This window comes from Cololabis saira, chromosome 5 (genome assembly GCF_033807715.1).
Source record: "Cololabis saira isolate AMF1-May2022 chromosome 5, fColSai1.1, whole genome shotgun sequence".
Lineage (NCBI taxonomy): Eukaryota > Metazoa > Chordata > Actinopteri > Beloniformes > Belonidae > Cololabis > Cololabis saira.
In genome coordinates, this window is record NC_084591.1 from 31061545 (window position 1) to 31173495 (window position 111951).

Below are 111951 nucleotides of genomic sequence, written 5' to 3' on the forward strand. Positions count from 1 at the left end.
CTGGCGCCAGTTTTGAGCGCCGCAGTGTGGATTTGCGGGAAGTTCCACCAAACCCCGTTAAAGAGTTGTACAATTATACGACTTCTTGATCATTATTAGAAGAAATATATTGTTAGGTGATACAGAAGACGATATTTTCCTAGCTTTTGGGCTCTTGGTAAATTCGGCACATATTTCACCCGGAACTTAGTCATTTTAGTTTTTTTTTATGTTATTTATGTTTTAATTGTGTCTTGCCGCTTTTAATGTTGTTGTAAAGCACTTTGAATTACCTTGTGTTGAATTCTGCTCTACAAATAAACTTGCCTTTTGTAAAACCTTAAGGTATATCGAGATCCGTAGTAAATCTTACAAACGTGTATGTTTGTGGGCAGTCAAACCAGCTATTTCTTTTATTTTTTTAATGGATCTACAGAACAATCTGAATAGATACATTGGTTCAAGTTTGTTGCAAAGACCTATTTTTTTCTTATTGATTTATTTATGTCAGGATTTTTATTATGGAGCCACACTGATTAATTTTCAACACATTGTCCTCTTCTGATACTATTTGTTTCTTTCATACATTAATAAAATGATCCATTTGTTAAAGCTGGGAAAAGTAAAACTGATAAACAAAAGTTGAACTTTTAAGTAATGTAATTAAAAGCAAAAAAATTATATTTAGTTTAACTCATTTCAAATTTTAGGTCATTGTCATTTTATTAATGCTATTTATTTGATATCCCTGTTTACATGTTTTACAATTTATCAGACTGTTCTCTTATTTCGCTTCTGCATGTCCCCTTTTCCTCAAAGGTTACTGTAAAGTACCTGCTAAGCTCTGACAGCCTTTGCAGAATCTATTTTTTGTTTTTATCACTCAGTTTTTGTCCTTTTTGTTTTCCAGCGGTGGCAGCATCTGCACCCCGGAAGTCCCTGGGCTCCAGTTCGGCCAACTCCGCCTCCTCCAGCAGCCAGTCCGCCGCTGCTGGTCAGTCCCAGTTTGACGGAACAGATTACTGTACTCGCGCAAGATTTAACCAGTGCTGAAGTTGTGTTTTGTCTTTAGCAGCCAAGGCGAAATACGCTGGGGGTAACCCGGTGTGTGTCCGCCCCACCCCGACGTGGCAGAAGGGTATCGGGGACTTCTTTGGGGGACCCCCTAGGAAGCCGGAGAAGGAGAACCAGAAACCCGCAGAGGTTGAGGATGATGAAGAGGCCGGAGGCAGTGGGACTTCCAAAGCCAGCAGGAAGTAAGTTTGCACCTTAACTCTTATTTTCTCTCTCAGCTTTTATAAACTACAGCTTTCAGGTATTTATTTTTTTACCTTTTAAAACCACATTTATATATTTTAACTGTAACTCCACAGACCTGTGTTTGTTGAGGGAGAGTAAAGCAAACTCAATCAAACTTGAAAAACCACACAGCCTCTGGTTTCTCTTGGGACATTTGATTTCTTCCTGATTTGTTTACAGCTGCAAAACTCAGCAGTTTTTGTCAGTCAATTTAATCATCAGTTCAACTTTTTTTTTATTTTTTTTGGGCTCTAGTGGCCCTTTATTGAAGTCGTAGACAGGAAGCGAGAGAGAATGGGGATGACATGCAGCAAAGGTGCACAGGCCGGGATTGGAACCTGCGACCGCTGCAGGAGGACTGTAGCCTCAGTATATTAGCTGCTTGCTTGCTCCACTGCACCACTGAGCGGCCCATCAGTTAAAATTTCAAATGATCAAATATCCTTAGGCCTTTAAGAAAGGTGACAGGACCTTTTTGAGAAAACGTGAAGGAAAAAAATGTCTTGTTTTGGCTTATTGAACTTAATGGGTCATGTGTCTAGTGTTTGATATTGATTATTCCATTTGCCAGCATTCGATTACCGGTATTTAATGAGATCTCTAGGTTCTGTCACTGAGCTGATATACGAGATTGGGGTAAAAACTTCTTCAGTGTGCATCTGTTTTTGGTTGCCTTTCAGTTTGTGTGGAACAGACTTGAAAATTGTGCCTGAATGCCTCCATTAAATGATTTACCAGGTATAGAAAAGGAACCTAGTTCAGTTGGCCCTTAATCACATTCATCAAAGATCTGCAGATCTTAATTTACTTTTCGTTTTTAATACCTCTAGAACAGTATCTTTTAAGTACTTTCATAAATGCATCTCATGAAGAAGAGGGGCGTGTTTAATCTGTGCGTCAAATACTTTTAAGGCAAATTCGTTTTTTTTTTTAAGTTTCTCTGTGCTGACAAGGGAGTATTTGGGTTTCTGAGGTGACTACGAAATCTGTGGCCAGTGGAGGTCAGCAAGTTATGAAGTTACCTGATGTGTTTGGTTGCTGGAACACCAGGCTGCTGTGTCCTCTATCATCTAAGGCTTTCCTGCGTTTGTGTGGAGATTTGCTAGAAAACGGTCAGAAAAAGCTGAGCTGGACCAGAGCAGTTGCATACTGAGTTGGCACAAAAACCATATTTTTCGGATGTTGAAAGGTGCCAAAAGGCAAGCACACAGATCATTAATGAAATCAAGATTTCTCTGAGATGAAGACTTATTGATTTTTGATGGCTACGCTGTTGAGGTTTAGTTCTCCCCTGCTGCACCCACATTAACATCAAGTTGATGCTGCTTGATGTCACTGCTGCTGTTCTTCTGTTTTTACTGCAGTTGCAGTTGCAGTTCATACTAAATACTGAGGATGGGTTGTTTCTCAAAAATGGCTGCACATTAACTGTTTTTGACCCATTTGTCATCTGCAGATCCAGACCTTTGGTTGAAGAGGATGATGACGAATGAACAATTTTTTCTTTTTTTTTCTGCCTCCTTGAATTTTTCAAATGTACAGCTGTATAGTCTGAATATACTTTGTGTTTTGTTTGTTTTTTTTTCTATTAAAAAAAAGATGCAAATTCTCTTGCATTTCAGTCTTTTGTGACTCAAAAAGTGTGTTGGGTGATTTTCATATGTGAACTGAGTGGCTGATGTCCAGTTCAGAAATCAGTTACTTTGTTGTAAATGTTGGTGAAACGGGTCCACAGACGAGGAAATTGCTCCAATGTTATGGTGCAAACGTAAAATAATGGAAAAAGTAAAAAATATTTAGGACGGTATGCAGGATTAAGATGCAGTAAAACATGCTAGTTATAAAAAATATTTACATGTGCAAAAATGGGGTGGCTGTGCTGCGCGAGTTAATTTAATTTCATGAGTGATTGCAGAGGGGAAGGGAAAAACCAGACTCATGTAGCACAAAAACAGTTGGGAGAGCTCTTCAGCTTCAGTGCAAACATTTTAAACCCTTATGTCCATAACCTCAGGGTTGATTCAGCATTTTCATGCTTGCATGTGAACATTTGTTTTCATATTAGTGAAATATTTGGGATTTAACTGTTGAAATAAAACAGATTAGAATAGGTCAGTTTTAGCTTCTGGAAACTTTCTTGGATGAAACATCAATCCAATCCAATCCACTTTATTTGTATAGCACATTTTAAAAACAACAAGGTTAACAAAGTGCTGCACAATGAGTAAAATAAAACATGATAAAAATAGTAAAAAACTAAAAACAGAGTAAAATAGATAAGAGCACGAAATAAAAACACACCAGACAGACAACAACCAGTGATTTATAAACATAAGACAGGACAGAGACCACACAACTCTCACGCTGGATTAAAAGCCAAGGAATAAAAATAAGTTTTAAGACGAGATTTAAAAATTTCTACTGTGGGGGCCATTTTAATGTGGGGAGGTAGCTCGTTCCAAAGCTTAGGGGCTATAACTGAAAAGGCACGGTCGCCCCTGGTTTTTTGCCTTGTTTTCGGAACAACGAGACGCGACTGAGTAGAAGACCTCAAAGACCTCGAGGGAGTGTACACATGTAGGATCAAAATATTGATGAGATTTTAAAGTATGATGCTAGATGCACTGAATTAAAACTTAAATACAAATCCCTGAACTGCAACCTGCTGGGGTCACGTGACTTCCAGTACTGACCACAACAGGGCATTGTGGTGTGTTTGTGTCCTGTAGGAGTTAAGAGACTGAATATGAACCCTGCAGACATGATGTTCCCACATGCCCCACTAAAGTCTGCCCTTGCTAAGGTTTACCACAAAAAGAAACATTTTTATTTTTTTTTTTTAATTCTAACTCTGCTATTTATGTAATTTCTTTATACTTTTTTTTTTTTATTTGGTTGCAAGTCATTATCAGAAACATCTGGTAAATTGTGGAAGAAATGTCATTATGAAATGTATGCAAGACTCCAAATAAAAAGGTCACACTAAATGTAAATGTACTTAAAACTACAAATATTCTAACTTATAAGTAAAAATACAATTTGAACAAATGTTTTAAAATGGTGTACTTACCCTCATTATCTGATATCACCTGACATTACAGGTTTAAACCGTTTAAACCCATAACCTTCCAGCTGTGAGAGAGGATGCTGACATTTGGACTAAAGTTGCTTCATTTTAATGTTTTCATATGCATCCCCAATTCCAAAATAGTTGTCCATGTAATATACAAATAAAAAGAGCTCTGATTTGCAAAACTTGAATCGAAACCGGAAAGAATATAAGTCGTTGAAAACTGAGGCATTTGGCTGTTTCCTGGAAAACATTAGCTCATTTTAAATTTGTTGGCAGCAAAACGTCAAAAAAGCTGAGACTGGGGAAACAAAAGGCTGAAAAAATAAATGGCACAAAACAAAAACAACTAGAGGAGCATTTGGCAACTTGCTATCAATCGTTTATAGAGGTGCCAACTCATTTTTCCGAGTCAGTTTCATGAGTTTTTTTTTTGTTTTTTTTTTATTCAGTTGAACCACAATTCAGATTTTCATCGGTTTTCAGTAAATAATTAATTTTTACGTTTGCCAGTCAAGTTTAAGTTAAGTTTGCCAGTGACTATTGTGAGGGTTTTCTTCCGACATTTGTAGCTCCTTGTTACACACTAGAGTTAATGTTATTTTGCTTCAGAGTTAAGTTAAGTTAAAGGCAAAGGCTTTTCACACCCGGGTGCAAGTACTGATGCGTAGGCTATTTACACCCTGGTATAAATATCAATGTATGCTATTTGCACCCGTGTATGATTGCTATTTGTACCCTGGGTGCAAATAGTCACTCCGTAAGTTAAATTTGTCATGGAAGGGATTTTACAAAAAAAAAGATACAGAAAAAGCCTAATGACACAAAATAAATAGTACTGAAAGAGTAGATGTTGTGGAACAAATTGTGACAGAAAAGCAGGGTTTGTGGGAATCCACGGGAAAAATGTCTCCATGATGTCAGATACATATACACGTTAAATACGTTGTTATATAATGTTATAGCAGACGTCTCATTGCAATAAGCAAAAGAATGCAAGAGTTCTTAAAAATGCGCTGTTTTATAAACAGTCTCAGTTTCAGAAATGTGTCTTTATTGTTTTCAACAGTTGTGACAGATAAAACGCTACCTGGAATAAAAATAGCTGGATGACATCTTGAAGCTTTTTGTGTGTGTATTGTTCTAAAGTTTCATATATTTTAACAGTCTAAAATCTAAGAATTATACATGTATCTATTACAGTGCACTTCATACATTAATTTAAGGACAGCTGGAATAAAACCAACCACTTCCTATTACAGACAATGATTTTCTAAGCCACATTACATTTGGAAAAAACAATCATATGTGCAGGAAAACTTTAAAGGAGCAAAGTAACATTACACTGAATATTATTTGCTGTTCATTTGTTTGACCTGAGTCTCATTCAACCCCTGGTTTAAAATAATAATTATAAAAAGATATTAAAAATGCATAAGAACTCTTGGAAGATGTTCATTCAGCCTTTTTTTCTTTTTAATATGGCAACCCCTCACCTCCAATTTCACCTTCTTACCAACTCCATCTATTTTAGGATTTTGTTTGTATCCCTCCATGGCATATTTAAACCCCATTTTAATTCTCCTTGAATGAAAGTGGTCCTTTTGTGTCCAATACTTGTTTAAAACACTGTGGGACAAGGTTTTCACAGCGGCATTCATCACCAGACTAAACATCACCGATAAATTAGCAAGCGTTAGCAACAGTAACCAAGGGGGTGGGACTTACCAATAGCTCAACTTTAATGTGTAATACAACATTCAGGCTTTGTAAAACATGCCTGAAAAAAAAAAGTAATTTATTACTTTTTTCAATGGGGGAAAAAGTAATGGAGTCGTGAACACAATTCACAATTATCACTTTGTTGCACCCCTGGTGCAGCTGGTCCCTCTTCAAATCTTGTGGCTCTTTAATGTATGTCTGCTCCCATTTCCTGTCTACTGTCAATAAAAGCGAAAATCTTAAAAGCAAATAAACAGACATGGTATTAACTAAAAGGGGAAATATAACTTCATTATTCAGGTTCAAAGTTTCTCATGAAGCAGTATCGAAATAACTTCACCACTAAACCAACTTTCCATTGATGGAATGAGAAAAGTGTGCAATAGTCCAGTGTGAACCTCTGCATTTACTGTTGAGTTGATGACATCCCCCCATGTCTTTTAACTCCACGCAAACTTTGACTGGGCAAACGTGGTGGGTTTTTTTAGTCTTCGTGTTAAGGTCAACCTCATTCAAACAAATGTTCCAGCATCTTCATCTCATCGTTCATATTAACACTTCACACGGAATATCTCTTTCATCTAGTCCATGACTGCTTCTCTTCCACCCAGCGTTTTCCTTGGTCTATCCATATATTCACCCTTTACAACCTTCCCATTTTATGTACAATTGATCCAATATTTAGGCAGGGCTGATGGTGAACAGCCAACGTATTTGATCAAACTGTGTTAAATTATCTTCTTGAACAACTGTTTAATCTTTCCACTATTTTTAACTGGCAGTTCACCGGCTGGAACCATGTTTCCTGTCTATCAGCCAGATGCAAAGGTCTGCAAACCACTATTTTAAATGCAAAATAATTTGAATATTTAGATTTGTGCAAGTACTTGTTTTAGAAAAGTCAATTACAACGTGGCCATAAAATGTTTTGTCACACAAAGTCAGAAAGTTCAGCTGTTAAATAAAGTAATTAGATGTCATATTTGTAAATGAATGAATTAATGAATGAATGAATAACATAATAAAAGCAAAACAGCCAAACTAAATGAACATCCTCCAGGAGTGGCATCTGTTCTATTAGGGGCTGTTTAGCTCCCAACAGTCAGCAAGTTATATCTGCTCTTCTTGATTCTTTAGTCCGAAATACACAATAAAGCTTCCAACCCACAGTTAGTTGAGCATTTGACTCTTTTTGTCCCCAGAAATATAAGTTAGAGTTAATTGTAGAACATTATTGTAAACAGCATTTTGTCGCAGACTGAACTCTAAAGTGGTGGAAAAACCTTAAAATGTCTTTGTGATGGCAAAGCCGCCAAAAGCTTAAAGGGGAAACAGCAGCTGTTTAACCAAGAAATCACCTTATCTATTTCCTAACAGTAAATGAAAACAAAAACAACAGTGTAAGTTTTTTCCCATCTGTGGAGCCACTTCTGAGGGAACTGCAGACCATTGTTTTAAAGGGTCAATATACCTGCTCTTCCATCATAAAACATTTGCCCCTGAAACTGGTTTCATCCTGAATCCATAACATTGGGACATCACACCATCAATCAGTACACATTTCTAGACTTTAAAAAAAAAATGGAACTATATCTAATTGTAATGAAAGGAAAACTGAACCACTTAGCAGATGTCATAATTTACCTGCAGCATTTGACTTTTCCATCCATCAACTCCTGTCTCATTGAGATATACCAAGGAGTTCTGGACATTTTAGGAGGTACTCCCTCAAAGGGAGTCAAGGCCGTCTGATTGTTTCCTTCTTTTAGATAATACAGATCCACTTATGACTTTGATTCCGCTCATTCGGAGTTCATCTGTTCACTCAAAAATGAACTGTCTGTATCTACATTCATGTTTGGTGTTTTTTATTTTTTTTATGACGGTAAGAAAAAGTCTAAATGAAACAGGATGCTCCTTTAAATACATCCTTTAAATGAGCAGATAAACTAACCAGAAATCATAAACTGCTTTGGAGCAGCCTCTACATAATTTCCTTTACTTGCTATGAGCATTCGTGGGATTATTTTGTCAGACGCGGTCCACAGAGAGCTGCCTGTTAGCTCATGTGCCTCGGACTGCTCACTGGTGAGGTTCTGCTGGCAAAGTAACAGTTTGTTAACAGTTTGTTTGCCAGAAAAATAATGCTGTAACAAAACAATTGCAGATTTTAGACCTTTGCACCAGTCCCACTGGATATTGGATCTTTGCATCAATCCCACTGGCTCCCCTTTTCAACAGGATGGTCACCTGATAATTAATATTTGCTATTCACTATACAACAGATGTATCTTATCACCCCCTCACTGCTTTAGGGACCACATCACAGACAAAAAAAAAACAAAACAAGAACACGTACTATGTGGGTGTGATGTGAAAGCCTCTAGTGAAAAGCTTAGCTGCAGGATCCTGATCAAACATCTTCTCACTCTGGAGGCCTCACCTCCTTGTTCTGTCTTTCACACTTGGATTGTATTTAATGCAGAGCATCTTCGAGTAAACATCCAAAGCTCTTTACACCAGGTGATGGTTTAATGAAGAACCCCTCTACAATCAACCGCGTTTGTCCAGAGCCTGTCAGTCTTAATACCCTGTCTGTACACTAAACCCTGAGTTACTTGGGACATCTCCTGACTCCAGAACTTCATCGTCTGATAAAAAACACGGAGGCCTGTAAAACTGAGCAACCATGTTAAATATCTGCGCAGCGATTTTTACTGTTAGGGGGTCATTGATTGTGTTTGAAACAATAAAAAAAGATTTTCCTGACAGCATCTTCAGCAGCAGAAATTATGGCCTTCTTTCTCTTTGTTACAGACTGTTTTGCTTATGAAAAAGTGCAAAATAAAGCTGAAAACTTGCATATTATCAGAGATCAGATGCAACATCTGACTTAGTGCAGAGTCTGTCTGATGAGATGTCATCACGGTACTGGCAGCGGCACCAGCACATCCACGTAGGTGGCGGGAATCAGCCCAGACCGACTGCCCAGTGAGCCCTCGAACCAGTTAGCATCAACCTGGCCGGTGAGGATGATGATGTCGCCCTCGCTGAAGCTCAGCTCCGTCTCGTGGCCAGAGAGGAAAGAGTATATCGCTCGGCAGCAAGGCTGATTCAGGACCAACTTACTGTCAGCTGGGTGAGAGACACAGAGAGATGGGAATGTTTAGTTGAGGACAGTGTAATCCTGCAGCATCACCTGTATATCTGCGATAAAAAACCCTTGATTCAGCTCCTCACCTGCAGTGTATGTATTTGTTTTCTAGTCTGACTGCTTGCTATTGTTATTGTGGCTCTTAATAAAGTAAGATATGCATTTGCAAGGCGAGACAAGAAAAAAAGACTGTTAAAGTAGACGCAATCAATTGCTGCACCTTCTACATTTCACGCTTTTGAATGTTTAAATCACAATACGAAACTTTGACTAAATCACAAGGCTTTGCTACTTCCAGGAGACCATTCCCTCATCTTCAACTTTGTTTTATTCATGTCCCCAAAGGGACAACTGGTTTCCCAGCAGCAGGGAAAATATGTAAAAACACATAAAACATACAGACACATAGAAAACCTCATAAAACTACCCCTAGTGTATTTAGTCTAAAATCGATAGCTTTGGTCAACCTTCCTTGAGGACACAAATGCCTAAAAGGTCAAAAGCAATAAATAATAGAGGAAAAACAACAGCAAATTTAATTAAATTCAAAAATACTTTATCAATCCCAAAAGACAAATTCCCTGTGAGGGAGGGTAGGGAAATACCGTAGGTAAAACAAAACACTTCAGTACCTGAAATGCAAGCTGGCCACAGTGCAGGTCCACCAGTTGAGGGTTTGTTAACGCCTCTGCTGGTCTGCATTCAAAATTGTATTTGGAGCTATTACTCCTCATCACTGGAGACCTGAACCTTGAGCCAGGAGGCAAGAAGTGGAATTTGTTCAACATGGGGTGTGCAGCATCTGACAGGATGTGACGAGCCTTCCTCCCAGCTCGTATAGAAACAGGTCTGACAGCAGACTCTGCAGACACCCCAGTATTTTCTGCAATTTTCCTAACAGCATTTTTTTAACCTTGATGTTGAGGTTCCCAAACAAGAATTTCAGTGAAAAAGCAGATTCTTGCACAGCATGTCAGTGTTGTTGTTGTTGTTGTGTTGTTTTGCATATATAGCTGACTTTGAAAGGTTTTGCCAAATGATGGGACTAACAATTATTTGCCATATGCAAACAAAACAAAAAAGCATTGTTACTAGAATTCAGCCTTTTTGTCAGTTAGTCTCAAGATACTTGTACTCACCACAAATTCCACCGCGCTTAATGATGGTGGTGATTTAAGTGATATAATTTTATTAGGTTCAAAGAAATTGTCTGTTTTGGTCAAAAGACCACAGCGATAAAGTATAAAAGAAGTCTGTTTAGCCACATCTTTTCAGGTGTGTTTACAGCAGCTGTTTGAAGGAGTTAGCACCTTACCTTGCACATCTGCAAGGTTGCTGTTAGTTTTGCAGCACCCACTTCAGATACAGCAAATGCACCATGATGAGAAGTTGGGTCAGGACAAACACATGGAGGCTGGATACTTTTTTGCTCTGTTCTGGGTCTGTGATGTCACAGTACCTTACATATCTAAACAGTTCTATGAATTATATATTTTCAGATTCAGTCACTCCCATATGCAATGACAGGGTTCTTTGAGTTGGTATTTACTTAGGACAACCGAATCACATCTATAAGCAGAAACCTTTTAAGACCATACACTTAGTGAAAAAGAGGATACCTGTATTTTTTTATATTACTCACTTTCTTTCTTTATTATTATTATTTTTTTTATAGTCTCTATTACAATACGAGTTGTCTCTAGGCGCTTTTATATTTCTTACCGTAACAGGAAATGGGGCTGCCTGGTCTGGACTGCAACACAGTCAGCTGCTCTCCTGCACACACAAGACACTACAAAACTAAAATAATGTTCTTCTCACACAGTCACTGAGAAAAATATTACACTTTTGTAAGAAATTAAAACTAAGACATTGAAAAGGTTTTTATGAAACCTGAAGAGACTGTAGCTGTGACTGGTGGCCGCTGATAAAACCTGTCACCGCTACTGATGTTGCTTCGGATGTTTTTGGACTGGAACCGTCGAGCCGGCTTGTTACTGGCAGCTGTCAGCCTGGTTACAGAAGATTAAACAAGCATTTAGAGGGAAACTAAAGTCTACTAAAACATGTTACGCAGCCTGCCTATGTGAGTTTCTGATGTTAGTCACAAAGAACTGATTTAAAGTTTCAACCTTTCAAAGAGGTGTTGAACCTGAATTCACCTGGCCTGCAGGTTTCCATGGAGACCCAGCAGTACGCGGTGAGCGTTGTGGTGGAAGTCGAGCAGTGTGGTAGTTAGAGCTACCAGACGACTGATCTGATCCACCTGCAGCACAGATTGAGGGGCGATCGTTTCATTTTGTTTCATAAGTAAAAGCTGAAGTAATCTGCAGAGCATCTGGATACAATCCTAAATGAGAGGTTGTCTGGACACAAATATCTGATGATTTAATCTTCATTTGATTTTCGCAGAGTAAAACGCTGCTCATTAACAACTACTGACATGTTTGATTTAAATGTAACTTTTAGCATGAATAAAAACTCACAGGTTATAACCTTACGTACTGAGAAATGCACTGCTGTTGCTTAGTAAGTAAAGTGTAAATTATTCTGCAGGAATGAACATACATTTACTCAAAGCAAACATCTTTGATATTCTTGTCTTATATAAGATGTATAATGTACAGAGAATAGATGATAATACATTTTATTGGATGTATTTTATTCTAAACTGTCTTTTCAAATATTATGCAACCCAAACGGAGAAAAAGCTAAGGTGATGTGAAAAGTACTTGTGAAAAAAGAATTGTAAAAAGATATGTAGTCAATCCATGTTTTTTTCTTTCTGCATCCATGTGGTTTTGCTTAAGGAAAATTTTAGTTTATTTAACATTAAGAAACAAATCAGCTCACTTTTAGTTGCATTTAAATTCCCCTCAAACTTTCCTAACAAAAAAAAAAAGTGCATCAGTGGAAAAAAAATAACAGATTTTAAGCGACATGTACCATTAAAAAATATAATTGACACGAATCATTTGCATTAATGATATTGGCCTTTATCTGTCGGAACCTAAAACTATGTTTGTGAGTTTGAATTGAGACCATCAAGACCAAATGAGATGTAGATGACTGCTGTGGAAAGTGGTCTCAGTTGCTGATAAATGTCAAAAGAAAGCAGGCGTTGGTTTCAAACTCACGTCATTCTGCAGCACAATGAACATGCTCCTCTCTGCCAACTCTTTGGATAAGAAAAACTTGTCCGCTGTCTGCTGCACCTCCTCTGATGGGAATTTCCCTTTTTGTCTTCTCTTGTAGTCAAAATCCAGCCGACGGCTGTTCACCTTCTTAAGTTGGTACTAAGGACACATCCAAACACATGAAAAATTAAACCTGAGTATACCGAATGAACGGAAAGTGTTTTCATGAAGACATATTGCAGCCAAAACAACCAAACCCATACTTTAAATACACTGCAAAAAACGCTCCTCTAGAAAAGAGCACCAATTTAGTCAAAACTGTCTTAACAAAGATATCTTTGCCAGTGGGATAAGAAAATTCTTCTCGACTTAAATTTCTTAAAATAGTCTTCAAATTTTCTTGAAACAGGGTTTATTTTTCTCTCTTAGAAAAGGGTTTTTGTCATGAAGTCAAACAATATGTTTTAGCTTATTCTAAAGCAGATACAAACCAAATCTTCTCACATTCTCACTCAGCAGCTATAATAAGATCCTTGATGATCTGTATTGATCGCCTGAGGAACATGAGCGTCTGCACACACAGTCATGTGAAAAAGAATCTCCTTCAACTTGAAGATTTCTCTACATATGGGAGCATGTATCATTCCCCTCCCCTCCACCAACAAAAGAAATGTTCCTCTTACAACAACAAACAGTGAATACAAATTCAGATGAACAACAGAAGCCACATCACATGGTCAATATCCCTTCACTGACATGCTGACAGTTGGAATTAGGTGTTTCTTTATGGCCAAACATCGCCACTTTGGTCTCGTCTGCCCTAAGGTCATTGACCCAAACTCTTGTGATTTGTTTGGATGCAATTTTGCAAACCTAAGCTGTTGTCCTACGTTCTCTTTGGACAGAAGAGGTTGTCTCTCAGCACCTTGATCTCCCTCAGCTCAGTGTTATGGAGGTCCTGCATGGGATCGATGAAGGTGCGTTTGACCGTGGCATCCAGAACATCCCTGGCCTGGCCGACCTGCCGCAAAGCCCCGCCTACAGCAGCCAACGCCCCACCTGAAAGGAGGAGAAGACAAGATAAAAATACAATCAGATATGTTCTGCTGTCAACACTGTCGTTCAAAGAAAATGCAAAGAATATGTTCAGATTCTTTAAGTCATTAAATCAACAATCAGAAATGAGAAAGGTTGCTGTAGTTCTGATAGTTTCTGATAGTTTTTGTAAAAAACACAGTAAACAGAGTTTTTTCTGCATTTTTCTTGTGTAACAATGAAGAAAAGAAGAGACTCATCCACATTTTCTATAAACTTAATTATATATTTTTTAAATGTTTTAGCAAATGTCCTAGTTCAGGATTTTTGTGATTTTGCTATAAATACTGTACTTGAGGGGATGTAGTCGTAATATACGTATATAAAAAAAAATTTACTGAAGAGAGAGAACAGGAATATACGGAAAGACTTTTCCCAAATCCAAATCACTGATCAACATTCATCATTTAGCCTCATAGTAGATGTCATTTGTTGCTGGATAAAGTGCCGACGATATTTGAAACATTTGCTGTCTTCAACTTGGCAACTTATCTTGTCCTGTCGCACCACAAACTGTCAGGAATAGTTGTAACATGCTGTTGCTCTGGAAGCCTTCAGTTGGGATGTTAGACAGTTTCATGTCGTTTTATTCAGGATGTTCAGGGAAAGTCACAGGAAAAACGAGTTATGACCCAGAGTTCTAACACATTAATTTACACCCACTTGGTTTTAGATCACCTGAATTCAACTGATCTTTAGTTCCCATTTGCTCTCTGAAGACCTACAGAAAGCACATGAACTTTTTCACTACACTGAAAGATCAAGTTATAACTCCTAAAACATGTTTAATGACAGAAAAAACATTACACAAACTCTGCCAAAGCTGCTTGTGTCTCACAATTCTGTTTATGTTTTCCTCTGAATGACAAAATAGAACAGTGATGATGTCCAAATAATGTCATAATCTTACCAAATTCAGAGGCGGCTCCAAGCTCGTGGCTGTGCAGCAGCATGCAGTCCCCCAGCATGCCCTCTGACTGCGGGTACCCCGTCGATCTAGCCTGGCCTCGAATCCTGGACATGGTGGTGAGCATGCTCAGTTTAGCTCTGTAGGCTGAAAACACACAAAGATGTTAAGTTCATGGAAGAATGGGTTATCTATTTATTTATTTATTTTTGCTTCTAAGTGCTGAATTTGTGAACTCGAGGGATGATGGAACATTGTTCCAAAGACAAGCTGAACTTTTAATTAGTGTCAAAATAATAGTAGAGATCTGTCAAACCTCAAATAGAGTGCGTTTTTATGTGAGACTGAGTTGAAATTAAATACTTACCTGCTGTATTCTACTGACCTTATTTTTAACAGCTTGTGCTTTATATGATTTTACTTATTTTCTTATCATTATATTCATAATTCTATTTCATCTTATTTGTTATTTACTGTCTAATTATGTCTTGCCGCTTTTAATGTCAATGTAAAGCACTTTGAATTACCTTGTGTTGAATCGTGCTATATAAATAAACTTGCCTTGCCTCTATTATTGGTACTCAAACCCTGCTCATTTGTGGGTAAATGAAACTGACGAGTGAATGGGGGATTAGTGGGAGCCCCTGGAGGGATTTAACCACATGCAGGGATTTATTTTAACCTTTGCTCTGTGCAGCAGACTGGACACCATCGTTCAGCCAGCTCAGTACCTGGGTTGGGCTGGAGGAACGCTGTGGTTTTGGACGGCAGCTCTGCCAGCAGAGCGTGGATCACTGTGACAGCCTAACACAGAGAAGAAGAAGCCAGCGTTCAGCTCTGATCTCATGAAACCTGAGCTTATGTGTGTCTGTTGTTGGACCATTTACCTTCTCCATCTTCAGAAACTCTTCATCCAGCTTGGTCCCATCAGCTCCCATTAGCCTCTCATTCAGCAGCTGCAGCAGCAGACAAGACAAGTGCTGTTACACCACAAATAATAGAGAAACTCCAGAAAGTCCTAGTGTCCTATTTCAGGATGATCAATGATTACTCCAGGACAGTACACGCAGTGGTGGACAGTAACGGAGTAAATTTACTTGAGTACTGTACTTAAGTACATATCCAGAGGATTTGTACTTTACTTGAGTATTAGATTTCTTTGGTACTTATTACTCTTACTTGAATACATTTCCAAGACAAATATTTTTACTTTTACTCGAGTAAATTTCTAGGAAGGCTGAAAAGTACTCGTTACTTTCAGGTCTGCTCTTTTTTCTTCTTCCCTAAAATCCTATTGGACACAAGCTGTTTTTGTCAAAGGAGGAGACCTATCACAGTGCACGCTCTCAGACAGACATTGGGAGACAGTTTGTTATGCTCTATATTGCTATATTGTACTGGTACATGTCCTTCCTGTAAAGTTAAGTGACTTCAACATTGAGTTATTGAAAGCAGAGATGTAGTTTTTTGTAAAGCAGTGGTCTTTGAGGGGGATCCAGACTTAGTTGGATGGTGCAGGTTCATTTGGTTTCAGTTCATGATTGTTAATAAACTCTGCATCATCTGCTGTCCTCTTATGATCCCATTCATTTGATTTGTTTTTGGTGTTTCTGCAGGTTTTATATAACATTGTGGTTCTAAAAGCAGCACATCAGTGCAGCTGGTTTTAAAGAGTTAATTCTCAGAAACAATAGTTAAAAGATCCTTAAATTAATTTAGAAAAAATATAGTAATTTACTGATGTGGAAAATAAGAAATTTACTCTTACTCTTACTCTTACTCTTACTTAAAGTAAATTTAAAAGCATTTACTTTTGGATACTTAAGTACCTTTAAAAGCAAGTACCGGTACTTTTCTACTCTTACTCGAGTAATATTTTGACTGAGCTACTTTTACTTGTAACGGAGTAAATTTTGACTAGTAGTATTTGTACTCTTACTCTTACTGGGGTCGAGTACTCTGTCCACCTCTGAGTACACGTGACCTTTGTGGGGTAGTACTGTATTTTATTAGGCTGTAGTAGTGATTGTAGCAGCAGGGTATAATTATTTACACGAGAAAAAGTTCCACATTCAAAGACTAAATATGGAAACTCTACATGAAAAGGTGTTGAGATGAAACGGCTGCCGTCAGGGATCAGGACTGTGACGCAGCGGGCCTTGTGTCGCAGTGCAGCCGCTTTGAGCGCTAAGGCTTATTTATGGTCCCGCGTTACACCAACGCAGAGCCTACGGCGTAGAGTACGCGGCGACGCGCACCGTACGGCGTAGGGCTCTGCGTGGATTTAACGCGGAACCATAATTCAGGCTTAATGCAGATGGAGACGCATCCCTGGCAGACTGGCTGCCATAAAACAGGCGCTTTGCCCCGCTTACCTGGCTGGCTTTGTGGAGCTGCTTCTTCATGCCGGACACGGACATCTTCCAGGCGCAGACTGGCGGGGATCAGGGCTGCTGCCGCCGGGAGCAAGGCATGCATCCCGTCTGGGGCGTTGCGCCGCTGCAGCGGAGGAGAGAGCTGCTGCCTGCAGGACCAGACCAGAACCCGGACCAGCTCCAATCATTACTGTCACCACCAATCAAGTCATCATTTGAGATGGTGTTCTCACCTCTAGTGAATGAATGAATGAATGAATGAATGAATGAATTCATTTTTATTTCGAACATGTATATTAAAAAAAAAACAAAAAAAGATTAACAGTAACATCTTCATATTCACATATTTTCGAAAAAGGAGTAGGAAGAAGTATACACTTTTTCCTAGTTCCTACCCTTTTATAACTCTATGAATTTACATTATTGTTATTATTATATCTACACAATATCCGTATAAATATAGTCTATATAAATACTACGTAAACATGCCTGTTACTTACATAATTATCCATATAAGTTTATAGAAAATATAAATATTACATAAATATTATATCAATATATAGAAAATACAAATATTATATAAATCTATATAATTATACACTATATAAACTACATAAATATCCCTATAAATATATATATATATGCTACATACCTAATACACATATAACATATATTACATAATTCTAACTATCCCTCTCAACATATAATATATACTACATAAATATCCACATAAATATCTAAACATGTCTTAAGCAGGTATAATATGCCTTTCCCTATTTTATTTGTTTCTCACACTCCTCGTTAACCTATTTCGTCTCCCATATACCTGTTTATAGATCATTTTTTATCTCTTTTTAAACAGATTTATGTTAGTACTTTGTAGTTTTTTTCTTCTTCATTCATTTATTATATATATTGCGCTTATAGGCAATCTAAAGCATCAATTAGGTTAAATATTTTCATTACATTTCATTGGACTACTTTTATTTATGTTTATTATCACATGGACTGTGTAGTGTTATTGTTTCTTTAGCCAGTGAATAGTTGAGCACTGTCTGATTTATTAATACATTTTGTTAATCTGAAAGTCATGATTTAGAATTAGCTGTATATTTCTGTCAATTTTGGTTTAGTGGTCTAATTCTGAAGATTGATACACTGACAAAAAATACTGTTACAAAATTGTGATGACATTTTTTATTATTAAGACTTTTGTTTTGTTTCTGCACATCCTTCCCCTGCCACCTGCTTCTTCGTGGTTAGCTTTTAAACATGGCTCATACATTATTAAGAAATAAATGTTTGGTTTTATATATAAATGTTGTTGTATTTTTCCTTCATTAGAAGTGGACCAATTCCTTATAAAGAGGAAATCTCCTTTAAACCAGAATTAGTTTTCCGTTTAGTGAAGTTTCTTTCGGTTGTAGTTTGCATACATGTTGGAGCAGAACTTCAAATCCCATCAGGCATAGCGGTATATTTGCGTCACATGACTTGGTTGGGCGTCACATGCCGCCATGGCAGCTGCCCTCTCCAGCGAGGATTTCTCCAATTTACAGCTTCTTCTGAAGGTTTTAAAGAGGATTTTTTAAAACGCGCTTTCTGACTGGGAGTGGATGTGTCGTCTGTTAATTGGCAGCAGATTATTGTTATAACAGCACTAAAATGTAACGATACGTGTTGCTTCGACCTGCTTGGATCCGGATGCTTCTCCTCCACTTCTCATTTAATAGTCGTACCTAAGTTGTATCTTAGTTTTAGATCGTTTTAGATTTATTTGAGAAAAACTGAACAATGTGTGTGTATGCTGTAGATAACATTCAATGATTCTAAAGTGAAAATGTATAAACTGAGAACTGTTTTCTGCCATGAAACACTGTGAGCTAATTCTACCACAGTTTGTAGGTTTTTGTTTTCATTTATTCATTTAAACCCGATTGTCAACGTGAACACACACTGGACTTATTTCTTAAGTTTTAAGTGTATTTCATTCAACTGGAATTCACAAGGCGTTTAGATATCTGAGTTAAGTTTTATGACTGTAGTTTTTTCAGGGTATTAATCCGTTTGTTTTCTAATGGTGTTCACTTTGTTCTGTGTTTCAGGCTCCTTCTAAAGATGCTGTGAGAGATGTTTTTGTTCAGAGTCATCGAGGTCTAAATCGCCGGCTGACTGAAAGCATTGCTGCCACATTCAGCATCCCTGCAGCCCAGGCTGCTCAGGTAACTCACATGTCAGTGCTTACTGTGAGGGCTTACATGAAGTTTTGAGGATTCAAACCATGTGTGCACACATCAGTCCTGAATATTGACGGGGATGCATCAGGAAATGAATATGGGTCAGCAGCACAGAGATGTTGGACCACATAAGCCTTTTTGTTAGTGCCAGAGGGCTGACTGTACAGAAACTTCAAGAATACTAAAATGTATTTAAAATAAATCCAGTCCATCGCTGGACACAGAAGCGATAGATTTTCATATTGGAGCATGTTTGGATTTATTTTCATTTGAATCATAAGTCACTTTAAACATGTATTTATCACAAAAACGTCCTGAATGTGATGATTTTAGACTACAGTTGGAGAATAAACCATCTCAAAACACCAAGGTGTTTATCTGATTAAAAACTTTTTTTTAAATGCCATGAATTGATGAGTGAGGCGTGATCATGTTTCGGGTTTGAAACACAAATGGATTTAGGATTTAAAGTGGTACTCGGAGGTCTCAAACAGCTGTACATTTCAGTGTAAACATGAACTGTGTGTTTGTCCCACAGCTGGTGCAGTCGCTCCACACTCTCTCCCATCACGTGCTCTTCCACAACCTCAGCTCCCCTGAGCAGATCCTCGCCACCTTCCCCGAGTCCTTCCACTCCAGCCTGAAGAACCTGGTCACCAAGATCCTGCTGGAGAACAGGTTCGCTTCAAAAACCATTGAAGAATCCTACTGTTTCAGGTCACAGGTTTATATGTGAAATCAGAACAAATCCCAGGAAAAAAAGAATCTGAAGTAACAGTGGGGAACAATTAGTAACACCAATTAAGCTGGAAGCGGCAACCGTCTTGGATGCCGTTTACCTGAAATCCACCATCAGTATTTGTTGTGTGGTTATGGGGCGTGGGGTCAGCTCAGCTGAAGGGCAGCGTTTCAGGCTTTAGCGGCAAAAGATACTGGACCAGCTGCATCCACTTATGTCCTTATCTGTCTGTCTTTGTGCAGCAGCAGCAGGGACCAGAGGAGGTGCCAGGGTAGCTCCAGTTACTGCTCAGTTCATTTAACTGTTCTCTGAAAAGACTCAAATAAACTAACTAGGCTAGATCTGTTGTGTGCTGCTGGAGATAAAAACCCTGAGTTTTGCTTCATCTGGGTTTCCTACCATCCCTGAACATGAATTCACCTTCTTTTCACATTTCTCACCCTGTTTTTTTTGTCCTAAACTTATATTTTTTTATTTTTTTTTTTAGATATATTTTTATCCCAATAGTTAGTGAGATGTTTTAACAATTAAATGACTGAAAAAAGTGACACTTACCAGTAATGTATTCCCAATATGTTATTAAAACTTAAAGAATGTGTTTCTGATTGAGTCAGCAGGATCAAACCTGACACATTTCACCTCTGCAGGAATCAGTACAGTTGTTTGGGGAAGTTTGATGTAATTACTGACTGTAATAACTTCATGACGTGCCTCCTTTTACTGTTTTTCAGTCCGGTATGGAGGACAGAGGCTCTCAGCCATCAGAGTGAGTACATTTCATGTTCATCTTTACCAGCACAACCCTCATGTTAGGTCAGTTTGGTCAGGTAACCACGGTGCTGGGAGGGGTGGCTCACTCTGGGTCAGAGGTCACATTCGGATAAAGATGGTCATAAACCGTGTGTGCATGTGTGTGTGCAGTCTCCCTCCCTCAACTGAAGGACTTGGACTGGAGAGTCGACTTGGTGACCGGTTCAGACTCCGTCAGTCGTATGTCGGTGCCGACCTGCCTGGTGCAGCTGAAGGTGAGGCCCTGAACCACAGCCTGCTGAGGTCATGTGACCACAGCAGTTCATTCTGCTGCCTTTGTGCTGCGGTTCTGTGGGAGGTACGGTGGTGAATGAAAGCCATTCGTGTTGCTGGGTCAATGACGTGACGCCTATATTTTCTGAAAAACAGATTTTTTTTTTCAATTCAAAAAAGGTTTAAATGGATAAAAAAATACCATATATATGACCTACCTGTCCCACATATGGACTCACTTGAATTTTACAAAAAATACTAGTTATTTGGGATTTTGTTGTTGTTTTAAGCATCAAAATGTCATGTGGTGCGACCGTCCGACCAGGACTCTTGTTTTGAAAACTTTTTTTGAAATCTCTCTAAATGTATTTAAATCAATCTTCTGCCCTATCTGGCATGATTTCTGAAGTGTCTTCTAGTCCTGTATAAGATTGCAACACATTTGTATTTATATTTCCATCATAATATACAAACAAAGTTTGACTGATGATGTCCATTTTATGAAATATCATGTGGCGCGACCATTAAAAAAACAACCATTTTTGTTTAATACTGAAAACTTGTAAAAAAAAAAGATGTCAAGATGTTAAGGTAATTAATTTTAATATGAAACATGGTTGCACCACATGACTTTTTAAGGCTAGTGCCAATTCATCTTGACAAAAAACTCTGAAATCACTTAATTTAAAATTTTTATATGAATTTATGTGTACACAACATTCTTAATGTTTGAACTACTTTTTTTTATTATTTTAAAATTGACCTGTTGAAAATCCTTATTCGTCTGCTGCACAATAATCTTATTCACATGTGTTTTCAGATGGAGGATCCCTGTCCGCCAGCAGGTGTGGAGCCCACTTCCACTGTGACAGTGGAGCTAAGCAGGGAATCTCTGGACACCATACTGGATGGACTGGGACGCATCAGAGACCAGCTGTCTGTGGTAGCTGGGAAATGAGAGAGCGGTCCACAGAGGTGTGCACTTGGACCAAAGACTGATAGCAGACATGTTGCCACATATTCCTCTTTCAGTTTTCATCTTCATGCACTTTTTAGTTTAGACTTAAAAACTAATCTTGATGATATTTTGTGCCATGAAAAATAAATTACCCTCAGTTTTTTCATCAAGGTAACTTCAGGAAACAAATTGCTTTGTTAATAATATGAAAACACTTCTAACACCATTAAACAACTAAAGTAAACATCACCTGCAGCTATTTGTCTTATTTCTTACTGTGCCGCTTTATTTGGCCACAGAATACAAGAATCAGAAACAACTGGTATCTTGTGACAGAAATGTGTCTTTTATTTTGAAATTTTGTTTGTAAGAAGTCCGAGCTTGAATTTCAAAATGAAGGACAATTTCAAAGTAAATGTACTTAAATCTCCTAATATTTGTTTATTTTAATGTCTACTAATGTTTGACAATAAACACTGACCAGTCAGAATGATTAAATGGTACTTTTGCACACATGTCTAAGTATAATCTAGATCTTCCCAAACCAGCAAGTTTAAACCCAGAACCTTCCATCAGTGAGATGACGGTGGTGAAATCTGGAGTGAAGTTTAGTATTTGCATAAGCTTCTGATTTCATGTAACAATAGTGCTATGGATGTGTTTTTCTCAGCAAGCTGCAGGATGAGTTTTGTTTTTGTTGTCTAATCCACTCTTTACATTTTCAAAAAATAGTTACCGGTAAATGAAATAACGATGATGACCAGCGTGAACTACATTTCAACTTTTATTTTACTGCAATAAATAAAAAGGAAAAGAAGAAGGCACATGCTAACATGATGAGAAATCCAATTACCTTTGGAGATATTTATCATAGATATTACATGTTTTGGACACACTTTTTGTTATCTATTGTTGTATAAACTCCATATAAACTGAATAATGGCTATTTTTTCAAAAATTTTGAGTAATTTTATTACATTATTTCTTATTTGTACTTTAAATACCTGAACTGTTATGATATAGGGTGTTTTCTTGTGGGTGGTGGTTTTGCTGTGCTTATTTTCTTTACAAGTTCTGTGTCACCGGTTTGCACTATTGTCTCTTCACCCCTTTTGAGTGCATTAGAAGAAGAAATGAGGAGGAATCATCATGGAAAGAGAAGCCCATTCATGGTCTGTATCATTGACAGACATTGAAAGGTGCTACCAGTGATTATAAAGGCTAGTCTGAAGGACAGCACCTTGGCTTTAATCATCAGCACAACAACAGGGCTTAACCCAAGAGAGATGGAAGCCAAGGTCTACCACATCAGACAAGACCCCATGCAAATTGCAGAATAGTGTACAGGATAAACCATGTAGTCGTGACTATAGGTAGGAAGTCCCAAAGCCAAGGTGGAAGATAACTCAGTGATGAGGGTCCTGTATGACTTCCAAGTCCAGGCCAAAGTGTTTTTGAGATAGATTAAGGACACATTTCTGTAGAAAGAATATGTCACCACGGCAAACCTGCCAATAAAAGGCCGCCCAGCCAAAGTCAGGAGCCCAGCAGGGATGGAGAGCTCCACAACAGAGGTTAGTATGTCCCTGTAGAACCATTACTAGGTGCACACTCCACTGGGCTTCATGGGACGGGGGCCAGTTTGTCAAATGTCATGAGAGGGATTACAGGTTCTAACACAACAACATTGACAAGTCTAATAATGTTTCAAATCACTGTAATAAAACATCTTGGAAATCATGTCTCAACACACTACACATCTTTCAATTATCCTCCCAGGCTGTAGCCATTTAATGCAATTGACAGTATCTTGTTAATTCAGATAAACAGGACTACTTTTTCTTTTTTAATTATGTTTATTCAAGAAAGAAATGTATTTCAGTTTGGAAAAACAACCTTAATTTTTTTCTTAAAAGTGAATGCAGTCTGCCTCTTTGAATCATTTAGAATTGAGTCTAATGTATTTTCACTCGGTTAACCTAAATTCAGACATTTTCATTGTAATTTAGATTTGACAGATTTGAATTTTAACTTGTGTTTCATAAATATGACTCAAATAAAGTTGGTTTAAAAAAATGTGTAAACAACATAACTAAATGTAATATTTCAAAGAAATAAGGAATTTTGACTTGGTAACAATTATTACTTTGGAAAGAAAAGTTGTAGGCCTGATGTCAGAATCAGCAAGACGTAGGGCTTGTTGTGATTAACTTCAGTACTCCGTAGCTTTAGAAGAAGTCGATCTTCAGAGCTCATTGTGCTTTTATTCTAGTTTTTTACTGTAAACTCTTTGAGCGCCCCGCCCACCCCGCCGGAGTTCTGAAGGAGGAAAACAAACGCCACAAATTGCAGCCTACGGAAGCCCGAGCAGCCAAGACGCGAAGACTGAGCAAACAGTCATATTCTGTTTACATTAAATTTCTCCTGAGTCTTTGGCTTTATATAAAGTTCTTGCGAGGTGATTTAGAAGTGAACTGATTTTTTGTGTCGGTTTGTCCGCGTCCTGCTCCGTTGACCCCGGGGCGGTGCTGCTGCTGGTAAATCAGTCTCGACTGTCTCCACGTCATTGACGTTTGACTGTTCCGGGTTAGAAGCTGCAGAGCTCGGCTATGAACTCCGGACGGATTTAGCGCATTTAGTGAGCAGTTTCCTGCAATAAGATGTCGGGCTGCAGCAGCGGGTTCCAGTGGACGGTGGTTGTTCTCACATGCCAACACAAAGACAGCGTCTTCTCATTCCAGAGAGGTGAGTGATCTGGATGCACGATCTCTGAGCCTGCAGTTCCACTAGTCCGCCTGCAGGGGTCGCTGACGCACAGATATGGGAATTAATCCAATCATGAGAATCAGAATCAGGTTTATCAGCCAAGTCAGGTCAAACAAGACAGGGAAGTTGACTGGGTTATTTTCGCTCATTGTACAGCAGTACTCGAGTTGTAAAAAGAAATCAGGGGGGATGGTGGATTTTATCATATGGGGACAGATAATTTGTGCTGATTACAAATAATATAATATATTAGAAATAATAGCAGTGACCAAAACACCTGCAGAAATACTGCAGGAATGACATATCAGCAGTTAAATGCAGCCTTCTGTAAGCTTTAAATATCCACTGGGCTTACATCAAATGCATCAAAACACAAAAATAAAAAACAGTTTTCTGAACTTATCAATATGATTCTGTCCTTCACAGGATAAGTAAAATGGATCACTGCAAAAACTCAAAATCTTAACAAGAATATTTGTCTTATTTCTAGTTAAAATGTCTCATTTTAGTAAAAAAATCTCATTACACTTACAACAAGACTAGTCACTGGAAAAAACAACAATTTTCACCTGTTTCAAGTAGATTTTTACTTGAAATAAGTAGAAAAATCTGCCAGTGGAACAAGATTGTTTTGCTTGTAATAACAAGATAAATTTTGTCCCACTGGCAGATTTTCCTACTTATTTCCAGTGAAAATGTACTTGAAACAGGTGAAAATTGTCAAATAAGTTATTTTTATGGTGTTATTTTTCTTGTGATGACTCTAAATGTTGAAATAGCAGTAAAACCACATTTATTGATGAAATGACATAAGGGATGGAAAGGAGGGATGACAGTTTTACAGGGGGGATGATTTTGACCGTTTTTATTTCAGGGGGGATGCCATCCCCCCTCACCCCCCCTCAACTCCAGTACTGCTGTTCAGTAAATAGATAAATGACAGCTCTTATTAACATATTAAAAAAAAGTGAAAGCAGCAGTATGAGGTAGACATGGTTATTGAAAGGTGCATTGTTACAGCATATGATTGTGGTTATTATTGCTATTATTGCACAGTGGTTGATTACTGAGTGTTGAGAGTTCATCAGAGGGGAGGAGTTCAACCAGACTGTGTCCTGGGTGTGAGGGGTCTGCAGAGATGTTACCTGCCCGTTTCCTGGTCCTGGACAGTTACAGGTCCTGGATAGATGGGAGGTTAGTCCCAGTTATCCTCTCTGCAGACCTAATTGTCCGTTGCAGTCTGTCTCTGTCTAGTTTGGTGGCCAATCTGAACCAGACAGTGATGGAAGTGCAAAGAACAGACTGGATGATGGCAGGGTAGAAGGTGGTCATCAGCTGCTTGGCAGGTTAATATTAATATAATATAATGAGGGTAGTTTAATATTCAGGTTAAAGTTGTAGACAAGTCAATTAAAATGTTTACACCTGAAATACGCAAGTTTAACACCCATGCAAGGAAAAACAATTAAATTAATGATAAAAGACACATTGACCCGGCAATATTCCTTAGTCACTGTTTACTTTTTCATTTTATAAAACATGAATTTACATTTTAGGCTTTTGGTTTTAAAATGTGTAACCAAAGTTAAATTATATACAAGTTGTGATTCCAATTTGTGGTAGAGTAGGACAGAGCAGCAAGTAAACACCTGATCCAGATGTCAGGGAGTTTATAGAGACTAACATGTAAACATTTTAAAGGCACAACTGTAAACTGATGATTTAACAGCTGAGCACTGCCATGATTATGCTAACTTGTGATGTTATGTGTGGCCTGTTTGCTGTGTGGCGATACTTGTACATTTCTCAGGTTGTGTGTGTGTGTGACAGAGTTGGAGTTGCGGCAGCATCGCGGGACTCTCTCTCCAGGGGCGTTGGTTCTGACTGTGCGGGACCGCCAGGAGCCGCTGGGCAGCGGGGGGGCCACGCTGAACGCTCTGCTGGTTGCAGCAGAACACCTGAGCAGCAGGGCCGGACACACTGTGAGCCACACCGACACACACCTGTTACACCAGCTCGCAGGTGTCACGCCTGCCTGAAAAACACAAACCGGTTTTTAACTGTTTGTTTTATTTTAATTCATCAAGTTCATCTATCTTTCAAGAAAAGGCTTCCTCTGACAGTTGTAGAGGAAGTGAAAAATCATCATACCAAACGCAGGAATGATCAGATTATAGATTACATGCAGATTTTTCTGTGAAATGAGTCATTGTTGTATTTATAGTTGAAACTGAACTGGGTTGATGTCAATCTATGTTTCCAGCTTTGGTGCAAATTGGTCCAACTCAATGATGGAAGAATCTTCCAGATCATTTAAGATCAATGCTGATGCTTAAAAATGATGAAAATGTTATTGTAAAACAAGTAAAATAGCAATAAATGTAAGATGTAATAAATATTGTTTACAACATTTTGGACAGTCTGTTGGCAGAAAGTCAAAATAATATTTCTAACTATGTTTTCATCTATTGTCAGTTACATGAGTGTAAAGATAATTGTGTATTACAATGAATGCATGTTCATACACCTCTACACCAGTTTAAGAGTCAAAAGATGACTGGAGTTGGTGTTTTGTTACTGTCACTGAGGTTTGGAGTTTGCTTTGTTACACACATCCTGTCAAACACAGCTCACCTTTAAAACAGCAACTGAAACCTGAGGATCATGTTCTGTAAGAACCGACTCACTGAGCTCCTCCTACAAAATTTGGACTGATCAGTTACAACTTTTTGATTCCCTAAAAGATCTCACCCAAATCATGTTGTCATATAAATGTGTTTTTGTAGAAAACTTTTTCACAATCATTTAAAAAAAAAAAAGCAAATGTGACCAAACAATCAATTAACACTCAATTAAGTCTCTTTCCTGTTTATATTTATTCAGGTGGTGACAGCCGACGTCCTGGATGAAGCTCACATCCTCATCCTCCACACAGTGAGTCCCGGCAGCTCAGTGTGTTCAGATGTTTTTCAGAGTGTTTTCTGGTATTTTTCTGTCAAGCTAAACGGGTTCACCTCCTCCAGGGTCGGGATTTTCCCTGGAGCTCCTGCAGCCGAGCGTTCTGCTGGCTGCCTCACGAGAAGCCCGAGCAGAAAGTCCAGTCTCCGGTCTGCTGTGTGGATCTGCTGCTGGACTGCCTCAGCACTCAGGTCTGCTTTGATGGAGCAAAGTTTCATTTCACCAAAGAAAAAATAAAACCACACACACATAAAGAAGTGAAGACACTGGCTTTTTTTTTAACGTAAACTGAGATGAAGATGTAGAGAATTTGTTGTGCAACTCTAATATTAAATTCCTATACACTTTTCAGATCTGTCCCGGTTCTCCTCCTGGTGTCTGGGTCTGCAGCACCGACATGATCCTCACCGTCCCTCCAGACTTTGGTCAGTGTGCTGCCGCTTATCTCTCTGGACATTGATGCAGTTATGGTACTCCAACAAAATCAGTACACACTGACACAGTTAGATGAGCTTGAACAACTAGAGCCAAAAGAGCCCGTTCACCCCTGGCATGGATGTGCTCCCTCAGTGATCTGATCTAAGTAATTCAATTCATTTACATTTTGTTCAGTTCGCGTTTATTTGTATAGCACCATTTCAAAACAAAAGTAATCTAAAAGCATTTCAATTCATTAAATCCTGTTTGTCCCAATGGAATCCACATTCAAAGTTTGTAAAGGATAGTCTAGCTAATGAACACAACAGATAGCATCAAAACTTGCAATCACCCATACTGAGCAAGCAAAAGGTGACAATTGAGAGGGGATAAAAATGGTTTACAAGGCAAAAAAACCTCCAGCAAAACCAGATTCAGAGAGGGCGGCCATCTGCCTCAACTGGCAGGGTTGAGACAACAGGAAAGAGCAACCAACAAACACAGAGAGATTAGTCCAGGGATCTCCGTATGAGACCCAAAAAAGAACAACGTGAATTGCAATAGTAATGATGTTCAATACAATTCAATTTTATTTATTACAACAGAAGTTGTCTTTAGGCGCCTTTCAGAGATGGAAAAACGCTGTATAATTGGAATCATAACACAAATATTATACTTTGATCAAATAAACTCTATAATGAAGCTCTTCTCTGCGTTATACAGGCATGTTAGGAGATGTGAGCTTACAGACTGTTTCAGAGAAGTGGTGACAATGACGTTGCCACTTAGGCTGATCTGGCATTTTAAAGCCTGGAGTTTATTCATCTGTTTTGGCCTTTTTTTGGAGTTTGAAGTTACAACACTGCTGCTGGACAATGCGATCTGACTGTGCGTGTGTGTGTGTCAGTTTTGTCGTGGGCAGGTTTCTCCGGTGTTCGGGTTTTGGCCTTACCAGGCGACACCTCCTATGCAGCTGATCATGGAGTCTACCTGTCCGACCTACAGGTGTCTTCTTCGTTTAAACTTAATTCATGAATCGTCCCGGTTACCCCCCCCCCCTGCTCTGATGCTGTTTTGTTTGGTGTCGGCAGGGTCGGGTCAGGGACATCCTCTACAGAGGAACCCGAGAGCAGATCCAGCAGGCTGTGATGTCCGATGGGAAAGTGCCACTGGTACTTCCTTCCTCTTCTCCACTCAAATAAAATCAAATACACCTTTTTATGTACAGTAGAATCATTCAGCTAAATAACCGTAGACTGCTGAAAGATGATCTGATTTCTGTGAAAATGAATATTTTTTTAAAATGTAACTTCTTTTAAATTAAGAAACAGTCAAGCTCAACTGCCTATTAATGTTTAATATGTTTTCCCCAGAAAGAAAAGTCTCTAAAGCTTGAAACTTGAGCGTCATGACTTGTGTTTCTTGTGTGCTGATCTGATGTTTGCAGGTCTCAGGTCCAGTCTTCTTCAGTAGGTCTGTATCTGAGAAGCTGCTCCAGACTCACGTCACTCCTCCGCTGGACGGCTGCACCTACCTGGGCCTGGACTCTGGAGCTCCGCCCCTCCAGGTGCCGTCCATTCTCTCTCAAGTTACATGCTTTATGTTCTTCAGTGTAGAATCTGCCAGCCAAAAGGACCCATGATGAGTAAATACCTACTGATGTCAAATGTAGGAACAAAAAAAGGCCGCTGAGGCCGCTTGCTGACGCGTCACTCAAAAGGGGAGAATAAAAGTCAGTTGAATTAGTTCTTAAAGTGATCCAGGTTTATTGTAACAAAAAGATCAAAAGACAGCAATCAATTATTATAATGCAAAAATAAAATAATAAATAATGAATATTTGTGTGGCTGAAACAAAAGCAAAACGGTGACGGTCAACAATAAATATATCAGCCTACTACATGAACACTTTCCTTTTGTCTTCCTCTCGCCACCACACAATCAAACCAACCAACCAACAAATTAAAGCCACACCCATAAGCCCCAACGTGATGACGTAACATAAGTATAATTTCTATAATTAAAACGTATCCATAACTTAAACTTAAAGTACTATTATAATTAAGCAAAGCAAAAATATGTAATTTTGGCTGCTACATCAAGTTTATATGAAGCTGTTCAAATTCATGTTCATGAGGTACAAATACAGTATATGTGAAAAAATCTAAAGTAGTATGGCTCTAAACTCAAAACAGGGAAAATTACATTTAAAAGCCCTCTAAATAGTGATATAAAACACAAGGTGTGACAAAAGGCACCAAATGTTTATTTAAATTGGGAAAATTCTATTCTTTCGTATAAAAGAATACTCATCTAATTTCCCTTCAGAGGTTAATAGTCTTATTGAACGGGTTTGAAAATATGAAATGAAAATGTAACTCTTTTTAAATTATAACAATAGTAGATGAAAACATGACTTACGGCTGTTTGCTCAGGTTTGTGTGACTGACGCACGCATTGAGCTTGGAGAGAGACTGTGTGATGATTCTAGCTGCAGAAAATTACAAAGATGCCCACAAGCAACATATTTGCACAAAGTTCATCAAATCATCAATGGATCAATTCAACAGCGAGTTTCCTGAGCACAGATCCACCAAAACCAAGAATTTAAAAAAAGCATTATGGAAGTGCATGAAGGTTTGTGGGCCAATAAAAGGTCCATGACCAAACCTGCACTGTGCTGGACCTGGAAACAGTAAGCCAAGAAATGTCTTTTTAGGGTATAGAAGCCTCTCAGGACAGTCGAGTAACATTGTCAGTTTTGACTGCTCATGTTTCCACTGTGTTCCACCTGAATATTTAATTTAAAAGCAGCTCCCTGCATTGGCCTGAATGATAGTAAATATGTGTACTTGTGTTTAGAAAAATGAGTGAAACTCCTGTTAAATCTAGCCTGTATGAGGTTTAAGTGAGTACAGGAGAAGAGACCTCTGATGCAGGTTGTGGACACTGCACTTGAGTTTAGGCTGGAGCTGCAGGTTAAACCGCAGGCACAAAAAAACAGTGCAGTCACGTTTAAGTCATCATGGGACTGTCCTGCATCATACAGGAATTTAACATGAGATCACACCCTAAACTACAGCTAAGTTAGTGCAGTTGGCCCATATTACCTGATTTGTATGAGACATGAAAAGCTTTAGGAGGATAAAATAAAATGTTTGACGATTATAAATTATTAATAGCAGATTCCCGAAAGCAGAGGATCATGATAAACTATAAAAGGATAGTTGTGTAAAGTGTTGTTGTGTCACATGTGTGTCTGTTTGCAGATCTCCCTGTTCCTGGACCTGCTCAAGTGTCTTTGCTCAGATCTGACTCAGGATCAGTTTATAAGTGAGGAGAGAGCTGGCTGCAGTTCCCCGGTCGGACCACACGGGGCTGCAGTGAGGAGCGGCAGGATGGAGCTGTGGAGGATCCTGAGAGGAACTCCACTCTCACTAGGTCAGATTCAGTTAGATCAGTTATGTGTTTACAATCACAGATGGGCAGCACAGCAGGTGGTTATCACTGTTGCCTCGCAGTTGTTGGTCTGACCCCCGAGTCTGTGTAGCTCCATAGATCAGACTCGCATCTGGAAAGATGTAGGATGTGAAAACAATCCATATGGCCGACTTATCCAAGGGGCGACACCAACGGTTGCTTTTCAGACTGCCTTTGCATGCAGTTGGTTAATGCTGCGTCCAATCAGAGCCGCGAACAAGGCGATGTATTCAGAGTGACAGAAATTAGTCAAAGGGAGAGGGAGTTGTGTACAAGAGTAAATTAAACTATTACATCTAACTTGCAAAGTAATGATTTGCGTGCTGTCTCTTGATCAATTTTTCTCAGTCTTTAATCAGTCTTTAACTGTAGATGTAACTAATAACTAATCCTCGGCTGCAGCCATCTACACTGTTTACATTCAGATAACATCCTGCTCTGTTGCCATCGTGTTAACCCCGCCCAGGGGCTCTTTTTCTAAGGATAGACTGATTTGATTGGCTCCCCATGACTTTTAGGTATAGGTGATGTGCTTCAACGGATGGTGGCTCGACCTACCTGCAAAGCAAATTTAAGTTTTTCTAGCACTAAGTCTAGATTTCTGGGATCAGGTCTGTGAGGAGTTTGCATGCTGTTGCTGTGCATGCATGGATTTTCTCTGGGTACACCAAAGACATGCATGTTAGGTTGATTGGTGATTCTGCACTGACCCTGGGAGTGAATGTGAACATACTTGGTTGTCTGTTTGTGTGGCCTTGTGATGGACACCTGTCCAGGGAGCCGGGATCAGCACCAGGAGAACTGTGTAACTCTGACTAGGATGAAACAACTACTGTATAGACAAGTGATGGCTTTTAATCACAGATGATCAGCCCCTGAATGAACTTTTATCAGTCTGACAGTGAACTGGAAAGAGAAAAAATAACAATTTTGCAGAGCCACAATAGATCAGTCCATCCAAGTCCGGCCAGTTATCTAATTTCTACACCAGGGGATTAGAGCATATCCCAATTTACCCAGCTGCAATATTATCTGTCTTATTTAGACAGCTGAGATGTTTGCAAATGAAACAAACTGAACTAAATAAATCCAAACATGGAACTCTTGTGTGAAGATTATTTGTGTTGTTTTCTACAGCAGTCATCACTCATCATGACCTGTTGCTTATCATGTTTCAATGTTCTTTTTTTCACGTAGTGTTCATGATGTCTTACTGGATTTGTGTTTTTTCTCTTGTGTATTTGTTTGTTGTTTGTATTTTAGAAGCTTCATTTGAATTTGAATATAATATAGTATTTTAGCTTTTACTAAGGGTTAGTATTTGTGCACTTCTATATGTACAAAGGTCAACATATTTTTTAAAAACCATCTGTTTTCATCCTCACAGTGTATGTCCCTGGCGGTCGCTATGACTACCTTACTCTGTCTGGGAAGGAACATGTTGACCGCCTGACGCGCGGCTGGACCAATACAAACACTCTGTCTCACATACAGGTGAACTTTGTCCTTCCTCGGCCTCGTCTTTTATAAGTCAGTGTTGTCAAACCACAGTTGTGTTCATTTTAAAAGCGTAAACCAAAACATGGAACAGGAATCTGATTTGGTCAAAACTCTAGATTAATGATTATTTGTTGAGAACATCAGAATAGAAAACATAATTTAATCAGTTACAGCTAATAGCATCAATAAAACCTTTAAGATTGCCATGAGTCTGTATAGAATGTAGGAGTGGATATCATTTAAAAATATGCTTGTCATAAGGTTGAATTGACATTAAATGCTGCTTGGCTTCCTGTTTTTCCTCCAGAAAAATGGTGAGCTGAAAGAAGGAAGTTGTGTCATCAACAGCATTCTGGAGGGAGACGTTGGCATGGCAACAGGAGCAGTGGTGCAACACTGCCACCTACAGGTGAGGAACAGTCAGAACCAGTGTTGGGTGGAATTTATTACAGACATACTAGATTTTTGCTGTAAAGCAGTAACATAATTTAACATAACTAACTAATGTAATATAACTATCAAAATGTTGTAATACAGGTACAAGCTATTTTAAGCCAAAATTTACTTTTGATTTTATTTATTTATTTATTTTTTTACATCCAAAACTGCAAGATGTTCCTGCACCATAAAAGATTAATCCTGTGGGTTAATTGGTTATTAACTAGTCGGTTATTTTCTGTTGCTAGAGCTTGCTGTAGTACGAGTGTATGTCAGATAGGAAACTAGATGCATTACCGAGGCAACGTGTCTGGAGGAGACATGATGACGGATAGTTTGTCTCTTCGATGCTCGCTCATGTATTCAGATTCTTCAGTAAAAGTACCAAATATACTCTGTCACATTTCCTGGGTTAGAAATGTTGAATGAAAGCAAATTAAAAGGTTGGCAAGGTTGTTGGTAAAGGTCTATTGAGAAATGTACAAAGCTCTGAGTAATTGCTATGTTTATAGAGGCTGCAGTTGTTAAATGTTTGCTGTTTATACAGAAAGTTAATTGAATTGTCTGATTGTTTCAATTTTTTGTGTTGATGAAGAAAAAAAGAATATTTATTTATATTATGTATTTATATTAGTTGATCCAAAATGTATAGTATTCAGCATCTGAAGTCATCAAAGTCATCAGTCAACAACCAGTGTATGACGTGTGTCTTTAATGCACTTCAAATGTTGATTACTGTTGTTAAATACAGAGTTAACAAAACTGTCCAGTTCTTTTAAAAACTAAAGAACACTGAAGGTACAGTACCTCAAATCTGTGCTAAGGTGCAATTTAAAAACATAAATGTACTTATACACTCCTCTACTGTCCCTCAGGGTCCTCTGAACATCCCAGCGCGTTGTTTGTTGTCAGGTCTGGCAGTCTCAGCGTCTCCGTTCATCAGGCAGCTGACCCTCAGCAGTGACATCATCATCCAGGGACACCGGATTGAACTGGGAGAGTTGAAGCTGAATGTGCACACGGTTACGGGAGCACAAGACGACCTCCAGGTAGAGGACCAAGGACACGTGGGTCCATGATGATGTTTCATCTGTAGTTTTCAGCTCATGATCCTGCTCACATCAGCCAGTTTCTTCAGGAGATCCAACCCTTTTTTTTTCTTCTTTTTTTTAATAGTAATAGTGTCTCATGAATTGATTGACCTCAATCTGAGATGGAAAGTAGCCACCTGGCTCTTATATTTACATGTTGTCCCATTGTCATTTTAAAAATCAAACAATCATTCTTTTTTTTAAATTTTATGTAACAGTTGTTGTTGTTTTTTTTTTTAAATGTCTTGAAGTCAATGTTTTTTAATTTTATTTCTTACCCAAAATACGACAGAGATTCAAACATAAAGAAGAAACTTTTACTATTCCTTTTCAGGTTAATTTGTAGAAATTTGGGGATTTTCATGAAATTATCCAACCAAACAAAAATCCTACACTTAATTTTCTCATTGAACGCATTTAGTGATGAAAAGAGTGACTTTTAAAGTTTAAAGTCTTTTCAAAACACCCAATAGATTTTTTTTTTAAATGATTTCAGTTGTTTTTGTCATTTATCTTTACATTTAAGTTTAATATTCATTTGAATTATCTGTATTCTCAATGTGTATAAGTCTTGTGCATTTATTTCACAGATTTATTTTTTGTGGCACTGGCTTTTATAATGCCTTGTTTTTCAATTGTGATGCACTGCTCGGGGCGGCAGTAGCTCAGGTGGTAGAGCGGGTCGTCCAATGATCGGAAGGTCGGCGGTTCGAATCCCGCTCTGTCCCAGTTTGCTGTCGTAGTGTCCTTGGGCAAGACACCTTACCCACCTTGCCCCGTGTGAATGTGTTTGAATGTGTATGAATGTTGGTGGTGGTCGGAGGGGCCGTTAGGCGCGATATGGCAGCCACGCTTCCGTCAGTCTGCCCCAGGGCAGCTGTGGCTACAATGTAGCTTACCACCACCAGTGAGGATGTGTATGAATGAATAATGATTTCTGTAAAGCGCTCTGGGTGCCTAGAAGGGCGCTATATAAATCCAAGTCATCATCATCATCATCATCATCATCATCACTGCGCCCCTCTCAAGGCAGAAACACTCTGGTAACATGACTCTTGTCTTCTGTCTCTTTTCTCCTCGTCTTCCTCTTCAGGTCTGCTCTGACGACGGCAACACCTCCTTCCTTAACCAGAGCTGGACTGTCTTCTACAAGAGAACAGGAATACAGTAAGATTTACTCGTACACTTCTCCAAAGCTTTTCCTGCCTTCAAGTAGCTGGAAGCACACAGAAACAGTTCAGTGTGAAGCAGAGAGAAAACCTCAGCTTAAATTAAACCAAAATATAATGCACATTATTATTTGTTCTACAATGACAGCAGTAACCTCTTTTTTTGTTCAGATTTTTTTTTTTAATGCCTTCCTTGTTACTGCATTTGTTACTATATTTTTCTGTTTAAAATGTAATGGCATTTCTTCCATTTCTTTTATTTCTATTTCAATAACCTTTCCTCTCTACCTCTCCTTTGGTCCTATCCTCTCTTTACTTTCCTCTGTCCTCAGGCCGGAGGAGTTGTGGGTCAAAGGAGAGCAGCACTCCCTCCTGGAGGCTCGTCTCTTCCCGGTCTTCCACCCCAGAGAAGGTGGTGTGGGTGTGGAAGGAGGAGTCGGCTGGCTGCTGGGGGGTCCTGGCTGTCTGCAGAGGTGGAGAGAGGCGTGGAGACTCTCTCTGAGGGAGGTGCTGTCCCTCACTCACCAGGAGGCTGAGCTCCGGTGGAGGGAGGAGCTGCTGCTGCTGGCTGGCAGGAGAAGGGTGGCCGACGCCCTGCGTAGTTGCACCGACGTCTGCCTGCTGCCTTGTTTCAGAGCCGCGGTGCTGGGAGGACAGCAGGTCCCGCTGCTAGAAACTCTGGACCGCCGTGAGTTTTCACAGTATAAACCACGAGAGCAACAGATGAATGCATTTAAGTGCAGGGGTCGGCAACCCAAAATGCTGAAAGAGCCATATTGGACCAAAAACACAAAAAACAAATATGTCTGGAGCCGCAAAAAATGAAAATTCTTGTCTAAGCCTTAGAATGAAGGCAACACATGCTGCATGTATCTATATTAGCTATAACTGGGGGAAGATTTTTTTTTTTCATTATGCACTTCGACAAAAAAGTCGAAATGTTGAGAAAAAAATAGAAATGTCGAGAAAAAAGTCGAAATGTTGAGAAAAAGTCAAAATTTTGAGAAAAAAGTCGAAATGTCGAGATTAATGTTGAAGTACAATCTCGAGAAAAAAGTCGAAATGTTGAGAAAAAAGTCAGAATTTCAAGAAAAAAGTCGAAATGTTAAGATTAAAAAGAGAGGAAAAAGGAAGAAAAAAGAGGAAAAAAAGAAAAAAAGGGAAAAAAGAAGAAAAAAAGGAAGAAAAATAGAAAAAAGGGAAGAAAAATAGAAGAAAGGGAAGAAAAATAGAAAAAAAAGGAAAAAATAAGAAAAAAAGGTCAAACATTTTTGAAAAAGCTCCAGGGAGCCACTAGGGCGCCGCTAACCGGGTTGCCGACCCCTGATCTAGTGGATAGGACTCAGAGACTTCAAGTGCCAACGATCTGACTTCCGGATTGAGGCTCATGCAGAACTAAGATTCGCTGCAGTTCCTGGACTGACCCGATAGAGGCTGGTTCCAGAGCAAGTCAATATTCATTGACTCCTTTGTTAAAATGTCCAACTTTAGAGCAAAAATAAACATATTTACATCCTGGTTCACAATACCGTTTTGCTCTTAATCTTTTGTTTAAGAGCAAAAGGAGGGTTTATGTAAAGCGTTAAATTAATTCTCTAATATGGTTGACAGTCGGCTCAGCCAATGGCGAGCTGCTATCACTTCCTCATCTGTGATCGTCATACGGCCGCGCTTGGGAAAGCAACCAGCCGTTTGTATTAACCCTGCATCGGCTAAATGAAACAGTCATTTTTGAGTTTGCCATTGAGTCAACATGATATATCCCTCTGTAAATGTCTGACGGCAGCTCTGCAGATATTTCGTTGGGGTTCGACTGAAGGAGCTCAGAGCAAAGCCTACTCTTAATTTGCATACGGTGGCCGTGTTTCCATCAGCTTCTGAATCAACATGGCTGCGCCCCGTATGATTGTTTTATACAGTCTGTGGGTGACATCTGCTGCCACAAACTCCAAGTTATAAACAAATGAGTTTCCCAACATGTAAAATAAAACCATACAAAACAATCAAAACCATGTTTAATCAAAGGAGAGTTTATCCATGTCATATACAGTATTTAACGCCCATCTTCTTTCAGTTGCAGCTGATGCCAGCGAGCAGGAGGCGGAGGCCGGAGCAGAGCTGGGCATGGCCGCTCGCTGTCTCTCCTGCATTGCAGACGTGCTGGTGTGCATGGCAGAGGGACAGGGGGGTCTGAGAAGCGGACCGGCTGCTAATAAGGCCTGGAGATCTGCCTATGCTCTACTAGAGGAAAGTAACCTGAGGGGTGGAGTCCACGCCCTGGCCACGCAGAGACAGCACTGGCTCAGCAGGTGGGCCCTGAAGTTCCCCTTCGTGCTGTCAGGTTTGTGGACGTATCATGAGCTGTGTTGCTGCCCTTAACAGGCCGGACCTGCTTGTGCGGGCTGCACGGCACTACGAGGGCGCTGGGCAGGTGCTGCTGCGCCAGGCTGTGATGTCTTCACAGAGGTTCATCTCTATTGGCCAGGGGGAGGCTCCTCCGCTTGGAGAGTGGCAGGAAGTGGAGTGTCCAGCCAGACTGGACTTGGCAGGTGAGCGAACTGTTTTAATTTTGACATCTGTGGTACATCTGAGTGCAGTTTTACACACTGGAGATGATTCTTGTAAGTCTGTAACAGTTAAGTTCCCTCAAACTCCTAAATATGTATTTCCAGTGAACAGTTTTCCTGTTTCAGGTGGCTGGAGTGATACTCCCCCAATCGCCTTTGAGCATGGCGGCTCTGTGACCAACATCGCAGTGAAGGTCAGCGGGAGGCGTCCCATTGGTGCCAGGGCTCGTCGCATCCTAGAGCCCCGCCTCCTGCTGGTCAGCTACACCGGAGGGCGGGACAGTGGGGTTTCCACGGAGACGGTGTGTGACAGCCTGGACGACCTGAAAGACTATTGTCAGCCTCATGCACCTGGTACAGAATTGGTACAGAAGTTAGACTTAAGCAATGTAATGAGGGTAGTTGTACAAACGGGTGTTTTTGCACATGTGCTGCAGGAGCGCTGCTGAAAGCGGTGTGTGTCTGCAGCGGATTGGTGTCTTTGTCCTCCCATCATCCTCTGGGCCATCAGCTGATGCAAAGATGGGGGGGAGGGGTGGAGCTCCATAGCTGGTCAGAGCTGCCCACCGGATCTGGACTGGGTGAGAAACCGAACAAACATGACTGCCCCCATCAAACAAGTATGGATAACTCCAGAGATCTCCCATAAAGTAATGAAACAAGAAACACCCGCACACTCTGTCTGAAACCCAGAAATAGCATCTAGATCAGTGGTCGGCAACCCAAAATGTTGAAAGAGCCATATTGGACCAAAAACACAAAAAACAAATATGTCTGGAGCCGCAAAAAATGAAAAGTCTTGTATAAGCCTTAGAATAAAGGCAACACATGCTGCATGTTTCTATATTAGTTAGAACTGGGGGGAGATTTTTTTTTCATTATGCACTTCGAGAAAAAGGTCGAAATGTCGAGAAAAAAAGTCAAAATTTCGAGAAAAAAGTTGACATGTCGAGAAAAAAGTTGAAATGGCTAGAAAAAAGTTGAAATGTCGAGATTAATGTTGAAGTACAATCTTGAGAAAAAAGTCGAAATGTTGAGAAATAAGTCGAAATTTCGTGAAAAAGTCGAAATGTTGAGAAAAAAGTCAAAATCTCAAGAAAAAATTTGAAATGTCGAGAAAAAAAGAAGAAAAAGGAAAAAATTGAGAAAAAAGGGAAAAAAATAAGAAAAATAGAGAAAAAAGGAAAAAAAGGAAAAAAAATGGTCAAACATTTTTGAAAAGCTCCAGGATGGCGCTAGGGTGGCGCTAAAGAGCTGCATGCGACTCTGGAGCCGCGGGTTGCCGACCCCTGATCTATGACATCACCATCCACAACATCTACTCTGGCCAACTTTTAAACAAAAGCTACAACAAGTCTATTACAAAGAGCAAAATTGACTTCTACAGCAAATTTGGAAAAACCACATATTGAAATGAGAAATACTCCAACATAGATCACAATACCTGAACAAAGTTTGAGATCAGTTTCAGGAGGAGTTCTTGTCCTGCAGGTACCAGCAGTATCCTGGCTGGGGCGCTATTGGCTGCAGTTTACAAATGCACCGGTCGAACATATGACACGGACTCCCTGATTCACGCCGTCCTCTACCTGGAGCAGATTCTCACCACAGGTCTGTCGTTTCCTCTGCATTGTAAGGTTCTTCTGCTTCTCTACATCATCTTGTCCTCCCCTTCCTCCTCCAGGTGGGGGCTGGCAGGATCAAGTAGGAGGTCTGGTGGGAGGAGTGAAGGTGGGTCGATCCAGATCATCTCTCCCCCTGCAGGTGGAGGTGGAGCGTCTCCGTCCTCCAGAGGAGTTCCTGGTGTCTCTGGAGCAGCACCTCCTGCTGGTTTACACTGGGAAGACCCGACTGGCCCGAAACCTGCTACAGGTGGGTGCCATTGCCCTGCAAGGCAAGTTTATTTGTGCAGCACATTTCATGTACAAGACAATGCAGGTGCTTTGCATAAAAAATAGTTTTTATAAATACATTAAAATGAGTTTAAAAGCAGAAATTAAAGTCAGACAGACATAAGTTAAAAATAATTGAGTGATGTATTTTGGCTCTAGACCACACTGCAAAAACTCAAAATCTTACCAGGAATATTTGTCTTATTTCTAGTTAAAATGTCTAATTTTTAGTCAAAAAATCTCATTACACTTAAAACAAGAGTCATTACCAGAAAAATAACTTATTTGACAATTTTCACCTGTTTCAAGTAAATTTTCACTTGAAATAAGTAGAAAAATCTGCCAGTGGGACAAGATTTATCTTCTCATTACAAGCAAAACAATCTTGTTCCACTGGCAGATTTTTCTACTTATTTTAAGTGAAAATCTACTTGAAACTTTGAAAATTGTTGTTTTTTCCAGTGATTAGTCGTTGTTTTAAGTGTAATGAGATTTCTTTGACTAAAATGAGACATTTTAACTAGAAATAAGACAAATATTCTTGTTAATATTTTGAGTTTTTGCAGTGCATTCAGAGATTTGTAAACCAACAGCAGGATTTTAACAATTATTCTGTGACAGACAGGACGGCAGTGTAAAGATCTAGGAGGACTCTGGTCTCTTGGTCTTAGTAAAGGCTCGGGCAGCAGCTTTCCGAACTAAGTGCAGTTGTTTGATGGATTTTGTTTTTCGTGAGAACAGCGTTACAGTGGTCCAGTCTACTGATGAGAAAAGAGTGGACAAGTTTTTCCTAAGTCCTGCTGAGATTTCAGTCCTTTAATCCTTGATATGTTCTTTAGGTGATAATAAGCTGTCTTCACTACTGTCTTAATGTGGCTGTTAAAATTCAGGTCTGAGTCCAGACCCACTCCTAGATTACTGGCCTGGGTATTTGTTTGTAGTTTTACTGCTTGAAGCTGAGTGCTTTGAATCTTTCTTCCTCGGCTCCAAACACTGTTATTTCTCTTTTGTCTTCATTTAACTGAAAAAAAACCTCACACATCTACTCTATAATTTGATCAATGCATTTAATCAGTGTTTGAATTGGATTATAGTCTCCTGGTGAGATGTTTTTTTAGATTTGTGTCTCATCTGTGTAGTTATGGTAACACATTTACTTATTTTTCATAATTTGAGCAAGTGAGATCATATAGATGTTATGGTCAACTGTGTCGAATGCCGCACTGAGATCCAGTAACACCAAGACTGAAATGTTGCCACTTTCTGTATTGGAGCTGACACATTAAGGAGATTTACAAGAGCGGTCTCAGTGCTGTTGTGGAGGCAGAAACGTGAGTGAAAGACACCAAAACAATCATTTAGTGTTAGGAGATTATACAGCTGTTGAAAAACAGCTTTTTCTATGATTTTACAAAAAAGGGGAGGTTTGATATGGGCCCATAGCTGTTCATAAGTGACATGTCTAGGCTATTCTTTTTTTAAAAGTGGTTTAATAATGGCTGCAGGAGCATGTTTAGGAAAGATGCTACTCTCACTTCCATTTTGAGAGGTTCAGGTTTAAAAAGCTAATGTTTTTACTTTGGGCTGATTATCCAAGAGAGTGTTGTAAGAATTGAAAGCTTGTTTTGGTTTTGTGTTGCGCTGTATACTATCCATTGAAATGAATAGGTTTCAGTGTCCAGTGGCGAGTGTTTGGAGCCTGTCTGGCTTATAATGACTATGATTGTGATGCTAATGTTCTGTCTGCAGGATGTGGTTCGCAGTTGGTACAGCCGCCTGCCCTCAATGGTGCTGAATGCCAAGCAGCTCGTGTCCAACTCTGAGGAGTGTGCCAGAGCCTGTTCAGACGGTAAGATGCTCCACAACAGCAGTTTCCATAGAAAAGGTGCCTGCAGCTCCAGAGTTATCTGCATACACAAAGAAAAGGGGTTTAAACCAATGCAGTCCAATTATCCAAATCAGCATTTATCTTCATCAGTCACTGACCACATGAACAGCTCCACAAAAGCTCACCACAGTCATAACAGCACATCATGTCATCAGAGTTTAATTTGTATCAGGGACTTCAGGCTTACAGATAGTAATGGAACTTCTCATAAGTTTTCTGTGTAACAAACTTGATCAGTCATTAATACAGTCTACACTGAACCAATGTAAAAAAACATCTGGACCATTTGGTGATAGTTCATATTAGAAAGCAGGGGAACAAGCTCCGGCAGAACAACACAAGACATGTGTGGTCCAGTCTGAAGATCACAGGCTTCAAGCAGAGGTGAACCAGATAGATGGAAGTCTGGACACATTCTTCAACTTCAGTTCAGAAACAATCCCTCTGACAGGACTAACAGACTTGTTCCTCCCAGGTTCTCTGTCCAGACTGGGTCAGTGTCTGGACCGCTCGTGGCAGCAGAAGAAGCTGATGGCCCCCGGGTGTGAGCCGGCCTCTGTGAGGGCCATGATGGAGGCCCTGAGGCCGCTGGTCTTGGGTCAGAGCCTGGCCGGCGCCGGCGGAGGCGGATTCCTGTATGTGCTGACCCGGGAGCCCCGACAGTGTGAGGCAGTTCTGCAGGTCCTCAACAGCACGCCGGTAAGAACCATAAAAAAGACATAAAATGTATCACTCTGGCAGAAGTCAGTGAGAAAACTCCACAAAACACACACATGGATTAAAAGAAAATAAAAAATTAAAAATGTAAGTCGAGATTTTAAAACTTAAGAAAAAATATAATGGCTGTCAAATGATTCCTTTTATTAATCACAATTAATGTAACATTTTTTATATTTAACTCATGATTAATAGCACAAATCATTTTTATGTTCCATTTACCTTAAGGATATGTTGTTCAAGCTGGAATAATGCAGGAAGAGACGATTATCCTTGATTGAAACCTCTTGGTTACCGGGCCTATTTTTCCTGCTCGACATCTAAATTGACCCAAAATAAAAGGAGCAGATCTTCAAAAGTATAAGGGCTGTGTGTATAATCTTGGTAGACATGGTAGATTACTACAGAAGTGTCAGAATCAAGATGTTAGTTAAATTCATTTGGAACTCTTTTGGTTATTTTTTTAAATCTCCTCCTTATTTTGGAAAGCTGCATGTTGGTATGGGTTCTCCCTACGGTGGGCATTGACTATCTGTACCTAAAAGTGCCTCACTCAGAACAAAACAACTCCATATACAACATTAGAAAACAAGGGGATGAAATATAAGACAAAATGCACAAATCATTTCAAATACAACAGAAAATTAGGTCCATGAAAATATAACAGACGGCACAGAATCACAGCAGCCATATCTCACAATACTGTATACAGTTTGGTACCGAAAGCATTCAGAAACTTTAAAATTTTCCCCTCTTTGTTTCATTGCAGTCATTTGTTAAAATCAGAAAAAAGTTCATTTTATTTCTCATTAATGTACACTCAGCACCCCATCTTGACATAAAGAAACAGAAATGTTTGCAAATGTATTAAAAAAAGAAAAACTGAAATATCACATGCTCATAAGTATTCAGACACTTTGCTGTGACACTCATGCTGTCCATTTCTTCTGATCCTTCATTGGAGTCCAGCTGTGTTTAATTAAACTGATTGGACTTGATTAAGAAAGGCAGACACCTGTCTATATTTCTATATACAGCTCACAGTGCTTGTTAGTGAATCACAAGGTCAGAGATCAGTTGTTTTTTCTTCAACAGGCAAAATCTCATTGCTAATTTTGAAAATACACTCATAACACATACACACTATTCATGACTTGAGCTGCACTGGAACTGGCTGACATCCCATAATGCTAACTGGTTTGTTTCAGGGTCTGGGAGACTTCAGCGTTCATTCTGTGGAGCTGGACATGGATGGAATCACAGTGTTGCCTTCAGGCACTTAATGATGAAGATGTTTACAGGAGAAAACCAAGTGCCTTCATTCCCAACATTTGTTTGTCTTTTTCTTTTTTAATAATGAATTATAATTATGATTGTTCGTTGCTCTTGACTTTAGTCTCTTGTTGAGGAATCTGACAAGAGCACCAGGTTTAAGAACAGAGTTGTATATTATAATTGCAGATCGGCTCGTTAAAGACTTTTGGGTTTTACAGATTGGAATGGGGGCTGATCCGTGTGTGTTATCAGTGATGCCGAGTGCAGATGTGGCAGCTGTCTTTTTAAAATGTACTGTTCTGTATTTTTGTTTTTTTTATAATTTAAAGGATTTTTCTCTGATCTGTCGAGCATTTAATCATGAGATTTGATCTGTGAGGTAAAATAAAGTCAAGAGTGTATCACCTAAGGCTGGCAGTTACACTTAAATTTACCACAAAACCACTACAAAGAGACACTTAAATACAAAAACAGCATTTTAATTTAGTTTTGAACACAGAGTTGTGGCAACCTCTGAAAGTGATGTGGAGCTTCTTCTGGAGACGTTTAAAATCCTCTCCGAAAATATAAAAATATATAAATGAAAACCACAACACACTCATCTCCATTATTACAGGAAAAGTACTCCCTACTGACATGCTGCACCAAAACACTAAATCTGGGATGATGTTTCATGACTAAGTACTGAAAATGTATTTAAACGATGAATGGTGGGTTACATAGAATAAAACAAAAAAACATGGACAAGAGAGACATTAATCAAGCTTTTTACAGCTCAGAGACCATGAGCATGTTTAAAATAGTCCGGTTTGCAACGCTACCATGTTTAGCACTAGTTTACAGCATGTAAATGTGTCCTCCAACTTGGAGCTCACAAATATGCAGCAAGTGCAGAGGATAGATTCTCTCCTTCGCCTTCGCCTCCATTTAGTGGACAGTTTCTGCTCTGAATCGAAACAGAGACATAAATTGGTTTTTCATGGTGCAGCCATTTTCACGTCAGCGATAAAGCTGCGACAAAGTGTTTTCAGTTCAAATATCAAACTTTTCTTCACAAATGAAGTGTCCGTTCTCCTCATAGTCCTCCCGCATCACCACCATGTCGTCATAGTCGGGATTATGAGCCAGCAGCTTCCCCCCTTCCCACGAGTAGCACACCGGACTGCAACAAAAAAAAGGCAAGAACACAGTTAATAGGTTTATGATGAGAGCCAGAGAAGCTGGTCCCCTACTTGTATCTGTGCTAAATGTCTTCTACAGAATACAAATATACATCAGAAAAATCTGAATTTGCCATTACTCTTGAACTAGGTTAAGAAATACATGTACTACTATTAGCATTTTGATGTTTGAAGTAATATTTCTGAACTAGGAACAAAAACATAGCTCTGCAAAAGGAGGAAACGACCAGAACCTGCTCCCACACGCAGCTGCTGTTGGAGCAGTTTTCAGTGAAAAAGAATACTACTTATTCAGTTCTACATGTGCAACGTGCTCTGAAGTGGAACCAGAACGGGGTCCGGGTCGGTGTCTTACTTTGGAGGTAGCAGCACTGAGACGGGGAGGTGGGTGGGGACGAGAGACCGCAGCTCGGCCTCCAGGCGCTCTCTGTAGCCAGTAAACAGAGAGTTCCCTCCGGTCAAGATGATGTTCTGGTAGAAGTGAGGCTGCATCTCTGATGGACAGACACAACTGTTATCTAAGAGATCTACATACACACTTACAGATGCATTTCTGCACAACGTCATCATTCATACATTTCTGTATAACAACTGATACAATTATTAATATGACTCAGACTTGGCAAGGATCTCGTGGTTCACAGTTAATACACATTTCTTGCATCAGACTTATGGACAGTGAAAAGCCGGTTCAGCGTGTGTTCATATACAGGACTATCTCAGAAAATTTGAATATTGTGTTAAAGTTCTTTATTTTCTGTAATGCAATTAAGAAAACACAAATGTCATACATTCTGGATTCATTACAAATCAACTGAAATATTGCAAGCCTTTTATTATTTGAATATTGCTAATTATGGCTTAAAGTTTAAGATTAAGATTCCCAGAATATTCATATTTTTTGAGATAGGATATTTGAGTTTACTTAAGCTGTAAGCCATGATCAGCAATATTAAAATAATAAAAGGCTTGCAATATTTCAGTTGATTTGTAATGAATCCAGAATGTATGACATTTTTGCATTACAGAAAATAAAGGACTTCATCACAATATTCTAATTTTCTGAGACAGTCCTGTATATAGCTCCCCACAGCAAAAGTCTTTATATTTGCCACATCTATGCCCACTTAAGCTTTTACAGTCATGCACCTCAAAGAAAAGCTGGTTCTGTATCATGTCAGCAGAGGAACTCAACTTGCTCTGCGTTTAATCACTTTAAAGGATCTAAACAACTCATTTTAGGGTGGTTATGTAGGACAGGATGCTTAATGAAACCCCTACTGTTAGTTTATCTGACTGTTTGACGGGTCTCATGGTGCCAGGAATGGGATTGGATGTAAAACATTTGCAAAATCAATATGCTGAGGATGAAACTTATTCTCCATAATAGTGGTGCTTCATTGATTAAAACCAAACATCTGGAGCGTTCGTATCCAGTGTGATGTGGCGAGGAACGAACCTTCTGGCAGCGACTGGACGGAGTCCACAATGGCTTCTGGGATACCCATCTCCTGGATGCCGATATCTGATGGATGGAACAGCATCTCGGGAACAGCAAAGCGCTCGTTGGCCAGTCTCAGGATCTGCTCGCCTGTCTTGTACTTTCCACTGAAGATCATCTCCTCCCGTGGCTGGTTTAGAGAGAAATAAGAGACCAGAGAGGATGAGGAATCGATGCATTTTCTGAAAAGTTTCTGAATTTAATTACAAATTTTTATAATGGCAGATCCCTGCTAACCTAAACAGGAAAAAATGATTATAGATTACTGATGGATAGATGGTTTTTATACTGGACATAAAAGACAAAATAAAGAGTGCAAAGAAACAAAAAGGATACACAAACATTTACAGAGAAGCAGAACAATCACAAAGAATGAAAATGACCACAATAAGGTCTTTCTCACACACACAAATACAAACAACAGTCTTTCATAATAGTGCATATTCTGTACATTTCCCCCTCAAACATAAACACAAAATTCATCCATCCAGAATATTTTACCAGGACATCACATTTTCAACAGAAAAAAAGACTTCTTGGTTTCAGCCTTCATCTCGTTTCCCTTCTGAGTCATACGCCACAGTGAGCTTAATAAAGATTAGGAGCTTCCTCTCCCAGAATGATGCTGGAAAACCCAGAAAAACATGTGTTTGTATCTTCTAAACTACACTACTGCTTTGCTACAACATGAACAGCTACAGTGTCTAAACAGTGTTTATCTTAAAACCTTTGTAGAGTGACATTTAAAGATATCAGACAGCACTTTAAACTATATTACGTTTTAACAATGAAAAACTTTAATCAAATAATAAAAGGAAACAGCTGCAGACTGACAACCATTGGCTGCAGCCCTCGTGTTTTACTTTTCTCTGTACGACATTGTACATTGAACAAACACGCTGCTATTGTCTCACCTTGCAGAAGCCCTTTTTGATGGAGCTGAAATCTGGAAGAACATAATCCCTCATCAAAGTGTTGTCCTCCCCCTTCAACCTGACAACACACAAGAGCTGTCAGGCCAACAAAACCCACCTGCAGGTCCAACGTCTCCATATATCACTTTCATAAAGATGAGTCAAATTCAAAGTTAACTCCATGAGCATGAAGATGTTGGTTGATTTAGTTGCTTTTAGAGAACAAGGTGATGTTTCAGTTGCAGCAGAGACATCCTCACATGCACAACCAACTATTCATTGATCTAACAAGAAAACTGTTTAAATGCAAACAAACGAGTATCAGCAATAAAAACACAAGTGCATCCGTCTTACTGTGCGATCTCCATGTCCTTGTAAAACTGCTGTGACACGTAGCAGACGTCTTCTTTCACCTGGTTGATCACATGAGTTTCATCCATCACATGTAACTGGCTAGAAAATTAAAAAGTTAATTTAGGTTATTATCAAGTTATTTTCTTTATTTTAATTGACCAAGAAAGTTACAGTGTGGTGCGCTCTCAAAACAGAAAAAGAGGTAAAAAGCAGAAGTAGACACAAAAAGTGGCTGGCATACCGATACGAGATGATTTCCTTCAGGTGATTAGTGAGCAGCTTCCCTCCCACATTAATCCTGAAATGCAGAACCAAGAGGATGTGAGAGTTGTGTTGCTGCTGTTCGTCATGTTGCTGCAGGATGACGCGCTCTCACCGACGAATTCCATCCTTCAGTTTCTTACTGCGGCAGTAGGGAATGATGTGGGTGAAAGAGAATCCGGAGTCGACCACCAGGCAGCAGAGCTCCGACGGCTTCGTGTGGAAGTAGTTATGAGCGCTGAGTGAGCCGGCTGGAGGACGCAGACACACCGACACACACACACACACAGACACACAGAGTTTACATGATCCCAGTCTGGCTGTAAGCCACACCCCCTGCTTTAGTTTGCTCTGATTGAACTCTGACCTCACATCTTATTCCTTAGATGTGAGCAGGAGAGTCAAGACCAGACAAAGAGAGAGGTAACGCATATCATTTTACACCAACATCCATAAAATCTAATAAGTAACAGTGCTGTTTCATCCAACCACTGGTTTCTTGCAGCTTACAGCTGCATTTTGTGTGTCTGTTAGATTAGCAATAAATAAACATCTTATGCATTTCTAATCCAGGTTACAATGATGGTTTGGGCTGAGACATAAAAATTAGAAAAGGAAACAGTAGTTTATCTTCCTCCAATAATCCTTCTTTCCCAAATTGATCCACCCTAAAACAATACTGAATACTGAAATTGACCTCTGGGCAACAGGCAGGAGGATGGAGAAGAAAGGAGACATACATGGGACAATGTTAAATGAATCTACTCTGAAAAACTAAAAAGAAAGTCCCAAGTAACAGCAAATACAACAGGACTACTTCACAAAATGAGGCTCTTTGTCTCTGAATTTACTGGTTCACCTTGAACAGATGACCAAAGCGCTCTCAACTCGACCTGACAGTTTACCTGAATTCTTTATTCTGTGTTGTGTCATTGTAGCAAGTACATGGACATCAACAGCTCCCCCCCCCCTACATTTCTGTAGCAATGCTTGAATAAGAAAATGTCTGAGTCCAGATCCACAACATGGCTCCAGTTAATCAGCCCAGCTCTGAAATAATTCTGATGGATGGTTTATACTCTAAGGTTTACACTCATAGCTGCAAGTGTTTTATATAAGAATTTCATTCAAAAACAAAAATCCTCCCAATACCGTGAAGCATGCGTCATATCTCAACAAAAAGAGAACATTTTATATTTTTTAAACTATATTAAAAACAGGAGACTTGATTATGGCCACATCAGTCACACAACCTCAGAAAAAAGTTTTGATGAGACGAAAGCAAGAAGTCCACACTAACTTTACATTTCTGTCTAAAAGGCTCCAGCTTCACTCACAATTAATCCTGAGAACTGATTGGAACTGGTATTCCTCAAAAAGGATCTCATTCATCGACTCTTGAATGGAGGAGAAGTTGAAGTATGGCTCTGTGATGACAATGCTGGTGTCTGGAAAGTCCACCTGAGCAGAGAAAATGTGATTAGCTTCTGGCAAGAGAAGTGGCCAGATAACTAATTTTAATATTTCCCTCAAAGAGAAAGCGGGCACACCACCTTAAACATTTCCTTTCCAAACAAGTGATCCCACACTTTCCTCTGGACATCCCAGTTGACCAGGTAACCCTGCACAAACAAAAGCAGGAGCAGGTGAGTGATGAGCTGCAGCCTGATCTGAGGCTTCGCCTGCAGACATTCCCTCACCTTCTGGTAGGGGAGGATGTAGAAGAGACCCGAAGGATCTTTGATCTCATCCAGCTGGTTGGCAGTGAAGGTTTTTAGTCGGGACGTCTTCGAGCGAAACTGACAGTTGGGGATGACACTGAGGACGACAGAAAGAATTTAGAAAATAACCGAAACGTAAAAAAAAAACCAATGATTTGAAACATTAATTAATCTGAGAAATGTTTCCTCACTTAAGGTGTTACACACATTTATATCTCGAACGGAAAACAAAAGTTTGGGCTATTATTTTCTTACTGATTTTTGCACGGACACAAAACAAAAAGCACTTTAGGTAAGAATGTAATCAATGGGGAGAAAAAAATAAAGAATCACCACTATTTTAGGGTGTTCATTCAGCTGCAAGTTGCTCTGGACTAATCTGTGTGTGTGTGGACATCTCGTCTCTCTCCTCCTCTGGTTGGAGATGTATTCCTGTTACAATGCAATGTCTCATTTCTACTGTTTCCACATGCATCAGGATGCTAATCTAGTCTGCTCTTTATTACATAAACACAATAATAATGAACTGAATTTGATTCTTAAAAGATTATAAAAAAAAAACAGGATACAACTAGATTATAATTGGACTGTATTCAAACTGAATTTACAGTTAACTCTCTCTGTAAAGTGACAAAATGATTTTTGTTGACATCGTGGTAAAAAAATAAGCTAAACAGAAATTAAACAAGAAGTCTTCAACCAACTAGATTGCACTTTTATAGCTATTTTCATGCAACTGAATGCATGAGAAACAGTTTAATACATTATATTAAGGCAGTATTGAAATCATGAGAACGGTTTTAAAACACTATTTAAACTTGGAGGACTGTGAATCTCCAGAAACGTGGCCGGAAAAACATCCTTGAAAGATCGAGCAAAGAAAGTCGACGGGGGAACTCAGGGTAATGTTAAAAATGTTGTTACATCGGCCTGTCAAAGAGCCGTAATCAAATCTGGAGGGTTTTGGGAAGTGTTGCTTCTTTCAGCTACATTGATCAGACTGAGGAGCGTAAAAACACCAAACTGAAGCAAGCTTATAGCTACTTTTATTACACCAAGTAGCTGTTTATGTAGATGGAGACACGTAAGAGCTTAGAAAGTGAACCCATTTAATGCTTTACATTTACACAATCAAACGCCTACAGGAGGAGCGTGAATCCCGAATCTCTAGGGAAAGGTTATGATAATAGCTTCGCATGCCAATCAAAGTAATCTATAACTAAAATATGTCACATATGTGAGTTTAAATGTTGTTATCAGATCCACGGCACACACCAGCATGCTAACATCTTACCTCACTTTGTCTTGACAGTAACCGATTTTCGCCGTGTAAGCTCCGTTATCCAACACCAAAGTCGCCATTTCAAACACGTGATTTCTCACATTAAAATGATCAATTTAGTTTATTTCACAATTACAAAAAACAAAACACATGTTTACACTTTTATCAACACAAAAAGATCCGCCGGCAATGTTCTGTTAACTATTCCAGCCAATCAGCTCCGAGCTCGCTTCCGTTTCCGGTCCAGAAACAGCCAATGACGTGTTGTTATCGTTTTCCTCTACGCTGATTGGTTACACGTTTAACCAATAAGGTACGGGCTTTATGGTCCCGTAAAGAAAAGGTTTCGGGTGAAAACAAAATTGTGTTCCGCTCTTACATTACCGCATACGTTTTTATGTTTATTTTCAGGTAATAAATTTATTAAACTGTCGGTGATTAATTACTCAAATGTTTAGTTCATGTCAAAAGAGGGGAAAAAAAGAATAGCCCATTCTTGTTGTTTAAAGTAGCCTTACCAGCTACACTGAGACAGAGGAAGCTCTCTGTTGTAGCCCTGTAGAAGTTTGTAAGGAACAGAGTGGAGAGTCCAGCACGTTTCAGCTTCCTGGGAAAAACAGTCTTTATTAAAGGGGACCTATTATGGCATCTAATGCCTGTTTTAAACAGGCCTTGAATGTCTTAAAAACAAGGCTTTGATTGTTTTTGCTAAATAAATTAGAAATTCAGCCTCTAAACCATGTCTTTATCATCCCATTCTCTAACCTCCTTCTCCTTCTCTAGGCTCTGTGCTGATTGGCTGCCTGAATGACGCGATACACCGCTATGGAAAAATGGCGGAAGCTCCGGCCGGCAGAGTTATTTACACCGTGTCATAACTGCATGCGATGTGAGAGAGCGTCAGCGACAAAATCAATTCCATTGCTTTATTTTCTATTGGACTGTCCTAACTGGACGCAGCGACGCGGCGCTGCGCTTTGAGCTGAACATTTGTCGGACGCCCTGCTTCTATTTTCTTCCTGTCGCTTGCGTTGAAAGCCGGTTGAAAGCGCTGTAGGAAACGGTCACGGATGAGGAACGGCTGATCCAGTTAGTTGAAATGAGAAGTTATCTCTATGATTCCTCCTCATTTCACTACAAAAACCTCAATAAAGTGGCAGCTGCTGGAGGGAGATGGACAGAGACCGTCCGATGTCACGCAGTGCTACGATAGTCGGACGCTCGAATGCAGTTACATGCTTTTATAGTTGTGGGCGTGGCAGAATTTGGTTGATTTCCTCCTTCTCTGAGTTGGCAGGCTGAGGGGAGACCATTTTATATATGTTAAAGCAAGAAAAAACGTGTTTTTCATAATAGGTCCCCTTTAAGCCTTCTTCACCAGGTGAGCTGCATTCAGGAACCAGTCAGGTCTGATGTGATGTGACTGGCCAGGAGCTTGATATTGTTGACTCGGTCAACTACTTCCCTGTGAATGATAAGAGGACTGTGCTCTGTCCTCCTGGACCTTCAGTAATATATTATGACCTCCTTGATCTCACTAGTGTTCAGGACAAGACTGACTCTGGTGCTGGATGTCCTGTCTGTACTGGGTCTCATCATGGTCCGCTATATGAGACCCACCCGCAGTGGTATCATCTGCAAACGTCATGGCCGTGTTTGTGGAGTGGATGGCAGAACTGTCATGACTGAGGAGAGGGAAGATGTTCTGGACTGAGCATGCTGCCCTGTGATCTAACTTGTTTGCTTGTTCAACAGAATTCCTCGGTGTTACCGATGTTGGGTGCAATATCATCACTTCAGTTGTTGCAATGATACAAACACAAGAGCCCAATGACTTAATGAAGATCTCTGGAGGTTTCAATGAGGTCTGTTTTTGCTACACTTTCATCTTTAGAATGGTTTGTCACTCTGTTTGTTATTTCAAACAATTGTATTTAGTTTTCTTCAATGATGTTTACTGCAACAATGTATGATTAATACCACCAAGATCTTAGTAATGCCAACGAGAGGCTGTTATGACCTGTGGCTTATGTAGTCATCTATTTGAGTTACTAAGGAGTCTGCTGTCGTGTTCTGAGTAACTAGAACCTGAGAAGTTATATTTGGTTAAACACAAGCACCAGCTCCCCTTTTCAAAATAACATGAACCGAATGCACAGTTAACACTTTTGATATTTGGTCATCAAAAACAAAGACATTCTTACGCATTTTGGGTCACATTAAAATATTTAAAGGGGACCTATTGTGAAAAACAGGTTTTTTCTTGCTTTAACATATATGAAGTAGTCTCCCCTCAGTCTGCCAACTCAGAGAAGGAGGAAAGCAACCAAATTCTGCAGTGTCTGTACAGCCGCCCGGATGAGTCATCCAGTGTGGTGTGGATCTACAAGCCGTTCAGATTCTGCTCCCTTTCGTTACGTAACGAAAATGCAATGTGCATCGGTTGGCCTCCGATGTGTGAAACCACGCCCAAAAACTAATTCCGTCGGCCGGAGCTTCCGCCATTTTCTCGTAGAGGTGTATCGCATCATTCAGGCAGCCAATCAGCACAGAGCCTCATTATCATAGCCCCGCCCACTCATAATCCTGCATAGAGAATGAGGTTAGAGAATGGGAAGATAAAGACATGGCTCAGAGGCTGAATTTCTAATTTATTTAGCAAAAACAATCAAAAGCTTGTTTTTAAGACATTCAAGGCCTGTTTAAAATAGGTATTAGATGCCATTATAGGTCCCCTTTAGCAGAGGTGTCAAAAGTATTCACATTCATTACTCAGGTAGAAGTATAGATACTAGAGTTTAAAAATACTCCTGTAGAAGTTGAAGTATCATCTCAAGTTTTTTACTCGAGTAAAGGTATAAAAGTACTGGTTTCAAAACTACTTAAAGTATAAAAGTAAAATTAATGTAAGGGGGAAAAAGGCCATTAAGGACAAAAGCCATTGAAAATGAATGCATCTTAGTATAATGCAAATATATTAAAGAACCATATATGTGTACTATTGAGCATTAACATGTGTTTCAGAGAGCAGGAGATATGATGACTAGTTGCCTATAAGTATTGTAATGGTGCAAAAAGTCAAACTTCAGAGGCATGTTATCATTTATCCTAACCTTTATTGGAATGTACATCCAAGTTTAGTTGCAGGAATCTGAGGGAACGGATGTAAGAACAAAACTGGACAAGAACATCTGAAACAACCACAACCAAATTCACTCTATCCGGATGGAGCAATTTAACTGGATAGTTTTTTTTTAAAGGCCTAAATGAAATAGAGTAACAAGGCTGTTTTTAAAATGTAAGGAGTAAAAAGTACAGATAATTGCGTGAAAATGTAAGGAGTAAAAGTAAAAAGTGGTCTGAAAAATAATTACTCCAGTGAAGTATAGATAACCAAAATTTCTACTTAAGTAAGGTAACAAAGTATTTGTACTTCGTTACTTGACACCTCTGCCCTTTAAGTTATTTTCTAAAACAATCCACCCCTGACACTGCCACCTGCCTCCTTTGCTCCATCTCATGTTCCCAGTATCGTCATGGTGTGATGATTTGCTCCCTAAATTCTCCTGAATTTTTGAGACAGCTCTTCTTTCTGTTGACTCAGAAGTCTGGAGTCATCTGTTTATTCAGTCAACAGTTTGAACATGTCAGCAACACAGAGATGTGAATAATAACCTGCTCAGCGTCTTCCACGCCATCTGCATCTGAAGCTGAAAAAAGGAGAAACGAGAAAAGCAGCACTTGACACACATGTGACCTCACCCATCTCAGGAGTGTTGGCACATTTACAACTATGACACTCTCCCATGAACGATGTCGGCTTACGGCTGAGTGACTGCATATACAACCAGTCAAGTCGGTTCTACTTGTCTTTGATCAGCTTTATTGTTCTTGTTTTGCAGCATTTTTACTTAAGGACTGTGTCGGCTCACAGCCTCACTATCTTGGTTTGCATTCAAGTGAAAGGCCAACAAAACTGACTGTGACAGAAGAAGACGTCCTTCAGATGTTGCTGCGAAGCACACTTGGTGATAGCTGCTTTAAAAGCAACACAGTGCCAAAGTTTTTTGAAAAACAGCAACAAAAAAAAGAGCCAGAAACACAATTTTTCAAAAGTATGTTCTTTTTTAAAGCTATACACATCCACATGTAAAATGTATCCATCTGGCCCCAAAATACCCCCAGAAAACCACAATATACTTTAAAAAATGTTCTTATTTTCTTACTTTAATATAATACATGCTGCAAAACCATATGCTATTTTCTCATGATGATGTTTTCAGTAGATGAAAGAGTTAAGAGACAAATAAACTAGGAGCTTGGAGGAAATGTTTTGTTGGATTCTTTCAGTAGAAATAATTTGCAGCATGCTGTGGAGAGAAAACTGTTGCTGCTTTGCTGTTATCATCTTTAAATGGTGCCCGGGTTTGAAAAGTTTTGAGTTTTCCAATGATGTGTAGGTAGAGATGATGCCAAACCAAACACAGCCGCATAACCAGCACAGGTGAGTGTTGAGGAGTAACATACTTGTGGGAAATAAGGTCCACAATTGGGAGAAGCCAGCTTATTGTCCTTGTTAACCCACTTCCAGTGAAATCTTTCTTCATAACAGTTTTGTTGTTCTATAAAGGTAGTTGCAGTTATTCTGTCATTAAGGCAGAGATCCAAACTCTACCCTAATGCCCAACCCTCACAACTTTTCAAAAGCTCTGTTTCTCTTCTCGGTCACAGCAACTGAATCCATGTCTTTCTCTTCACACAAGGAAGCAGGAGGTCAGAAGGTTTGACGGGTATCTGCTTAATGACGCAGATGCTGTGGCCCACCCTGACACACGGATCAGTTTCCACAGCAGGATGTAGCTCTCCACCACACTTCATCAAGCAAAAAGTATTAATAGACACACTGTGTTTCTGCAGTTTCCCATTCCTGTAGCTGGTGATTTCAGGATTCAGGATCAAGCAGCCGGTCACGCCAGGAACCTAGGAAGGCAGCCTTCCAGGTGAACCAGCTCGGGCCAGCTGTCATATTTATTAGTTGCTTTTTCATTCTTAAGGTACTGGAACAGAAATAGGAAAAAAAAGAAAAAAAACTCAGTTTCACAGAGGGTTAGGAGACCTAATGTGTTGCCAATCTTAGTGGGAACGTAGTGAAATTAGAGTTGGATTAACCTGTTGTTGACATCCACCACAAGATTGGCTTAGTCCTGATAATAAACTGGTTTTATAAAACATTTTTGGAACAAAACAAGAAAATAAACAGAAATAAATAACAGTTCCAAACAGTTAGAGCTAAGGAGTCTAGTTATTTCTAAGATATTTATAAGAAATCTGAGACTGAAACCAAAAGTAGTCATCCTTGGAAATGGCCCATGAGAGCTAATGGGTTGTTAAAACCACTGGCTGTTACAGTGTATAAAAAATAAAATAAAACCTGGACAGAACCTGTTTGTAACACCTGGACCAATGGCACTGAGGAGTTTCCTTTCTTTAAAAGGGGGAACCACCACATCCGTCTGCCCCACCCCCAACCCCCATGTCCACACAGTTAGCAATTCAGTTGAGTAATACAAAATATTGAGTTATTTTACAAATTATGTTGCCCAAAGTGCCCTGGTTGGAGCGTCTTCATCGTGGGAATTAATGTGCTTTTTTATCTATTAGACTTAGCTGATCATATTTAAGGTTACGGTATGTTATATCTGTAGTTGGAGAGCACTCATTAACCCTCATACATATTCCTGGACGTTTTGGAGTAGAAGGTAAGCCTCCTGAAGATCTGGACTATTCTCAAACTGCAGCGGCCCACCACAAACTCCAATAATATATTTACCTTTTCCAAGGTGCTCTTTCCTGTTGTCCCTTTTCCACCAACAAATGCCCAGCTATCTCGGAATCCCAACGTTTGGACCATTGAGCTTCCCAGTTCAGCAATCAGCTTCCTGGCTTCTTCATTTAGTCTGTTAAAACACATCAACATTTACAGTATGTCCAAATAAACACAATGAAGACTTCGTCACTGCTTCATCTCAGCTGAGGTTTCTATAACAGCTGCCATTACGCTGTATGTCTTTTAAGGGTGTGGGGATGGGGTGTTAGAAGGTATGTAGAAGGTCCTTAGTGATGGCAGGTTTCTGCTTGTGGGTCAACCTGTGTTGTTCTGTAACATGTGGAGAGCTGACTTGGGGTGCTCTGAAGTTAATGACAAGGAAGGTGGCATTATTTAACTAACACAGTTGTGCTGCATTTGTTTCTCATTTCCTGTTTTCAATGCAAAAATCAATATTCCATAGATAATAACTGGATTAGATAAATTTTGGGTTTTTGGGGCACGGTGGCGCAGCTGCCTCACAGCTAGAAGATCCTGGGTTTCATTCCTGCCGGGGACGCTGTGGGTGCTGAGGGCGTGTTTACTACCCCCATGACTTCAGCACACATGACCTTCATTAGATAAGTCCAAGGGTGTTTTTGGACTTATCTACATTGTTACTATAACAAAATATTGTCTTAGATGTGACCAGAGATTCAAAAAAATTAAATGTATGAAAAAATATTCCTCTGTAAAAAGTATTGTGTTTTCAGGGCGCTGTGAACCTTGATTAGAATTAATCTTTCATGGCCTCAGACAAACTACAAGAATCATTTATATGACTTGAACCATCAACATAGTGATTTATCAGATTAAATTCTAGTGAAATGGCATCAAACTCAAGGTTACTGTTCTACTGCAGCTCAGAACTGTACCAGTCTGTAATGATAACTTTGAGTATTATGCATGGCCATAAGTCAAAACAAAACAGATTTTTGGATGCTCTTTGCTTCATCAGGGGGGAGTTATTTTCCAAAAGAAAAAGAAAAAAAAGTTAAAGATAAATAATATTCCTTCAGTAAATCTGTTTAGCCTTGATAATTACATAAGGAAACACCGATATTGTGAATGTGACAACGATCACAGTGTCCCTTTACAGTTTAGACGCGATTATGATGCAGTTATTCAACATTAAATGAAGTGGCCAAACAAACAACCTGCTTCATTAAAGGATGAGCTCAGATAACTGCACTGTGGTTTTGAGGATTTAAATAACTAAATTGGTCAAACTCAAATCCACAGCACACTCAGGCAATCTGACCACTGCAAACAGGAAACTACTTTATGGTTTTGTTTAAGTGATTCCTTCCTCTGAAACCTTTCTATTTCTACGTATTTAAAGGAAATGCAGTTAAAGAAGGGAACATTTACTTTGTTGCTGGTTCATCGAAGGATGCAAACAGAACAATAGAACCTTCTTCGATGTTCTTCAGGAACTCGATCAAAGGCCCCACTTCTGCAAGACAAACATGTCACTCGCCATTCACGTTCACTCCAACACCCGCTGGCCTTTTGTCTTCACTTACCGCCACCATACATGTTAAAGTTGCCTATCTTCAGGACTTCCCCTGTTCTACCTGGCAGGGGAAAATAAAAAGCTGTGACGGACCTGCACACTTCATTATCATCAGAATTGCATGAAATGCAGCAAAATAGTGTTAATTTAGTTTTCAACGTCAGTCTAAAAAAATATAACCAAATACATTCTTTTTTTTTTTATTAACATTTATAGAAAACTGTTTTTAGGATCATAACAGTGACTTCCCTGAATCCTGTTTGTTGTGTGTTGCTCATACTATTAATATGGTGAATGATGTTGCACATTTATTTCATTCAGTTTTAAAAATAAAGATGTAGGGTGTTGGTTACATAAACTATTTTAAAGTGACTTTTTTTTAATTTGCCTATCCAAAAAGAGGAATTCATAACAAATCAAACAAAAAGTTAAACATTTAGCAAAGGTTTTGTCCAGAAATTCTGTTTTCTAATGAAAACTTCTCAACTGGAAGAAAATGAGGACAACTAAGTGAACAGGCAAAACTGTCACATTTTTTAGGTATGATGTATTCTTATTTCTGATTCAAAGTGGTCTGATAAAATTAAACTGTGAAATTAAATTTGCAAAAGCAAATACACAAAGAACTGCTACTTCCTAAACTTCCTGCAACACTGCTTTAGTGTGCGCTCACCATTTAATGTCACAATATTTATCCCTGGCCCGGCGTTGTTCAGTATCGTCCCAACAATCCTGAGGAAAGAAAAGCGCTTCATAAATCTCTACAAAATAGCAAAACATCAGCAGACACATAAAGCATAAACACATAAAGCATGAACAACATACACAAAACAACTGCACAAGAATAAAAGATGCAAAATAACTGAGCAGAGAAATAAAGAAAAATATATAAAACACAATAGGAAAGTAAACATGCAAACACACAATGAAGTAGCAAATCACAGCAAGCAAAGCACAAACTAATTTAAAAAAAAAGTTTTTAGCACAAAAAAATGCTCCTACAGGTTGTTGTGGATGCAGATTAGTGGACCCACGACGTTTGCGGCTCCAGTCTGGATGTAAAAACTGATCTGATCATCTGGACATTCTGTCTTTTGGTAACATGTTCCAGCTGCAGAGAAAGACAAGGATGAGTCCCCTGACCGCTGGAGCTCTCAGAGTCCTGATAAACGGCGGTGATGCCGGTGATCACTGACCCGGCTTCTTCTCAGGGGCTGGTTTGGAGTTCTCTCTGACCACCACGCTCTGACCTGTAACTGGACGCACACAGATCATTCATCCACGTTAACTTCCGTTAAGGCTGCTCTATTATCTAAGAATAAAAAAACATTATATTTCCTCTTTAATTTTCATGTTGTATTTGATCATATTTAATTGTGTTAACTGTAATTGACATTGACAGGTATTTTGATTCAATTTTGATTCTATAGGAAGATGACTTTTGCTAATTCTTGCGTTGTACATTTGTTGTACCATTATCAGGCAGATTTGTGTCAGATTTACTGATTTACTCTGCATCAATATAACATCTGGCTGCAGCTGTGGCACATTGAAAATGTGTTGCTTCTTCTTGAAGATGAAAATGAGACCAGTTTCAACAGAATGTAGAGAGTATTGTGGACATGCAGAACTGTCCTTACCCTTGAGGGGGTTGCTGTAGAGCTGCAACACAACCACTACAACAACGAGTGCTGGCACGAGCAGCATCGCAGCCTTCAAAAGCCCTGCAGGAGGCAGAGGAACACGTGTTACAGTAAATATTTACAATATTAACTGTTACAAGAGACAATCAGAGGCATTTTCCACAAGTAACATATATAGTATAGTCCAGGCTTTAGATACATAAGGTCTTATGTAGGATACCCATGAATAGTAGGTGCGCTCCTGTCACTGACACGCCAAGTGCAAATAGTGGTTGAGTTGGGCAATAAATAATTATATCTTTACACGAAAAGCAGCAGGTGGAAAGCAAGCAAAAAGGTTTCTCAATGTCCATAACAGCGTGTGTACTCTGTGCTCCTATTGTTACGACAAACACAGAACTGAAGTTACATCCAGGAACCACTTCCTTCTCAGGAAACACACCTAATTCTGATTAATAATTGTCTCAGCTTGTCTTAAAGGTCCGCACAAGTCTGTTAAGTCAAGTTAAGTTAAATAATTAATTTGTATCAGGGAGTTTGGAAGCAGACATCTAAAACATGCAGGACAGTGGGCCAGGGTCGGAGACCCCTGTGCAAAAGCATCTTAACTGGGCGGATCACACCGAATCTTGGAGACTGTGGTGGACTATAGTTTATAAAAAGCATGGCTTTCTAAGGGCATTACGGTAGATAATTATTAACTAACTGGACCGTGGATAACAGACCACACAGCTTTGATGATGACATCTGTTTTGCTTATGAGTTGTTGGTGTCATTTCAGAGCATCCACGTGACACATTACAATCAAGGAACCTTAAACTCTGCAAAGAAAAAAGTGAATGTACAGGTTTTTGGTCCAGGATCTGGGAGCTCTGCTCTGTAACCCTACATGAGTTCAGGTCAATAATTCAGATCAAACCTTCATGATGAGCCCTCTCTTTATTCATTTTATGACGATTAAAAATTATATTCCACTGCTGGCTATATCACTGACATATACAGTATGTGCAGATTCTTAGTAATGGAGGAATCCCGGGATGAAATGACTCAGTGGTGAACATTTTTCAAATATTCACAAGACTTTCTTCCCTCACCTCAAAATATAACTATAACTATATTAGTTGAAAAAGAAATTAAATGGTAAATGCTAATGATTTTCCATTACATTTATTTATCAACAAATATACTCTTTGTATTGAGTCTTCCTCTTGCTATACGTGTCAGAAGATTGTTGACAAGCTTGTACACCTTTATTCTTTCTTGCAACCATCTTTTTTCCTTGTTTATGTCGGTGCGATTGTCAATTATCTCCCATAATTTAATATCATTGAATAATATATGTTCAATGGTTCAATTAAAAGAAGAAACACAAACATATTTTAATAACAAAAACCTCAGTGGTGTCAACAGTAATCAGTAAGAAAGTGGATGCAGTTATAAAACACAATGGTAGTTTTAAGCTGTCAGACAGGAATGTTTAACTTACATACAATGAGCCTTGATTGTTCTGTCAAGCTAGTTTTTCCTGAAACAAACCAACACAAAATATAAATGATGAAGTGTTCAGGACAAAAGGAAGAGGCTCCTTCTGAGCTTGTTTACTAATGACGCTGTGGATCAGAATTTGCTTAATTATACCACTGAACAAACCGCCAGAGAAAAAGCATGTTCAGTATGACTGTAAAACCCTACAGGACTGAAATACATGCGTATACAGTATACATATGTATTTCCCTGCCACCTGATGTCACAGTGGGTGGAGTCAGACCATATTTGACTCCACCACCAAATTTGATCAAATTTCTGTTAAACTGGATAAACTCAGCCCGTTTTGTGCCCATTTTCACTTGACAGACAGGTAATAGGTGTGACTCAGAAAAACAAACGTCCAACCTGGCAGACTGGAATGTTGAAGAACAGAAAAAAGGTCGGAATTTAGAAACCAGTTATAGTAAGATAATAAGAAAACCCCAAGCAGCTGAAAAGCTGAGCAGCAGGAGTTCAAAAGTGATCAAACAAGGAACAAAGAAAACCGCGAGGCGAATAGGAATCATGTTCCTTTGTGGAGTGTCAAATATTACATTAATAAAGCAGAGAATTCAAAGAAGAAAAGAAAGAGACGAAAAGTGAAAGATGTTATCACAACTGATCACATTCACTCTCCCATCCACATATTCATTCACATCAATCACAGAAAAATGCATCTACAAGAAATCGTGGGATGGAATGATCTCCTTTCCTTTCATAAAAAATAGCTTCAGTGTTTCCCCGAGGAATCAGTAAAGAAAGCACTTCTAAATAATATCAATTCACCAGGACCTTCCTCAGGAGAGAAAGTGATGGATTTAAATAAATAAAAAAAAAGAGCTTTGATGCATTTAATTTCATCCTGTTCATTAAAAAACTTGATTTAATGTTTGACTGGGACCTACAGGAGATTTACTTTTGCTTAAGCCATGACTTTTATTCAGCCTGTGGAGCAACACAGCAACAGAGAAAACAGATTCATATTTTCCAAATGATTAGAAGAAAACCAAAGGTCACTGCTGATACAAATTAAAACAATCTACCACCCAAACAGCAACAAACCTTCACACATGAGAAGCTGAAAAATGTCAGAATAAATGAGAGGAACTGACCAACTTTGATGGTGAGCATGTCTCCTGCTGACGTCCACGCTGAGATGTTTCAGGAAGCATCCGGGAAACCGGCAAACTGGTAAATCCTGTTCGGCCTCCTGTCAGCCGGTAGCAGGGTGACAGCCAATCAGCAGCATCCAGGGTCAGAGTCTATCTGTGATAATGCTGCAGGCTCATTTACGGTTTACAGACTGAATTAAAATTAAAAAAAAAAAGTTAAATATTAACAAATCCTTTTCAACTTTTATAACAGGATCATTGCTCCTTTCAGTTGTGAGCAGTTTTAGATTTCTCAACTAAAACTGTGTTACATTTCCAGATGAGCCCAGGTCAAGTCAGAGGATGGATCTAACTGCTGAAAATCCACCAGGCGTACCAGTATGGGGTACCAGGCCTTTAGCTGCAGGTCATTAGATCTCCAGCTGGAGGGGAAGCTGTGAAGCAGTGGTTCAGGGAAGAACACCAGCACCGTCTACGTCATGACTCAGGACGGATGCACATGAAAGCTGATACATTTTGAGATGCTCTACAGTCACTAATAACGTGGCTTTGCACAATGTAGTGTATGCTGGTGAAAAGTGTTTGCTTCGCTGAAAATAAGACAGGCCTATTTCAATAGTTGCTGAACACCAGCATGGCTGTTGTTTGTCAGCAGCTGATAAGGCAAAGCTAGGTGGGTGAAGGTTTCCATTGCTGTTATTCTTATACTGCATTTTTGCGGTGTTTAGATTATTTGGTCCTGTTGGCTTCGTTGGAGTCATTCAGAGGTTTGTAGCCCGATGTGAATCCGCTGGAGTAAACCATAGTCATGACTCATGAGTAACTAATGGAGAACTTAAAGGGGACCTATTATGAAAAACATGTTTTTTCTTTCTTTAACATATATAAAGTGGTCTCCCCTCAGCCTGCCAACTCGGAGAAGGAGGAAAGCAACCAAATTCTGCAGTGTCTGTACAGCCACCTGGATGAGCCATCCAGTGTGATGTGGCTCCTACGAGCCGTTCAGATTCTGCTCCTGTCGTTACGTAACCAAAAAGTCATTTACATAGGTTGGCCTCCGATGCGTGAAACCACGCCCACAACTAACTCCGCCAGCCGGAGCTTCCGCCATTTTTTCGTAGCGGTGTATCGCGTCATTCAGGCAGCCAATCAGCACAGAGCCTCATTATCATAGCCCCGCCCACTCAGAATCCTGCATAGATAATGAGGTTAGAGACTGGGATGATAAAGACATGGCTCAGAGACTGAATTTCTAATTTATTTATCAAAAACAATCAAAAGTTTGTTTTTAAGACATTCAAGGCCTGTTTAAAATAGGTATTAGATGCCATAATAGGTCCCCTTTAAAGGTTAGAACAAATCACAGATGCACTGATTTAAAACACTGAAAAACAACCCCAGAACAACCTCTTCCATGTTTCACAGTAACTACAGGGTCCTGTCCTTTAAATGCCTCATTTAAGTAATAATTGCTTGGGGGTCATGTTCTGGGTCTCTGGAAAGCCATTATAGAAAACTGGTGTTGTAGTAGATGCTATATAAATAAAAAGGAATTGAATTTCTGCATCTGTAAACATAAAACTGATGTTTATTCTCTTGTCCATGTTCGGTGTGGTCCCCGCTTTTAAACCTTTATTCAGACAGACTGCAAGACTGAAGACACATAATTACAAGGCTCACTTTAGTTAACCATGTCGCTCCTCTAACCTGCTGGATCCATCCTTCCATACAAAATGTTGATCAAAGCACATGAAAAGAAACAGGAACTTCACGGTGTTAGTTTACATGGGGTTGAATAAAACAGATGCTGTAATATTTTATTTTTCCTTTCAGTTGGTGCAGCTTTTATTATTCATCAAACATACCACCACGTCTTTAATGAGATCTTCCCGTTTGTCCAGTGCTGATTCTGAACAGACTGAAGGTCAGTGAGTTTCCGAGTTGCACCTTATCCTCTGAAACTCTGCAGGAACAAGCAGGTGTAGGTGACACAAGGATGCACGTCCATCTAACAGCTTGAGTTATGAACTGCATATCTGTGCACCTTCTTGTTACATCTGTTGTTAAATCCTGATAGGAAAAGAGTAAGGAGACCACCTGCTGCGATCATTCATCAATCTTTTTCAAAGACAATCTTCCAGTTATTTCACACAAACAGACGAATAAACAGAAAACCAGACGCTGTTTTTTTTAAATTTCTGTATTAAACAAACAGTTTTTAAAAACAACTGTCTCTCACCAACATAGATCACAGGTTCTTTTTAAGCACTTCAGTCAGGACTGAAAACTAAACGGAAGTACTTCTTTAAGCATCTGTTCATCTCAGGAGGCAATTCCCACTTGATTCACAGATGAACCTCTGACTTTACAGAAACCGTCAATACTTTAACCTGTTCTGAACGCGATTTCAACGCCTGACAATTTGTGCTGATAAAGTCCAGTTGGTCCTGATGACCAGCTCACATCATTTCAGCTGGTACTCCAAGCTGAACTGGGTTGATTTCATGGAAAACCAGCTGAAGTTGGTTTTCTGGGAAGCAGATGTTTTGCTCTGACATCAACATGTCAGGAACGTAACCAGTGCTGCAAAAATGTTTCTCTTTTTTGTACATAAATACAAAGGGTCCAGATAAATTCGGGGGGGGAATTGCCAGTGTTTAGGAGTTATTAGTTTGAGTGGAAGCTTTTGTGAGGACAGTTGTCCAGATCCCACCTGTTTGTTCATCTTTCTACAGTGGTAGTTTACTGGGAGCACTGGTGAGCCCCTCTGGGATCAGAGCTGCACAATCTAATTCTGTCTATTTATTACTGCAAACACGATAACAATGCATTTAACATTTATTCTCTCTCATTATTCTGGCATTTAGCAAATACAAATAATTTTGGTCATCATAACTGAACTAAAACAGGAAAGGTTTGGTCTAATTTAATGTCGGGCAGTGATTTAAAAAAAAACATTGTTTGTAAACCTTGTAGTTTCAACTGTATGATTAATTCAGACATTTGGATTTTAATTTGCATCTGAGTGGATAAAGATGCCTTTATGTTTTAGTACAGTTTTACTGCAACTGCTGCTTCCTTTAACACTTTTAACAGAATAAAGAGGAGAACAAATGATGCATCACATGACATCTGCATTTGAAGTTTTGAAGTAGAGATGAAACTGATCATTGAACGAGGAATAATGAGGAGACAACCCCAGTATCAAAATAAAACAATGTTTTCTGCATTCTCAGTTAATGAATTCCCTTTTATTAACCATTTGTAATCCTCAATGCTAAGCCATGTGTATCCGGCTTGTTCAGAAACAGTATTCAGTGTAGGAAATCCACCTGCTCTGTGTGCAACACACAGTTTCTGTACTTAGGAATGTAAAACAAGTAAAAAGATAACGTTGGTGGTGGTATGAACAGCTCTAATTAAATTTAAGAATAGATCTGCAGCGGTTTGCCTCAAAAAGTCTTAATGTTTCCTTAATTTAACCTTGATGACTGATGTTTTGACCCTCTTGACTTACTGCTAAGATATCCAACATCCCTCCCACGGGAGGACCAGCTTCGCACCTCAGTCAGCCCGTCACCCAGTGAAACCACCGGGGTTCCACAGAGGTGCAGTGGTTTTTTTTCCTTTCTTTAAGATGTGTCTACAGCAGTGGTCCTCACTCCTGGTCCTCGAGAGCCGCTGTCCTGCACGTTTTTGATGTTTCTCTGCACCAACACACCTCATTCTAATTAGTGGTCATCACCAATCTTTCCTCCGGGTCTGCACAGTTCTGTTGGTGACACAGTCATCTGTATCAGGGTTTACCGGAGCAGGGAAACATCTAAGATAAGCAGCACAGCGGCTCTCGAGGACCTGGAGTGAGGACCACTGGTCTACAGGGACGGTCCACGTCCCCACGGCATGCCGGCCTACATGAGGCTGCTGAGGTGCCCCGAGTGTCCCACAGAGTTCAGCATCAAGGCTCTCTGGTCCAGCACCTCCCTCTCCCGGCCCAGTGCTGCCCTCTCCTGCTCCACCAGGGCCCGGTCCTGCTCCATGGCGGCCCGCTCCCTGTCCAGCCACAACCTCTCCGCCTGCACCGCCGCCCTTTCTCTCTCCAGAGCGGCTCGATCTCTCTCCACCATCTCCCTCTCTCGCTCCAGCGCCGCCCGCTCCCTCTCCACCATCTCCCACTCCTGCTCTAGTCCGCCGAGCGGCTCGTCGCACGACTCCGCGCCACGCTGGTTCTGCTCCACGCCGTCGCTGAACGTCTCCTGTCCAAAGTCCGTGGAGGCGGAGGATGAAGGGAGGGGAGGGGGTGGAGCCGGGCGAGACCTGTTTCTGGGGGCGGGTTCTGGGTGCTGATCGTCGTCCTGGGGGACATGAGTTAGGAGGGGGGCGCTGTTCACCAGCCGGCCCTCCATGGCTTCATTCATCAGGTGAAACCACGGCCAGGAAGAGGCGCCGTCAGCTATGCTCTCCATTCCTACGGGAGGAAACTTCAGGTCCTGAGGGGAGCAGAACTTAGCTTTAACAAGAGTTTTATTGCAATTTTTGTTTTATTACCAATAATATAAGCAAACAACAGTTTAACTTCAAGTTAACTTAAAGGTATAGTCTGTTATCGTATTCAAAAACATTTATTGTTATACTGGGTGAAATGGTCCTTCCATCCTGAGAGTAGCCAGTGAATAATGTGTTCAGAAAAAGGAAAGAAAAAAATCCGACCTCTCTGACAGCTTTAATCCTGTAAAAACTCTGACCAATCTGTTTTGAGTGGCACGGATTGGTCAGAGGACCAGAGGATTGGCAGGTGGGAAAGAACCAATCAGATGCCTTCATTTTAAGTCCCGCCCACGCCCCCCTCTGTCCCATGCGCGCACTCGTCACATCGAAAATCTTGCCGGAAAACTTCACACACTCGAGTCACGTTTGCTGAAGAATGGCGCAGAAAACAAGAAAACGCAGCCAAAAATACCACCTCCCCAGTATGGGGGTCCGTGGGGATGGAGGCGTCTCCATCCCGGCGAGGGTGGAGAGCGCCGGTGCGGCTGGCGGTGCTGTGCAGGCTCTGTTGCCACGGCAACGCCGTAGGGTACGGTGTAGGGTACGGTGTAGGGTACGCGGCGACGCGCACCATTCTGCGTTGGTGTAACGTGGAACCATAAATCCGCCTTCAGTGTGTGCTCTGTGTGCTGTTCTGAACACTTCTCTGTTGTGCTCATTTTGCTGGGACGTCGGGTCCCTCCGCCGAGACACAACTTTTGCGGTATGCGTTCATTGTTGTGTCTAAAAATGATGCGCAGTGCCCACCCAATCAGAAACGGTACAGATATTCTGTGATATTTTTTTATATTTATAAAAAAATCAAATTATATACAAAAATAAAGGATTCCCATAACTTTGATTGGGTGGGCAGGACGCACGTTTGGGTGGTGGGCACAGATCTTGCTAGCTCTCCAACATTACTGACTATACATACCTTTAAGTCATTTCTTCACACAGAACTAGTGATTCTCTCAGACACAAAACAGAAACAAATGATTCAAAACTGGCTGCATATTCTTAAATATGCAGCCAGAGCAGCTAGCTGAGTGGATCCAGAACAGCCATCAACACAGATGCCCTACCAATAATCAGGTACCTGGCCACCTTGAAGAGATGGAAGCCACTGATATCAAGACAAGGAAACTAGTCACGCTACACGGAGCTACACCCCAGATCCAACCCCATCAGACTGTACATGAAGTGGGAGGAGGAAGGGCAGAGATTCGTGAGAATCAAAGCCATCATCCAGAATAAAACCAAAAAAAAAATATCCAGAAGTACATCCAGAAGATGACCCCTAATGATGAAAGTTGCGTGTTTCAGGCAGCAGAAATCCAGTGAGGAGGAAGAAGAGATGGAGAAGGAATCCCCATAGAAAGATGTGATGAACTGCCTGTACCACTGGCACAATGACGAAGTGGCTGACCCTGAGAAGTGTCAGCATCTGCACTTCTGCCTAATCTGTCCAGATCCATCCAACTTTACAAATCAGTTCTTTTCTTTTTAGATAGAAGAAGCTGTTGCCTGGAAATTCCTGCATAGAAGATTTACTAGTTCAGCCTCTGTAATCGTAGTGACATGAACTTTAACACGCTAACTGAGGCCTGTAGAGTCTGAAAACTCGACTGACTAATTCACTCGTGGATTTCAAATATGGCAGAAACACTGAACTCCCTCTAAAGTAATTAGTATTGTAATCTCTTAAACACACAGGATTCTAGTGAAATGTCCACCTTATATCTCCTCTTCAGATTGTCCCACTTCTTGGCCATCTGGTAGGTGGAGACTTTTCCCAGCAGTCCGAGCTCCTTCAGGATGGCTCTGAGAGAGAGTCAAGACGTGACATGACATGAACACCACAAGTTCATCCACGCGACACTAAGCAGCCTCAGCCGACCCATTCAAATCTTACTAAAAATGACACTTACTTCCAGGCAGCTTTAGCAGCGTTCCGCCTCCCGGTGAACAGCATCTCGTTAGCAGCTCGAAGTTTGATCATCTTTTTGGTGTCCTGGTCTGTCACTTTGATACACAGACAGATGTACACACGGCTGATTGATCTGAACTACCACAGGAAAACGTAGACAAGTCTCTGTTCTGGGGGCGTTTTTTGTAATAAAAACATGTTTCTTTTACAAATAAACAATATTAAACTAGACCAGGGGTCGGCAACTCAAAATGTTGAAAGAGCCATATTGGACCAAAAACACAAAAAACAAATATCTCTGGAGCCGCAAAAAATGAAAATGAAAAACTGAGGGTGCGCCTTTCCACACAGTGCGCCATATGGTCGTGAAAATACGGTATATTAGTTACAACTGGGTCCTCGGCTGCAAATGTAGCATGTTAATGTCTTTCCACATGACTCTTTTTGTTACACGAATCTATGGAAGAGTATTAGGGCCAGGCAGGAGAAAAATCGAAATAATATTTTAGAGGAGCAAGATTTTTTTTTCATTATGCACTTCGAGAAAAAAGTCGAAATGTCGAGATTAATGTTGAAGTACAATTTTGAGAGAAAAGTCGAAATGTTGAGAAAAGTCGAAATGTCGAGAAAAAAGTCGTAATGTGAAGAAAAAAGTAAAAATGTCGAGAAAAAAGTTGACGTGTTGAAAAAAAAGTCGAAATGTAGAGAAAAAAGTCGAAAGGAAAAAAGAAAAAAAGAGGAGAAAAGGAAAAAAAGAAAAAAAGAAGAAAAAAAAGGAAAAAAGGAAAAAAAGAGGAAAAAAAAAAGGAAAAAAAAAAAAAAAAAAAGGGTTTAACATTTTTGAAAAAGCTCCAGGGAGCCACTAGGGCAGCGCTAAAGAGCCGCATGCAGCTGTAGAGTGAAGGCAACACATGCTGTATTTATCTATATTAGTTATAACTGGGGGAAGTTTAGTTTTTTCATTATGCACTTCGAGAAAAAAGTTGAAATGTCGAGAAAAAAGTCGAAATGTCGAGATTAAAAAGGAAAGGAAAAAGGAAGAAAAAAGGAAAAAAGATAAAGAAAAAAAAACAAGAAAAAAAGGAAAAAAGAAGAAAAAAAGAAAAAGAGAAAAAAGGGAAAAAAAGAGAAAAAAAAGGAGAAAAACAAGAAAAAATTGAAAAAAAAGGTTTTTTAAAAAGCTCCAGGGAGCCACTACAGTGCTAAAGAGCCGCATGCAGCTCTAGAGCCGCGGGTTGCCAACCCCCGAACTAGACTAACAACTTAGCAGATTCAGTGTAATTTCTGTGCTTATCACTGATGCAGGCGTGACCTTTAACACTCATACTCCATACTTTTGCCCATTTCAGAAAGCTGTAGTTAATGACAGCTGTCAGAGCGGTTCAGGTGGAACCCCTCACTCAACAATATGCTTCAATAACACACCGGATTAAATATGCAGAGAACAAGGAGTTTCTATGGCTGACTATAAAAGAAATCTATATAATTGTGAGGATGGAAAACCCTCAACTCTTACTTTTGTAAGAGAGATCTGAGGGCGTAGAACATTCCTCTCCACTGGCGTCGATATAAGTGACGCTCCCGTCAGCTTCGCCATTGTCTCCACACACAATGCACTCCAGCTCTGACACGCTGCTCCTGTCTGCCATCAGACAGTCTCTGTCGGGGGGTGGAGACGAGACAAGCACGTTGTCTTCCTCACTGGTCCAGACGGGCGTGACTCTGGGAGCTTTTCCCACTAGGCGTCCCTCCAGAGCGTCGCTCATGAGCTGGAACCAGTGCCAGGAGGCCGGGTTAGTCTGACCCTCCATCCCTCGAGGTGGAAACTTCAGGTCCTGCAGGCACAAACACAACAGAGCCCATAAAAGAGACACGCTTCTGCCAAACCTCTGGCTGACACTAAGCTGCCCTCCAGAGACAGAACATAGCAACTACCAGTACTCGAGTTGTAAAAAAAGAATCAGGGGGGATGGTGGATTTTATCATATGGGGACAGATAATTTGTGCTGATTACAAATAATATAATATATTACAAATAATAGCACTGACCAAAACACCTGCAGAAATACTGCAGGAATGACATAGCAGCAGTTAAATGCAGCCTTCTGTAAGCTTTAAATATCCACTGGACTTACATCAAATACATCAAAACACAACAATAAAAAACACTTTTCTGAACTTATCAATATGACTCTGTCCTTCACAGGATAAGTAAAATGGATCACTGCAAAAACTCAAAATCTTAACAAGAATATTTCAGTAATATTTCTAGTTAAAATGTCTCATTTTAGTAAAAATATCTCATTACACTTAAAACAAGACCCATCGCTGGAAAAAAAACACAATTTTCACCTGTTTAAAGTAGATTTTCACTTAAAATAAGTAGAAAAATCTGATTTTCCTACTTAATCCAAGTGAAAATTTACTTGAAACAGATAAAAAATTGTCAAATAAGTTATTTTTCTGGTGTTATTTATCTGGTGATGACTCGAAATAGCAGTAATACCACATGCATTGATGAAATGACATAAGGGATGGAAAGGTGGGATGGCAGTTTTACAGGGGGGATGATTTTTACCATTTTTATTTCAGGGGGGATGCCATCCCCCCTCATCCCCCCCCAAATCCAGTACTGGTAACTACACATCGGGCCAAAGCTACTGACCTGTCATCTAAAACAAAAAACACTGAATGTGGTACAATTTGTTCTGCACTGGACTGCAGAACAAACTGCAGGAGGTTTGTCACCTTGAATTTGGTCTTCAGGTTGTCCCACTTCTTGGCAACTTGGTCAGGTGTTATCTTCCCTGTCAGACCCATCTCCTTCACTATTCCTCTGCAACAAAACCAACCACAAAAAATGGGAAATCAGCTGTAAGTCTTTCCACAGTTTTATAAATGCCTAAGAAGTTGACCTTATGTACGACGGCAGTAGCACGTCAGGGTGGACGGCTGCGTATCTGAGGCTATTCCTAGCAGCACCGGGGTGCCTCTTTACCCTCTACACCTCTGACTTCAGGTTTGATTCTAAATCCTGCCAGCTCCAAACGTTTTCTGACGACTCCTCCAAAGTCAGATGCATCAGCAATGATGATGAGGAAGAGTGCAGCAGACGGCTGGAGAGTTTGTTGCGTGGTTGCAGTTTGTTGCTCAACAGCAGCAAGACTAAGGAAGTGATGGTGGACTTCAGGAGGAACCAGTCAACCTGCGCCAGTTACAGTACCATCCAGGGTGAGGAGGTGGAGACAGTGGACTCGTACAGACACCTCAGGGGCCCACATCAACAATAAACTGGACTGGACTCCTCATTAGGAATGGGTGATATTTTACCGTTCTCGATAAACCGTCAAAAAAAGTTTTTGTAAGTAAGCGAGAGCGAGATAGATTCATAGTTAAAAAGGTGGAGTTGAATTGGTATTTTTTTTTATCGGGATAAATGCCAGAAATTATCGTGATAAATGTTTTGGTCCATACCGCCCATCCCTACTCCTCATACAAAAGGCCCTCGTCTACAGGAAAGGCCGGGGCAGGATGTTCTTCCTGAGGAGGCTGAGCTCATTGTGCCTGTGCAGCAGGGCGTCAAGACCTTCTACCAGCACTATTCTTCACTGTAGTGGGCTGGAGGGGCGGCGTCAGGACTGGTGACGACACCAGACTTAATAACCCGTTCTGTGGTGGGACTGGACCTGGAAAGCCTGGAGGTGGCTGAGAAGAGGGTGAAGGAGAAAATCTGTTCGGTCCCAGAGGATCCTTCTCCACCTCCGTACACCGAGCTGTGGCTGATGGGCGGCTCATTCAGCCAGCGGGTTATCCCACCCAGATACAGGACCGGACGATTCAGACGCTCCGTCACACCAATTCTCATCAGACTTCAGAACAACAGCTTGACTAAACCTCTCCCTGCTCTGGATGGACTTTTCTATTCTCCATCCACTCTGTTGCTGTGTGTCTGTATATATTTCTATTTTTTCATCTACATATGTGTGTGTTTATATTTTTATTTTAATGGTGGCCAAATTAACGAGTTAACGCAGCATTAATTCCTTGCCGTATTGACGTAATTAAAATTTTTAACGCATAGCGCAAAAATATATTTTTCCGTAGCCGAAAAAACTGCAGCACTTCCGGCTCTGAAACAACAAACCAATCACAACGTCACAATGACCGGGAGGCGGAGTGTTGAGGAAAAGCTGGTTTGTGATTCGTTTACTCGTCTGTCTTTCAATCAGCAAGCAATCACAAAGCATGTTGTTAAGACACGAGTCACCGACGGCGCCGCCCATAGACATATAAACGTAGACGCCCCATCGAGCTGCTGCGATACGTCAACGTCGCCGCCATATTGGATGTGGCAAGACTGCGCTGTAAACTAATACAAGTAAATGGACTTATTTTCATAAAGCGCCTTTCTACAAAGAAATGTACGTTTTACGTCTCATTTATTCATTCACACACGCACTAATATACTTGGGAAACAGTTAGGCACCAAATATAATATATTTAATTTTCTCAGATGGCAAAAATAAGAACTTTATTGATCCCACATAGGAGTAATTCATGTTATATCAGCTATAGAGAACAAGGTAGTGCCGAAAAACAATATATATCCCCACTCACAAAAAGAAAAATAGAGAAACATATTTTCTAATTTTTCACTTTTTCCTTGAAATTTTAGAGAAAAACGATTGCGAGATGAATCGCATAGTTAAAGCGACACTGCGTAACTTTTCCACCTCAATATCATGTTTCCAGAGTCATTTTGATGGTACATCAACTTCCAACAGGTTTAATGAAACCTCTGTCATGGTCTGAGGGGTCTGTATCGCCTTCACTGGCACTATGTAACTTTGAGGAGCATGGTAGGAACCCTGCCACACTAAAAAACTACACATTTTTACGGCTTTGACTGCTTTACGGCATACGTCACTTCCCCCTCCTTCCCGATTCGTAGTCGAGACGAAAATGGGCGGGGCTTGGAGCTCAGAGCTCAGCAGAAGCTGTTGCTGCGTTGCTGCTGCAGCAGCTCCACACAACAGACGTGGGGAAAAGACCCTAATGGTTTAACTTTTCACCGGTTTCCTGCTCGGAGGCAGAACCACGGAGGTCAAGTATCTGATATAACAGAGTAAAAGAGTGAAAGAGTCGTCGGCTTGCTTAGATCGCGGCTGTAACGACCAAACACCTTCCACACAGTAAACCACAAACACTCACACAGACGGGCGTCGGATCAAAACTCGGGTTTTATTCCCCACTTCGCCAGCTAAACGCAGTTGCTGGCCAGCGCTCTGCGGTGCGATTAACCCCAATCTTCAGATAAAACTAGTTTGTTGAGGAAAAAATATTAACTCTATTTGTAGCTGCAGAGGAAAAAAATAATCTCACGAGGAAAAAAAAATATTGCTCACGTCTCTGAGCCTCTTCAACATAATATAGCAGTCAAAAAAAAAAAGAAAAGAGAAGTAAGAGGGATACAAAACATGTACTGTATGTTGTACTATTATACTAATTTATTGAAACACATGGCGAGTCAAACATTTACCAAAGGAGCTGCCAAACACTCCTAAACAAGGTAGCCTAAGACGTGGGTTCTGCAGAACTGCAGCAGTAAATCCTTTCTAAAGAGTGCAGCTCCGACGAGGAGCTCCATTCTTTGATAGGGGATTTCATATGGATCCAAACCGTTAATAATCATTATTTTCTCCATATACCGCTCCCTGGCTTCCTTGTTTAAGGTATCCCGGTAAATTCCAGTTCCTTTCCAGCAGTTTAACATCTTTTTTTTTGCGTTCCATCTGTTCACTTGGTGAAACAGAAAAGCGTCCCGTCTTCTCTCAAAACAAATGCAGCGACGGGACAGGAGTTTTCCGGCAGTACGCGCTGGTGCTCATGGGAAACGTAGTGTTCTTTCTGGTAAAACAATACCGCTTTTGTCCAAAAGATGCCGCCAAACTCAGAAAAGCTGAAAGTTACGTTGTGCTGCTTTAATTACAGAAATCATGGATTAATTAAGATTAAAAAAATGTATTGTTGGTTAGCGCTAATTTATTTATATTTTTTCAACCCCGTATTGGGGGATCAATAAAGGATATCTTAACCTTATTGCAAACTGAATATTGCTTAAAAAATTTAATAAAAAACACCCAGAAAGATAATATAAACATTCCTTCTAGTTGAGACTGATTTTCAGAGCTGCAGTTTTTAATTTCATTCAGAAAATCATGGCAAAGCTCGGTCACCTCCAGGCTGGCTTGGCCGTGTTCCTCCTCCCGGTGAACAGAGACTCGTTAGCAGCTCGTAACTCAATCAGCCTCCTTGTGTCGTCTTCTGTCACTGCAAAAGTTGACAAATTCACCGATCAAACTGTGGTTTTGTTTCTAATCCTGATTTTACAGGAAATAATCTCATGTGACTGATTCATGAGTAGACTTCCTTCATAATCAAATATGGAATACTATTCTTCCATGAAACAAAGTCACACCCATATGACGTTTTCCAGCATTTCTTACATTTGTGAGTGAACTCTGTGATCCGGTGCAGATCTCCAAGAGCCTCAGTGCCGTTTTTCTCCTCGTTATCAACCAACAGGTCCATCTCAGTCTCTGTCAGGAACTCGGCCATCCCCCCTCGGATCCGACGGGCTCGTTTCTTTGGCGTTGGAGACAATGGCTCACAGTAATCATCTTCACTCTCCACAATGGGAGTGAGGATGGGGGCTGCAGTCGCAAATCGCCCCTCCATGGCGTCATTCATTCGATAGAACCAGGGCCAGGAGCTGGGGTTCGTCTCCACGTTCCGCGAAGGAAACTTCAGCTCCTGGTAGACAAATAGAGGGACCTTATCCTCCCGCCAACACCAGCACCTGCTGGCACCGGGCACGACCCCGGCACAGAGACATCGCTGCTGCTGACGGAGAACAGGACGAGGACGTACCTTGTATCTCCTCTTCAGGTTGTCCCACTTTTTGGCCAGCTGATCTGTGGTCAGCTTCCCCTGAAGGCCCAGCTCATACAGAATGGATCTACGGGGAAAGACAATTGAAGAAATCAATAACTTCAATATTACTTTCAGATCATTTGAGACCAACGTCAAACTAAAATTTTAATTAAGCAACTTGGAAATGAGTTCAAATAGTGTCCAGAAACAACTTGAATACTGTAATACGTTGCTGTTGGATCTTTCTTTTTTTACATTTTTATAATTTACTCAAATGTAATAAAAACAAAAAAAAAAAAAGGAAATCAGAAAATACCAATTAATTCTCTGAATCTTTTTAAGAACCAAACAATGAAAGACACTCTTTATATTAAATATGAAATAAGTGATTCAATTTTGCTGTGATCTCTGAACAGTTTATCAAACATATGAATAAGACTTTTGACAGCTCAGTTGATGTTTCACACATCCTGACTGAACCGTGAACCCAGCCTGATCCGTTGTGATCTCTCTCGGGAGAAAAGCCGCAGCTCCAAACCACATGAACTAACCTCCAGGCAGGCTTTGCCGAGTGTTTCCTGCCAGTGAAGAGCGCCTCATTTGCAGCTCGAAGTTTGATCATCCTCTCGGTTTCTGGCTCGGTCACTGCAGATGAGAAGCATCTTTTTTTAAAAGGAGGAATGATTTCAGACTTCAAATCAAGCTGAGACAACATCACAGTAAATGTGAGATGTCAGTGCAGTAGTCTTGGCTTCCGGTTTTGTGACCAAAACACTTTATTACTGAAATGTAAAACACAGCCGACACCATGAACGGTTTCTATGAAGGAACTATTACAATTTTTATTGAACAACTGCATGGAAAACAGTGACTATAGTCAAGAACAATCAAAGCCCCCGATATCTAATTTGGTGTTCATGCAGTTACAGATTAATTATCTTGTGCCGTTCTTCATATGTCCAACACCACATGCACTTTTGTAGAAATATTCTTAACAGCATTTTGCAGTTTGAGATCAACCAAGAAATAATAACACAACATACATGAAACATGTGTCTGAAGACCAAACTTGATAGAACCCAGTTCTACCGACGGCGTGAAAGCTTGAGTGTATCAGAATGTGGTCTAAACAGAGGGATAGGACTGGGTGATATTTTACCGTTCACGATAAACCGTCAAAAGAATTCCCCACGGTAAGAATTTGTCATCTCACGGTAAAAACGATAAAATCCTGTTGATGAAGTTTTTGTGTAAAGCTGCGTTAAATCCACGCACAACGTACGTGTGCGTGAAGGAAGGAAGGAAGGAAGGAAGGAAGGAAGGAAGGAAGGAAGGAGCCTGAAAGAAAGAAATATATGAGCCTGAAAGAAAGAAAGAAAGATGAGCCTTAAAGAAAGAAAGAAGGAAAGAAAGAAAGATGAGCCTTAAAGAAAGAAAGAAAGAAAGAAAGAAAGATGAGCCTTAAAGAAAGAAAGATGAGCCAGAAAGATGAGCCAGAAAGAAAGAAAGAAAGAAAGAAAGATGAGCCAGAAAGAAAGATGAGCCAGAAAGATGAGCCAGAAAGAAAGATGAGCCAGAAAGAAAGAAAGATGAGCCAGAAAGAAAGAAAGAAAGAAAGATGAGCCAGAAAGAAAGAAAGAAAGAAAGATGAGCCAGAAAGAAAGAAAGAAAGAAAGAAAGAAAGATGAGCCAGAAAGAAAGAAAGAAAGAAAGAAAGAAAGAAAGAAAGAAAGAAAGAAAGAAAGAAAGAAAGAAGAGCCAGAAAGAAAGAAAGAAAGAAAGAAAGAAAGAAAGAAGAGCCAGAAAGAAAGAAAGAAAGAAAGAAAGAAAGAAAGAAAGAAAGAAACATTCCCATTGATGACGTTTAGTAGTATTTAGTATTCTTTTAGAGCAGTGATTTGAAGGCTCCAAAGACTGAATGTGGTGATAGAGTTATAGTTAAAAAGGTGGAGTTGAATTGGTATTTTTTTTATCGTCATTTTTATCGTTATCGGGATAAATGCCAGAAATGATCGTGATCATTTTTTTAGTCCATACCGCCCATCCCTATAGAGGGATATTTAGTTTAAAAAAATAAAATAAAAATAAAAGGTAACCATGTCCCGTATGAGGGCTGACTTCTAGTGCTGAAGTGTCAAACTGAACAGCCCATTAACTTGCAGCTCTGTGATGTCAAACAGATGTGTCCACTTACTTTTGTAAGTGCACTCCGACATCCTCCTCCAGCCCATTGGGGCTCCCTCGACGGGTGGGGGGTCTGCTTGAACCTCCCCATCCCCCTCTACTGTCACTTCTGCCACCGTGTCGTCCATCTCCGTCTTGATGAGGAACTCCAGGATGTCTGTGCTCTCCTGGCTCTGGTTGGGCTGGCAGCTGCCTGGGAGAACGGGGTTGGCGGGGGTCTCTGGTGTAAGCACCAGATTGCTGTTGTACAGGCGACCCTGCATGGCTTCATCCATGATGTGGAACCACGGCCACGACTCAACAACAACCCCGACGTGGTCCTGGCCCTGGTACGGCTGCTTCAGGTCCTGGAAGAGGAACACAGTGACTCCTGCAGGCTGCCAGAGGAACGTGCACTACCTGACAGAAGTGTTGGTCTACCTGGGCAGCACATGCAGAAGGAAACTGCTGCAACAACACCCTGTTTTCGTAATAAAATGCGACAGGTAAAGGCTATTACTTCAAAAATTCTGAAAAGCATCAGTGTTACCGTCATTAAAAAGGATGTCTGACTTGAAGTTTAATTATCCAGTTCACTGGTTGATCGGTGATCACTTTAAAGTAAGGCTGATGGGGTAATACGTGCATCTCTGAAACACATGATGTCACAGTTTCCACATGACTTCAGTGATGCAACGACCTCTCATGACTATTTGCTTGTGGTCACCAGCTTCTGCTGTTGTTCACTGCTAAAACTCAAAATCTTAACAAGAATATTTGTCTTATTTCTAGTTAAAATGTCTCATTTTTAGTCGAATCTTATTACACTTAAAACAAGACTCATCACTGGGAAAAAAACAACAATTTTCACCTGTTTCAAGTAGATTTTCACTTAAAATAAGTAGAAAAATCTGCCAGTGGAAAAGATTTTTTTGCTTGTAATGAGAAGATAAATCTTGTCCCACTGGCAGATTTTTCTACTTATTTGAAGTGAAAATTTACTTGAAACAGGTGAAAATTGTCAAATAAGTTATTTTTCTGGTAATGACTCTTGTTTTAAGTGTAATGACATTTTTTGACTAAAAATGAGACATTTTAACTAGAAATAACACAAATATTCCTGGTAAGATTTTGAGTTTTTGCAGTGTATAGGTGAACTTGACTAACAGAATTCACACCGTAACTTTGACAGCAGATGTTAGTGCAGCGATTTCTGAATATTTCTAAAGCCGTTGGTATAAAAACTAAACCCTGAACGAAAGCCGATAACCAGCTTTCACAAACAAGAAGCATAAAAATGTTGGAAATTATTAAGCAATGAGAGAATGCCTCACTGTCAGAACTCAATCAGCTGACTCTCTACACAGAGAGCAAGTGACCTGCCAACAAATGTAAAAACTCTGACACCGTTAAGGGCTGGCGGGAGTAAGGTAACAAACGAACCCTGTAAGCCCTGCGGAAAACTGAAAAAGCCGACATCTTTCTACACACACAACCTAACTCCCTACAAACTGCACTTCTGGTGTGAAATTACTTTTTTTATGCAATTACGTTTCGTCAACATGTAAATAATGACAGTAAAACAGAATGGGGACTAATGAGTAAATATAGAAATGTACATGTGTCTGGTTTATTTCCGGTTGGGTCATGTATTTATATTTGCTGTTGTCAGACCTCATAGTGTCTGTGAGACACTGATGAAGTCCATATTCTCCTGACTTCTTCTCAAGAACGGTGAGAAGATGCAGGTTTGGCAAAACTCCAGATCTGTAGCCACTTCCTCCAACATGTCTTACTTTATATTTGGTTCGCAGGTTGTCCCATTTCTTGGCGATTTGATCTGCTGTCAACTTCCCTTCCAATCCCAAACCTTTCAAGATGGTGCTGAGGAACACAGAATCCAACAACAGCTCGGATCAGTAATGAAACAAGAGCAAAACTGAGAATGATAACAAGACGAACTCAGTATCATAGAACTGAGGTGAAAGAGGCACCGAATGACAAAAAATACTGACATGAACAAAAGAACACATGAATCTAACATATTTCACTGTATTATTACGTCTCAATAGATAACACAGCAAAAACAAATATACAGTGGGGAGAACAAGTATTTGATACACTGCCGATTTTGCAGGTTTTCCCACTTGAAAAGCATGTAGAAGTCTGTAATTTTTATCATTGGTACTCTTCAACTGTGAGTGATGGAATCTAAAAAAAAATCCACATTGTATGATTTTTAAGCAATTAATTTGCATTTTATTGCATGACATAAGTATTTGATACATCAGAAAAACAGAACTTAATATTTGGTACAGAAACCTTTGTTTGCAATTAAGCCAATTAAGCTGAAGCCACATTGCAAAGAAGACTGAGGTTACACATGTTTGTTGTGCAGAAATGATTTAAAAACATTACTTCAGTCTGGATGTGAGAAATGTGAGTGATAACATCAAACAGAAAATGATTACTTGGAGTTATTCTGCTAAAAGTGCTTCTACAAATGTGTGAATCAATGGGTGTACTTAGTTTTTCCATTCACTGCTTCTGCTTTTTGGCTTGAATTTTATCCCTAATAATGAGACACTGTAACATGTTGTGTGTAGCTGTTTATCTGAGTTATTTATATATATATATATATATATATTAGGGCTGAACGATATACCGTTATCGTATCTATATCGAGATATGAACATTCAAGACATTAATAACGGAAAAGCAACGATATAAACGATATATTTCCGCTCGCCCTGCTTGTAAAGCTCGAGCAGTCTCCATAAACACTACTTTTAAGATTGCCCTTGAACGCACCACTACGGCCAGCCAACCACAAAGCTTATTTCATGCTTGCTGTTGATCGACAGCTGAAGCCAACCAATGACAAACATAGGAGGGAGGGAGGGAGACGTGACTGAGACGCGGCACACAGCCACACACACACGGAGCGGAGAAGAGCGGAGAAATCCAAACGGAAGAAAGGAGACATGAGTACGGAGGATAATGCGGCCGGTGGCAGTGCAGAATCTAATTTTGTGCCAAAACATAAATCATCCTCCATTATTTGGAGGTATTTTGGATTTAGAAAGGATGATGTCGACCAGAGCGAGGTGTTGTGCAAGTCGTGCTTGGTGAAAATTGCGACGTGTATTTCGCAGCCATCCGTTTTTTTTTTTTGAAATTACAAAATAAAAATAGAGAAATAAACCAAAATAATCCGTTCCCCATCTTTTGTTTTGATAATAAAAAATTCATTGATGTGTTTGAAAATCGAAATTGGGAATTAAAACAGCGAGTGGAAAACTCTTTTCTCTATTTTCTATTCGTTGGAGGATACTGAAAAACAAGGATTGGACAAATGGGGGGATTGCACATGCGCAGTAATACATTAAGAAAGTTGTTTCTGGTTCTTTTGTTGATCAGATTGAAAGTTAACATTTTTAGATATTTAATTGTTGAAACAGAAAATAAATCAAATATGAAACCTGGGAGTGAAACATGAGTTTAATCTGTAATCTGTCTTCACTCCGTCATGAAACTGCAGTGATGTTGTGACAGTCCGTTCAGCTGCAGCGTCCAATCAATAATCAATAACATGTACTGAACTCTAACTCTAACTGCATTGGTTATTTATCGTTAAAGCGGAGCTACAGTAAAATATTTTGATTATTATTTATTATTGAGTGACTTTATGTTAATGTTGATGACTGGCAGTGAGTTCTAATCAATAAAACTGCACTCTTTTTTGATTTCTGACGTTTTTATTTTTCTGAAAAATGCTTGGTTTTCACCGAACCGAAGTCATATCGTATCGTATCGATATCGAGATATCTGGCATAAATATCGAGATATGAAATTTTGTCCATATCGTTCAGCCCTAATATATATATATATATATATATATATATATATAAAAGTATTGATGATACATTTTCAGACATCTCCACTGAGCACAAAATGTCAGTTTTGAAGTCTGCTCTTATAATCAATGTCCCATTAATAAATCATTCCCTTACTGCTGATAAAAGACATCAGAGAGTCCAGAGATAATTTTTTTTTCTTATGATGTAACTTGTTAATGATGTGTTGATCTGTTAATATGATGTTATTAAATGTTTGGGTTTCTTCCTCTAGAGCAGCTATTGGCCATACAGAACAGGAATAAAAGACAAATGCATCATTTTCTAATTTGTAAATAATTTATCTCAGTTATAAGGCTCAATCCTCCCTTCCTAAAGACTTGTCCTCCTGTGGTGTTTCTGTCTCCTCCTCATGATCAGATAATCACCATGGGCAAGAGATTTGTACTCTTAGCATTTAAAAAAAAGTATTTTTTAAATTTGTAGCATAGCACAACTAGTTTTTACCAAAGAATTAGTTATATGTTTTCAATACATTTCTGTTCTACAGATGCAGCTCAAAGAAAGAATTCCCTCCACACTGAACAGCCTGATTTCCTTAAACTGCTTATAGCAAATGTTCTCTATAAATCTTTGCTAAACAAATTCTAAATCAGTGTTTTTCACATCCAGTTCCAGATGGCTGCTACCCTGCATGTTTTAGATTTTTCCAACACACCTTGTTCACCCGACCACCACCGGTGTGTCACCAGGTTCTGCACAAGTCTGGAAATGACCAAGTCATTTGAATCAATGGTATTACAGCAGGGAAAGATGTAAAGCGTGCAGGGCAGCGGCCCGTGGGGACCGTACTTGAGCAACACTGTAGTGGATGCTAATTTGGACGAGTTACGAAAGTGCTTTGAGCTGCAGCACGAGGTTGCATGTCATTTGGTAGCCAATATGAAGTGGCTCTCAGTCAAATCCTCCTGACTAAAGTGTGAGTCTCATACTGTTGATCCTGCTGGTGCTTTTGGGTTCATTCCAGCAATTTAGTTATTTTGAGAAGCACAGTGAATTCAATTTGAAATCTCATTTCATTTTTTCCATGTTCAAGAGAGTAGCATATTGTAAGACTTCAAGCAAAGCCTCTACTGTGCCAGCGAAGACTCACCACACCTGTAAGCTTTGTTGAAAAACTGGATTTGACTCTTGACTGGATCTCTACGTTCTCTGGACTCCATCGATGCTTTTAAGAGCAAACTTAAAACCCACCTGTTTCTCCAAGCTTTTAAACATCAGTAGTGACAGGGTTGTTTTATGACCACCATGTTGATTATATGTACTTTTATTCTAGGAGCTTTTATTGGTATTGTCTTGTTTTTAATCGTATTTCTACTTTTATTGGAGCCTTTTATTTGTGTTATTTATTTCTGTTATTTACTGTTTATTTGTGTCTTGCCGCTTTTAATGTTGATGTAAAGCGCTTTGAATTACCTTGTGCTGAATTGTGCTATACAAATAAACTTGCCTTGCCTTATTACTTATGTTGTTTTATTTTTTGTGAAGCACCTTGTGACATTCCGTTGTCTGTGAAAGGTGCTATATGAATAAAATGTACTTACTTACTTACTCTTCTTTTTTATGTTGCTTTAACTTGCATCCTAACCTTGTACGGTCTCCTATAAGTGTATTATAAACGAATGTGAGCATGTTTCATTTACTTGCAAGACATTGGCTGGCCTCTCCCCATATAACATAATGACAGAACACCTTTTCCTAATGAAACCAGCAGGAGCAGCAGCCAGGGGCGGAGCTAGAGGGGGGGCCGGGGGGCACTGGACCCCCCTGAAATGTGATTGGCCCCCCCAAGTGCCACCTCAGATGATTGACATATCAGGGCACCGCGCACGTCTTGTTGAAAGGAGCCGGTTGCGTTTTGTAATCAGTGACTCCTGACTGCTATGTCCCTCCTGTACAGTAGTTGGCGCTATGTATGCAATGTATGCATGGAGTCAACATAAAAAAGCTACTGAGAGGAACAAAACCATGTTCAATTCTTTAAATGAGAATCGACGAGAAAAAAAAGTGGAAGAAAATCAATATTATTTGAAAAAAAGTTGCAAATGTGCTTCTTTTGACTGCAACCCAAAATATAGCGGAACAGATGGGTCATCGAGAGTCTGAGTACTCCGAGAATAAGGGAAACTTTTTGGCCATATTAGACAAAATAACGAAGCATGACCAATTTATTGGAAAAAAGGCTGGATGCATGTGGGAACGCAAAGTACACAAGTCACCAAATCCAAAATTAGATTCTTCAGGGCTTAGCTGAGATGGTACAGAGTGAAATCATAAAAGAAGTGAAAGAAAATTAAGTGTCAGTGTGATTGTAGATGAAACAAAAGACTTGCAAAAAAAGGAACAAATGTCTTTGGTTTTTTTTTTTACATTTTGAACAGTGTGAACATAAATTTATATATACACAAATCTAATCTCCTGTGCTTAATATGTACATTTCAACGTTTAGAGACTTCGATTGCAATTGATTGTTGGAGAAACTGATTCATTGTCATAGTGTGTGGACCCCCTGAAATAGCCCTGGCCCCCTCTGGCCCCCCCAAGGTTAAAAGTCCAGCTCCGCCACTGACAGCAGCACCGGGCTTCATACCTCCAGGCTATCTTGGCAGAGTTCCTCTTGCCTGTGAACAGAGCCTCGTTGGATGCCCTGAACTCGATCAGCCTCTTCACGTCGTCCTCCGTCACTGCAGGTGGAGGGTCAGAGGTCAGCATGGCAGCAGCACAGCTCCATCAGTCCATGGGCCAGACCAAATATCAGCACCACTCAAGGTGATAAAACTTGCTTATAATTTTTGAAAATATCCATGTCTGTAGATTATATTTTGGTATGATAACCCTTCCTGAGTGGCTCATGAAGTTATCAGCTCATGAAGTCAACCAGTCCCTTCAGAAAATTACATTTTAGATGCTGGTGCATGTCCTGGTTTGGACTCATGTACAGGATTTCTGTTAATGTTTCACAATATTGTCTTTGGTATCATTTTAAAGGGGATCTTTTAAGCATTCATTCAAGCTAAGATGTGAATCTTTCGGACCAACATAGAGGTCACTGCAGCTCTTTAAACTATAAACAACACACGTTTTTAATGCAGTTAAATGCAGCCTTCTGTAAGCTTTAAATATCCACTGGACTTACATCAAATACATCAAAACACAACAATAAAAAACAGTTTTCTGAACTTATCAATATGACTCTGTCCTTCACAGGATAAGTAAAATGGATCACTGTAAAAACTCAAAATCTTAAGAATATTTGTCTTATGTCTAGTTAAAATGTCTCATTTTAGTAAAAAAAATCTCATTACACTTAAAACAAGACTCATCACTGGAAAAAACAACAATTTTCACCTGTTTCAAGTAGATTTTCACTTGAAATAAGTAGAAAAATCTGCCAGTGGAACAATATTTTTTTTCTTGTAATAAAAAGATAAATCTTGTCCCACTGGCAGATTTTCTACTTATTTCAAGTGAAAATTTACTTGAAACAGGTGAAAATTGTCAAACAAGTTATTTTTGTGGTGTTATTTTTCTGGTGATGACTCTAAATGTTGAAATAGCAGTAAAACCACATTCATTGATGAAATGACATACGGGATGGAAAGGGGGGATGGTAGTTTTACAGGGGGGATGATTGTAACTGTTGTTATTTCAGGGGGGGATGATTTTGACTGTTGTTATTTCAGGGGGGGATGCCATCCCCTTCACCCCCCTCAACTCCAGTACTGATTACATGAGTCTAAACCAGGATATGCACCAGCATCTAAAGTGTAATTTTCTGAACTTCATGAGCTGATAACTATGATCCAGCTGCCACTCAGGAAGGTTATCATACCAAAATATCATCTACAGACATATGTGTGTGTGTGTGTGTGTGTGTGTGTGTGTGTGTGTGTGTGTGTGTGTGTGTGTGTGTGTGAGAGTGTGAGACGTGTGTGTGTGTGTGTGTGTGTGTGTGTGTGAGAGAGAGTGTGAGACGTGTGTGTGTGTGTGTGTGTGTGTGTGTGAGAGAGAGTGTGAGACGTGTGTGTGTGTGTGTGTGTGTGAGAGAGAGAGTGTGAGACGTGTGTGTGTGTGTGTGTGTGTGTGTGTGTGTGTGTGTGTGTGTGTGTGTGTGTGTGTGTGTGTGAGAGAGAGAGTGAGAGACGTGTGTGTGTGTGTGTGTGTGTGTGTGTGTGTGTGTGTGTGTGTGTGTGTGTGTGTGTGTGTGTGTGTGTGGACTCACTCTTGTAGGAGTTCTCCGGGAACTGTAGCTGCGGGTTGAGGGCTGGCTCCATGGTGATCATGGAGGAGCAGAGCCGGGCAGGAGGATGGAGGAGGTGCTGGGGTCTCCGTGTCTCGGTGTTAAACCACTCAGATCCTGTGGTTCCGTGTCCCCGGGTCCATCCCGCCCAGGACTGTGCGGGTTCAGGTGATCCCTCTCCAGGCGGAAACCTAAATTATAGTTCCGCGTTAAATCGACGCAGAACCTACGTAGACTACGGCGTAGGGTACGCAGCGACGCACACCGACGCCCTGCGTCGATTTAACGCGGAACCATAAATCAAGCCTAAACACCCGAACAGGGACTGCTAGTTAGCTTTACCTTCACAGCCTCCCGACGCAGAGCCGGCGTTTCCCACCGCGCAGCGACGCCTTTTCTCCGCGGGCTCGGCGGGTTCCCACACCGGCGGTGTACCGGGGTCTTGTGCCGGGGCTCCGGCAGCACAGGAAAGTGTAAATAAAGCAGGCTAGTGTTAATGGGGGAAGCCAGCCCTGCGACGCTGCAGGAGGAGGGTGCGCTCGGTAACACCACCACGGCGCTCCGCTGTCACGTGATCAGCGACACAAGAGGGCGGGACGAACGTCAGCGCGAACAATGCCATTTTTTTGCATTTCATATCTTACTTTTCGTTACTATTCGCTTATAATTAATTAATTATATAGTAATATAATCTATTATTATATAATATTATAATATATTATTATTATTATTAATAATAATAATAATAACAATAATAATAATAATAATAATAATAATAATAATAATTTATCAACTATGAGCGAAGACAAATACAACCTTTTTTTCTTTTTTTAAATACATCCGATATTTCACACAAGCATGAAACGGTAGTTGCGGCTCTCTGTTGCCATCTGCTGAAAGCAAACAACCTGGCCAGCATCCCGCAACATGAAGTCAATTTCAACAGATTGATACCAGGCTACACATAACGACAATTATCTTTCAAAATTAAACATATCAAGGTAAAAACCTTTATAGGTGGAAAAATATATATATAAAAAAAATATATAAACACACACACACACACACACACACACACACACACACACACACACACACACTATATATATATATATATATATATATATATATATATATATATATATATATATATATATATATATATATATATATATATATATACATTTTTATTATGATAGAATAAATAAATAAAAAATATTTGATCCACATCACACAGCACTCAAAGAAAAACTCCAGAAAGCTCGTTCATTTGGCAACACTATGGTACTTTTCACTGTATGATTGTTGACTTCCAAGCCCAGATATGTCTCTGTATGGATTTGGTTATATAGGAGAGTTATTATTTAGCATGGCCCTGAAATGCAAATCACAACAACAGAGAAAGCTACTTTAGGCGGTTGTGATCTTGCTTTCGCCGTATTGTGATTTGTACTTCAGGACCATCGTAATTCTTTGCATACATTTTAAGTGGTATTTGTTTGTGTAATTATGTATTGTTACTGTAATACTGGACATCAGGTGCTGGTGGTTCCTGGTTCTGTGCTGTCTTGTGAAGGGCTCACCGGAAGCCTTGCTGCGATCTAGCGAGCAGAACTTGACATGTCCTTTCTCGGCTTGTGGTAACTTGTATCCTGAGGGCGGTGATGGAGTCCGTCCTGCAGCTCACCTCGACATTAACCTCGACATTAACATCCTAGAAACCAGCACGTCCAGCTGCTTCCATCTCCAGCTGCTGCTGGCTCCTGCACAGGTAACGTCACGTGACCTTACTGCTCTTCCAGTGTCAGGTTCGTGTAGGTGCGCGTTGCTGCTGATGCTGATGTTTATGCTGATGTTTCTGCTCATTGTTTATGATCAGTGGACGTGTCCGTGGTGAAGGTGTCAGGAAATGCGTTATGAAGGTTTTATTATGACGTGTAGCATTTCTCCAATAATTCTGCTGGCATCCCCTGCTTATTCCTGCATGGAGCATGTAAATATGTAAACATGTCAAGTGCAAATATCACACCATAGAAATATTCAACTGTACTAAAAACACTAAGATTATTAATGATAAGCTGCACAGACTGCAGAAATGTAAACTAAAGCACTCCTGTATAAATAATGTTTTTCTGTTGCAGCTCATGCAAATCATTTTTATTTTGAGACACAAAATAAGGATTATTTACATCAAAATACTAAATAATTATGATTGTTCTTACCGTTTTTTTTCCAAACAAAATAAAGTCAAATCTTGACATTGCTTCTTTTGTCCAGCTTAAAATTCGGAACGCTGTGAAATTGATACATATAAAATGTTAAACTCTAACATGTTTAAAAGACACTGTAAACCCTTTTCCAAATAGATTGAGACATTGCACAAATATTAAAAATGTTTGATGATTGACATTGAATGACTATATTTGATTGAACTTATTAGAACACAATCAGATTGTAAAACATTTATTGATGAGAAAATACTCAAGACTACGTTCTTTAAATTTGTGTTTATGTATCGAAGTTGAGTTCTGGACCAGGGTAGTCAACTACTGACGACTTAACAGTCTATTTTCTAAATAATTAAAAATGATATCCCCTTATTTTTGTAATTTGAGTATTTGTGTTGTAAAGATAGCTCAACGTTATCTGAAAAGTATTTCAACTGATTGAGACAAAAGGACATTTGAATATTCAAAGTAAAATATACATTTGGTTTGCACAAATACAGACATTGAATTAAATGCGCCACAGTTTGTGTTAAATGTAGGAAACACAACTATATTTAAAAAAATAATATCCTCATTGTCAGGACAAAATAATCTTACTGATGGGTTAATAATTGGGGAACCCATCAGATGATTGTAATGGTTCCCAACAGAGTGCATTTGTAACTTAGCCAAATTCCCAGAGTATTACTAATAATGACAATAATGCTCTTACTGTTGGAAAAAATAAAATTTTTCATTGCTTTCTCAGACACCCAGAACCAAACTTCAGAGATACATTTGGGTCCAGTCTTATTTTTATTTGTGTTTCTGAACTATATATGTGTATCTGTGGACACAGCGTCATGTTGGCCAGGAAGGGCCTCCTGCCGGACGGCTTCCTGCTGACGCGTCTGGCAGAGGACCAGAACACGCCAAACCGGGCCCGCACCAGGATTCAGAGACCCCGCTTCATCACCAAGAACGGATCCTGCAATGTGGCTCATAAGAACATCAGAGAGCAGGTAAAAAAAAAAAAGCGTATTGGATATCATTGTTCAGATGTTTTATTTGTGTTCTGCATGTGGAACCAGTGGGAAGCAATGAATGTTTGACAACAAAGATTCCCGTAACAGAGCCAAGGAGAACTCCACATCATTGTTGAGTTTGTAAACATGTGTTTGACCAAGTTCTTTAACCAGGATTGAAACCACCTCACATCTGTGCAAAGGGGGCCTGGTTTTCCAGTTTGTGTAATAGTCTAGCACTAAAAACTGAGAAATCATAGCAGTTTACACAACAGGGTGAGGTAGAATGTTCTTGTGCCTTAATGTGTAGCCTAAGCTCTGGAGGAGAAGCTGTGCAGGAGTACACATGAAGAAACATAATGAAAGATTTTGTTTTGAAAATATTTCAAGCAGAAACTCCAACTGTGTTTTGTTGCTGTTGTTTTTGTTTTAATTTTATCTCAATAATTGCTGGATTCAATTCTGTTATTTTGACAAAACAACCAAATGGAAACAGGGATGGCTATTTTTCTGATGTTGCACCTCCTGGTGTGATTTTAAACACACCAGATAACCAGTTGATTGTAATGTGCAGTTCACACGTTTACATTATTGCATATTTGTAACCTTTCAGTCACAGACTTTTGTTACTTTAGAATATTTTTACAGTGTCTAGACTCGACTCACCCCTGTCATTCATTTCTTTGAGGAGAAGATGATTCAAATAGAAGTTGAACTGAATAATTGTCTGCTTCCAACACAAGAGCTCAGCTGGCTGAGTTTTGGAGGTTTCATCCTTATGAAGCCAGTAGTGGAAGGCTCTCAGCTATGTTTGTGCATGTCCTTGTGTGTCATAGGGTCGCTTCCTGCAGGATGTCTTCACCACCATGGTGGACCTGAAGTGGCAGCACTCTCTCCTCATCTTCACCTCGGCGTTCCTCTGCTCCTGGATGCTCTTTGCCATGGCCTGGTGGCTCCTGGCCTTCGCTCACGGAGACCTGGAGCCCCGAGATCCCGATGGGGAGCCGGGCCCCGTCCCCTGTGTCACTGCCATCCAGTCCTTCACCTCAGCCTTCCTCTTCTCCATTGAAGTCCAGGTGAGAATTGTTGCTGCCTGCTGTGCGCTGCAGGTGTTTGTCGTGTAATAACACTGTCACTGACTCTAGGTGACCATCGGTTTCGGTGGGAGGATGGTGACGGAGGAGTGTCCCCTGGCCATCATTGTACTGATCATCCAAAACATTCTGGGACTGATCGTCAACGCTGTGATGCTTGGCTGTGTGTTCATGAAGACAGCACAGGCCAACCGGCGAGCAGAGACGCTCATCTTCTCCAGAAATGCTATCATAGCTCCTCGAAACGGCCGGCCAACCTTCATGTTCAGAGTTGGAGACCTTAGGAAGAGTATGATCATATCAGCCACCGTGCAGCTGCAGGTGACATTGCTCTGAATCATTTTCAGTACTTAAAAAACAGAGGTGGGTAGTAACGAGTTACATTTACTCCGTTACATTTACTTGAGTAAGTTTTGGGAAATTTTGTACTTTTAGTAGTTTTGAATCACTATACTTTTTACTTTTACTTGAGTAGATTTGTGAAGAAGAAACTGTTACTCTTACTCTGCTACAATAGGCTAAATTGAGCTGTTACTTTTCTTTTATCCCTTTTATCCACGTACGCGTCAATCTCATGACATCACTGGGTGATTCTTTGGGAAAAATGTTTGTTTTTGCATGTTTTGTCACATATACACAGACTCAAACACACACAGAGTTTCTATGAGTTCATGGGCTTGTTCTAGTTCTGCCTGCGGAGCCTGGTTAAAAAAGAAAAGTACAAAGGCTTGAAATTTTGTGCTACTTGTGCTTCATTTATTTTTTTATTCTGTTATTAATGTATTTATTTTATTATTTATTAGTACTTGAATTTACTTTAATATTGTTTTAATTTAAGCAATTTTTTTATTAATTTTAATTTATTTTATTGATTTAACTTGCTTGAAGATGATTATTTTGTACTTTTGTCTGTTTGAATGGTTGTGTTAAAAAAATAAATCAGACGTTACTCAACAGTTACTCAGTACTTGAGTAGTTTTTTCACCAAGTACTTTTTTACTTTTACTCAAGTAATTATTTGGAGGACTACTTTTTACTTCTACTTGAGCCATATTATTCTGAAGTAACAGTACTTTTACTTGAGTACAATGTTTGGCTACTCTACCCACCTCTGTTAAAAAAACACCACAACACCACTCTGCAGAGAGGCACAGAAAGACTGTACTGCTAAGTACAATAATGCTGTTTCTCTCCAGGTGATTCGCCGGACCATGACTGCAGAGGGGGAGGTGATTCCTGTGTGCCAGCTGGACATCCAAGTGGAGAACCCTCTGAGAAGTAACGGGATCTTCCTGGTGTCTCCCCTGATCATCAGCCACACCATGGAGCGGTGCAGCCCGCTGTACGAGCTGTCGGCACAGTCCCTGGCCTCTGAGGATCTGGAGATCATCGTCATACTGGAAGGTCAGCACCAAATATACCTGAGTCCTGTTGACCGTACTGGTATGGGATTACTTTGGGAAAAAACTTTCGCAAGGGCTTTAGAAACTTGCATTGCGGTTAGATGAATTAGTTTTCCATATCTTTTTTTACATGTAGTGGGCTCTGTGCAGTTTGGACCAAAGACGAAAAGTCCTTAAGGAACACTACTGTATTTGGGCAATTGCCAAAGGTATTTTACACTTATGTGAAGTATTAATGCAGAAAAATATGGTGTAGTCGCACCTTTTCCAGCTGCATCCAAGCATTTTTCAACAAGACGATGTAAAACCACATTCTGGACGCGTTAGAAAAGCATGGGATTGCTTGGTTTCCTCAATTCGATAACTTGTTCTTAGTGTTGTAAGAAGTACTGTAATAGTGACATCACAAAGTAGGAAAGCTTTACTTTTTCCTTCTTATTTTGTTCTGGGGTTGTATTTATGTCAGGCCTTTAATGGTTGTGTTCAGTGAGATGTTTAGATGTTCCACACCTGACAGGTGTTCCCGAGCAACCGGAAAACGACATCAGATAAAAGCTGAAGACGGTTTCCTATCAGAGTTATGAGCGGTTATGATCTTTTACTTCCCAGGTGTAGTAGAGACGACGGGGATCAGCATGCAGGCTCGCACTTCCTACACGCCTGAGGAGATCCTGTGGGGTCGGCGCTTCGTCTCCATCGTAACAGAGGAGGATGGCAGGTACTGCGTAGACTACTCCAAATTTGGAAACACGGTTCCTGTCAAAATGTCTTCTCTCAGCGCCAAAGAGCTGGACCAGACTAGAGGAGTCCAGGAGGGGGGGTCAGACGGTCATCTGCAGGGGTGGGGGTTGGTCCGGGCTGGCAGAGGAGGCTTCCGCAGAGGGGGGCGGGCCTTCAACAGTGCTGCCCCGCAACCCTGGTACACCCACACGGAGAAACCAGAGAAAGAGGTGGAGCGGAAGGGACACAAGAAGACGGTGAAGCTGGAGGTGATTGGACAACAAACTGAGGAGGACGGACTCGGAGAAATGAGTGACTGAATAATTACCACAGTTTGTGACAGACGTGGAGTGTGCATACTGAAACTCATGCAGTCGTACACTTGTTGGTTATATTTAATGTCAGGCTCTGAAGACAAGAAAGAACGCAAGATGACCTTGCAGGAGAGAAGTGAATGCTTCTTTTTTCGGTTTAGCTGACACAGTGTTGTCCTAAACAATTCTTTACCATGAAGTAACTGTCAGAATGCACTGTTTAAATGCTACACTAAACCAGCTCAGAGACACAAAAAAGGACAACAAAGAGACATAAAACAACGATGAATAGGTTGTTTCAGGACTTTGTTTAACCGTTTATCAGAAAGAATAAGAAAACAAATGCACAAATCAACCATCAATGACAGAAAGAGACATGTCTTTTCAGTCATATTTTGGTTCACCATCTGCACACTGACTGTTGGGGTTGTTTTACTCCCTTCTCCGACCAGAACTCACTACAGACTCAAACCTGCCTCATATCATTGTCTATTTAGTCATCGTATTGTGTCATGATCATGTGTTCTGCATCTTTTCCTACTGTTTTTTGTGACACTTTGTTCTGCTGTATTTTATTTTCCACTCACAAAAGTCCAATGTATGTATGTATTGAAGATGAGACAAATAAAGAACACGTACAAGCTGGAGGTGAAGTTAAGGAACAGGATGTTCTGCTCGCTGTACATTTCTCTATGCTTAGAAAATATTTATTGTTCTCAGGTTTTTCCATATAAGATGTAATTTATGTTCAATAAATACATCATTATCTATTGTGTCTTGCGTTTTGTTGTGTACTGGAAACATTTGTCACATATTGAGAGCTCCAACAGCTGATCTTAAAGCTGTAACTTTCAAATTGTAGGATACTGTTCATGTTTCAACAGGACACAAGAACTCGTGAAATCTGAAGACAAGACTCTGTTAAACTCTCTCCACAGGAAAAACTAAATATTTAGTGGAATTTTCTGCAGGACTATTTTCATAAACAGCTTTTATTTGTTAAAGGTTTAAGTTTAGTTGTACAGTTACACCAGAGTCGTTTTGTAGCTGCATATTTTACAGTATGAACACAATTTCTATAATTCTTTATTTAAACTTGAGTGAGAAATTTGTCAACATTCAAACATTGAAGAACAAATACTTTCAGTCCAGAACTACATTTTGTTAAGTTTATTGTTAAACTTACAGAACATGAATTTGAAAATTAGTAAAAACAAAAAAAAAAAAAAAGAAAGAAGAAGAAGAAAAAAATATTCTTTCACTCCATGTGATTTTTAAGAGTCCTGAGAAGCTGGGAGACATTTTAAACAACAGAAAACCACAGATTAGTTCATATTAACCGTAAAATACCGAGCAGCTCCAGTAATTTATGCCCAACACCACCAGATGCTCAGCAGAGACCCCATCAGTGTCAGCGCATGTGTTGCCATGGAGACGGTGTTGCCAGAGTTGCAGAGGTTGTTATTGCAGCATCGATACGTGAAGCTGGAGATTGATGGGAACATCTGGGTGAGGCGGGAGATGTCGCAATCTGTGTATCTAATACACTGACGGATCGTCTTCCCACCTGAGTGCACACACACACACACACACACACACACACACACACACACACACACACACACACACACACACACACACACACACACACACACACACACACACACACACACACACACACACACACACACACACACACACACACACACACAGGGCAAAGGTTTGATTACTCTACATGTGATAACGAGTCCTGTATTTTATACCTTATAGTATAAATTAAATTCTCCAGTAAACATCACCAGGAAGATATTTCAGTGATATTTTCACCCAAAATTCTAATGTTATTTTTCTGTTCATCCAATCAGAGGATGCATGAAAGCACGAATGAGAGGGGGACAGAAAAAAAGGGAAAAGAACTTAAGGACAGAATGACATAAGGGAGAATTAAAAAAAATGATGCAGGGTAAAAAAAAAAAGAAGAAATGGTGACCCATTAGGTAAAAAGACAAAATATTTCAAAGGTTCAAGGAAACAAACAATCTTATTTGCAACATCTCATGATATAAAAAATGATAACAACATGACAGAACTGTATATCATATCTAAACATGACATGTCAAGCCATATTTAATTTTTATTTATTCATTTATTAAGTTTCCCGAAATGGTTTTGGATTCTTTTATGCTCCTCACCTGTGGAACCAACTCCCAGAATGCATCAGGTCTGCTAAACCTCATATTTGCTTTAAACCAAGGTTGAAAACCTTTTTATTTACTGCTGCATTTACAGTAATCCACAATAATCCACACTACACGTTCTGAAAACCGCAAACTTTCTGAAAACCGTGAATGAGATGTGTACCTGCTGTACTCTACTGCCCTTAGTTTTCAACAACTTGTGCTTTTTATTATTTTACCTTCTTTTCTCATAATTGTATTTCATTTTATTTGTTATTTACTGTCTAATTATGTCTTGCCGCTTTTAATGTTGATGTAAAGCACTTTGAATTACCTTGTGTTGAATTGTGCTATACAAATAAACTTGCCTTGCCTAAAACCTTTATTTCTTGCATCTCATTTGTTTAATTCTTTTTAACTTATGACTGTCTTTCATTTCTGCTTTTAAACTCTTTTACTTTTTAATATATATATAAAAACATTTTTTTATGTCAAGCACTTTGAATTTTCTTATATGCAGTAAGTGCTGGACAACAGCAATGGGAGGAGAGAATGAATGGGTGCTGAGTATCATTTGGGACATCTATACCTTTCAGCTCCATAGAAAAGCATTTGGAGGATTGTGAACAGTTTTACGGCTGGTGGTGTTGGGGCAGCACTTCAGGTGACTGCACAGATTGCAGATTGCAGGCGATAACGGTCCCTGGACCAGCTGCATCCACTCTGCTCTTAAAACGTCTTCTATTTTTGTGCAGTAACAGCTGGGACCAGAGGAGAGTAGAAGACCAGATAGATCTATAAATCTGAAGTTATGCAGTTTTCAATTTAAACTAATTAAAAGTTAATTAATTTAACCTTACTTACGGTGCATAAACAGTATTTATTCTGGATGTTGTGTCTATGATTGTGATAGCTGTAAGATAATGCTTCACCTGCTTGTAGCGTGATCTGCAAACCCTCTCCTCCAATTTAAATGTATAACCAACCAGATTTATTTTTTATATTATATTATTTTTTAAGTGCCATATTTAAGTCAAATCCGAATGCCCCTTGACAAAAGATGGTCCTTTTCTGTCCAAAATGTGTCTAAAACATCTTGGAGCAAGGTTTTCACTCAGGAAGTCACCATGGTAAAACTTTAAACACCACAGATTATCTGAGTTAGCAACAGTAATTTAGGTGGGCAGGACTTAAAATAGGCCAGTGCAAGAAATGTGGGTGGAAGCCAACAATGATGTAATTGCTAATGAGAAGAGGTCTTCAGTGACTCCCATGTTAAAATGTCTAACTTTTAACTTTAGAGCAGAAATGTACATATTTGCAGCCTGGTTAAAAGATAAACGTTTTGGCCTCAATTGTTTCACCCCCATGACAACTCTGAGGGAGGTGAACTTTTTTGTACAATGCCAGTAGAGCTTATATAAAGCATTGCCTTTATTTCTGAAATGATTGATTGACAGTTGGCAACACGTTCATACCTGGATATATGAACGTGTTGTACTAAGATATGACCAGTAGAAAGTTCAAAAGGGTTCCCTCTCATTGTTATTTTGCTTCATTTCAGGCTCAATGATTTTTGCTGCAGTCTGATCCTGAACTATGCCCCAAAAACCCAAAACAAAACAAAAAAACATTTGAATGTTCTCTGCTGCCAACCTTCTAGTATTTCCATAAATGTATCAAAATAAACCAAAATTTTGAATTCTTTAGTCAGCTGAAATGGAGCCTACTGTTGAGTTTGTCGTTGAACTCACCACCGGACGTGCAGTGCATTGTGGGATGGCAATGCTATATTTGTGTAACAAACACAAGCAAAGCAACAGAATGCTGCCAGAAATCACACTAGTTCTGCTCTGCCTCATTTCAGTTTGACGGACAAGTAGGTGACCCTATTAAATGATTCTATCAGACCTTAGCGTGCATATGCATGACTTCATATCTACACGTGGACATGAGGTGTCTAAAGAGGTGAGTTAGAAATGGCAGAGAGGACAAATAGTCAAAAAAGATAGAGGAAAACAAGAGAGCAACAGGTCAAGAGACTAAATTAAAGGAAATTTTGGACGGTGTCAAAGTAACTTAACTCCCATACCTATAGGATGAGCTTTAGAGTTAAACATTGCAAAAGTTCATTTATGTCACTTTCTTCAAAGGCTGGTGACGTAAACCAGCTTCTGCCTGCGTTACACCCATGTATGCTCAGCAGTCAGTTAATGCTGTTTCTTGTGATCGAGTAAAAACTGATATGTTTCTGTGTCGTCATGATCCCTCTCTTCCTGTGAGCAGCTGAACTCACCTCTCTCACTCAAAGAGATGCACGAGTCTTCATATGTGCACTCCTGCACATTCTCGCAGCGTCCGGTGTAATCAGAGCACTTGTAGCAGCGAAGCCCAGAACCTGAGGAAGAAGGAGAAGAGGATGAGGGTTGGTCCTACCTCATAAACACTGAAACAAGGTTAGGGGAATCCTTTTGTGGAGTGATCTCATGCACATGCAGCTGCACTCACGCAACTGCATTATGTGAAGTTGTGGATGGAGATAAAAACTCCCAAAAAGTAACTCATTGGCTTTAGTTCATTTCTCTTTGTCAACAGGTTTCACATCATTGTATTTTGGTGGCTCAGAAAAAAAAGAAAGTCATTTCAATTCAATTTAATTTTCAGTTTGTTGTAAAGACAATAATTTATGTCAACAAAACTGTCTGTGTTTTATGAAAATAGAAGGGTTGGATATCTTTTTTTATCCGGGTATGTGATGTCACAGAACCCTAAAAATCTGAACCGCTCTCACTTTAACAGAAAGTGAGAGGATATCTATCTTTATCTCTTACATCGATCGATCGATTGATAGATAGATAACTGCATTACCATAAAATTATAATTATTTTTGTACTATACAAAGTTTGAAAATTTCCAAATGACCTGACATTGCCAGGTATGACAACATTATTTGCATCATTTGCCTATATGATAATGCTTGTATAATCACTGTGTAATCAAATGTAGCTAGTACAATACTGTATAATCATTTGTAGCTGAGTTATGAGTATGATGAGTATAGTCTTTTTAGTTAATCAGGATGAATCTCGTGAAAGCAGAACAGGTACAGGGGAACAGCCCTGAGGCTCTCTCTGCTTTCCATAAACATATGTACTACTGATGTGTAATCTGAACTCCGTTATAATGTTGCTGTGAACTCTGCGCGGCAGAGCTTCATTGCAGAGCTTCATTGCAGAGCTGTGCGCACTGTTGTGACAGCTCTCCTTTTTGCATGCAACAACCAAATAAAGCTCTTTCTGTTGGGACGTCTCACTGTGCTTTGGTAAAGAGGAAGATTTCCACAACAGGATACTTCTGCTGCATAAGTATCCTGTTGTGGAAATGTTCCTCTTGTGATTATGCAGAAGTTCTGCATAATCACAATTTCAACCTCACAATAATCATCACAAACCTTCATTATTGGTTTTCGGTCTGGTCTCGTGTGTTCAGGGACTCCCTGAAACCTTTTCCTGACGTTATTAAGTGAAACGTTTAATTCTGATCAAACCTATTCTTAAACTGTTCAACTTTACAACTCGCTCAGTCTATGACAGAATGATAAACGTCCCTCCACCTTTACCTCTGACAGACTTAACCTCTGTGACGCTCTTTTTACATTCAGTCATGTTACTGAGCCGTGACAGCTTTCAAATGTTCCACCACATTTTTTATGTGCATTGTTGCTCCTATTACAACTAATTTTTTTTCATTTGTATTTCAAAATGTGACATGTGTTTACAAGTCTCCAACCTATTGGAAATGTGGCTGACACTCTCACTGAACAGGTATATTTAAGTTTGAACATTGTCCAGATGTAATAGGGAGTGACAAACATCCACACCACAATGACATCAACACATTTCAGAACAACTCGTCCAAGACAATAATCCAGACAGAACCGTCCACCTCCTGCATCCACAAATATTTCAGTACAAGATGACCAAAAATTCAAAAGAACATGAAACAAGTATACATGAATAAAACCTGTTTATATATTTTCCCTAAAGACATCAATCTTCTCATAGCTGAAATATGTGTTATAAATCAATTAATACGTGTGTAAATACTGCTTATAGATTATAATTATGAGAATAAAGTTTCCCAAATAGCACAGATCATTGACGTAAAAATGTTTTTTTTAGACTCTTTTTTAGTTTAAAAACACAGTAAATTATGCAATTTAATGTTCACATCTCAGAAAAATTAATGACTGTCTGCAGCGAATTTTCTGAATTGCTTTTATGCATCATTTAATTATTTTTAATCATTTCCTGCAATTCAGACGAAGGCCTTAAAGTAAATCCCCAAACCAGCTGTTCTTTGTTTGTATAACTAATTAAAAATTCAATGCCTAAAATAATCTGCTGAACCTCATGTTTGCTACAATCCAGTTAAGTGTGTCTGCATCTCAAACTCAGAATTAGGTAAAGCTAATACAAAGTGAAAATATTAAATTGCACAAGCCAGCGTTCATAACTGAAACCCCCCCCCCCCCCCCCCCCCCAAAAAAAAAAACAACAATCTCAAAACTAGAAGTTATACAAAATTAATCCAGAATTCACGCAGATTTGTTGAGCAGAACGATTCTCTTTTAGTTTTTCTGCTTGTCAAAAAGCTATTTAATCTCCAAAAGTGTAAAACACTGGCTGAGCTGGGTTGCATCTGAAGAAACAAAGATCTCTGATACATACCCTCATGGAGCATCCCAAAACAGAGCAACAGGATGAGTCCGAGGCAGCGTTTCATGTCGAGTCCCTACACACAGAAATAGTAGCTGAAGTGAAGCAGGCAGCAGCCGAGTGTGTGACTTGGTGTGTCTGTTCAACTGTGACCCGGAGCAGACGGCTGTCCACTGAGAGCAGGTCTTTGTCCACCACACCACAAAGTCTCCCTGTCCTCTTAAACCTCCTCCTCCTCCTCTCCAACAATTATTTTGCATCTGTCATGCTGGAGCTTTTATTATAATATTTATGTAAACTGCTTCTCACCCACGGGGAAAGTTACATCTTTAATCAGTCTCTGCTGATGGGCTTACTTGTCTTTTAATAAACTGCCCCAGTGGTTGTAATGTAAATAGTCTGAGAACTCTGACTGACATGATCTCAGTATTTACTTTGATGGAAACATTTTATCACTCTGACTAATGAAAATTTGGTCAATCCTCTCATTCATTCTTGGGAGCCGCAGCAAAATGAATATCTGGAGCTCAATCTTGACTCTAGATCCTGCAGGAGACATACAAGTTCCACTGTGGATTCCTGCATAACAATTCTTCTGTGGAAATGTCAAAAAGATGGAGCAGTTTTTCTATCTCTCAGTGAACACAGCAGCATGTTTTTGCCTCCTGATGGATTACTCACTCTATTCCTACTTTGGATCAAGATCAACCGGTTTCCACAGAGCGCAATAAAACTCCATGAGTTCAGCTGCATTGCCACCTAAACAAAGCTTCTCGTTACTAACAACACGAATCTGACCATTTAAACTTTCAGCTCAATTTCAATCAGAGCCGAGTTTCCCCACTATAACCTTTACCAAGCAGATGTTTTTGGACTGCAGCAACCTTTATATATATCTAAGAACTGTTGGAGGAATTTCCCATCCTTTTTCATAACTCAGTGCAGGGACTGCAGCTGATTGCAGCTCCCAGCAATAGCTGTCTCCTTATCTTCATACCTCTCATGTCATTCAGTTAAAAAATGTACCCCAAACTCTCACTAGTGTGCCTCAGGGCTCTATCTTGGGGCCCATTACTTTTTTTTGTCATTTATCTCGTCTCTCTCTAGGCAAATACAGAAAATATGGTATTCATTCTCCTCTAAGTCTACCACCACTCCCTCCCTCCTTGACTGTTTAAATTAACAGTTCATTCACAACTTTTTCACACCAACTGTCACTTGCTCAATAAAACTGAATCTCAAATCCAAACTTTACATATTTTACAGTTTTTCATTATCTGAGATCAGATCATGCTGAGTAACATCCTTGACTGTACCTTCTTTACCAGCACATGTATCACCTCATCTTACCATCACCTTAAAGAGGACAGGAATCTCAACATAGAGTTGTACAGGAAACCAACCCATATGGACAAATAACCCCTGTTTGAGTTTCATCACCCTCTGGAGCACAAATCTGGAGTCATCAGAACACTAGAGCATTAGGCAGAAATAGTTCCTGCAACTTCTGAGGGGACCAGACAGGAGAAAAGGCACATCCACACAGCAAAAAGCTGAGAAGAAAAGCATATGAAAGACTGACCTGCAGAAAGAGGGGGAACAAAGGAGGAACAACATTTTTCTCCCACATGTTTTAGGTGTGTCAGAGACACTCGGGAGAAACTTCAACACACACAACATAATGGTTCATTTCAAACCAAGTACCACTCTGAGACAAAAAAATGGTCCACCCTAAGGACAAAAAACTGAGGGAGAAGCAGAGCAGTGTGGTTTAAACTTTACACCATCCAGTGCAGTGAAGAATGCTGATCGGATGTGTACATCGAAGAACCCAAACAGCAGCTCCACAAAAGGATGGCAGCGTGAGAGAGCCACGTAATCAGGTCAAGACGCAATGGTTCACCTTTATCTGAGACACAGTGGACATTCCTTTGAACACAACAATGTACACAGTCTGGACAAGGAGGACAGATGGTCTGAAAGAAGAGTTAAAGGAAGCCACGAATGTGAAAAATGGAGAAACCCTCTCTGAACAGAGATGGAGACCTCAGACATTTTCTTTCCCCAACAAGGTCTTGGCCTCCCTGTCCAGGATACTTACACAACATTCCCACGGGGGCCACACAAGAACAATATTTCCATCACCACTATATCTGCATAAAACCAAATATTGAACAAGAAATTCTGTCATGGAAACAGCACTATTCCCAAATATCGAATAAACCTTTTTTCGGTTCCAGGAAGCAGTTTATCAGGCCATTCGTTAATCCACTTACATGTATATGCAAAGGTGTAATGGAAACGCTTTTTCCAAATTTCCAAGTCTCTGGCAGTGCTGGATGTGGAATAGCTGGTCAATCTAATGTAATCAAAATCTAGTTTTGCGCTGTTTTTGGCCTCATTGATACAACGTGGCTTTGCTGTAACAGTAGTTAATCATTATGCATTACATACGGGCTTTGCCTCTAAATGATCATCTGCTGTCTCCATCATCTGAGTATTTTCTCAACAGCGGTAGCAGCAATCGCAATAAATGTTCAAAGACTAAAGATGTTTTGGTCCATTTTCTTTGAAATTGAGATTTTCCTTTGTTGTTTTGAAGACAAGTCTTACAGGAAGAGAGTTTCAACAATTAGGCTTGTTCAAAAAACAGCCATCAATGGAAACACCGACCCCCTGCTGCACTACTTCACTTCACTTTATTAATTTGTCCCTTGAAGGGCGATTAGGTTTGCAGCAGATATAAACTTTCAGCACACATTCATCATACAGCTACGTTCAGACATAAAAACATACATGATGCGAGCAGAGAAAAACTACATCAGATGCACCAAGCTCACAGCCCACAGAACACAAGGAGGGAGAGCAATAAAAAGTCAGACTACCGATCAGCATAAATAGTTTTAAATAGGTTTCAACAACACAGGTGGCAGCATGGACCACTCAGAACTGATGAAGCTGGATGGGAAGTGAAATGTCTTCAGAGAAAGCACGAGAGAAAAAAAGAAACAATTCTACAGTCCAGTTGCCTGAAAAAGAGGGTTTTTTGGACTTTAACATGATCTGAATGACCGAGAACCTTCACAGACATCACTTTATCTTCCATAACCTCCCTCACCCCCAACTGGATTGCCACATAGTCCTTTTCTCAATGAAAGCAGTTCACAGTCATATAACATCCTCCATAAACCTCATCTGGTGCAGAAGTAAGGTACCTGCATTATTTTAAGAACCCCATCCACCCACCACACAACCCCTGTCTTAAAACAGCCCTGACCCTGGTCCACGGCCTTCCAGTTCATGCCATTATTGACTTTACAATACTGCTGCTAACGTTCAAAGTTCCCCATAACCTAGTTCCCTCATACCTTACTAATAGGTAAATGCACACCCTTCAGTGCACTCCCGTCCTCCTCAGCCTTTCTTTTCCCCAGTCCAACTGTTGCTCACCTCTCCACGATGGCACTTTCTTTAGATACTCAGCTCTCCAACTGTGGAATGCTTTCCAACAAGACTTTTGTATTATTATCATTATTATTATAGTACTTCTTTTATGGGATCGTGCAACTGTCAGGGGATCTGGCCAAGGGAAATAAATGTGTGCTGACTGATCCAGAAAGCACGAGTAAACATTGACCGGTTGATTGTACTAAAGCAAACCAAACACCTGCTATGAAAAAGTCAGCTTTATAAACTAAAGTCCTTAACTACACAACATGAAGCCCAGGGTTTATTGAACTAATATGTCACAAATGATTTGAAATATGATCTTCATTCATTCACCACAGGAGCCCAGCATCTGCCAGGCTCCTACATCACTTCAGCGCTCCTATCCCAGCTGAGACACAGGCATGTTTCTAACAGGCAAAACTTTTGGTCAGTTGATAAAGTGACACCTGGATGATGGTTCTACAAATGGAAATATTTCTCATGTGTAAGAAATTCTTGTGTCTGTACGTGTTTGGTGAATACTTCAGCTCAGGAAAATAACCTGAAACTGTGTGTTTGTTCAGTCTAGGTCCCGAGAGGTGCTCTTTGATGGTTTAACACCTTTGTATGTGTTCTCCTGGCAGGATCTCAGTGACACTGACTCAGCAGTGAAGCAGGGAAGGTCAGTGGATTCATCATCACAGCAGACGTATTCCACATCCTGAAGATTGAAATGTTTACGTCCAAAACGTATGAATCCTGTTTTTTGAGTATGTAACAACTTTGGGAAAACACTACACATGCTTCCTACTGCAGCAAATCAGTGTGTAAATATACGAGCACTGTTCCAGAATCTGATTCATTTGTGGTGTAAATTGCCATTTCAAAACACATCAGTCAGCTGTTTGTACAGAGTTGTAGACACATTCCCATAATAGTTTTTCATCTGACCACAGAGCGGGCCTTCACTGTGTCTCCAGTGAGTCCTCGGTTCTGCAATGTGGGAGGAACTGACATTAGTTTGGTATGCAAGTGTTTTTGGTGCTCCAGACACACTGACGCAATCACAACATCTTAACCTTTAGAGACATTTCAGAAATATGGAATGATATTTGTGGCCCTGAAAAAGATCAAATTGGTAAAAAAAAAAGAAACAAGAAAATGGATCTAGTGCAACACATTTCACCTTAGAAACCATGATATGTAGTTAATGTTTAACATTTTAACTGTGAGATCCCAAGTGCAGGAAACAATGTTTTGTTTTTCTTAGTATTGATCTGAGGGACAGCTTGTACATTTCTTTAACAGAGTTGAGTAGCATCACTTGGACAGCTTCAGCAGAGTCGTGTGAAAAGCTGCACAGTATCTCTCAGTGTTGTGTAATGACCATTGCACGTTGGGATAGACGTCCCGGCTCGTGACAGACAGAACCATCGGCTGCAGCTCACAGAGAAGGGACTGTCCTGCGAGCAGCTGCTCCCTGAAGCTGCATGCAGCTCTTTTGTACAAACAGTCACTTTTTATTCAAAACATTTCACTTTCCCTGCAAGTTAACAGAAGAGCATTAATCCAACGTACACACCACAACACTAAGAAAGATATGGACACTATAATGGCTTTTGGCCCTCTTTAACGCAGTTCTACTACAGAAAACGTGTGATTATCTTTGCATTGAACTGACTGTATCACCAAGAACAATAAATACGTACATACATAGGAAATTGAAAAAAGGGCTTATTATATTCAAAGCAACAGCCATTGTATTTATTCCATCGGCTGTGACATCAGCACAGCATCATTTTAGTCTACACATGTGCTCCACGCTCACCCCACAACTGAAATCCTCACCCTGCACAATAGACGTCACTGATGAGAACATGACTCTGCACTAATGGAACTAGAAGAGCAGGATGATTTCACACAAATACATATACATCCTTATTATTTTTAATTTTAGTATTTAATATTTTTACAAAATGTATAATAATTGTGTCTTCTGTGTAGAAGTGACCTCCACACATTCTTCCTGTTCTCCAAAGATGCTACTGGAGCAGCAACGAACATGTTTAAAAAACTGCGACGTGAACAGCCTGGCAAAATCCTACCACAGAGCCGGGCATGCCAGGTATTGTGATGTCAGTTTTGGCTACGCTGACCGGTACTAGACCTAATGAAGTTACAGGAGTTCCTAGCAGCTGCTTGCATGTATAAGGGGCCTCAAGCCTAAACTATTCTGACACCAACTTCCCTGCTGTGCGTCCTCTCACATGAAAGCATCCCCAGCGTCTGTTCCTCTTTTGCTGGTTGCCTCGTTCGCACCCGGGCTCCCACTTCCTTCCTGTCTCGCACACTGCTTTACAAATGGCAAAGGAAGTTGGCAGGAAGCTGTGCTGTAAAGAAATGTTCTGGTTCTCCGTCTCCCGGAGACGAACTTGTCTTTCTGATGAAGCTGGTAACGGAACTTGTTGATGTTTCGATACATAAGTTCTTTGTTAAGTGGCAGCAGGGGTCCAGAACCTCTGACCTAACTGGAGCCCCCAGAAGTCTGAATACAGTACTTTGTTAAAGGAGTTATTCAAAATTTGATAGATTTATAATAGAAGGTCCTTTAGGAAGTTTGCTTCACCATGACCATTAGAGCATCAACGTGCCAGGCTGTAAGATTTAGCACTTTGAAATATATATAAATCACTCAAGAGTATCTACATAATAACTAAGACAAACAACCATTTTTGATGCCATGTTTACCACATAAATCCACTGTACTTGGTTCCTTTATACATTCAAATGAAGACGTTAGGCTGGATGAGAGGGTATTCTACTCAGATGTTGACATTTCCATGTAGAAACTCAAGAAAGAACAAACACCACAGTGATTCCTACTTTACTATGAACATAAAAAATTAATTTTTTTGTTAAATACATTATTTCCCAGTAATGTAAAACATTAAAAAGTTATGATAACACCTTTCAGTGTTTCTGCAAACACAGCTCATGGAGTGCACTGATATGAGGTTTCTGCTGCTGCATTTTTGGCTTCAAAAATTCACAATTAAACCAAAAGTCATACGACAAATGTAGGTACTGTAGGACTCGCTAGTACTTATACCTGCTTCTTCTTCCGCAGCCGTGCCTTTGGGATGTTTATGTTATGTATTTTCTCTCCTAAAGATGCAAGGACATCGTTCGAAAAGGAGTGGTCTTAAAGCCAGTGTATGCTGCTGTAAAATCCAAGTTTTCTCTTCTCTTCTCTTCTTTTTTATAATTTTTTCTCATACGTTTGTAAACAAAATGGAATTCTGATTTGTAAGTGTGAACTCTGCACTGCATGTATCACATATGTATTTATTCCAAAATAGACCCGAACCATGCTGAGATTGAACAGCACTGGAAAACCAGATGAGAAAAAGCGACATTACATGACGTCAGTCCCCCATGGCTGGTGGATCTACAACTCCACTGCATATAAAGTGGAGATGCTGTGTGAAGTGTAAAGTTAAAAAAATGCAATGATTTGCAAATGTCATAAACCAATATTTAATTCCCAACAGGACATAAACATTTCCTCAGGGATTGAAACTGAGATGTTTTGCAATTTCAGCAGACAGCAGACCTTAAAAAAGTTGGAACTGGGTGATGTTTACTATTTACTATTGTCTAGCTTTTGCTCTTCTTATAACATCTGTCTGTAAACCTCTGGGGAGTGGGGAGTATCTTTGCTGACCCTACTGTACACACAGTGCACACTTTTGGACCAAGATCTCTGATGTTCCTGGGACCTGCGAGAGCCATTCTTCCAGCTTGGAGGACACAGCTCCAAGTACTCCAATATCCACTGGCACCACTGCTGCCTTCACCTTCCACATCTTTTCTTTCTCTTCCTCCAACTCTTACTCTTATGGTCGTGAGGTTCCATGCATGTTTTACCTGCCAACACATTACATACTCCTATTATGTGCTGGATTGTCTCCCCGGCATCTTTGCATCTCTGTCGTCTGCCGTAGTGGCCCCTAGCTGCTATCGCTCCTGTTCAACGCCTGCTCTTATGCTGCTATGATAAATGCCTCCATGCTGTACTTCAGAGCAGCGTTTTCCAGCCACTGGAACGATTTCTTAACGTCAGACACTTATTCCATTCCTTATACATGCCCTGCATTGCATCTCTTTCCACGATGCTTCCTCCTCTGTCTCTTCTTCCTCCTCACTCAGTTTCTGCTGCCTGAGACATTCACATAACAGGTCATCATTTCTGTTCCCTTCTGGATGTATTTGTGGATCTTTTTATTTTTCATTCAAAATGATGGCTTTGTTGCTCAATAATCCTCAGTTGCTCAGTTTAACTTGTCCTGCTGGCTTTGATTTGTCCTCTTGAGTAATCTTCAACATTCTTCCACCGTCACAGTGAGTTCTTGATGAAAACTCTTAAGTGTCTTGTTGATGTTGTACAGCTCCAAGCATTCCAGTATCCATGAGAGGTGCACTCAGCTGTAGGCTTTCTCAATCATTGCAGTGAACAGATTGATTTGGTTTATCTTAGTCTTTAGTGACTGTCTGGTGGTTCAGTAGCTGGTGCTCATCTCGGCTCCTTTGATCTTATTTCCGTTCCCTTCTGGTCTTCGTGCGTGGAGCCACATGCATGCTTATCTTAGCAGCTCTGATGCCTGGCAGGAGCCTCCATGCTGTGCAGAGGCAGGTTATTGGTGGGTAGTTGGATGGGATTTCCCCTAGATGGGGGTCCGTGATAATGACGATGGTGTGGCCTTGGGTTAACCATCCTGGAGCAGCTGGTTCATTTGTGCTGGTATGTGCTCATGGAGTGCAGTCACTTTGTTCAGCCAGTAGGTGTGGATCATGTCCAGGCCTGGTGCTGTCCAGATGTCTGCCATTGTGATGGTAACTATTCTTGTTCTGGGAGACGACTGTAGGCAGCTCTTAGCTCCATTAGTCGTGGGGCTTTGGCGCTGCGTGTTGCATCTTTCTCTCATGGGTTTTTAGAGTACTGCCCAGTTTCCACCTTGGGTGAGTCAATTCTCATGTCTGTACACTGTCAGCAAGAGTGCACGTTGAATGGTTCAATGGAGAACATCTTGCTAACTCTAAATATATCAGTTAAATACAGTTGAAACAGGGGCGGAGCAGGGGTCCCAGCCTAGGGGGGGCGAAGCATTCTAGATGGGCCCTTGAGGCCTAAACATCCCAGTTAAAACATAATCGCTAAAAAAATGCCACAGATCAGGCCCAACCAACCACAATTCCAACAGCAGCAGCGACACGGTCAGAACCATCACATGAGGTTTCAGCACCATGGATTTACTAGTCATTATGTCAAACCTAATTATAAGCCTAATGCAGACTTTAAGATATAAGTATCAAACTGGAGATAAAAATCAAATGACATCCAGTGATGTCTATGGAAGCTCATTTCCGCCAGTAAAAGAAAAAAATAAGATGAAATCTTAGCCTTAAAAATAAAAATATCCCCACGGTAAGTCATAATTATGAGAAAAAGTCATCATTTCGACTTTCTATCTCATAATTTCGACTTTTTTATCTCATCAGCCGGTTCTTCACCTTTCAATCACTTTGCTCAATGGCGAAGTCCCTCTGGATTGAGAGCAAGGTGAGGTTGCCAGGTTGGGCAGGTTTCAGCCCAATTGGGCTAAAAAAATATATATTTGGGCTGCTTTTCCTGGGTTTTACTAAATATTTAGGAGAAATTATTAACAAAAAAAAGTTTCCATTATGGCAGAGAAAAGTAGAAATTTACACAATAAACTCACTGATAATATATATTCTGCTCCATTTTATTGTAGTTTTTGTTTGGAGCCTGAACTTTTTTTAAAGTTATTTAGTAATGTGAAGATGAAATGTATTACGCATTTAATAATTTATGGTTTTAACAAGAGAATGTAAGATTCGGGCTGGTTTTTCATTATTTCGGTGGGTTTTACGTTGCATTTGGGCTGGAACCTGTCAGATCTGGCAACCTCAGCACTGGATTTCTTAATGACTCGTCTTTTTGGTCACAATAAACTTGCTCTCATCAACGGCGATGTCCCTCTGGATTGAGAGGAAGGTGAGGTTTGGTAGTCTGTCCCCATCCATGCAGCCCGGAGAGAGTTTTTAATCAACTTCAGCTGCTGAAACTCAGCATGAGTTAAGGCTCTGATGCGACAACTGGCTCGACGCATTGTTACGGCGTAGGTTACGCGGCGACGCGCACCCTACGCCGTAGGTTCTGTATGTGGTGTAACGCGGAACCATAAATCAGCCTTAAACAGATGCGCGTGCGAACCCGTGCATGACAGGCAGACACCCACGGGGAGAAGGGACTATTTGTTTCATTTTTATTTTTTAAACAACTTTATCCTTATGAACGCAAGTGTTATACTGTCCAACTTTCCTTATTTTATTCAGAACACTTTTTTTTTTTTTTCCTCTTCGGAGTGGGCCCCCCCGGAGCAGTGGGCCCGGGGCGGCCGCCCCCCCTGCCCCCCCGCCTGCTCCGCTACAGAGTTGAAACCATTTATACACACAGTATAAAGATACATGACCCCTTTTCTGTTTTAGCTCAGTTTGGATTACCAAAATATTTCCATTTGCTAAATGCCATAATAAGATCATTTCTTAGAGATTTTTTTATTACTTTCTTTAAAGTTAGAAGAAGTTTGCATGCACTACGGTTATTATTGCCTTACCCTAGATGATGATGTCATAGCTTCAGAAGCCTCTGATAGGTCAGTTGACAATATCTGCATTTATTAGAGGTGCACCCGTGGATATATTCAGGGCACACCTCAAACACACTGATTCCCTGTGTGACATCATGGGAAAGCAAATTAAATCAGCCAAGATATGAGGAAGAGAACTGTGGAGCTCCACAAGTCTGGTTAATCCTTGCCTGAAGATGCCTTGTTTGTCTGCTCAAACAATTATATGCAAGTATAAACAAAAGTCTGGCCATCACACCACTCCGGAAGGAGACGGGTTCTGTGTCCTAGAAATGAAAACAGTTTTGGTGCAAAATTAACATATCAACCCCAGATCAGTAGCAAAAACCCTTGTGAAGATGCTGGCTGAAGCTGGTATAAGTGTAATCATCCACGGTGGAACTAGTCCTGTACCATCATGGGTCACTATCCCAAACTCTGAAGTACAGAAGTGGCAGCATCATGTTGTGAGGTGGTTTACTGCAAGAGGGACTGGTGCACTTCATAAAATAGATGGAATCATGAGGAAAGAATGTTAACTATAAATATTAAAGCAAGAGCTTAAGACATCAGCCAGGAAGTTATAGTTTGGGCACAAATGGGTTTTCCAAATGCTGAGTGACTCCAGCAAACTGACAAATTAGTGAAAAAAATGGCTTAAGGACAATAAAATCAATGTTAAGGAGTGGCCATCACAAAGCCCGGATCTTAAACCTATGGAAACATTGAGGGCGGAGCTGAAAAGGCTTGTGGGACCGAGGCGGCCTCTACACATGACTCAGTTAAACCAGATCTGTCAGGAAGAAAGTGACAAAATCCCAGAAAACTATTGTGAGAAGCTTGCGGAGAGAGATCCAAAACATTTAAACCAAGACTAACAGTTTAAAGGCAAGGCTACCAGATACTAAGGAAATGTCTGTAAACTTCTAACTTTAAAATTTGGTTTAACTTAATATAGGAAAGTGAAAAAAAGGACGATGCATCTTTTTATAAAGTGTATGTAAACTTCAGGATCCAACACATGGACTCTGATATTCTCAGACTGGTTATTCAGATGTGGAAACCAATCAGATATGACTTGAATATCTGCATTTACAGCTGCTATCTAAGCAGACAGCTCAGGCTTTCCCCGTTAATTTAGAATTTCAGCTACTGTTGTATTTGATCTTATATTTTATTATCTTTTTTTGCTTACTCTTGTTTTTTGTTCTTGAGCTTTAGTAACACACAGATTTTCCCTTGTGGGATCAATAAAGTCTCATCTTATCTTAATGCCACTCAGGCGGACTTGAGTGAAGGTAAACACAAGTGGACACCTCAAAATAGGCCTAATATTTTTCTGACCTCATATAGTGCTTGGGAAAACAATGGTTTTGATAACTACTCTTGTGTTTTTCACAGTTTCGAGAATAATGAGGGAGATTTGGATCTTCTGTTGTAGCCATAAACTTTTGTTGCACTGACATGTTAGCAGTATGAATGCTGACATAATGTAGACCAGTACTGTGGAGGCGTGCCAAAGCATTAATAGAAATGGGTCCATATGCTACATCTTCTGTGTCACCTGTGTTCATTTGACCTGGCTACGTTCAATGAAAACACCACCAGTTATCTCCCTGGCCACCAAACCTTATGCACGTCAGCAGCCAAGCCCATCAGCAACGCACCTGGCTGTCCCAGCTGCTAAACAGTGTAAATACAGAGCAGATATGGG

The 111951-nt window shown here is 40.0% G+C and overlaps 9 protein-coding genes across 15 annotated transcripts in view; 4 read left to right on the forward strand and 5 right to left on the reverse strand.

Moving 5' to 3' along the window:
- The window catches only part of pclaf (PCNA clamp associated factor), a 3427-nt gene extending 540 nt beyond the window's left edge, over positions 1 to 2887 (forward strand). The window contains exons 2-4 of one of the 2 annotated variants that reach the window (XM_061722578.1): positions 890 to 973; positions 1052 to 1235; positions 2735 to 2887. In XM_061722578.1, coding sequence (XP_061578562.1) covers positions 890 to 973; positions 1052 to 1235; positions 2735 to 2771 — 305 coding nt within the window. In that variant the 3' untranslated portion in view covers positions 2772 to 2887. The remainder of the gene's footprint in view (positions 1 to 889; positions 974 to 1051; positions 1236 to 2734) is intronic. The other variant, XM_061722579.1, reaches the window with a different exon arrangement.
- A 4763-nt stretch (positions 2888 to 7650) lies between these two features.
- Positions 7651 to 16883, reverse strand: LOC133444066 (endophilin-A3-like). 2 transcript variants are annotated; one of them, XM_061721530.1, is made up of 10 exons: positions 16739 to 16883; positions 15251 to 15319; positions 15095 to 15167; positions 14367 to 14510; positions 13287 to 13420; positions 12362 to 12520; positions 11387 to 11490; positions 11118 to 11236; positions 10947 to 11000; positions 7651 to 9205 (listed from the first exon to the last, which is right to left on the reverse strand). In XM_061721530.1, exons 1-10 carry the CDS (start codon positions 16781 to 16783, stop codon positions 8994 to 8996), a joined length of 1113 nt encoding a protein of 370 aa, XP_061577514.1. In that variant the 5' UTR covers positions 16784 to 16883; the 3' UTR covers positions 7651 to 8993. The 2 variants fall into 2 exon arrangements, with proteins under 2 accessions (XP_061577514.1, XP_061577516.1); XM_061721532.1 differs by lacking the exons at positions 15095 to 15167; positions 15251 to 15319.
- A 1329-nt stretch (positions 16884 to 18212) lies between these two features.
- On the forward strand, positions 18213 to 23604 carry commd9 (COMM domain containing 9). The gene is made up of 6 exons (XM_061722580.1): positions 18213 to 18309; positions 18844 to 18960; positions 19514 to 19653; positions 20446 to 20480; positions 20636 to 20739; positions 21558 to 23604. Exons 1-6 carry the CDS (start codon positions 18256 to 18258, stop codon positions 21693 to 21695), a joined length of 588 nt encoding a protein of 195 aa, XP_061578564.1. The 5' UTR covers positions 18213 to 18255; the 3' UTR covers positions 21696 to 23604.
- Positions 23605 to 24052: 448 nt separating this feature from the next.
- Positions 24053 to 44261, forward strand: LOC133444067 (L-fucose kinase). Of its 2 annotated transcripts, XM_061721533.1 has the most exons (23): positions 24053 to 24440; positions 26292 to 26443; positions 27345 to 27395; positions 27485 to 27610; positions 27772 to 27844; positions 28744 to 28841; positions 28928 to 29008; positions 29284 to 29403; positions 31105 to 31276; positions 32703 to 32809; positions 33123 to 33224; positions 34129 to 34302; positions 35438 to 35511; positions 35846 to 36201; positions 37588 to 37822; positions 37896 to 38062; positions 38207 to 38434; positions 38518 to 38661; positions 39572 to 39691; positions 39765 to 39952; positions 41722 to 41821; positions 42336 to 42559; positions 43786 to 44261. In XM_061721533.1, the coding sequence occupies exons 1-23, from the start codon at positions 24356 to 24358 to the stop codon at positions 43858 to 43860; spliced, it is 3252 nt and encodes a 1083-aa protein (XP_061577517.1). In that variant the 5' UTR covers positions 24053 to 24355; the 3' UTR covers positions 43861 to 44261. The 2 variants fall into 2 exon arrangements, with proteins under 2 accessions (XP_061577517.1, XP_061577518.1); XM_061721534.1 differs by lacking the exons at positions 24053 to 24440; positions 26292 to 26443; positions 27345 to 27395; positions 27485 to 27610; positions 27772 to 27844 and adding an exon at positions 27892 to 28002 and having other exon boundaries at positions 43786 to 44194.
- actr6 (actin related protein 6) lies at positions 43776 to 51399 on the reverse strand. Its single transcript, XM_061721535.1, has 11 exons — positions 51079 to 51399; positions 49764 to 49881; positions 49617 to 49685; positions 49401 to 49524; positions 48179 to 48314; positions 48044 to 48100; positions 47803 to 47901; positions 47449 to 47527; positions 46493 to 46664; positions 45389 to 45527; positions 43776 to 45014 (listed from the first exon to the last, which is right to left on the reverse strand). Exons 1-11 carry the CDS (start codon positions 51144 to 51146, stop codon positions 44885 to 44887), a joined length of 1191 nt encoding a protein of 396 aa, XP_061577519.1. The 5' UTR covers positions 51147 to 51399; the 3' UTR covers positions 43776 to 44884.
- Positions 51400 to 54233: 2834 nt separating this feature from the next.
- On the reverse strand, positions 54234 to 62829 carry LOC133444069 (protein FAM3C-like). Of its 2 annotated transcripts, XM_061721536.1 has the most exons (10): positions 62731 to 62793; positions 61578 to 61616; positions 60089 to 60172; positions 59645 to 59704; positions 59451 to 59559; positions 59122 to 59180; positions 58459 to 58509; positions 58304 to 58388; positions 56897 to 57023; positions 54234 to 56123 (listed from the first exon to the last, which is right to left on the reverse strand). In XM_061721536.1, the coding sequence occupies exons 1-10, from the start codon at positions 62747 to 62749 to the stop codon at positions 56034 to 56036; spliced, it is 723 nt and encodes a 240-aa protein (XP_061577520.1). In that variant the 5' UTR covers positions 62750 to 62793; the 3' UTR covers positions 54234 to 56033. The 2 variants fall into 2 exon arrangements, with proteins under 2 accessions (XP_061577520.1, XP_061577521.1); XM_061721537.1 differs by lacking the exon at positions 61578 to 61616 and having other exon boundaries at positions 54235 to 56123; positions 62731 to 62829.
- Positions 62830 to 64332: 1503 nt separating this feature from the next.
- On the reverse strand, positions 64333 to 86991 carry LOC133444070 (uncharacterized). Of its 3 annotated transcripts, XM_061721538.1 has the most exons (14): positions 86783 to 86991; positions 86423 to 86631; positions 84791 to 84884; positions 80080 to 80167; positions 78315 to 78651; positions 76672 to 76765; positions 76118 to 76205; positions 75694 to 76000; positions 75424 to 75517; positions 71936 to 72023; positions 70704 to 71022; positions 69189 to 69282; positions 68994 to 69081; positions 64334 to 67220 (listed from the first exon to the last, which is right to left on the reverse strand). In XM_061721538.1, the coding sequence occupies exons 2-14, from the start codon at positions 86481 to 86483 to the stop codon at positions 66642 to 66644; spliced, it is 2331 nt and encodes a 776-aa protein (XP_061577522.1). In that variant the 5' UTR covers positions 86484 to 86631; positions 86783 to 86991; the 3' UTR covers positions 64334 to 66641. The 3 variants fall into 3 exon arrangements, with proteins under 3 accessions (XP_061577524.1, XP_061577522.1, XP_061577523.1); XM_061721539.1 differs by lacking the exon at positions 84791 to 84884; XM_061721540.1 differs by lacking the exons at positions 84791 to 84884; positions 86783 to 86991 and having other exon boundaries at positions 64333 to 67220; positions 86423 to 86535.
- A 1040-nt stretch (positions 86992 to 88031) lies between these two features.
- kcnj11l (potassium inwardly rectifying channel subfamily J member 11, like) lies at positions 88032 to 93971 on the forward strand. The gene is made up of 6 exons (XM_061721541.1): positions 88032 to 88211; positions 89507 to 89669; positions 90509 to 90748; positions 90818 to 91087; positions 91963 to 92170; positions 92779 to 93971. Exons 2-6 carry the CDS (start codon positions 89511 to 89513, stop codon positions 93207 to 93209), a joined length of 1308 nt encoding a protein of 435 aa, XP_061577525.1. The 5' UTR covers positions 88032 to 88211; positions 89507 to 89510; the 3' UTR covers positions 93210 to 93971.
- On the reverse strand, positions 93450 to 100280 carry cd59 (CD59 molecule (CD59 blood group)). Its single transcript, XM_061721542.1, has 3 exons — positions 100111 to 100280; positions 97677 to 97778; positions 93450 to 94770 (listed from the first exon to the last, which is right to left on the reverse strand). The coding sequence occupies exons 1-3, from the start codon at positions 100163 to 100165 to the stop codon at positions 94571 to 94573; spliced, it is 357 nt and encodes a 118-aa protein (XP_061577526.1). The 5' UTR covers positions 100166 to 100280; the 3' UTR covers positions 93450 to 94570.
- Positions 100281 to 111951: the final 11671 nt, after the last annotated feature.

Bases quoted from the DNA above. Each gene is read 5' to 3' on its own strand.
- LOC133444066 (XM_061721530.1), bottom strand. From the start codon at position 16,783: ATGTCCGTGTCCGGCATGAAGAAGCAGCTCCACAAAGCCAGCCAG. The intron at 15,168-15,250 runs GTAAATGGTCCA...TCTCTGTGTTAG, and splicing joins AGTTTCTGAAGATGGAGAAG to GCTGTCACAGTGATCCACGC. The intron at 12,521-13,286 runs GTGCTGAGAGAC...ATGTGTCCTTAG, and splicing joins CTGAGCTGAGGGAGATCAAG to TACCAACTTAAGAAGGTGAA.
- commd9 (XM_061722580.1), top strand. From the start codon at position 18,256: ATGGCAGCTGCCCTCTCCAGCGAGGATTTCTCCAATTTACAGCTTCTT. The intron at 18,310-18,843 runs GTTTTAAAGAGG...TCTGTGTTTCAG, and splicing joins ATTTACAGCTTCTTCTGAAG to GCTCCTTCTAAAGATGCTGT. The intron at 20,481-20,635 runs GTGAGTACATTT...GTGTGTGTGCAG, and splicing joins AGAGGCTCTCAGCCATCAGA to TCTCCCTCCCTCAACTGAAG.
- LOC133444067 (XM_061721533.1), top strand. From the start codon at position 24,356: ATGTCGGGCTGCAGCAGCGGGTTCCAGTGGACGGTGGTTGTTCTCACA. The intron at 27,396-27,484 runs GTGAGTCCCGGC...CACCTCCTCCAG, and splicing joins ACATCCTCATCCTCCACACA to GGTCGGGATTTTCCCTGGAG. The intron at 39,953-41,721 runs GTGGGTGCCATT...TTCTGTCTGCAG, and splicing joins TGGCCCGAAACCTGCTACAG to GATGTGGTTCGCAGTTGGTA.
- actr6 (XM_061721535.1), bottom strand. From the start codon at position 51,146: ATGGCGACTTTGGTGTTGGATAACGGAGCTTACACGGCGAAAATCGGT. The intron at 47,528-47,802 runs GTAAGACGGATG...GTGTGTTGTCAG, and splicing joins AAGGACATGGAGATCGCACA to GTTGAAGGGGGAGGACAACA. The intron at 45,528-46,492 runs GTTCGTTCCTCG...TCTGTCCATCAG, and splicing joins CGTCCAGTCGCTGCCAGAAG to AGATGCAGCCTCACTTCTAC.
- LOC133444069 (XM_061721536.1), bottom strand. The intron at 59,560-59,644 runs GTCAGTGATCAC...CTTTCTCTGCAG, and splicing joins AGCCCCTGAGAAGAAGCCGG to CTGGAACATGTTACCAAAAG. The intron at 58,389-58,458 runs GTAAGTGAAGAC...TTTGTCTTGCAG, and splicing joins CTTTAACATGTATGGTGGCG to AAGTGGGGCCTTTGATCGAG.
- LOC133444070 (XM_061721538.1), bottom strand. From the start codon at position 86,483: ATGATCACCATGGAGCCAGCCCTCAACCCGCAGCTACAGTTCCCGGAG. The intron at 76,001-76,117 runs GTACGTCCTCGT...TTTGTCTACCAG, and splicing joins ACCTGAAGAGGAGATACAAG to GAGCTGAAGTTTCCTTCGCG. The intron at 69,082-69,188 runs GTAAGTGTCATT...ACTCTCTCTCAG, and splicing joins GCTGCTAAAGCTGCCTGGAA to AGCCATCCTGAAGGAGCTCG.
- kcnj11l (XM_061721541.1), top strand. From the start codon at position 89,511: ATGTTGGCCAGGAAGGGCCTCCTGCCGGACGGCTTCCTGCTGACGCGT. The intron at 89,670-90,508 runs GTAAAAAAAAAA...TGTGTGTCATAG, and splicing joins ATAAGAACATCAGAGAGCAG to GGTCGCTTCCTGCAGGATGT. The intron at 92,171-92,778 runs GTCAGCACCAAA...TTTACTTCCCAG, and splicing joins GATCATCGTCATACTGGAAG to GTGTAGTAGAGACGACGGGG.
- cd59 (XM_061721542.1), bottom strand. From the start codon at position 100,165: ATGAAACGCTGCCTCGGACTCATCCTGTTGCTCTGTTTTGGGATGCTC. The intron at 97,779-100,110 runs GTATGTATCAGA...CTTCTTCCTCAG, and splicing joins TTTTGGGATGCTCCATGAGG to GTTCTGGGCTTCGCTGCTAC. The intron at 94,771-97,676 runs GTGAGTTCAGCT...GTGTGCACTCAG, and splicing joins CATCTCTTTGAGTGAGAGAG to GTGGGAAGACGATCCGTCAG.